The 144,179-nt window shown below is 44.6% G+C and overlaps 1 protein-coding gene across 5 annotated transcripts; it reads right to left on the bottom strand.

Moving 5' to 3' along the window:
* Positions 1 to 58,795: 58,795 nt before the first annotated feature.
* Positions 58,796 to 138,453, bottom strand: ACSL4 (acyl-CoA synthetase long chain family member 4). Of its 5 annotated transcripts, none has more exons than XM_069747134.1 (16): positions 138,284 to 138,453; positions 96,094 to 96,129; positions 92,981 to 93,512; positions 91,343 to 91,520; positions 87,268 to 87,377; positions 87,055 to 87,190; positions 86,111 to 86,261; positions 85,086 to 85,209; positions 82,295 to 82,366; positions 81,181 to 81,320; positions 80,205 to 80,377; positions 79,742 to 79,816; positions 68,402 to 68,593; positions 68,197 to 68,311; positions 66,363 to 66,520; positions 58,796 to 62,381 (listed from the first exon to the last, which is right to left on the bottom strand). In XM_069747134.1, the coding sequence occupies exons 3-16, from the start codon at positions 93,329 to 93,331 to the stop codon at positions 62,224 to 62,226; spliced, it is 2,133 nt and encodes a 710-aa protein (XP_069603235.1). In that variant the 5' UTR covers positions 93,332 to 93,512; positions 96,094 to 96,129; positions 138,284 to 138,453; the 3' UTR covers positions 58,796 to 62,223. The 5 variants fall into 5 exon arrangements, with proteins under 5 accessions (XP_069603235.1, XP_069603237.1, XP_069603240.1 ...); XM_069747136.1 differs by having other exon boundaries at positions 92,981 to 93,220; positions 138,284 to 138,410; XM_069747139.1 differs by having other exon boundaries at positions 92,981 to 93,217; positions 138,284 to 138,399.
* Between the last annotated feature and the right edge of the window lie 5,726 nt (positions 138,454 to 144,179).

The raw sequence follows: 144,179 nt of genomic DNA, 5'->3' as shown, positions 1-144,179 counted from the left end.
TCCTTAGGGGGTCTACTTTCCAAAATGGTGTCACTTGTGGGGGGTTTCTACTGTTTAGGTACATTAGGGGCTCTGCAAACGCAATGTGACGCCTGCAGACCATTCCATCTAAGTCTGCATTCCAAATGGCGCTCCTTCCCTTCCGAACCCTCCCATGCGCCCAAACGGTGGTTCCCCCCCACATATGGGGTATCAGCGTACTCAGGACAAATTGGACAACAACTTTTGGGGTCCAATTTCTCCTGTTACCCTAGGGAAAATACAAAACTGGGGGCTAAAAAATAATTTTTGTGGGAAAAAAATTTTGTTTTATTTTTATGGCTCTGCATTATAAACTTCTGTGAAGCCCTTGGTGGGTCAAAGTGCTCACCACACATCCAGATAAGTTCCTTAGGGGGTCTACTTTCCAAAATGGTGTCACTTGTGGGGGGTTTCAATGTTTAGGCACATCAGTGGCTCTCCAAACGCAACATGGCGTCCCATCTCAATTTCTGTCAATTTTGCATTGAAAAGTCAAACTGCGCTCCTTCCCTTCCGAGCTCTCCCATGCGCCCAAACAGTGGTTTACTGCCACATATGGGGTATCAGCGTACTCAGGACAAATTGGACAACAACTTTTGAGGTCCAATTTCTTCTCTTACCCTTGGAAAAATAAAAAATTGGGGGCAAAAATATAATTTTTGTGAAAAAATATGATTTTTTATTTTTACGGTTCTGCATTATAAACTTCTGTGAAGCACTTGGTGGGTCAAAGTGCTCACCACACATCCAGATAAGTTCCTTAGGGGGTCTACTTTCCAAAATGGTGTCACTTGTGGGGGGTTTCAATGTTTAGGCACATCAGTGGCTCTCCAAACGCAACATGGCGTCCCATCTCAATTTCTGTCAATTTTGCATTGAAAAGTCAAACTGCGCTCCTTCCCCTCCGAGCTCTCCCATGCGCCCAAACAGTGGTTTACTGCCACATATGGGGTATCAGCGTACTCAGGACAAATTGGACAACAACTTTTTGGGTCCAATTTCTCCTGTTACCCGTGGTAAAATAAAACAAATTGGAGCTGAAGTAAATTTTTTGTGTAAAAAAGTAAAATGTTCATTTTTATTTAAACATTCCAAAAATTCCTATTAAACACCTGAAGGGTTAATAAACTTCTTGAATGTGGTTTTGAGCACCTTGAGGGGTGCAGTTTTTAGAATGGTGTCACACTTGGGCATTTTCTATCATATAGACCCCTCAAAATGACTTCAAATGAGACGTGGTCCCTAAAAAAAAATGGTGTTGTAAAAATGAGAAATTGCTGGTCAACTTTTAACCCTTATAACTCCCTAACAAAAAAAAAAATTGGTTCCAAAATTATGCTGATGTAAAGGAGACATGTGGGAAATGTTACTTATTAAGTATTTTGTGTGACATATCTCTGTGATTTAATTGCATAAAAATTCAAAGTTTGAAAATTGCGAAATTTTCAAATTTTTCGCCAAATTTCCGTTTTTTTCACAAATAAACGCAGGTACTATCAAAGAAATTTTACCACTATCATGAAGTACAATATGTCACGAGAAAACAATGTCAGAATCACCAGGATCCGTTGAAGCGTTTCGGAGTTATAACCTCATAAAGGGACAGTGGTCAGAATTGTAAAAATTGGCCTGGTCATTAACGTGCAAACCACCCTTGGGGGTAAAGGGGTTAATGTGAGTGTTTTTTCGCGGTTTTAGGCCGGCTTCACACTCGGCGTATGAAATTACGGTCCGTATATTACGGCCGTAATACGCTGAAATGTCCCAAAAATAGTGGTCCGTAGCTCCTCCGTAGGCAGGGTGTGTCAGCGTTTTTTGCGCATGGCATCCTCCGTATGTAATCCGTATGGCATCCGTACTGCGTGGTTTTCTCGCAGGCTTGCAAAACCAACATACCGCTATAGAAATGATCCATGTGTCCCAAAAAGAAAAAAAAAAATAAATATATATATATATATATATATATACAGTGGGGCAAAAAAGTATTTAGTCAGTCAGCAATAGTGCAAGTTCCACCACTTAAAAAGATGAGAGGCGTCTGTAATTTACATCATAGGTAGACCTCAACTATGGGAGACAAACTGAGAAAAAAAAATCCAGAAAATCACATTGTCTGTTTTTTTATCATTTTTTTTGCATATTATGGTGGAAAATAAGTATTTGGTCAGAAACAAACAATCAAGATTTCTGGCTCTCACAGACCTGTAACTTCTTCTTTAAGAGTCTCCTCTTTCCTCCACTCATTACCTGTAGTAATGGCACCTGTTTAAACTTGTTATCAGTATAAAAAGAAACCTGTGCACACCCTCAAACAGTCTGACTCCAAACTCCACTATGGTGAAGACCAAAGAGCTGTCAAAGGACACCAGAAACAAAATTGTAGCCCAGCACCAGGCTGGGAAGACTGAATCTGCAATTGCCAACCAGCTTGGAGTGAAGAAATCAACAGTGAGAGCAATAATTAGAAAATGGAAGACATACAAGACCACTGATAATCTCCCTCGATCTGGGGCTCCACGCAAAATCCCACCCTGTGGGGTCAGAATGATCACAAGAACGGTGAGCAAAAATCCCAGAACCACGCGGGGGGACCTAGTGAATGAACTGCAGAGAGCTGGGACCAATGTAACAAGGCCTACCATAAGTAACACACTACGCCACCATGGACTTAGATCCTGCAGTGCCAGACGTGTCCCACTGCTTAAGCCAGTACATGTCCGGGCCCGTCTGAAGTTTGCTAGAGAGCATTTGGATGATCCAGAGGAGTTTTGAGAGAATGTCCTATGGTCTGATGAAACCAAACTGGAACTGTTTGGTAGAAACACAACTTGTCGTGTTTGGAGGAAAAAGAATACTGAGTTGCATCCATCAAACACCATACCTACTGTAAAGCATGGTGGTGGAAACATCATGCTTTGGGGCTGTTTCTCTGCAAAGGGGCCAGGACGACTGATCTGGGTACATGAAAGAATGAATGGGGCCATGTATCGTGAGATTTTGAGTGCAAACCTCCTTCCATCAGCAAGGGCATTGAAGATGAAACGTGGCTGGGTCTTTCAACATGACAATGATCCAAAGCACACCGCCAGGGCAACGAAGGAGTTGCTTCGTAAGAAGCATTTCAAGGTCCTGGAGTGGCCTAGCCAGTCTCCAGATCTCAACCCTATAGAAAACCTTTGGAGGGAGTTGAAAGTCCGTGTTGCCAAGCGAAAAGCCAAAAACATCACTGCTCTAGAGGAGATCTGCATGGAGGAATGGGCCAACATACCAACAACAGTGTGTGGCAACCTTATGAAGACTTACAGAAAACGTTTGACCTCTGTCATTGCCAACAAAGGATATATTACAAAGTATTGAGATGAAATTTTGTTTCTGACCAAATACTTATTTTCCACCATAATATGCAAATAAAATGTTAAAAAAACAGACAATGTGATTTTCTGGATTTTTTTTTCTCAGTTTGTCTCCCATAGTTGAGGTCTACCTATGATGTAAATTACAGACGCCTCTCATCTTTTTAAGTGGTGGAACTTGCACTATTGCTGACTGACTAAATACTTTTTTGCCCCACTGTATATATATATATGTCATTAGACACATATATGTATATATATTAATATTTTTTCCAGCGCTATACAGCTTGAAAGCCGGTAATTCAATTACCGGCTTTTTCTTTCTCCTTCCTAAAACCCGACATGATTTGAGACATGGTTTACATACAGTAAACCATGTCTTCTCTCCATTTTTTTTTGCAGATTCCACACTACTAATGTCAGTAGAGTGTATCTGCAAAATTTGGCCGTTCTAGCTCTTAAAATAAAGGGTTAAATGGCGGAAAAAATTGGCGTGGGCTCCCGCGCAATTTTCTCCGCCAGAGTAGTAAAGCCAGTGACTGAGGGCAGATATTAATAGCCTGGAGAGGGTCCATGGTTATTGGCCCCCCCCCTGGCTAAAAATATCTGCCCCCAGCCACCCCAGAAAAGGCACATCTGGAAGATGCGCCTATTCTGGCACTTGGCCACTCTCTTCCCATTCCCGTGTAGCGGTGGGATATGGGGTAATGAAGGGTTAATGCCACCTTGCTATTGTAAGGTGAAATTAAGCCTAATTAATAATGGAGAGGCGTCAATTATGACACCTATCCATTATTAATCCAATTGTAGTAAAGGGTTAAATAAAACACAAACACATTATTTAAAATTATTTTAATGAAATAAAAACAATGGTTGTTGGAGTATTTTATTCTACGCCCAATCCAGTCACTGAAGACCCTCGTTCTGTGAAAGAAAAAACATAATAAACCAACAATATACTTACCCTCCGCAGATCTGTAACGTCCAACGATGTAAATCCTTCTGAAGGGGTTAAAACCTTTTGCAGCAAGGAGCTTTGCTAATGCAATGCTACTCCTCGCTGCAAAACCCCGGGGAATGAGTCTAAATATAGATCAATGAGCTATATTTAGCTTCATTTGCGGTGAGGCGCCTCTGCTGGATGTTCATAGATCGTGGGAACTTACCGTATTTTTCGGACTAAAAGACGCACTTTTTCCCCCCAAAAAAAGGGGGGAAAATGGGGGGTGCGTCTAATAGTCGCAATGCAGGCTTACCTAGGTGGCAGAGGTGCGGTGGCAGAGGTCCGGTGGCAGAGGTGCGGTTGCGGGGGTGTGGCGGCAGAGGAGGCGCAGTAAGCGGGGTCCCTTTCCCCGGTATGGTGATGCAGCAGGCCCGGTATGCAGCAGAGCCGGGTGAATCCTCTTGTTATCGGTGGTGGCGGCCATTTTCCGGAGGCCGCGCGTGCGCAGATGGAGCGCTCTGCTTCCCGGGGCTTCAGGAAAATGGCCGCCGCGATCTCCATCTGCGCACGCGCGGCCTCCCGCGGCCATTTTCCTGAAGCCCCGGGAGCAGAGCGCTTCATCTGCACACGCGCGGCCTCAGGAAGATGGCCGCGCCCACCGATAACAAGAGGATTCACCCGGCTCTGCTGCATACCGGGCCTGCTGCATCACCATACCGGGGAAAGGGACCCCGCTTCCTGCGCCTCCTCTGCTGCCACACCCCCGCCACCGCACCTCTGCCACCGGACCTCTGCCACCTAGGTAAGCCTGCATGGTACGCCAGGGACCCCTCTCACGCCATACCTCTCACTGCACCTCCTGATCCCAGCACCTCCTGATCCCAGCACCTCCTGATCCCAGCACCTCCTGATCCCAGCACCTTCTTATCCCAGCACCTCCTGATCCCAGCACCTCCTGATCCCAGCACCTTCTCATCCCAGCACCTCCTGATCCCAGCACCTCCTGATCCCAGCACCTCCTGATCCCAGCACCTTCTCATCCCAGCACCTTCTCATCCCAGCACCTTCTAATCCCAGCACCTCCTCATCCCAGCATCACCCCACCTTGCCTCCTGTGACCCTGCTCTGCCACCGCCATAAGATACTGTAAATTCGGACAATAAGACGGACCCCCATGTTATAAAAAAATCTTTTTTTCTGCAATTTTCACCCCAAATTTGGGGTGCGTCTTATGGTCCGGTGCGTCTTATAGTCCGAAAAATACGGTACCTAGAAAGCCTGGGAGCTTTCTAGGAAAGTTCCCACGATCTATGAACAGCCAGCAGAGGGCGCCTCACCGCAAATGAAGCTAAATATAGCTCATTGATCTATATTTAGACTCATTCCCCGGGGTTTTGCAGCGAGGAGTAGCATTGCATTAGCAAAGCTCCTTGCTGCAAAAGGTTTTAACCCCTTCAGAAGGATTTACATCGTTGGACGTTACAGATCTGCGGAGGGTAAGTATATTGTTGGTTTATTATGTTTTTTCTTTCACAGAACGAGGGTCTTCAGTGACTGGATTGGGCGTAGAATAAAATACTCCAACAACCATTGTTTTTATTTCATTAAAATAATTTTAAATAATGTGTTTGTGTTTTATTTAACCCTTTACTACAATTGGATTAATAATGGATAGGTGTCATAATTGACGCCTCTCCATTATTAATTAGGCTTAATGTCACCTTACAATAGCAAGGTGGCATTAACCCTTCATTACCCCATATCCCACCGCTACACGGGAATGGGAAGAGAGTGGCCAAGTGCCAGAATAGGCGCATCTTCCAGATGTGCCTTTTCTGGGGTGGCTGGGGGCAGATATTTGTAGCCAGGGGGGGGGGGGGCAATAACCATGGACCCTCTCCAGGCTATTAATATCTGCCCTCAGTCACTGGCTTTACTACTCTGGCGGAGAAAATTGCGCGGGAGCCCACGCCAATTTTTTCCGCCATTTAACCCTTTATTTTAAGAGCTAGAACAGCCAAATTTTGCAGATACACACTACTGACATTAGTAGTGTGGAATCTGCAAAAAAAATGGAGAGAAGACATGGTTTACTGTATGTAAACCATGTCTCAAATCATGTCGGGTTTTAGGAAGGAGAAAGAAAAAGCCGGTAATTGAATTACCGGCTTTCAAGCTGTATAGCGCTGGAATAAATATTAATATATATACATATATGTGTCTCACTGACATTATATATATATATATATATATATATATATATATATACCTATTCTATGTGTACACATTTATTCTACCTATTCTACTGTAAGCTGTCAGTGTGATTTTACTGTACACCGCACTGAATTACCGGCTTTTCTCTCTAACAGCGCTGCGTATTCCTCGCAAGTCACACTGCTTGTCCGTGTGTAATCCGTATTTTTCACGCTTCCATAGACTTTCATTGGCGTATTTCTTGCGCAGTACGGTGACAAACGCAGCATGCTGCGATTTTGTACGGCTGTAGAAAGCCGTATAATACTGATCAGTAAAATACGGCAGATAGGAGCAGGGGCATAGAGAATAATTGTGCCGTATTTTTTGCGAGTTTTACGGACGTAGTTTCTGCGCTCTTACGTCCGTAAAACTCGCAAGTGTGAAGCCGGCCTTATAGCGTTTTTATAACGAAAAACCGCACAAAAAAAACGCAAAAAATCTGCTATGTGTGCACACAGCCTTAAAGAGATTTTTTTTCTCTCCCCTCAGCAGCATTCCACCCTGCTGTTCAACGCACTTCTAAAAAAGTATGAAAATCAAAAGAAGCACATAGATCCCTAAAATATAACTTTTAATATATAAAGTTAAAAAGTATTCCAAAATTGGAGACAAGTAGCAAAATTTAAATATATAGATACCATAGGGAATAATATAGATCTCAATAATGTGTCCTGTTGGGCCCTATAAATATACTAGAATGACCCCTGCCTAACAGTGGAGGTTGGCACACTAAGTTTCAGCGGAGGGCGCCCCCACTTCTGGGCTGCTCACCCTCCTGTCCCTATGAATCCCGATGGGTCTCAATGAGCAGATGTCCTTCACAAGCTTCATCTAGAGCCATTTAATGTCCTTAGAGGCAAGGTATCTTTGTTCCTTTTTTATGTTTTTGTTCATATATGTTTTGTTTTAGTGGCCCATTTAGGGCTGTATCTATTCACTCACCTTTATAAATAGGGCTGTATATGCCCAGATTATAAAATACCTTTTGGACACAATATCTGTGTACTAGCATCTCTGGTCACTGATGGTCGGTTTTGGTTATATATCACCGTATTTACGGTATCTGACTGATGTTGGAACACAGTAGCGGTCCACGCCCTTTATTTTTGTCACCTACAGCTCGTCCGTAGTTACTGCTGAATATCGTCATATTTACCTTAGGCGGTGAAGCGCTTTTGCGTTCCATGCCATGTCACTTCGGGCTGTGGGACGAGAGATTGTGCGCCGGCTGGTGAAACATACATGCGTTCCACACGATGTAGTTCCGGCTGCGGACGTGTTCTGCGCAGTTTCCGGTGTATAGTGAGCGCATACACCTTTTCACTTCCGGAATAGGATACCGAAAGGCACGACCTTTGACATCTATAGTAAGGTATATAAGGACGGGGTGAGTGGAGTGGAGTCCAGCCCTATTCTATCTTGATGGCCAGCATTCCCTGATGAACCCCCGCTATTCCCACGGGGGAAGAAACGCGTCGGATATTGTCTGGGATGTCGTTCGTAGGGTGGCTGATCGGTGACTCAGTGTGACAGCGACCCTTTACATCATAGCTCAGATGAGTATATGGCTATTGTGCATGATATGCGGCATAAGTTGATGAATACTACCAGCATCAACTGTGTACACTGTTACCATGTTTTAACCCTATTAAGGGGAGTATCGGACACATGAAGTGTCGATTGACGGTGGTCCCTGGTACTATTATGTTTGAGGGTGACCTTCTATTGATTGTACTTATGTGGAGTCTGACCGGTGGTCCAATGTGGATAGCAAACTTTGTTCTTTACCATCAATCTTGCCTTGCGCAGGTGTGTACTATGGAGGACAGAGAATGAACATCAATCCAATATTGCGGCCAGCATGCAGCCAGCGGGTAAGGAAAGGGTGAATCAAACACCCGAAAACTCCGCCTCCATGGCTGAAGATTGTTCCCTCCAAATTCAGGTGACAGTGTCCCTTTAATGGGATCACAGCGGATTCTTTTTGTGAGGTAAAACATTTCACTGCATGTTTTTAAAAAATGTTTTACTTCGAAGAAATAATCAGCTGTGATCCTCTGCTGTAAGTCTGCTGTATGTCTCTTTTGCGGTTTAAAAACATGAAGAGGTCTGTGGCGGACATCATATATAGTATGGTTACATACTTTGTTTTATATGATGTCCGCCACAGACCTCTATATGCAATATAATGTCTTCCATATAATATGATGCCCCCCACAGCCCCTCTTATAGTGTCGACAGTCAGCTGCTCTTGTAATGTCCACACAACCAGCTCCCACATATCGTCCCATCTAGCCCCCTCAATATCACACAGTCAGCCCCTCAATGTTTACACAGCCAGCTCCTTTGTTACAGCCCCCATTTATTGGCAGAAGTAAGATGAGAAAAGAAAAACGTTATAGTCAACTAATCCAGGCTTCCCATCCTCTTCCGAATCCTTTTTTCTGAAGTACCACAGTGAGTGCTGGACAACGAGATGACATTGCTGCATTGTGCTATCTGATGACCCCTGCATGCGTAGTCTCCCGCACGGCGCAGGCCAGAAGTGGCCAACGTTCTGATGGAGTTCCGGAGAAGCAGGGAGCTGGTTACAGCTCCTCTGCTCCTGTCCCAGGCGGCGCTGACATTAATTATATTTACGTATGACAAACGCAAAAACAATTGAGTGCAACAATTCAATGATGGCCTGAGCACAGACGAGAGAGGGGTGAGCAATGTCAGTTACTGATACTGCTTCCCGGCCGTCACTGTGCTGAATAACTGTGGCCGGAGGATGGGGCCAGGCAGCCGCAGGCATTCAGCAGTGTCATTTTTTTTCCCAAAGTGCACCCTCAACAGGGAGGCAAGGGGTAGCACTCTAGGCAGATGCCTATTCTGCCTAACCCTTATCGCGGTCTAGTAGGAATATCAATAGCCAAGGATGTACAAGATACAGTTATATGAAAAAGTTTGGGCACCCCTATTAATCTTAAGCTTAATGTTTTATAAAAATTGTTTGTTTGTTTTTTGCAACAGCTATTTCAGTTTCATATATCTAATAACTGTTGGACCCAGTAATGTTTCTGCCTTGAAATGAGGTTTATTGTAATTGTAAATATGTGCAATCTGCATTCAAACAAAATTTGACAGGTGCATAAGTATGGACACCCTTATCATTTTCTTGTTTTAAATACTCCTACCTACTTTTTACTGACTTACTAAAGCACTTTTTTGGTTTTCTAACCTCATTGAGCATTGAACTTCATAGCCAGGTGTATGCAATCATGAGAAAAGCTACTTAAAGTGGCCACTTGTAAGTTGTTCTCCTGTTTGAATCTCCTCTGAAAAGTGGCATCATGGGCTCCTCAAAACAACTGTCTAATGATCTGAAAACAAAGATTATTCAACATAGTTGTTCAGGGGAAGGATACAAAAAGCTGTCTCAGAGATTTAACCTGTCAATTTCCACTGTGAGGAACATAGTAAGGAAATGGAAGAACACAGGTACAGTTCTTGTTAAGGCCAGAAGTGGCAGGCCAAGAAATACATCAGACAGGCAAAGAAGAATGGTGAGATCAGCCAAGGACAATCCTCAGACCACCTCCAGAGAGCTGCAGCATCACCTTGCTGCAGATGGTGTCACTGTGCATCGGTCAACTATACAACGCACTTTGCACAAGGAGAAGCTGTATGGGAGGGTGATGAGATAGAAGCCGTTTCTGCAAGCACGCCACAAACAGAGTCGGCTGAGGTATGCAAAAGCACATTTGGAGAAGCCAGTTTCTTTTTGGAAGAAGGTCCTGTGGACTGATGAAACCAAGATTGGGTTGTTTGGTCATGCAAAAAGGCGTTATGCATGGCGGCCAAAAAACACAGCATTCCAAGAAAAACACTTGCTACCCACAGTAAAATTTGGTGGAGGTTCCATCATGCTTTGGGGGGGTGTGGCCAATGCTGGCACCGGGAATCTTGTTAAAGTTGAGGGACGCATGGATTCCTCTCAGTATCAGCAGATTCTTGTCAATAATGTTCATGAATCAGTGACAAAGTTGAAGTTACGCAGGGGATGGATCTTTCAGCAAGACAATGATCCAAAACACCGCTCAAATCTACTCAGGCATTCATGCAGAGGAACAATTACACTGTTCTGGGATGGCCATCCCAGTCCCCAGACCTGAATATCATTGAACATCTGTGGGATCATTTGAAGAGAGCTGTCCATGCTCGGCAACCATCAAACTTAACTGAACTGGAATTGTTTTGTAAAGAGGAATGGTCAAAATACCTTCATCCAGGAACTCATTAAAAGCTACAGGAAGCGACTAGAGGCTGTTATTTTTGCAAAAGGAGGATCTACTAAATATTAATGTCAATTTTCTGGTGGGGTGCCCATACTTATGCACCTGTCAAATTTTGTTTGAATGCAGATTGCACATTTTCTGTTAGTACAATAAACCTCATTTCAAGGCAGAAACATTACTGTGTCCAACAGTTATTAGATATATGAAACTGAAATAGCTGTTGCAAAAGCATTAAGCTACTTACTGGTAGCGGCATTTTTCGGAGGCCCATGACAGCACTACGAGAGAGAGGATCCGCCCTTCAGGAACAGGAAACCTACAGATACAAAAGGGCGGCACCTCTCCCCATGCATCAGTTGTATTTCAGAGCTTGAGAGGACTACCGCGGTTAGTGGTACACAAATATACATTATATACAGTTTATATACAAAACAATCCATTGTATCGAACTAGATACCACTCGTGAAATCTATCATTATATACACTATAGGAAGTGCTACCCCCACGTGAATAGGGAGGGAACTAAGGCTGGTGTCATGGGCCTCCGAAAAATGCCGCTACCAGTAAGTAGCTTAATGCTTTATTCGGACTCCCATGACAGCACTACGAGAGATTTACAGAGATGTAAGCTACCTTAGGGAGGGACTATAGTCTGTAGCACCCTTAACCCAAAGGATAGATCAGAGGAGGACCCCAAATCCAACCGATAGTGTTTAAAGAAAGTGGAAGGAGATGACCAAGTGGCCGCCTTACATATTTGCTCCACTGACACTCCAGATCTCTCTGCCCAGGATGACGCCATGGCCCGGGTGGAATGTGCCTTTAGATTCTGCGGAGCTGGCCCCCCACCTGCTGTATAAGCTAGAGAGATAGTTTCCCTAATCCCTAACTCCATATCAGCATGGGTTTATGAGAAATCGCTCCTGTCAAACCAATCTAATCAGTTTTTATGAAGAGGTAAGCTATAGACTGGACCACGGTGAGTCATTGGACGTGGTATATCTCGATTTTTCCAAAGCGTTTGATACCGTGCCGCACAAGAGGTTGGTACACAAAATGAGAATGCTTGGTCTGGGGGAAAATGTGTGTAAATGGGTTAGTAACTGGCTTAGTGATAGAAAGCAGAGGGTGGTTATAAATGGTATAGTCTCTAACTGGGTCGCTGTGACCAGTGGGGTACCGCAGGGGTCAGTATTGGGACCTGTTCTCTTCAACATATTCATTAATGATCTGGTAGAAGGTTTACACAGTAAAATATCGATATTTGCAGATGATACAAAACTATGTAAAGCAGTTAATACAAGAGAAGATAGCATTCTGCTACAGATGGATCTGGATAAGTTGGAAACTTGGGCTGAAAGGTGGCAGATGAGGTTTAACAATGATAAATGTAAGGTTATACACATGGGAAGAGGGAATCAATATCACCATTACACACTGAACGGGAAACCACTGGGTAAATCTGACAGGGAGAAGGACTTGGGGATCCTAGTTAATGATAAACTTACCTGGAGCAGCCAGTGCCAGGCAGCAGCTGCCAAGGCAAACAGGATCATGGGGTGCATTAAAAGAGGTCTGGATACACATGATGAGAGCATTATACTGCCTCTGTACAAATCCCTAGTTAGACCGCACATGGAGTACTGTGTCCAGTTTTGGGCACCGGTGCTCAGGAAGGATATAATGGAACTAGAGAGAGTACAAAGGAGGGCAACAAAATTAATAAAGGGGATGGGAGAACTACAATACCCAGATAGATTAGCGAAATTAGGATTATTTAGTCTAGAAAAAAGACGACTGAGGGGCGATCTAATAACCATGTATAAGTATATAAGGGGACAATACAAATATCTCGCTGAGGATCTGTTTATACCAAGGAAGGTGACGGGCACAAGGGGGCATTCTTTGCGTCTGGAGGAGAGAAGGTTTTTCCACCAACATAGAAGAGGATTCTTTACTGTTAGGGCAGTGAGAATCTGGAATTGCTTGCCTGAGGAGGTGGTGATGGCGAACTCAGTCGAGGGGTTCAAGAGAGGCCTGGATGTCTTCCTGGAGCAGAACAATATTGTATCATACAATTATTAGGTTCTGTAGAAGGACGTAGATCTGGGTATTTATTATGATGGAATATAGGCTGAACTGGATGGACAAATGTCTTTTTTCGGCCTTACTAACTATGTTACTATGTTACTATGTATTTGGCTAGTGAATATTTTGACACTCTAAATCCTTTCCTTGGACCTTGGAAGGAAAGAAACAGTGCTCCATCTTTCTTCCAATTATCAGTGGCTGAGATATACTGAAGGAGAGATCTAACGTCTAACGTATGAAGCTCCTGCTCTTTAGGATTAGAGGGATTAGGAATAAAGGATGGCAAAACTATCTCCTGTGATCTATGGAAACGTGTCGCTACCTTCGGCAGATATGCCGGGTCTGGTCTAAGGACTACTCTGTCTGATAAGATTTCTGTGTATGGAGGAGCTCTAGAAAGTGCCTGGATATCCCCTATCCTGCGAGCTGAGGTTATGGCAATCAGGAAGGCTGTCTTAAGCGTCAACATTTTGATCGAGGCCTCTTGCAGAGGTTCAAAGGGGGGTTTTGTTAGAGAGGACAGAACTAAATTTAAATCCCATGGAACTGTTCTATCCTTATATACCGGTCTAGATCTACTAACTGCCTTCATAAACCTCGCTATCCAATAATTGTTAGCTATATTGCATGAAAACAGGGCACCCAGAGCTGAGACCTGTATTCTAAGGGTACTAGTTGAGAGTTTTAACTCGAGACCCCTCTGTAGGAACTCTAAAATTTGTTGTATTGGTACCCCGTCTCGGATGTCAAATCTTGAACAAGACAAGAACTTCCTCCAAGTTCTAGAGTAGATTTTTGTAGTTATTTGCTTTCTACTCTTTAGGAGTGTCTCGACTAAATTTGGAGAGAAGCCTTTCCCCACTAATAGTGACCGTTCAAACTCCACGCCGTTAAATGGAGCGCTGCCACTTGTGGATGGGAGATCGGTCCCTGAGAAAGCAGGTTCGGGATCTCTGGTAGTACCCAGGGAACCGATACAGACATTGTCTTGAGCCAGGCAAACCAGGTTCTTCTGGGCCAAAAGGGGGCGATAAGGATGACTTTCGCTCGATCTTCCCTGATTTTCCTCACCACTAGAGGTATCAGGTTCAGTGGTGGGAAAGCATAGGCCAGTGGAAAATCCCATTTTATCAGAAACGCGTCCACCGCCAAGGGATTCTCCCTGGGATTTAGCGAGCAAAAAAGTTTTACTTTTCTGTTGTTTCTGGTGGCGAACAGGTCTACCACTGGTTGACCCCATCTGCAGACGATCAGATTGAAAATGTCTTTGTTGAGAGACCACTCTCCTTGTCTTAACACGTTTCGGCTGAGGAAATCTGCTGCCACATTTTCCTTTCCTTTGATGTGGAGAGCCGTCAAAGATAGAAAATTGTGCTCTGCCACCTGGAACAATCGATCCGTGATTTGCATCAATGTCTCGGAACGAGTTCCCCCTTGCCGGTTTATGTAAGCGACTGCAACTCTGTTGTCCGACAGAATTCTGACGTGCTGGCCCTGCAGATATATGAGGAATTTTTTAACAGCCAATTCAACCGCCAACAACTCCCTTTGGTTGGATGAGAATGTTGTGAAGGGTTCCCATTGTCCCTGGACCACCATGTCCCCCATGTAGGCTCCCCACCCTGAAGAGCTGGCATCTGTGGTTATCACCCGGGACACATTTACTATCCAGGGAACCCCCGCTGATAAATTCTTTTTATCTGACCACCACCTAAGGGAATCTAGCGTGGTTGGCCCTAACGTTATTTTCCCATTTAACGCGCCTCCCAAGGCTCTGTCATGGAACAAGACTTCTCTCTGTAGGGATCTGGTGTGGAACTGAGCCCACTTAACTGCTGGAATGCAAGATGTGAGTGACCCAAGTAGAGACATTGCTTGCCTAAGTGTCATGGAAGGTGTATTGATTGTTTTTAACGCACACATTTGAATTAGATCTATTTTTTCTATAGGGAGGAGACACTGTTGTGTCACTGAATCCAACATTAGACCCAGGAACTTTTGAATATTTAGGGGCTGTAACTTAGATTTTTCGAAGTTTATGATCCAACCCAGGTGTTCTAGCTTGGCTTTAGTAACCTCCCATTGTGACAGACAGTGATCTACTGAGTTCCCTACAATGAGGAAATCATCCAAGTAGGGAATTAGAAGGACATTTGATTCTCTTAAATGTGCCATGACTTCAGCGATTATTTTAGTGAACACTCTAGGAGCAGAAGTTATCCCGAAGGGAAGTGCCCTGAACTGAAAATGTTGAATCCTACCCCCCATTAGTACTGCTACCCTTAGGTATTGTTGGAAATCAGCGTGAATGGGTACATGATAGTAGGCATCTTTCAAATCCACTACTACCATAAAACAATTGTTGAAAAGCATTTTTATTGTCGAATTGATGGACTCCATTTTGAAGGTATGTTTTACCAAAAACTTATTGAGACCCTTAAGGTTTATAATGGTCCTATAAGACATATCCGGTTTTTGAATTAGGAAAAGGGGAGAGTAGAACCCCTTCCCTGCCTGAGAATACGGCACTTCAATCAAAACATTTTTGGAGCAAAGAGTCCTCACTTCCTCTTCTAAGGCAAATTGTTCAGTGGGAGATGAACGCCAGGGTGTTAACTGGAATTTGTCCCGTGGGGTATGGACAAACTCAAGTCTGAGACCATGGGAAACAGTGTCTTTTATCCAAACACTGTTTGTGATTTTTGACCACTCTGCCGAGAAATGCGACAGTCTCCCTCCCACCGGGATTGCCAGTCATTGGTCTTGTTTTTTGTTTTCCGTCGGGTTACGGCGAAACATGAGACCTGTGCCTCTTTTTCGCTTATCATCCCATCTGGAACGATCCCTACCCGGTGAGAAGGTGCGCCTTCCTCCCCGATTGAACCTTCTTTTGTTGAAGGGACGGCGATATGGAGTGAAAAGATTGGGAAACTTTTTCTTATCATCCCCTGCCTTCTCCAGGAGCTCATCCAGGGTAGGCCCAAATAGATACTCGCCTTTACAAGGGATAGCGCAGAGCTTTGCTTTCGCCTGCATATCCCCCGGCCAGCATTTCAGCCATAGGGCTCTCCTTGCAGCATTAGAAAGTCCTGCTGCTCTAGCTGCCAACTTTACGGAGTCAATTGAGGCGTCCGATAAAAAAGCCGCCCCCTCCTGGATTATTGGTAACGCTGAGAGTATGGAATCTCTAGAGGCCCCCTGTTTTAATTGGGTCTCCAACTGGTCCAGCCAGACCATTATTGACCTTGCCGTGCAGGTTGACGCCACCGCAGGTCTTAAGGAGCCGGCTGCCATTTCCCAGGTTCCCTTTAGGAAGGTATCCACTTTCCTATCCAGGGGGTCTTTAAGTGTCCCCATATCCTCAAACGGGAGAGAGGATCGCTTTGCTACCTTGGCAATTGCTGCATCCAGCTTTGGGGCCTTCTCCCAGCTACCCACTGCTGGGTCATCAAAAGGGTACCGACGTTTCTGCGCAGGTGGTAAGGAGCCTTTTCTCTCTGGTTTTCTCCACTCCCTGTTGATAAGTTCCTGTATTTTCTCATTTAAAGGAAAGACTCTGCGCTTTTTCTGTTCTAACCCGCTGAACATCATTTGTTCTTTAGATAGTTGAGGCTTGGGTTCTGTTATACCCATTGTGCCTCTGACCGCCTTTATCAATTTGTCTATCCTCTCTATGGGTAGGCAAAACCGAGCAGCGTCTTCTTCCGAAGAGGAGGATGAAGCTGCTGAATCGTCCGATTCCTCGCTCCTGTCCTTATCCACAGACGAATCAGATGCCCACTGAGTTTTTTGCTTAGAGCCTCCTGTCTGTGAAAGGTTCTTAATGGACTGCTTGACCTCCATTCTAACCATTTCCTTTAGACTGGCCGCAATAGAAGAGGACTCTTCTGCTACCTAAGGGGATAAGTAAGGTAGACTAGAATGTAAGATCTACATGCTATACCCCCTCCCCTCCTTCCAGGACCTCACCGTCTGCGGGATACAGGGGTCACATAGTTTTTTAGGGTGTGAGTCAGGCAAGGGGACCCCGCAGATGGCACACTCCCTATGCTTCGCCTTACTGACGCTTTTCTTTCCCTGCACAAAACATATGAGGGGACACTAGTCACTAAGTGAACTTTCTCGAAGGTCACTTACCAGTGGCTGCCCCACACCCAGAAGATACCGAAGTACGAGGGGGATCTTTTCTGGCTGACGCTCCAGACCCCTGTCTGGAGGAGCTTCTGCGGCCAGACCCATCGCTCTTTTTCTCACGATCCTTCTCCATGGATTTCTGAGGCACTTCATCCAGCAGCAGAGGCTGCTGATCCTGATCAGACTCCATCTTCAGTTTGGAGACCAGGAGCAAGGATCGCGCACCTGGAGCCGATATATAGCCCCTCCTTCGGCCAGCGTAATTATGCCGCGCTTGTAGCCACTTTCCACCCCCCCCCCCCCCGCAGCTGCAGGGGATCAGCCGACACCTGAGGGTGATCGGCGCACATTTACCGGTGGGCGCCGCCATCTTGGAGCTCCTGCGCATGCGCAGAAGCTCCGCGACCCGGAAGACACCGCCGGCTCCGCCCCCGACGTCACCCCTAGTCCACAGCGCTTCCTGTCAGCGCTGTGAACAGCGTGGGACGCCGAGACCATGCCGGGAGACTCCGAGGGCGCCCCCACAATGCCGCCGACCCCCCAGAGCCCCCCCCCCAGCGCCTCAAGGGAGGAGGACCTTTATACATACCACGCGCGGCTTCCGGAGACAGGACACCCCCTGGCGACCGCTCCACGCTGATCAGACACTGCCGTGCAGCCCTGCCAGAGCCACCGTGTCTGCTTCAGGTACCCCGCACCGGCCAAGGTAGGAGACCCCCTCGCTACCCGAATCGGTCCGGCCGGCCTGGAATCTGCTAGCAATCTTCTTGTAGGATCCAGTCCCTCCAGGAACAGGAAACCAACTTATGCATGGGGAGAGGTGCCGCCCTTTTGTATCTGTAGGTTTCCTGTTCCTGAAGGGCGGATCCTCTCTCTCGTAGTGCTGTCATGGGAGTCCGAATAAAAACACAATTTTTATAAAACATTAAGCTTAAGATTAATAGGGGTGCCCAAACTTTTTCATATAATTGTATGTCCTGGCTACTAATGACCTTATCTCAGGTTAGATCTAGGTTTTGCACTAAAGCGAGGAATCTCAGCCATCATCCAACCCGAGATACTGCAATTAAGAGCACAGTCAGACGGCCCATAAATCAGACTGAGATTGGACCCTAATGCTCGGACTGGCCGGCAACTCTCCTGACCCGAGCATGACCGCTGGATAAAAATACATGAAGCGGTCACAGTCTGGATAGCCACCAGCCAGTCTGAACTTTGTGGTCCAATTGATATGACAGTCTGACTGCACCCTTAGGGCTTGTTTTCACTTGCGAGGAACACGTCCGTGTCTCGCATGTCGAAACGAAGCTCTGGTGCCGGCACTGCAGAGCTGAGCATGCGGCCGCATAGGAACACATGGAGCCGCACGCTCCGCTCCGGAGTGCCGGCGCCAGAGCTTCGTTTCGACATGCGAGACACGGACGTGTTCCTCGCAAGTGAAAACAAGCCCTTATAGTGAGAGATCTTTAGGCAGAGGAAAGGTTCCTACTCTTAGCAATGTAGCTTGTGGCTCACTGCTAGTTTTTCTGCCTGCCATGCTAGAGGTCATGGGATGGGACAAACTTAACATAGAAAACAAATAAGCATATATAAATGCATCCACTGAGCACAGATAATAATAATCTTTATTTTCATATAGCGCTAACATATTCCGCAGCGCTTTATAGTGTGCACATATTATCATCACTGTCCCCAATGGGGCTCACAATGTAAATTCCCTATCAGTATATGTCTTTGTAATGTGGGAGGAAACCAGAGTACCCCGAGGAAACCCACACAAACATGGGGAGAACATACAAACTCCTTGCAGATGATGGGAGGCCCCCCAAATGTACTGAGTAAGAGGAGGTCTATACTTGGAGAAAAGGATGCCACCCTCCCCCATGAGCCTCTATGCAGTTGATCCCGCTGCACATGCGGTATCGCTGTCCCTGCTCTGTACATTGTGTACATGTGGCCACAATGGGAGCTGCAAACAACTACGGTAATCAGTGGGAGCACCAGCTGCCAGCAATGCACAAGTCCTTGACAATCTCTAAAGTTAAACAGTGTGTAATAATGCACCAGATTCACATCCTGCCTGAGCCGCTATGATACATTTGGTGAATTGGAGACTAACCATGAAATACCGCACATTTAGCAAATCTGCTCCTATGTGGCCAGTGTATTTTTTTCACCACTATTAGCCAAAGGATGTAAGTCGATTATAGTAATTGGCTTAGGAACATAAACATTGCCCTAGAGGATGTCCTCTCTAATGAGAAAACTAAAATATATAGGAATTAAAACTCTGTTGCAGAACTTGCAGTTTCCGAATATATTTATTATATTGTGCACTTTAATAAGGTGAGGAATCTAATATCAAGAGTAACCTTTATGTTTGCCAGTTACCCCATGAGTCTACAGGCACATGTGTAGTGAAGTGCGTGCCTCTCTACTGTATGTTATGAGAAACCACATCCGTGATGTGAGTAATAAACAATATAGTATATTCTTATCCATTCTTTATACTGCAGCTGAACAATGCTTGTAACAGAAGGAAGGACCCATCTCTGACTGTGCCATTTACTTGTAACCAAAATCTTACCGTGGTAGACTCCCTTAAATCTTCAGCCCTAGGCACCCAGTCTGCACTGGCCTTTATTTCGTGGTGGTTTTCTTGACTTCACAACCCACCAGGGTGTAAATGAGCTGTTACACCAGCTGCTGTCACCATCTCAACTGTCAGCACATGGCAGTTGTACCTGACACCAGGCAAGAAAAATACCTTTAAGGGTATGTGCACACGTTCAGTTTTTTTCGCGATAAAAACGCAATAGAAAACACCTACATATGCATCCTATCATTTAGAATGCATTCTGCAATTTTTGTGCACGATGCGTTTTTTTTTCCCGCAAAAAAAACGCATTGCGGTAAAAAAAAGCAGCATGTTCATTAAATTTGCGGATTTTCTGCGTTTTTCCCGCTATTCTATGCATTTGGAAAAAACGCAAGAAAAAACGCATCAAAACCGCAAAAAAAAAAAAACGCAAAAAAAAAACGCATGCGGATTTCTGGCAGAAATGTCAGGTTTTTGTCAGGAAAATTTCTGCCAGAAATCCTGACGTGTGCACATACCCTTAGGCTATATGCACACGTTCAGGATTTCTTGCAGAAAATTCCTGAGAAAAACCTGAAATTTTCTGCAAGAAATCTGCATGCGTTTTTTGCCGCGTTTTTGATGCGTTTTTTTCCGGACATTTCCCAATGCATTTATAGTGGGAAATCCGCAAAAAAAAAAGCAAAAATTAATTAACATGCTGCGTTTTTTACCGCGATGTGCACAAAACATGCAGAATTTTTTCTAAATGGTGGGATGCATATTATATGCTTTTTTTGCAGTTTTATAGCGTTTTTATCGAAAAAAAAAAAAACGCAAAAAAATCAGCAACGTGTGCACACAGCCTTACAGTATTTCAGTGTCAAACTCTGGGGTTGACATACCATTGATGCAACCTGTCCAACCACACAGGGGCCCAAGAGGTACAGGGGCCACTTTTACCTCCAGCGCAGGAGGAATTGTGCATTTTGATGAGCTATTGGAATGCAAAGGGCCCATATACTGTTCTTGCATAAGAGCCTCTTCTGTCTGTGTCCAAACCCAAAACTTTAACCCATTAGGGACCAATTTTGACTTTATTGACCAGGCCAAATTTTACAATTCTGACCAGTGTCCTTTTATGATGTAATAACTCTGGCACGCTTCAATGGATCCTGTTGTGAATTCTGTGGCTGAATTCACTCCTGTGGTCACAAGTGGTACTGCAGCTTCTGAGCTTCCTCCCTCAGGTGTTCTGGTGAGCTCGTTAACTGCTTCATTACTTAACTCCGCCTGATGCTGCTATCCTTGCTCCTTGTCAATGTTTCAGTGTTGGATCTGAGCTTCTCCTGATTGTTCCTGTGACCTGCTGCTCTGTATAGCTAAGTGCTTTTTGCTTTTTTGTTGCTTTTTTTCTGTCCAGCTTGTCTTTTGTTTTGCTGGAAGCTCTGAGACGCAAAGGGTGTACCGCCGTGCCGTTAGTTCGGCACGGTGGGTTTTTTTTTGCCCCCTTTGCGTGGTTTTGCTTTAGGGTTTTTTGTAGACTGCAAAGTTCGCTTTACTGTCCTCGCTCTGTCCTAGAATATCGGGCCCCACTTTGCTGAATCTATTTCATCCCTACGTTTTGTCTTTTCATCTTACTCACAGTCATTATATGTGGGGGGCTGCCTTTTCCTTTGGGGAATTTCTCTGGGGCAAGTCAGGCCTATTTTTCTATCTTCAGGCTAGCTAGTTTCTTAGGCTGTGCCGAGTTGCCTAGGTAGTTGTTAGGCGCAATCCACAGCCGCTTTTAGTTGTGTTTAGGATAGGATCAGGTGTGCAGTCTACAGAGTCTCCACGTCTCAGAGCTCGTTCTTGTATTTTTGGGTATTTGTCAGATCATTGTGTGCGCTCTGATCGCTAAGCACACTGTGTTTCTGGATTGCCTTCATAACACCTGTCATTAGCAAACATAACAGTACAAGGAGCCTAACTAATGATTCTCAATAGAGGGAAAGAAAAAGTTCTGACATTTTTTTTTTTTTTTCTGCTCTGTGTTCACTTTTTTTTTAGATGCTCATGAGGAGAACATAATTTTACCTCTATACAAGTCACTAGTTCGACCACACTTAGAATACTGTGCACAGTTCTGGTCTCCGGTGTTTAAGAAAGACATAGCTGAACTGGAGCGGGTGCAGAGAAGAGCGACCAAGGTTATTAGAGGACTGGGGGGTCTGCAATACCAAGATAGGTTATTACACTTGGGGCTATTTAGTTTGGAAAAACGAAGACTAAGGGGTGATCTTATTTTAATGTATAAATATATGAGGGGACAGTACAAAGACCTTTCTGATGATCTTTTTAATCATAGACCTGAAACAGGGACAAGGGGGCATCCTCTGCGGTTGGAGGAAAAAAGGTTTAAGCATAATAACAGACGCGGATTCTTTACTGTAAGAGCAGTGAGACTATGGAACTCTCTGCCGTATGATGTTGTAATGAGTGATTCATTACTTAAATTTAAGAGGGGACTGGATACCTTTCTGGAAAAGTATAATGTTACAGGGTATATACACTAGATTCCTTGATAGGGCGTTGATCCAGGGAACTAGTCTGATTGCCGTATGTGGAGTCGGGAAGGAATTTTTTTCCCCAATGTGGAGCTTACTCTTTGCACATGGGGTTTTTTTGCCTTCCTCTGGATCAACATGTTAGGTTAGGCTATGGGTTGAACTAGATGGACATATAGTCTTCCTTCAACCTTAATAACTATGTAACTATGTAACTATGTAACATTTGGGTGATTCTGGACACAGGTGTGGACATGGATATTCAGGGTCTGTGCTCTTCAATGGATAATCTCGTTATAAATGTACAAAAAATTCAAGATACTATTGATCAGAAATCTATGTTAGAACCAAGAATTCCTATTCCTGATTTGTTTTTTGGAGATAGAACTAAGTTTCAAAAATAATTGTAAGCTATTTCTGGCCTTGAAACCTCATTCTTCTGGTAATCCTATTCAACAGGTTTTGATTATTATTTCTTTTTTGCGCGGCGACCCTCAAGACTGGGCATTTTCTCTTGCGCCAGGAGACCCTGCATTGAGTAGTGTCGATGCGTTTTTCCTGGCGCTCGGATTGCTGTACGATGAGCCTAATTCAGTGGATCAGGCTGAATAAAATTTGCTGGCTTTGTGCCAGGGTCAGGATGATATAGAAGTATATTGTCAGAAATTTAGGAAATGGTCAGTACTCACTCAGTGGAATGAATCTGCGCTGGCAGCTTTGTTCAGAAAGGGTCTCTCTGAGGCTCTTAAGGATGTCATGGTGGGATTTCCTATGCCTGCTGGTTTGAATGAGTCTTTGTCTTTGGCCATTCAGATCGGTCGACGCTTGCGCGAGCGTAAATCTGTGCACCATTTGGCGGTACTGCCTGAGGTTAAACCTGAGCCTATGCAGTGCGATAGGACTATGACTAGAGTTGAACGGCAGGAATACAGACGTCTGAATGGTCTGTGTTTCTACTGTGGTGATTCCACTCATGCTATTTCTGATTGTCCTAAGCGCACTAAGCGGTCCGCTAGGTCTGCCGTCATTGGTACTGTACAGTCCAAATTCCTTCTGTCCATTACCTTGATATGCTCTTTGTCGTCGTTTTCTGTCATGGCGTTTGTGGATTCGGGCGCTGCCCTGAATCTGATGGATTTGGATTATGCTAAACGTTGTGGGTTTTTCTTGGAGCCTTTGCGGTGTCCTATTCCATTGAGAGGAATTGATGCTACACCTTTGGCCAAGAATAAACCTCAATACTGGGCCCAGCTGACCATGTGCATGGCTCCTGCACATCAGGAAGTTATTCGCTTTCTGGTGTTGCATAATCTGCATGATGTGGTCGTGTTGGGGTTGCCATGGCTACAAACCCATAATCCAGTATTGGATTGGAATTCCATGTCGGTATCCAGCTGGGGTTGTCAGGGGGTACATGGTGATGTTCCATTTTTGTCGATTTCGTCATCCACCCCTTCTGAGGTCCCAGAGTTCTTGTCTGATTATCAGGATGTATTTGAAGAGCCCAAGTCCGATGCTCTACCTCCGCATAGGGATTGTGATTGTGCTATCAATTTGATTCCTGGTAGTAAATTCCCTAAAGGTCGATTATTTAATTTATCCGTGCCCGAACACGCCGCTATGCGCAGTTATGTGAAGGAATCCCTGGAGAAGGGACATATTCGCCCATCGTCATCACCACTGGGAGCAGGGTTCTTCTTTGTAGCCAAGAAGGATGGTTCGCTGAGACCGTGTATTGATTACCGCCTTCTTAATAAGATCACTGTTAAATTTCAGTATCCCTTGCCATTGTTATCTGACTTGTTTGCTCGGATTAAGGGGGCTAGTTGGTTCACTAAGATAGATCTTCGTGGTGCGTATAATCTGGTGAGAATCAGGCAAGGAGATGAATGGAAAACTGCATTCAATACGCCCGAGGGTCATTTTGAGTATCTAGTGATGCCGTTCGGACTTGCCAATGCTCCATCTGTTTTTCAGTCTTTTATGCATGACATCTTCCGTGAGTATCTGGATAAATTCCTGATTGTTTACTTGGATGACATTTTGATCTTCTCAGATGATTGGGAGTCTCATGTGAAGCAGGTCAGAATTGTTTTTCAGGTCCTGCGTGCTAACTCTTTGTTTGTGAAGGGATCAAAGTGTTTCTTCGGTGTGCAGAAAGTTTCATTTTTGGGGTTCATCTTTACCCCTTCTACTATCGAGATGGATCCAGTTAAGGTCCAAGCCATCCAGGATTGGATTCAGCCGACATCTCTGAAAAGTCTGCAAAAGTTCCTGGGCTTTGCTAATTTTTATCGTCGCTTCATCTGTAATTTTTCTAGCATTGCCAAACCATTGACCGATTTGACCAAGAAGGGTGCTGATTTGGTTAATTGGTCTTCTGCTGCTGTGGAAGCTTTTCAGGAGTTGAAGCGTCGTTTTTGTTCTGCCCCTGTGTTGTGTCAGCCAGATGTTTCTCTTCCGTTCCAGGTCGAGGTTGATGCTTCTGAGATTGGAGCAGGGGCGGTTTTGTCACAGAGAGGTTCTGATTGCTCAGTGATGAAACCATGTGCTTTCTTTTCCAGGAAGTTTTCGCCCGCTGAGCGTAATTATGATGTGGGCAATCGAGAGTTGCTGGCCATGAAGTGGGCATTCGAGGAGTGGCGTCATTGGCTTGAAGGAGCTAAGCATCGCGTGGTGGTATTGACTGATCATAAGAACTTGACTTATCTCGAGTCTGCCAAGCGCTTGAATCCTAGACAGGCCCGTTGGTCGTTATTTTTTGCCCGCTTCGACTTTGTGATTTCGTACCTTCCGGGCTCTAAAAATGTGAAGGCGGATGCTCTGTCTAGGAGTTTTGTGCCCGACTCTCCGGGTTTATCTGAGCCAGCGGGTATCCTCAAGGAAGGAGTCATTGTGTCTGCCATCTCCCCTGATTTGCGGCGGGTGCTGCAAAAATTTCAGGCGAATAAACCTGATCGTTGTCCAGCAGAGAAACTGTTCGTCCCTGATAGGTGGACTAATAAACTTATCTCTGAACTTCATTGTTCGGTGTTGGCTGGTCATCCTGGAATCTTTGGTACCAGAGAGTTAGTGGCTAGATCCTTCTGGTGGCCATCTCTGTCACGGGATGTACGTACTTTTGTGCAGTCCTGTGGGATTTGTGCTAGGGCTAAGCCCTGCTGTTCTCGTGCCAGTGGGTTGCTTTTGCCCTTGCCGGTCCCAAAGAGGCCTTGGACACATATTTAGATGGATTTCATTTCTGACCTTCCCGTTTCTCAAAAGATGTCAGTCATTTGGGTGGTCTGTGATCGCTTTTCTAAAATGGTCCATCTGGTGCCCTTGGCTAAATTGCCTTCTTCCTCTGATTTGGTACCTTTGTTCTTTCAGCATGTGGTTCGGTTGCATGGCATTCCTGAGAATATTGTTTCTGACAGAGGTTCCCAGTTTGTTTCAAGGTTTTGGCGAGCCTTTTGTGGTAGGATGGGCATTGACCTATCCTTTTCCTCGGCTTTCCATCCTCAGACTAATGGCCAGACCGAACGAACCAATCAGACCTTGGAAACATATCTGAGATGTTTTGTTTCTGCAGACCAGGATGATTGGGTGTCCTTTTTGCCGTTGGCTGAGTTCGCCCTTAATAATCGGGCCAGCTCGGCTACCTTGGTTTCTCCATTTTTTTGCAATTCTGGGTTCCATCCTCGTTTCTCTTCAGGACAGGTTGAGTCTTCGGACTGTCCTGGTGTGGATTCTGTGGTGGATAGGTTGCAGCAGATCTGGACTCAGGTAGTGGACAATTTGATCTTGTCCCAGGAGAAAGCTCAACTTTTCGCTAATCGCAGACGCCGTGTGGGTCCCTGACTTCGTGTTGGGGATCTGGTTTGGTTATCTTCTCGTCATATTCCTATGAAGGTTTCCTCTCCTAAATTTAAACCTCGTTTTATTGGTCCGTATAGGATTTCTGAGGTTCTCAATCCTGTGTCTTTTCGTTTGACCCTCCCAGACTCCTTTTCCATACATAATGTATTCCATAGGTCGTTGTTGCGGAGATACGTGGCACCTATGGTTCCATCTGTTGAGCCTCCTGCCCCGGTTTTGGTGGAGGGGGAATTGGAGTATATTGTGGAGAAGATTTTGGATTCTCGTGTTTCTAGACGGAAACTCCAGTATCTGGTTAAATGGAAGGGTTATGCTCAGGAAGATAATTCCTGGGTTTTTGCCTCTGATGTTCATGCTTCCGATCTTGTTCGTGCCTTTCATGCGGCTCATCCTGGTCGGCCTGGGGGCTCTGGTGAGGGTTCGGTGACCCCTCCTCAAGGGGGGGGTACTGTTGTGAATTCTGTGGCTGAATTCACTCCTGTGGTCACAAGTGGTACTGCAGCTTCTGAGCTTCCTCCCTCAGGTGTTCTGGTGAGCTCGTTAACTGCTTCATTACTTAACTCCGCCTGATGCTGCTATCCTTGCTCCTTGTCAATGTTTCAGTGTTGGATCTGAGCTTCTCCTGATTGTTCCTGTGACCTGCTGCTCTGTATAGCTAAGTGCTTTTTGCTTTTTTGTTGCTTTTTTTCTGTCCAGCTTGTCTTTTGTTTTGCTGGAAGCTCTGAGACGCAAAGGGTGTACCGCCGTGCCGTTAGTTCGGCACGGTGGGTTTTTTTTTGCCCCCTTTGCGTGGTTTTGCTTTAGGGTTTTTTGTAGACTGCAAAGTTCGCTTTACTGTCCTCGCTCTGTCCTAGAATATCGGGCCCCACTTTGCTGAATCTATTTCATCCCTACGTTTTGTCTTTTCATCTTACTCACAGTCATTATATGTGGGGGGCTGCCTTTTCCTTTGGGGAATTTCTCTGGGGCAAGTCAGGCCTATTTTTCTATCTTCAGGCTAGCTAGTTTCTTAGGCTGTGCCGAGTTGCCTAGGTAGTTGTTAGGCGCAATCCACAGCCGCTTTTAGTTGTGTTTAGGATAGGATCAGGTGTGCAGTCTACAGAGTCTCCACGTCTCAGAGCTCGTTCTTGTATTTTTGGGTATTTGTCAGATCATTGTGTGCGCTCTGATCGCTAAGCACACTGTGTTTCTGGATTGCCTTCATAACACCTGTCATTAGCAAACATAACAGGATCCCACTGATTCTGAGATTGTCTTTTTTGTGTAATATTGTACTTCATGTTAGTGGTAAATTTTCTTCAATATGACTTGCGTTTTTGAAAAAAAAAAATTGAATTTTGGCAAACATTTAGAAAATTATGAAGTTTTCAAATGTAAATTTTTGTGCCCTTAAATCAGAGAATCATGTCACACAAAATAGTTAATAAATAACATTTTCCACATAACTTTACATCAGCACAATTTTGGAATTTTTTTTGTTAGGAAGCTATAAGGGTTAAAAGTAGATCAGCAATTTCTAATTTTCCCAACAAAATTCACAAAACTATTTTTTTTTTTTTTTTTTAGGGACCACGTCACATTTGAAGTGACTTAGTGACAGAAAATACTCAAGTGTGACACCATTCTAAGGCCGGTTTCACACGTCAGTGTCTCCGGTACGTGAGGTGACAGTTTCCTCACGTACCGGAGACACTGACACACGTAGACACATAAAAATCACTGCATCTGTTCAGATGTCAGTGATTTTTTGCGGACCGTGTCTCCGTGTGCCAAACACGGAGACATGTCAGTGTTCGTGGGAGTGCACGGATTACACGGACCCATTAAAGTCAATGGGTCCGTGTAAAACACGTACCGCACACGGACATTGTCCGTGTGCAGTCCGTGTGCCGTGCAGGGGACATCGCTACATTAAACGCTGTCCCCCCCCACTGGTGCTAAATCCGCGATTCATATCTTCCTTGCAGCAGCGTTTGCTGCAGAGAAAATATGAATAATAGTGTTTAAAATAAAGATCTATGTGTCCCTTGCCCTCCCACCCCCGCTGTTCTGAAAATACTCACCCAGCTCCCTCGTTGGCTATCGGTGCTTCCTGGTCTGGCTGCATCTTCTCCTGTATGCGGTTACGTGGGGCCACTCATTTACAGTAATGAATATGCGGCTCCACCTCCCACCTCACGGGCACGGTCCTCCTTATGTACCTGTGTGCCTTGTTTTTTGCTCATATTTAATGTATTTGTCTACATCACTCCGTATTCACATGTATAGTGCCATGGAATAAATGGTGCTAAAAAAATGTATAATAATAATAATAATAATAAATAATAATAATAATAATAATAATAATAATAATAATAATAACACTAGTAATCATTTTTTTTAACCTTATGAAAAAAACTCAATTCTAACTCCAGCCTTTACCTTCATCTTAACCCTAACCACAACCTTAACTGCAGAGAATGGGAAAAAAAATTAAAATTTTGTTTTATAATTTTTATCTAACTAAGGCGGTGACAAAGGGGGATTTGATTTACTATGTTTTTATATAATTGTGATAGATCCTATCAGAGTGATCAAAAGTAACCAATAAGTAAAATTTCTTATTGTTGCCGGGTATCGGCCAGCAGATCTCAGTGGCGGCACTGCGCCCCCCATTTTGTTCCAGGAAGATGAAGCGGAGGGCCGGGGATGGAGTCGGAGGATGATGGACAGTGGCGTATCCAGGGGGGTCAGCCGGGGCATGTGCCCCGGGCGCAGCCGACAGGGGGGCGCCAGCGGGCCGCCTGATGATGTGGCGGTCCAAGGAGGCTCCCCGTCGGCAGCATTCTGCTGCCCCCACAGTCTGAGATAATCCCGTTCTCTGAGCCGGCTGTCAAATTGACAGCTGGCTCAGAGAAAGTGCTGGGCGCCGTAGTCAAATCCCAAGGTGTACAGCGACGCCGCGGCTGTGCCGCTGCTGTCGCTAGTACGGTACCCTTGGCTTGCCTGGCTGTTGTGAATGTGTGATCCCTTCTGACGACCGCTGAGGTGCCGCTGACCGCTGCTGGCACTTCCGCATCAGTGAAGCGCCAGCAGCGGTGACGTCACTCTCTCTTCACACACACACACACACGGCAGGGCAGGTGAAGCACAGGCTGCTGCGTTGCGGTGTTGTTGGTTGGACGGTGGTAAGTGTGCTCCAGCTCCAGACCGCGGGGACCGACTGGGTAATGGAGCTGAAGACACCTACCAAACTTAGATTAGAATCTGATAACGTTTGATATTTAAGGGGGCTGGTTGGGTTGGGGGGTTGGTCGGATATATATATATATATATATATATATATATATATATATATATATATATATATATATATAGTGCTGTGTGTGTATATAAGTGAGAGGTGCTGTGTGTGTTGTGCGTGTGTGTATATAAGTGAGAGGTGCTGTGTGTGTTGTGCGTGTGTTACTATAAGTGAGAGGTGCTGTGTGTGTTGTGCGTGTGTCACTATAAGTGAGAGGTGCTGTGTGTGTGTTGTGCGTGTGTGTATAAAAGTGAGAGGTGCTGTGTGTGTTGTGCGTGTGTGTATATAAGTGAGAGGTGCTGTGTGTGTTGTGCGTGTGTATATAAGTGAGAGGTGCTGTGTGTGTTGTGCGTGTGTGTATAAAAGTGAGAGGTGCTGTGTGTGTGTTGTGCGTGTGTGTATAAAAGTGAGAGGTGCTGTGTGTGTGTTGTGCGTGTGTGTATAAAAGTGAGAGGTGCTGTGTGTGTGTGTTGTGCGTGTGTGTATAAAAGTGAGAGGTGCTGTGTGTGTTGTGCGTGTGTGTATATAGGTGAGAGGTGCTGTGTGTGTGTTTTGTGTGTGCGTGCATGCGTAGCGCTGCGGGTGAATATGCAGAGATGTAAATAGTTTTGTGTGTGCGTACGGGGAGGAGAGGTGAGAGCAATGATGGGGAGAGGGCAATAATTGGGATGGAGGGGGGAGGAGGAGATGATGGATGTAGTGGAATGGGCAATTATGGAGGTGGCAATGATGGAGGTGGAATGGGCAATGATGGGGTTAGGGGGAGGAAATGATGGAGGTGGTGGAATGGGCAATGATGGGGAGAGGCAATGATGGAGGGGGAAATTGGAATGGGCAAAGATGGTGGTGGGGGAGGAGGAAATCATGGAGGTGGTGGAAAGGGCAATAATGAGGGGGGGAAGAAATGATGGAGGTGGTAGAATGGACCAGGATGGTGGTGGTGGAGAGCACACTGATGATATTGGAGGGGGAGAAAATGATGGAGGAGGTCGAATGGGCAAGTATGGTGATGTGTTTATGGCGGCGGAAAGGACAATGATGATGGTGCTGGAAAGGGCCAAGATGGGGATGGTGGGGGGAAGAGAAAATGATGGGTATGGTGGAAAAGGCAAAGGAGGAAATTATGGAGGTGGTGGAATGGGCAATGATGGGAGTGCTGGGGAAGGAGGAAATGATGGAGGTTGTGGAATGGGAGGGGAAGGAATGGGAGGTTGTGGAATGAGAAGGGAGGGGAATAGTGTGATGAGACAGTATAAGGGGAGAAAAATGAGTGGGCACAGAATAGAAACTGAGCAGTGGGGGCGTAGCATGGGGGGACAGTGTAAGGGCACAGCCAGGAGCGGACAGTATACCAAGGAGGGGGAGTTTGATGAGAGAGTACAGTATAAATACTGGGCCCTATGGGGGGACACAGTATGAGGACAGTGTGAAGAGGGGGCCGGTATGGGAAGGAGAGGTCAGTGTGAAGAGCGTGTACCATAAGCGGGACAGTGTGGGGGTCATATTTTGTGCAGACAATATAGTGAGGGGCAATGTTTTATACAGGAGCATTATAATGACACTTGTATCTTTAAGGGCATCATGTGGAGATTTTCTGCAAAAGAGCGGAGAAGATGGAGGTCTGCAGAGACGGCTGTGGATGAGAAAACTCATCATGGGGTCTGGACAAGATGAAGAAAGGAAGGAGAATGACTCCAGAGACGACGTCATCTATAAGGTACTTGGATGTAAATGTTATTTGTAATACTAACTAACTCATGTTTTTATTTATGTTAGGAGCATTAAAGGGGTTGTCCAATTTTGTGATGAGTCTGCAGTCATTCTTTGTGACTACAGACTTCTAAGTTCTCGCAGTGCGCACTACACGCTGTCAGGATTCTCTCGTGCTGGTGATTTACATACATGCGGTCACGTGCTGACTAGACATGTGTGGCTTCACTCAATGAAAATGAACTGAGTGAGGCCGGGCACGTCTAGTCAGAATGTGGTCAGAAGTATGCAAATCACATGCTTGTGCTGACATGACTGTCCACCGGCAAGGGAGAATCCTAAAAGTGTGCAGTGCATGCATTGTGAGAATTCAGAAGCTGCGATGTCAGGATTCAGCTCTGCAGGTTCCAGTAGTCGTCACATGGACACTTCACTCATATGTGACTTTCACACTTATGGTCTGGTGACAACGAGCTTCTCTTCTGCTTCTCTGTTTTTCACTGAACATTGAGAGCATTAGGAGAGAGGCTCGTCGGTACATGACTAAGTGTGAAAATCGCATATGCCCTGGGGGGGGGGCGCCAAAATGAATTCTTGCCCCGGATGCCAGAAACCCTAGATACGCCTCTGATGATGGAGGTAGCAGGGGGGGCTCAGGGAACCACCATTTCTCTCTTCTCTGATCTGTTAGATCATATAAGAGGAGAGAGAATGGATTTTAAATCTGACTTTTTTGTGATTGCTGTTATTTGGTAAATAACGGCGATCACGTGACAGGACTGTAAAAACCGACCCTGATCATGTTTTCCAGGGTCTCAGCTACCTCTGGTAGCCAAGATCCTGGAGATTTTCAAATACTGGGAGACGCTGTAACCTTATTTCTCAGCACTGTTAAAAAAAAAAGTGGCGCTGAGTAATAAGTAATGACCACTGATATGCCTTTTAACTGCGGCAGTTAAGGGGTTAAATCAACCAGTACCTTCAATCATTTTTTTCTTTTGGGGACTATATAAACATGTTAAAATATCCATCTTCAGATACGAAGAGAACTGCCAGATATTGATCTCTTGGAAAAGGACCTTTTAAACTGGGTGATTATGTTGAAAAGAGACAATACATGAATCAAAAATTCACAATCATAAAACTGGAGGCACATAGGAGAAGGCAGCATTGACCTACAGCATGCTAGGGAGCCTGGATTATTGATCCATACAGTACACATTCATTACATAATTGTGTTTCTGAGCCTTATGATAAAAGTAAAGACTGTCACCATTTCTATAACTGCAACATGAATAAGTCGTTCTGCACACAGCAGATTACTTAATGTGAATTGATGCTCCAGTCTATAAAACAGGGATTTTTGTGTTACTCACCGAAAAATCCTTTTCTCCGAGTCGTTCATTGGGGGACACAGGACTGTGGGTGTATGCTACTGCCGCCAGGAGGCTGACACTAAGTAGGTATAAAACAAAAAAAAGTTAGCTCCTCCTCCATAGTATACACCTTGCCACTGGCCCTGACAGCTCCAGTTTGGTGCACAAGCAGTAGGAGATAGAGAAAACAAAACAGCATTAGAGCAAAGACAACATGTCTAGAATAATACTATAGTCTGAACCACTCCATAGACAAATAAAATGAATAGGGAGGGAGCTGTGTCCCCCAATGAACGACTCGGAGAAAAGGATTTTACGGTGAGTAACACAAAAATCCCTGTTTCTCAATCGTCTCATTGGGGGACACAGGACTGTGGGATGTCCCAAAGCAGTCCCAGGGTGGGAAGAAGACTCACTGGAAGAAAACCCCTAGGCACTTACCGCCTATAGGTGTGATACCGCAGCCTGAAGAATTTTCCTTCCCAAACTTGCATCAGCAGAGGCCTGAGTGTGGATATTATAATGTTTAGAGAAAGTGTACAGGCTGGACCAAGTGGCCGCTTTGCAAACCTGCTCTGCTGAAGCTTGGTGCCGAAGCGCCCAGGAAGCCCCTACCGCCCGAGTAGAGTGTGCCCTGATCCCAGCCGGGATGGCTGCACCCTTGATACGGTAGGCCTCCTGAATAGTGGTTCTTATCCATCTGGCTAAGGTCGATCTAGAGGCTGCGAGTCCCTTTTTATGACCCGCAGGAAGAACGAACAGAACATCCGTCTTTCGAAAAGAAGCGGTCCGAGAAACGTATCTTCTCAGAGCTCTCACCAAATCTAGAGTATGGAGAGCTTTTTCCACCCGGTGTGTAGGCGCAGGACAAAAAGAAGGCAAGAAAATGTCCTCATTAATGTGGAATGAGGAGACTACTTTTGGCAAAAAGGAAGGTGCTGGTCTCAGCACCACCTTATCCTGATGAAATTGTAGAAACGGCGCCTGACAGGACAAGGCCGCTAACTCCGATACCCGCCTAATGGATGTTATAGCTACCAGAAACAAAACCTTCCAAGAAAGGTACCTTAAAGGAATATCTTGGAGGGGCTCAAATGGAGGTTCCTGAAGAACACTCAAGACCAAATTAAGGTCCCAAGCTTCTATCGGAGCTTTGTAAGGAGGGACTATATGAGAGACTCCCTGCAAAAAAGTTTTTACTTGCAGATTGGTAGCGATCCTGCGCTGGAAAAGAACCGATAAGGCGGATATTTGCCTCCTAAGGGTACTTGGAGCGAGACCTGAGTCTAGACCAGATTGGAGAAAAGCTAGGACATTAGGAATGGAAAACCGAAGAGGAGGAAGACCCTTCTTCCTGCACCATGAGAGAAAGACTTTCCAGGTGTGGTGGTAAATGCGTGCTGAAGCTGTCTTTCGAGCATTAACCATAGTTGAGGCTACTTTCTGAGAAAAACCGGCCTGGGTCAGAATCCAAGATTCAACGGCCAAGCCGTCAAACGCAGGGCCTCTAAGTTCTTGGTGGAATATCGGCCCCTGCGACAGAAGATCTCGCTGCATTGGTAGCTGCCAAGGAACCCCGACGATCAGCTGAACTAGGTCTGCGTACCATGACCTCGGAGGCCAATCTGGGGCGACTAGAATTGTCGGAACTCCCTCTAACTTGATCTTCCTGACGACCTTTGGAAGCAGCGCCGGGGGGGAAACAGATATGGAAGACGAAATTGGTTCCAAGATAGGACTAGTGCGTCTACGGCAATTGCTCCTGGATCTCGAAACCGAGCAACGAACCTGGGTACTTTGGTATTCGACCTGGTGGCCATTAGATCCACGTCCGGGATTCCCCAGCGTAGACATATCTGCTGAAAAACATCGGGGTGAAGAGACCATTCCCCGGGCGCAAGCCCCTGTCGGCTCAGAAAGTCCGCTGCCCAGTTCTCCTTGCCCGGGATGTAAACTGCCGAGATCACAGAGTGATTGTTCTCGGCCCAGCGGAGGACTTGTCCTACCTCGCGCATGGCTGATCTGCTGCGAGTGCCCCCCTGATGATTTACGTAGGCCACGGCCGTGGCATTGTCCGATTGGATCCGCACCGGGCGACCCGCCAGAAGATGGTGTAAGTGCTGCAAAGCCAGCCAAATTGCCCTTATTTCCAACAGATTGATTGGAAGGGTTGATTCCCTTGGGGACCAACGACCCTGAGCCGTGTGCTGGAGAAACACTGCTCGCCAACCGAGAAGGCTGGCGTCTGTAGTGACTACCAGCCAATGAACTGGAGGAAAGGCTTTCCCCTGAAGTAGGGAGGAACTCCTCATCCACCATATCAGGGATTGCCTGACCCCAGGAGCCAGACGACACCTGAGGTTGAGAGACAAAGGGCTCCTGTCCCAGGCTGACAGAAGTGCCTGTTGGAGTGGACGAAGATGGAATTGGGCGAATGGAACCGCTTCTATAGCTGCTACCATCCTGCCCAAGACCTTCATGCAGAACCGGATTGAATGGAAACTTGGCTGCCGAAGAATTTTTACCTCCTGCCGGAGACAAAGCACCTTGTCCTGGGGTAAAATAGTTAGCCCCCGAGAGGTGTCGAAGATCATCCCTAAAAAAAGAGATCTTCCGAGATGGTACTAGAGATGACTTCTTTAAATTGACCAGCCACCCTAGACGAGCTAGGGTGTCCAAAGAGATGTTGACGTTGTCCCTGCATGCCTGCAAAGTTGGTCCTTTGACTAAGAGATCGTCTAAGTAAGGCAGAATGACTATGCCTCGAGACTGCAGGATTGACACCACTGTTGCCATCACCTTCGTGAACACCCTGGGAGCAGTGGCGAGCCCGAAAGGTAATGCAGTGAATTGGAAGTGTCGCTCGCCTATGGAAAACCGTAGAAATTTTTGATGAGGAGGAAATATAGGAACGTGCAGATAGGCGTCTTGAATATCTATGGAAGCCAGGAATTCTCCCCTTTCCATAGCCGCAATGACCGAGCGGAGAGATTCCATACGGAAGCGACGAGTGCTGATGAATTTGTTTAGACACTTTAGGTCCAGAATGGGTCTCACGGTCCCATTCTTTTTGGGAACCGTAAACAGATTTGAATAAAACCCCTTGAACCTTTCTTCCTTTGGAACAGGGACAATGACCCCGTTGGACTGAAGAGACTCGACTGCTCTGAATAAAGCTCTTAGACGGGTTTTTGAACTGGGAAGACTGGACGGAAAAAAACGGCCTGGAGGGAGACAGGAAAACTCTATTTTGTACCTTGAAACCACCAGGTCTCTTACCCATCTGTCGTGAACAACTGACAGCCAGGACTGATGGAACAGTAGTAGGCGACCGCCTACTCTGTTGGAAGCGACGAGAGGCTGCCTCCAGTCATTTAGCCGAAGATCGAGGATATCTAGATCCCCTAGATCTTGACGGTTGATACCGCATTCTTGCCAATGGATTGGCCCTATAGGAGACCTGGTGCTCCCGGTCTTGGACAGGCCGACTTGGGGGACCTGCGCTTGGTGCCGCAGACCACCGGGAGTTACGAAAGGATTTAAATCTTGCTTGAAATTGGCGACGAAAAGGTTGCTTAACCTTTTGTTGAGGAAGGAAATTACTTTTACCTCCCGTGGTATCAGATATAAGCTGATCCAATTTTTCGCCAAAAAGACGGACACCTTGATAAGGAAGGGATGTAAGGGACTTCTTTGAAGTAGAGTCCGCCCGCCAATTTCTTAGCCATAGGGCCCTTCTGATAGCAATAGCATTTGCCGCAGCCAATGCTGAACAATTTGCCGCATCCAAGGATGCATTAATCAGATAATTTCCTGCTAAAGATATCTGATTTGACATCTCTATCACCTCTACAGGAAACCCCTTATCCTGAAGAGCCTTAGTTACAGACTCTGACCAAGCTATCATAGCTTTGGCAACCCATGTGGCCGCAAAAGACGGTGCGAGGGCTGACCCTGAAGCCTCAAACAGAGACCGAGCTAGACTCTCTAGGAGCCGATCAGTCGGATCCTTAATAGACGACCCATTAGGAAGAGACAGCAACGTACTAGAGGCCAAACGGGATACGGGAGGATCCACTGAAGGGGATTCTGCCCACTTTTTACAAAGCTCTGGAGCGAACGGATACCTTGCACCTAGGGCCTTCTGGCCTAAGAAACGTTTATCCGGTCGCTCCATGTGACGTTGGACAAAATCCTCAAACTCAGGATGAGTAGAAAACACCTTATGAGGTTGCTTGAATTTCTTAAAGGACACCTTATGACCAGAAGGTAAGGTGGCCACATCCTCTACTCCCAAGGTCTGGTTAACGGCCTCAATGAGACTATCAACAGATTCCTGATAACCAGGAGCTTCTAAATCAAAAGACCCCGCTGAGTCATAGTCCGAACTGTGCTCACTCAATTCCGCAGGAGAGGGAGATCGAGAGACGGGATTCAAAGATGCTGATGCACCTGACGGACCGGGAGACGCTGTGTGGGATCGTTTCCCCTGTGTCTGCCTAGAGGGAGTACGGCCCCTGCAGGCCGGAGGATCCTGAAAATCGGAGGATCTTTCCAAAACAGGCGGATGAATGTCCCTGACAGGGGCTTGAAGGGACTCAAACCGCCTTTGTTAGAGACGCCATAGACTGCGTTAATGATATGACCCACTCAGGGGGAGACACTGCCGACCCAGGTACAGGCACACCCGGCAGGATAGCCGGCGGGGAAACAGACAGGGTAGCAGACGGGGGCTCCTGCACGCGCTCGGAATCACAAGCCTCACAGAAATGGTTACTTTGCGCATGCGGAAAAGTAGACTGACAGGTAATGCATGAGGTATACAGAACTGAGTGAGTCTTAGTCTTTCTAGACATGACTCTATTGCTGCTGCTGCTGCTGCTGCTGCTATGCTCCGTATCTCCTTATGAGCTACTAGGTCTAGAACAAATACTGTTGTCAGGCTGAGGGAAGTAGCACTTACCCCAGTCCTGTGTCCCCATATGCTCTCAAACACTGAACCATGTCTCCTGTGCAAACCACACATATAAACTAATTCACAGGGCGGATGCCTGAAAAAAGTGGGAGGAATTACCGCACATGGTCCCGGTTTAGGCCGAAGCAGGGATCTAGATTTTACTCTTTCCCCTGCTCTCCCGGGAAAGCCGGACACCTTGATAAGGAAGGGATGTAAGGGACTTCTTTGAAGTAGAGTCCGCCCGCCAATTTCTTAGCCATAGGGCCCTTCTGATAGCAATAGCATTTGCCGCAGCCAATGCTGAACAATTTGCCGCATCCAAGGATGCATTAATCAGATAATTTCCTGCTAAAGATATCTGATTTGACATCTCTATCACCTCTACAGGAAACCCCTTATCCTGAAGAGCCTTAGTTACAGACTTTGACCAAGCTATCATAGCTTTGGCAACCCATGTGGCCGCAAAAGACGGTGCGAGGGCTGACCCTGAAGCCTCAAACAGAGACCGAGCTAGACTCTCTAGGAGCCGATCAGTTGGATCCTTAATAGACGACCCATTAGGAAGAGACAGCAACGTACTAGAGGCCAAACGGGATACGGGAGGATCCACTGAAGGGGATTCTGCCCACTTTTTAATGCAGCAGCAATAGAGTCATGTCTAGAAAGACTAAGACTCACTCAGTTCTGTATACCTCATGCATTTCCTGTCAGTCTACTTTTCCGCATGCGCAAAGTAACCATTTCTGTGAGGCTTGTGATTCCGAGCGCGTGTAGGAGCCCCCGTCTGCTACCCTGTCTGTTTCCCCGCCGGCTATCCTGCCGGGTGTGCCTGTACCTGGGTCGGCAGTGTCTCCCCCTGAGTGGGTCATATCATTAACGCAGTCTATGGCGTCTCTAACAAAGGCGGTTTGAGTCCCTTCAAGCCCCTGTCAGGGACATTCATCCGCCTGTTTTGGAAAGATCCTCCGATTTTCAGGATCCTCCGGCCTGCAGGGGCCGTACTCCCTCTAGGCAGACACAGGGGAAACGATCCCACACAGCGTCTCCCGGTCCGTCAGGTGCATCAGCATCTTTGAATCCCGTCTCTCGATTTCCCTCTCCTGCGGAATTGAGTGAGCACAGTTCGGACTATGACTCAGCGGGGTCTTTTGATTTAGAAGCTCCTGGTTATCAGGAATCTGTTGACAGGCTCAGTACAGGAAGAAGCTGCCGGCGCCAGGGAACAGACTTGCAGGGACCGCACCAGGAGCAGGTGAGTATAACGGGGAGGGGAGCGCTGTGTGATATTCACCTGTTCCTCCTTCTGGCACCGCTCCGTCTTCAGCTGTGATGCTCAGGTCAGAGGGCGCGGTGACGTGGTTAGTGCAAGCCCTCTGCCTGAACGTCAGTGCAGGAGACGCTGAAGATGGAGCGGCGCCGGAACGAGGAGCAGGTGAATATTGAAAGTGCCGGGGGCCTGAGCGACGGAGAGGTATGTGATTTTTTTTATTTTTTTATCGCAACAGCAAATGGGGCAAGTGTCTGTATGGAGCATCTATGGGGCCATAACGTTTGTGCAGCACTATATGGGGCCATAATATTTGTGCAGCACTATATGGGGCCATAACGTTTGTGCAGCACTATATGGGGCCATAACATTTGTGCAGCACTATATGGGGCCATAACGTTTGTGCAGCACTATATGGGGCCATAACGTTTGTGCAGCACTATATGGGGCCATAACGTTTGTGCAGCACTGTATGGGGCCATAACGTTTGTGCAGCACTATATGGGGCCATAACGTTTGTGCAGCACTTTATGGGGCCATAACGTTTGTGCAGCACTGTATAGGGCCATAACGTTTGTGCAGCACTATATGGGGCCATAACGTTTGTGCAGCACTATATGGGGCCATAACGTTTGTGCAGCACTATATGGGGCCATAACGTTTGTGCAGCACTATATGGGGCAAATATCTTTATGGAGCATCTTATGGGGCCCATTATTAACCTTTATGCAGGATTATATGGGGCATATTTTAATATGGAGCATCTTATGGGCCCATCATAAACTTTATGGAGCATTATATGGGGCTCCTGATTCAATATGGATATTCAAAAACACTTAACCTACTGATGTCTCAATTAATTTTACTTTTATTGGTATCTATTTTTACTTTTGACATTTACTGGTAGCTGCTGCATTTCCCACCCTAGGCTTATACTCGAGTCATTACGTTTTCCCAGTTTTTTGTGGCAAAATTGAGGGGGGTCGGCTTATATTCAAGTATATACGGTAATCTTCTCTGATGAGTCTAATTTTCAGCTTTGCCCAACAACTAGTCATCTAATGATTAGACAGCCCTGGAGAGGCGTACAAGCCACAGTGTCTTGCACCCACTGTGAAATTTGGTGGGGGATCGGTGATAATCTGGGGATGCTTCAGCAAGGCTGGAATTGGGCAGGTTGTTCTTTGCGAAGGACGTATGAATCAAGCTGCAGACAAGGTTATCCTGGAAAAACTTTTGACTCCTTCTGCTTAAGCAAATGTTCCCCAACTCTGAGGATTGTTTTTTCCACAGTACAATGCACCATGCCACGCAGCTAGGTCAACCAAGGTGTGGATGAAGGACAACCACATCAAATCCCTGTCATGGCCAGCCCAATCTCCACACCTGAACCCCACTGAAAACCTATGGAATGTAATCAAGAGGAAGATGGATAGTCACAAGCCAAATAAAGAAGTGCTTAAATTTTTGTACCAGTAGTGGCATAAGGCCACCCAAAAGCAGCGTGAAAGACTGGTGGAAAGCATGCCAAGATGCATGAAAGCTGTGATTAAAAATCATGGTTAGTCCACAAAATATTGATTTCTGAATGCATCCAGAGTTAAAACATTAGTATTGTTGTTTCTAAATGATTATGAACTTGTTTTCCTAGCATTATTTGAGGTCTGCAAGTGATGCATTTTTTTGTTATTTTGACCATTTCTCATTTTCAGAAAATAAACACAAAATGTATTGCTTGGAACTTCGAAGACATGTTGTCAGTAGTTTATAGAATAATAGAACAATTTACATTTTACTCAAAAATATACCTATAAAGAGAAAAATCAGCCAAACTGAAAATTTTGCAGTGGTCTCTTAATTTTTGCCAGAGCTGTATAGGTCTATGCTCCGTATACATGAATGAGCGAGTGAGAGCATGCATTTACATAAGTGTGTAACATGCCGTGGTTGTAGCATCCATTTATAAATCCCGTCTGCACAGACTAAACAGGTCAGCAATACCCAAGAAATGAGGAAAATGCTAATTTATCATGTGAATGGACAGTTTATGGCGGAACAAAAATCATTGTACTCAGCAACATCGCCCGGTGTAAATGGCAGATGAGCTGCTGAAAATATGATACTGTATGGTGACAAGATTAATCTACTAATGATCGTTCTATGCCTGTCATTCTTCATCAACCTGTGTAAACAAGCGCCATACAATATCAATATTATTGCACACACTCATTTAAAGGGGTTGTTCACTACTAGGACAACACCCCTTTTCTAGATCTCAATACCTATACTCACCTCCTGTGCCGTCGCCATTCCAGGGGTGGCGTCACTCGCGTCACCAGTGCTCTTGCGCGGTTGTCATCACCAGGGCTGTGAAGTCAAAGTCTGTATAAAATGGACTGACTCAGACTCCAAAAATATATAATACATTGGGTACAGTAGTATAATGCAGGATGTGCAGTAAAGGTTTTCAGCACCGATTGAGCCGGGGGTGATGAGTGATGTAGTGAAAAGTGTAGTTACTCACCGATAACGGTGTTTCTCAGAGCCCATGACAGCACTACCAGAGAGAGGGGGTCCGCCCTTCAGGGACAGGAAACCTACAGAATAAAAGGGCGGTACCTCTCCCCTGCATCAGTTTTGTTTACAGAGCATCGGAGGTCCTCCAGGTTAGTCACAACATAAAAAATATGCAATTTAATCATAATGCTTAAAGGGAACCTGTCACCTGAATTTGGCGGGACTGGTTTTGGGTCATATGGGCGGAGTTTTTGGATGTTTGATTCACCCTTTCCTTACCCGCTGGCTGCATGCTGGCCGCAATATTAGAGTGAAGTTCATTCTCTGTCTTCCGTAGTACACACCTGCGCAAGGCAATCTTGCCTTGCACAGGCATGTACTACGGAGGACAGAGAATTAATTTCAATCCAATATTGCGGCCAGCATGCAGCCAGCGGGTAAGGAAAGGGTGAATCAAACACCCAAAAACTCCACCCAAATGACCCAAAACCAGTCCCGCCAAATTCAGGTGACAGGTTCCCTTTAACAAGTGAACACCGTGTCTATATGGAAAATCACTTCACACAAATAATGTGCTCACCGCACACGTGATGAGGGGGGGAATAAGCAGGTGCTGTCATGGGCTCTGAGAAACACCGTTATCGGTGAGTAACTACACTTTTCTCAGTCGCCTATGACAGCACTACCAGAGAGAATTACAGAGATCATTGCTTAGGGAGGGACCACAGCCTGCAGAACCCTTCTCCCGAAGGTTAGGTCAGACGAAGAGGCTAGGTCTAAGCGGTAGTGTCTGAAGAAGGTTGAAGGTGATGACCAGGTGGCCGCCTTACAAATCTGATCTAATGGTACCTCTGACCTTTCGGCCCAGGAGGTCTCCATAGCCCTTGTAGAATGTGCCTTCAGTCCTTGCGGAACGGCGTTCCCGGAGGATGAGTACGCCAAGGCTATTGCGTCTGTGACCCATCGAGCTATAGTGCCCTTAGAAGCTTGAAGTCCTTTTCTGGGCCCCTGGAAGCAGATAAAAAGAGACCCTTCCTTCCTATACTGCTGGGTGATTTTAATGTATTGGACCAGGCACCTTTTAACGTCTAGTGTATGGAATCTCTCTTCCTTCTTATTTTTAGGGTTTTGACAGAAGGAAGGATTATTTCCTGAGATCTCTGGAATGTTGACGCAACTTTTGGTAGATAGGCAGGGTCTGTTTTTAGTATAACCTTATCATCCAGAATTTGTGTAAATGGAGGGTTTGCAGACAGGGCTTGGAGGTCACTTATCCTACGGGCTGAAGTCAGGGCTATTAGGAGGGCCGTTTTAAGAGAAAGAATCCTAAGGGGTACCGATTCTATAGGCTCAAACGGGGATTCTGTTAGGGCTGACAAGACTAAGTTCAGATCCCAGGTTGGTAATCTACTTATAGTTACAGGTTTAGACCTTGCGGCTGCTCTGATAAACCGTATAACCCAAGGATTGGCCGCTATGTTTTCACAGTATAACGCTCCTAGAGCTGCTATCTGTACCTTTAAGGTACTTACTGAAAGGCCTAAATCTAAGCCCTTTTGTAGAAATTCTAGTATTTCAGACACTGGAACACCATCTTGCAACCTTACCCCGGAGGAGGACAAATTTTTTTTCCATGTTTTGCCGTATATTTTTGTGGTCACAGGTTTTCTACTTTTCATTAGTGTGGACACTAGTTTGTCAGAAAACCCTCTTTCCCTCAATAGTGACCTCTCAAATGCCACGCTGTCAGATGGAGATTCTCTGACTGAGGGTGGAACACCGGTCCCTGAGACAGGAGGTCCGGAAGATCCGGAAGCACCCAGGGATCGGTGATCGATAGCATCCTCAGCCATGAGAACCAAGCTCTCTTGGGCCAGAAGGGGGCTATTAAGATGAGTCTGGATTTGTCCTGCCTGATCTTTCTCAAACTGCTGGAATGAGAATAGTAGGGGGAAATGCATACGCCAGGGTCTGTGTCCAGGGTATTGTGAATGCATCCACAGCCTGAGGGTTCCCCCTGGGATCTAGGGAACAGAAAGTTTCTACTTTCTTGTTGTGCATATTGGCAAAGAGGTCTATTACAGGGATTCCCCATAGATCTGTAATTTTGTTGAATATGCCCTGATTTAGAGACCACTCCCCCTGCTTTAGTTGGGTACGACTCAGGAAGTCCGCTTTCTGGTTTTCTACCCCTTTTATATGTAGGGCTGATAGGGACAGGAAGTTGTTTTGTACCAGGCAGAAAATTTTGGAAGTGGTTTCCATTAATGATTGAGACCTGGTTCCCCCCTGGTGGTTTAAGTAAGCTACTACTACTTTGTTGTCCGAGAATACTCGGACATGATGGCCTTGTAGTTGGTCTAGGAAATACAGTAGTGCATGATTTACGGCCCTCAGCTCTTTTTGATTTGAGGAAGATCTGAGCTCCTGATTTGTCCATATCCCTTGAGCGACTGTCGTCCAGGTGAGCCCCCCACCCTGTGGGACTTGCATCTGTGGTGACTATCTGAGACGCCTCTATCACCCAGGGAATCCCTTTTGATAAGTTGCTGGGATTTAACCACCAGACTAGGGAATGAATAGTGGGTAAACTTAGAGTCATTCGACTTTCTAACCGCCCTCCTAGTATTTTTTGGTTCCTTAATATATCCCACTGGAGTGTCCTTGTGTGGAGCTGTGCCCACTGAACCGCTGGGAGACAGGCAGAGAGGGACCCCAGTAATGACATTGCCTTCCTTAGAGTCATGGTAGGGTTTGCACGTGCTTCTGACACTAGGTGGATTATGTTTTGTTTTTTCTTGTCTGGTAGGTAACACACCTGAGAACTTGAGTCCAGGGTGAGACCCAAGAATTCTTGAACCCTGGTTGGTTCCAGTCTTGATTTTTGGAGGTTCACCAGCCAGCCCAAATTTCTTAAGGTGTCTATCACTCTGTCGCATTGGTGATGGCAGAGTTCGGCCGAGTTGCTTACTATCAGAAAGTCGTCTAGATATGGAATAATCAAGACGTCTTCCTCTCTCAGATGTGCCATCATCTCCGCTATCAACTTCGTGAAGATGCGGGGAGCAATTGATATGCCAAAGAGAAGAGCCCTGTATTGGTATTCCCTGGTCTGTCCTTTTATGACTACTGCCAGTCTGAGGAATTTCTGAGAGGTCTTGTGGATGGGGACGTGATAATACGCGTCGCTGAGATCTAGAACTATCATAAAACAGTTGGGAAACAGATTTTTTACCGTTGACTTTATTGACTCCATTTTGAATCTGTGGTTTTTTACATAAGTATTCAACTTCCGTAGGTTTATTATAGTCCGGAAGGTTCCGTCCGGTTTGGGAACCAGGAACAATGGAGAGTAGAAACCCTTCCCTCTCTCCAGAGGGGGGACTTCTTGGATGACAGCCTTGTTTACTAGTTTTACGATTTCTAGTTCTAGAGCTTCTTGTTGTTGAGGAGATGATCTCAGCGGTGTTACCACGTAATTCCGTGGGGGTAGGGATAAAAATTCTATGCGAAGCCCTTCTCCTATTAATTTCAATATCCAAGGGCTGGTCGAAATTTTCTCCCAGGCCGGGAGGAATTGAGACAATCTCCCTACCACCCTGGGGAAGATGTCACTTGGGGGGGGGGGGGGGGGGGGTTTCTATCCCTAGGGGAGTTACCAAAAAGGAAACCTCTGGTCTTTCCTTCTCCCAACATCCCATCGGTTTTGCTCCCTCGGTGGTCTCCTAAAAAATTTTCTGTTCCGAAAGGGCCGTTTGTTATATGTTGGGGCCAGGATGGGAAAACCTTTCTTTTTAATCACCTGCTTTTTGCAGGATATCGTCCAAAGTCTCTCCAAAGAGAAATTTACCTTCACAGGGGATTGAACACAGTTTTTGTTTAGTTTGTAAGTCCCCCGGACAGCTTTTTAACCATAAGGTTCTACGTGCCGCATTTGATAGAGCTGCAGATTTAAATGTTAATTTAATGGAGTCGGCTGAGGAGTCTGCCAAGAATGCCGCAGCTCCTCTAATCATAGGGATGGATTCTAAAATTTTATTTCTGGGGACCCCATCTCTAAGCTGTTTCTCTAGGTTGTCAACCCAAATCATTAAAGAACGTGACGTACAGGCCGCCGCTATAGTTGGCCTTAAGCATCCTCCTGCTGACTCCCAGGCCCCTTTAAGAAAAGTATCTGCTCTTTTATCAAGAGGATCTTTCAAGGTTCCCATGTCCTCGAATGGCAATGCGAACTTTTTCGAGGCCTTAGCTACTGCAACGTCTAGTTTGGGGGCTTTATCCCACGAGACCGAAGCCTCTTCTTCAAAGGGGTATTTCCTTTTAATAGAGGGAACCGATGCTTTTTTCCTCTCAGGTTTCTCCCACTCCTTTTTTATTAATGTTTGAATGTTTTCGTTAAGGGGAAACACCTTACGCTTTTTTTGGGATAGCCCTCCAAACATAATGTCCTGCACGGTTTTATCAGGACGAGGATCCAACACCCCCATCGTTGATCTCACAGCCTTTACGAGGCCGTCAACCTCATCTAGGGGGAAGCAATGACGACCCCCACTTTCACTATCTGAAGAGGAGAAGGATGAATCCTGCGTATCCGAGTCTTTACTCTCGAAGCTGGAAGAGTCGGAAATTCCTATCAGGAACTGATTGTTTCTTAGTAGATCTCTTTTCGCTTTTAAGGGAGTTAAACACCGTCTCAACTTCCGCTTTAATTACAGAACGTAACTCAGAGGCGAAGTTTGGAGTCTCCTCACAGAGGACTCGCTCAATACAGTAGTCGCATAATTTCTTCTCCCAGGACTGTGGTAATGCTTTCTCGCATAAGGGGCAGGTTCTATTTTTCATCTTCCCAGTTCTCTTCCTTGCCTAAGATAAGGGAGAAGGAGAACCCCAATTACAAAAAAATGAGCTTTCACGAAGATCACTCACCAATCTGACGCAGCCACAGGTACCGGTTGTGGAGGAGGGGTAGAATCCTGAAGAGTATGATCCATGGCCGGCCGCAGGTTTACCACACTGGAACTACGTTGTGTGGAATTGGCTACTGGATCGAGAACTCCGGTTGCCTGCAGAAGTTCTCTTCCCCTGGCCATCTGGCGCTGACGATGGCGCTGCTGCTGCGGTGGCGACGGCGGTGGTGGCTGGAGCTGCTGATCGCTGTCCTCCATGTCTCTTGGAACAGCATGCAGCAAGGGTATTGCTAAGCGCACCTTCTTTTAAAGAATGGCGCTTATCCCCTCCCCCCGTGGCTGCGTTGTTTAGAGGAAGCGTTTTTTTTTTTTTCTTCTTCCCCAGCCACTGCGCATGCGCACGCAGCCAGTGACCCGGAAATGAAGGATTCCGGTTCCGGGGCAGCGCCATCTTTGTGTAGTCATTCACCTCACTGCCCCCGAACCGGAAGTTCCTCCACTACTTCCGGTGCGGCGCCATCTTGGAATCCTGGCATCCTGCGGCAGTGTGCTGGAGCGCTCCAACTTCTATCCGGAGTGGCGGTGGCGCTTCCCCCCGCTCACGCTTCCAGACCCCTCGGTCGAAGCCGTGGCGGCTTCGGATACCGGACCAGCTGTGGCAGGGGCCTCCCCGCTGTCAGAACCCGGACTGGCCGGCTCCGGATCTTCGCCAGGTTAGACACTGTATATTTACACCAAGAAATATTACACAAAGTGTTCAAAAGGAAATAATGTATTCATTGGTAAATAGCCATGATCCAGTCACAAACCAAACATTGGAATATTAACCTGAGAGGCTGGTCTAGAAACCTGACCTCCAAGCTAACTATAAATTAGGCCTACACACAAAGAAAGATGTTCACATGTGGGGGCAGCCTGAAAAGCTGACGTGAGCCATTCCATATTTCTCCCTCCCTCAGGGACAGAGTACCAGGCTGCAAAGTTAGATATTTCTGTAAGTTTTCTCCCTTTATTTTATCACCGTTTCTGCATATTTGTATGTCACTTTATTTCCATTTTAATATCCTTTATATTGTAAGCACTGTACCTTTTATATTAAAGCTTAAAACTTTAATAAGTCTGAACCTTGTATGCTCTAAAGAATCCATAGCCTTAGAGTGTGTGCTCCTGGTGATTGGCACATAGTAGTAGTAATATTTCAGGGACTCATCGCCTGTGTGTTCGGTGAGTGGCAGCAGCGTGTATGAACGGGGTGTGTGGACTGTGTCGGGGTGTGAATTATGTTCCCATTGCAGCATAGGGCTGGACTAAGAAAGGAGATAGATGAACCCTTGCAGGTACAACCCCAAGTCACATGCTGAGAAGCGGGTATGTGACATGTGTTAACCGCACAAGAACCCCAGGGACGAGAGTGCCGACACCGCTGGTATGACGCCAGCATGGGAGTTAAATGTAAGTTTTCTTATTTTAATCAGGACCAAGCATGGGGTATGAGAAGGGGTTGTTTGACAACCCCTTTAACTGTCTGAACTCAGCACATGTAACTGCATCCTAAATGTTTGAGTGTGGTGCAATAGGGTAGCATTTATGGACCACTGTCTAAAACCGGCTCTGCCTTAATAAGTGGGCACTTAAGAATTTGCATCCACTAACAGTGTGCCTGACATCAGATGTGAAATATAAAGCCGTAAATAAAAATTTGTCTTATACACATTTTAAAGAATCATACACAGATGTAAGTGTAACCAATGTGGAGACCAGACTGAACCAAAGAATCCATCTTGTCTTCCTCCTGAGAAATCTGCTTCTAAACAGCAAACTTGACATTTCCTTTTATGGAAGTAATCACGCGCGCATTCCTTCTTGTTATCATAGTCCTTCACCCACATACCAGATATTGTAACATTTCACTAGTATAGACTTGTTTTGTAAGAGATTGTGAAATATGTGCGCATGTCTGTAAATGCCTAACTTTTTACTATATAAAGAAGGGACAGCACCCAGTGAGGCAGGCGTGCTCCGGGGCTACCCCTGTTTATGACCACACAACCTTTGTGCTGCGTGTCATTTACTTGGATCCCTACATCCAGGAAGCCAGGGACGGAAAAGGACTCAACATTTCTTGGCGCCCGAAACAGGGACCCGAGGCGAGAGTATCTGCTCGAGATTCACCTGCGGATACGGACAACGGAGATCTGGGATAATGGACGGCAAATGAACTGAAAAACCTGGCCAGGTAAGAGACATTATTAGTTCTCTTTTATCTGCCCTGTATTATCCGAAAGATCTCTACGAGCCGTGTCACGCTGGGTTAGTCTAGTAGTGAGTAGATACCTATAAAACTCGGGTTACCATATTGTATAGATTTATGAGTCCTGTCCCTGGCAGTGTGTGAACAGTGTGAAGGTTGTGGCATGTTATGAAAGAAGGATAAAAGTACGTAAAACAATAAGCCGAAATTGTTAGGACAAGTCTTATTAGTGAAGTCAGCCTAACTGGGTCATGTGGTTGCGTCCTTTCGGGGAGACCTCCGCCCACGCTTGACTCTCTTTAAGAACTTGTTTCTTCATTTCTGGATAAGAGTTTGATAGAATGAGCCCAGGACACGGGTCCATGAGCCTGGGACAAGTATGATAACAGAGACGGAAAGTTTGGTGATCTGTTTGGTGTTGCTGATCCTGTTTGCGTGCATTGTAGGAATCAAGTTTATTCTGCACATTAGAAAGAACGGAGCAGATCAGCCCTTCAATATTTTAGCTCCCTAGGAAGAAGGTAACGAGACATCACTCCAGAGAGGTGGTTGTCCAAACGTCACCTAGGATAAGTGTAGCTATTATTGAAAAGAAAAATGGGAAATAAACAGACAAAAACCGTCTTAGGACAAGTAGAAGCAAAAGATATCATACAGGAAAGATGTGGAAGGACAGTCAGAAGGCAGATCAGAAGGGTAAGAAAAAAATTGGGAATTTCAGAAGCACTTATGTTTAGCACTGAATGGGAAAGATTGAGTAAAGAACGAGGTGGAATTATCAGGGATAATGGGTGGGAAGAAATCATACACTGTATGATAAAGGTCTCAAAAACAGCTAAAGAGGAGAATTGGAAGTATGATCCAGACACTTCCAAATGGAGTATGGGTACGAGAAAATGTTGTGCTACGACTCATTCAGTTCCTCCTCCTTATCTAGATCCGAATGTTCAACCATTTGTACCTTCAGGAGGTACAGAGGAAGGGAAACCCATACCAAATTTATATCCTGGGTTAAGCGGGGTGGAAGGATGGGTATGCCAAAATTGTGGCCAGCAGAATCCGGATTGGAGAACTGAGTGTTCCGCCTGTGGGGCCCCTAAAGGCCATCAGTTATTAGCACCTGTTAGGATAATAACAAAGGGAGTGAGAGAAGCTGATCCCGAGAATCCTAATCAAAGAATTACTAGGCAAATTGAAACACAGCAGTATTTTCCATGGACACCAGCTGAGGGTATGTCTCTTCTTATGAATGCACCAGATCCAACTCGATACCCAAATAGATTTGCTAGTTATATAGAGCAAATAATTCGCACACATAATGGTTCATGGATGGATGGAATGGAATTATGTAGGCTAAAAATGCCATCGGGAATGTTTCAGGAGCTGATTGTAGCAACACAGGCTCAAAGACCAGCAGGAGAAAATGTAAGAGCACCTTTTGTGATAGAGTCAGGAAACCAGTTTGTAGAGGCTCTAAATCAGTTCATGCAAGGAAAACAGAGGGAGAGAGGATCCACAGGCATAGTTATGCAGAAAGCAGGTCAATCCATAGATGAGTATTCCCGGGAGCTGGAAGATAGCTTTAGGGATGAGGGATTAAATATTGCTGATCCAGGAGTCCTCCGGCTCTATACTAAACAATTGATTGAGGGACTTGAACCAGGCATTAAGGAAAGATTCAAGTCAGCTACGCCAGATTGGAGAACTCTAGAACAACCACAGATAGTGAAACAAAGATGTATGGGCATTGCTATGGATTTAAGAGAAAAGAAAAAACCTGTCAGAATAGCGCAAGCAAACACAACAGGTGGAAGGGCAAGACATAATTTTCCCTGTCATTACTGCAAGAAACCAGGACATTTCCAGAGAGAATGTAGAAAGAAGCAGGCAGACATAAAATCAGGAAAATTTGTACCAAAGAATAAGCCCTCAGACACCCAACAGACATCCATAGTGGATGGTCCCATACCAGACTCAGATTGACTCAATGTGTTACAAACTTCCCTACCAGCTAGAAGACCTATAATACAGGTGAATGTGGGGGGGAAGAGAGATTCCATTTTTGATAGATACAGGTGCAACTTCCTCAATTTTGAATCAAGATTTTCTTCCGAACCCAGAAGATGTTTCACAGCAAACAACTTTGGCTGAGGGTTATGATGGGGTAATTCAAACACTACCATACACTGTGCCCCTAGAGGTCTCATTAGGACCTAAATGTTTTGCATCCAGATTTTTGTATGCCAGAGGTGCCCCAACATGTTTGTTGGGAACTGATGTCGTAAAGAAATTAGAAGCTAACATCAATTTTAGGGAAGATGGCAGTTATGCTGACTATCCCTGATGATGCAGAAATATTAGAACAATATGTCAGAATTCAGGCTTTTGAGGATTATACTGAAGAAAAAGAGTACACCACAGATCTAGACCTCTCAACGGTCCCAGAAACACTGTGGGCACAGGGTGACACTGATGTGGGATTATTGCATATCTCTCCTGTAAAACTTTCTTCCACAGCTCAGACAATACCCTGTGAGTGCCCAGCAGGAACTAGCGATTACAAAACAGATAGAGGGATATAGAGAGAAAGGAGTTTTGGTAGAGATACAATCACCTGCTAACACTCCTCTGTATCCAGTCAAGAAGAGAACTCTTGATAAGGGTTCTATGCCCAAATATCGTATGGTACATGATCTAAGAGAAATAAACAAAGTTCTAGATCCAATCACCCCAGTTGTACCCAATCCTCATACGTTACTATCACAGATACCAGCCAGTTCTCAAGTATTTACTGTAATAGATCTTTCAAATGCATTTTTCTCGGTTCCTTTACACCAAGACAGTTGGCATTTGTTTGCATTTACATTTAAGGGCAAACAGTTGGCGTGGACACGCCTTCCACAGGGAATGATACACTCCCCTACTCTTTATTCAAATGCCCTACAAACAGTCCTTCAGAGGTTTGAACCCGAACCACAGGTAGTAATTTTGCAGTATGTGGATGACCTACTACTTTGCTGCCCAGATCTAGAAACTGCAGAAAGGTCCACTGTGAGTTTACTATGTTTTCTAGAAAAAGAAGGGTGTAAAGTGAATAGACAAAAGCTACAAGTTTGTCAGACCAAAGTGGTCTTTCTAGGTCATTGCATTTCTCAAGGTAAAAAGCATCTTACACCTCAAAGAACTGAAGCAATAAGACAGATGAATGAGCCTAGAAATCATAAACAGCTACGAGCATTTTTAGGAATAGTGTCTCATTGTAGACAATGGATTATACATGCCAGTCAACTAATGCAACCACTGTATGACTGTGTAAAAAGTGAACCTTACATGTTGACAAAAGAAGGTCAGATTTCGTTCCAACAATTAAAAGATGCCCTTGTTTCAGCTCCAGCGTTAGGGCTACCAGACTACACCAAACCATTTCAGCTTATGGCTGCAGAAGTTGATTCCCATGCTACAGGAGTTCTTACCCAGAAGCATGCAGGGAAACAAAGACCAATAGCATATCTTTCAGCAAGGTTAGATCCCGTAGCTAGAGCAGCACCAACCTGTGTACGTGTAGTTGTTGCTGTCTCACTATTGTTGGACAAAGCATCAGAAATTGTTCTAGAGCATCCACTCACAGTTCAAACTACACATGATGTTTATGGGATATTAAACCAGGTTCAACCAAAACACATTTCCATGGCCAGACATTTGCGGCTGCAGTGTTCTTTGCTGCTCCCCTCTACTATCACATTTGCAAGGCTTCAGACTCTCAATTTAGCTACACTGCTACCTCTCAAGTCTGAAGGGGGGGAATAAGGACACTGATCCATACGCACATTTTTTCCCTACAGACACACATGATTGTACAGAGCTCATTTTACAAGAAACGGTAGGCTTACCCAATGTATCCGAAACACCACTTCAAAATCCAGATTTAGAGCTGTTTATAGATGGTAGTAGGTTTGCAGATGACACAGGTAACTTCCATACAGGGTATGCAGTTGTGTCAGAATCTGAAACTCTCAAAGCAGAACCGCTTCCACCGAAACAATCTGCACAAGAAGCAGAACTAACAGCATTGATTGAAGCTCTAAAAATAGCTGAGAATCAGACAGCTAATATATACACTGATTCTAGGTATGCACATGGTATTGTGTTTGATTTTGGAGTAATCTGGAGAGCTAGAGGTTACATGACAGCGTCAGGACAACCTGTAAAACATGCTTCTCTGATCAAACAGATCTTAGAGGCTGCACAAGAAACAAAAGAAGTAGCAGTAATCAAGGTAGCTGCACATGTGAGACTCGACACTAGGGAATCTAGGGGAAATGATAGGGCTGATAAAGCAGCCAAAGCAGCAGCAGTCAAACCCTTACAACAGGTCCATACTGTAAATCCCACGGAAAATACTGAAGATAGACTGAGACAAGCACAGGAAGATGCAGGAGAAGAGGAGAGGGACAGGTGGAAAAAGGAAGGGGCAGAAGAACAAGCAGGAATTTGGAAGAAAGATGGACTAATATGTCTACCTAGAGCCTGGTACCCGATTGTAGTTGGTGGATTGCACCACCCTACGCATGTGTCTGCAAATGCACTACTGGCAAAGCAAGTCTGGTTGGCTCCAGGTTTTGGCAACTACGCAAGAGACTATTGTGCTGCATGCGCTATATGCCTGACACATAATCCCGGACAGACAGCAAAGACCCCTATGAAGCACCATGTCCGACCTCTCTACCCGTTTCAACGGTTGCAGATAGACTTTATCCAGCTGCCAAAGAGTAATGGGTATGAGTATGTGTTGGTGTGTGTGGACATGTTCTCGGGGTGGCCAGAGGCCTATCCAGTTCGGAAGGCTTCAGCTAAAAACACTGCTGTAAAGCTAGTTGCCGAACTGGTGCCCCGTTATGGTCTCCCTGAAGTGATCGAGTCAGATAGGGGTACTCATTTCACTGGAGAAATATTTCAAAATGTACTGAAAATGTTGGGTGTTGAAAGTCAGTTACACACTCCGTATCATCCTCAAAGTTCTGGTAAGGTGGAACGCATGAATGGAACTTTAAAATTAAAAATACAGAAAGCCATGGCTGAAACAGGAAAGCCTTGGACAGAATGCCTTCCACTGGCCCTTTACTCAATACGCAATACCCCAAGGGGTAAGACTAAACTGTCTCCATATGAAATTTTGTTTGGCAGGACTGCCAATTTAGGATGTTATTTTCCACAGCAACTTGTGTTAAATATTGAGTCATTGACTTCTTATGTGCAAAATCTTCAGAAACAATTAACTAAGGTGCATGCATAAGTTTTTGCTTCCCTTCCAGATCCTGACAACACTGAAGGAAGTCACAAGTTGGAACCAGGTGATCAAGTCTATGTAAAAAGACACACCAGAAAGGCTCTTGAACCAAGATTTGACGGACCCTTCCAAGTCCTATTGACAACACCTACATCAGTCAAGCTTGAAGGAAAGGCATCATGGATACACGCAAGTCATTGCAAAAAAGCAGTATAAGACTCATGATATTGATGTTAATAATGTTAACCTCAACGGAGGCATGGGAAAGACTGAATTCTCTAGCCCCTTTTAACAATAGATTCGTGCAACATCATAGAAAATTAGTGCATGACTTGTTAAATAATACGCAACCCCTGACAGATTGTTGGATCTGTACCCATTCACCAGTATCAGCCACAAGTATACCTTTTCTAGCAGTTCCCGTATTAGCTGAAGAGATATTCGCTTGGCCTAATTGTTCAGACAACCTGGCCAACAACCAATCTGGCAACACTAGACTATGGAATACTACAATCACTATACCAATTGTGGGATGGGTAGAATTTCCTTGGTGGCAAGGTAATCTCTCAGGAAGTAGTACACATCTACAATATTTGGCCTATAAGGGTGGGGCCTGGGTACCTAGGAATAAGACTGGATTAACTGAGTTAGGACAGGTCCCCACTGAAAATCTACAGCTCAGTTTCAGTACAACCACCCCTTCCTCTGATGCTTTCAAACCTACAGTATTGGAAAGATGCATACATAATAGAAAATGGGAACATTCTGAGTTGTTCCCCCAAGGTGATGCAGACAGTTGTACAAGCAAGCCAGGGAACCTGGTTTGTAATGAATCCAATGAGTATGTCAACGGAATGCATGTATGTGGGAATCCCGCAGCCGGGTACTGTAGCCCCTTGGGACAAAAACCCTCTTGGTGTATGCTTCAGAATGTATCTAGTTTTGTGGATTTGGCTCACAGATTGGTATTGCAGCACTCAGCTTTGTGGGATCTGCCTGAGGGTACATTTTGGATATGCGGAGAAGGAGCATATAAATGGCTTCCCGTAGGTATAAAGGGTACTTGTACATTAGGACGCCTAACCCCGGCTACTTTCATAATTTCAAATAAACAAGTGAATATGCAAGCCGTGCCCAAGCACACACTGTATAAAAGAGCTGCAGATAACTCACCACGTCCCTCGGGGAGGCCGCATATAGTACAAATGGGAATTCCCAACAAAATTGCTAGTACCATTTTTATTTATCCTATGTTAACACAGATGTGGGATAAATTAGTTAGAGCCACGGATTATCTAGATGATCAGATTTGGGACATATTGGACATATTAAATACCACTATAGCTGTACAGAATCAGCTTATAATAGTCACTAACCAACATACCCTGGTATTGGATTACCTAACTGCCTCACAAGGGGGTATGTGTCAAATCATCGGACCCACCTGCTGTCATTATATAGACCCTAATAGTACTATGAGTATGATATTTAAATTAAAAGACGTACAACGACTCAGGGATCAGTATGACAAAGACAATGACCAAAATAAGGATAGCTGGTGGTCAGATACCTTTTTTTTTCTTAACCCGGCCAATTGGTTCAGAGGGATCGAAGAGTGGGTTACCGGAATTATGCAAAGCCTAATACATATAGTTATTGTTATTGTAATTATATATGTATTGTTCAAGGTTGTACTCAAGGGTATCTCGGTATGCACAAATAAATTTTGTGTAATTGATACGAGAATATAAAGTTTTTTATATGTTATCCGATCGTCATATTAATCCTTGTCATTTTTTTTTTTTATGCTTGAATTTGTAATGTTTTAGTATACTGCCGTATAAAGAAGAGAATGCACAGACTTCATGCAAGAATTTATGATAGATTATAAAAGAATATGTCAAAGGGGGGAATTGTGGAGACCAGACTGAACCAAAGAATCCATCTTGTCTTCCTCCTGAGAAATCTGCTTCTAAACAGCAAACTTGACATTTCCTTTTATGGAAGTAATCACGCGCGCATTCCTTCTTGTTATCATAGTCCTTCACCCACATACCAGATATTGTAACATTTCACTAGTATAGACTTGTTTTGTAAGAGATTGTGAAATATGTGCGCATGTCTGTAAATGCCTAACTTTTTACTATATAAAGAAGGGACAGCACCCAGTGAGGCAGGCGTGCTCCGGGGCTACCCCTGTTTATGACCACACAACCTTTGTGCTGCGTGTCATTTACTTGGATCCCTACATCCAGGAACGGAAAAGGACTCAACACCAAACACCATTATATAGCTGTTCCTTTTTATAATAGTTAGAGCAATGTCTGCAGCACAATGAGGACGTTATCATTGTATGCCATGCTATAGATACATTGGATCCCAAGATGTCACTTGTAGTCCCTGTGCTCCAGTGCTAAGTCTGTAACACATGGGGGCTCAGCTTTCTGTGGGGGGAGAATATTAAAAATCGAGAGTGTTCAATGGTTGATTCTATTTTTTCGCTTGCCCAATTAAAGAGATCGTAACAAGAAGAAAGCTTTTGAGACTACTTGGGTTAAAGGCTTTCCAAATACCTCTTTACTGAATCACAAGTCACACTTACCGCCGTTCACACTTACGCCAAGCTCACACTCGCTATGCTGAAGCTTTATAGATTTTTTTTTCTCTAGTTCCCTTAACAGCAATCCACCTTGCTGTTCAAATGCACTTCCAAAAAGGACAACTATGAGAGACAATTACCTTTCACAACTGGTTCAGGCCCCTACAAGAAGGGGGGCACTGCTAGACCTAATACTAACCAACAGGCCAGACCGCATAGCAAATGTAAGGGTTGGGGGTCACTTGGGAAATAGCAATCACAAAATAATAAGTTTTCATGTATCCTTTAAAAAGATATGTAATAGAGGGGTTACAAGGACACTAAACTTCAGGAGGGCAAATTTCCAACGGATGAGAGGGGATCTTGGTGCAATTAACTGGGACGATATCCTGACACACAAAAATACACAAAGAAAATGGGAAACATTTATTAGTATCCTGGATAGGACCTGTGCACAGTATATACCGTATGGGAATAAACATACTAGAAATTGGAGGAAACCAATATGGCTAAATAGAGCTGTAAGGGGCGCAATAATGACAAAAAGAAAGCATTTAGAGAATTAAAGGAAGTAGGTTGTGAGGAGGCATTAAATAAATACGAAAAAAATTAAATAAATTCTGTAAAAAGCAAATCAAGGCAGCAAAGATTGAGACAGAGAGACTCATTGCCAGAGAGTAAAAATAATCCCAAAATATTCTTTAACTACATAAATAGTAAGAAACTAAAAAACGATAGTGTTGGCCCCCTTAAAAATAGTCTGGGTGAAATGGTGGATGAGGAAAAAACGCCAATAAGCTAAATGACTTTTTTTCATCAGTATTTACACAAGAAAATCCCATGGCAGACAAAATGACTAGTGATAAAAATTCCCAATTAAATGTCACCTGCTTAACCCAGCAGAAAGTACGGCGGCATCTAAAAATCACTAAAATTGACAAATCTCCGGGCCCGGATGGGATACACCCTCGAGTACTGCAGGAATTAAGTACAGTCATTGATAGACCATTATTTTTAATCTTTAAAGACTCCATAATAACAGGGTCTGCATCACAGGACTGGCGTATAGCAAATGTGGTGCCAATATTCAAAAAGGGGACAAAAACTGAACTCGAAAATTATAGGCCAGTAACCTCTACTGTGGGTAAAATCCTGGAGGGCATTCTAAGGGATGCTATACTGGAGTATCTGAAGAGGAATAACCTCATGACCCTGTATCAGCACGGGTTTACTAGGGACCGTTCCTGTCAGACTAATTTGATCAGTTTCTATAAAGAGGCAAGTTCCGGATTGGACCAAGGGAATCCAGTGGATGTAGTGTATGTGGACTTTTCAAAAGCTTTTGATATGGTGCCACACAAAAGGTTGATACATAAAATGAGAATAATGGGGATAGGGGAAAATATGTGCAAGTGGGTTGAGAGCTGGCTCAGGGATAGGAAACAAAGGGTGGTTATTAATGGAGCACACTCAGACTGGGTAGCGGTTAGCAGTGGGGTACCACAGGGGTCAGTATTGGGCCCTCTTTTTAACATATTTATTAATGACCTTGTAGGGGGCATTCAGAGTAGAATTTCAATATTTGCAGATGACAACTCTGCGGGGTAATCAATACAGAGGAGGACAATTTTATATTACAGGATGATTTATGTAAACTAGAAGCTTGGGCTGATAAATGGCAAATGAGCTTTAATGGGGATAAATGTAAGGTCATGCACTTGGGTAGAAGTAATAAGATGTATAACTATGCGCTTAATTCTAAAACTCTGGGCAAAACCGTCGATGAAAAAGACCTGGGTGTATGGGTGGATGACAAACTCCTATTCAGTGGCCAGTGTCAGGCAGCTGCTACAAAAGGCAAATAAAATAATGGGATGCATTAAAAGAGGCATAGATGCTCACTAGTTCGACCACACTTAGAATACTGTGCACAGTTCTGGTCTCCGGTGTATAAGAAAGACATAGCTGAACTAGAGCGGGTGCAGAGATGAGCGACCAAGGTTATTAGAGGACTGAGGGGTCTGCAATACCAAGATAGGTTATTACACTTGGGGCTATATAATTTGGAAAAACGAAGGCTAAGGGGTGATCTTATTTTAATGTATAAATATATGAGGGGACAGTACAAAGACCTTTCTGATGATCTTTTTAATCATAGACCTGAAACAGGGACAAGGGGGCATCCTCTGCGTTTGGAGGAAAAAAGGTTTAAGCATAATAACAGACGCGGGTTCTTTACTGTAAGAGCAGTGAGACTATGGAACTCTCTGCCGTATGACAGAATGCTGTAAAAAAATGATTAAGAAGTAACCGGTGTGCGCGTCCAGCTGCTTTCTAGTGGGGGAGGGGGTTCCTGAAGTTTTGAAAATTGCCTTTTAGGAAAAGAAAAAAGTGCCCCTCTGACAGATACTGATTTAATTGCTAATCCTTTGAAAACACATGAATGTTCATATAAGCCGAGAACTCACATGTATGGGCGACTCAGGAGAGATCGCTGTAGATCTGCTCAGAGCTGTTGAAAGCTTATGGGCATCTTCACAGTAACAATCAGCACAAGATAATTCAAAGACAACACACATTTACACTTTGTAACCAAAAGGTAACACTTTATTCATCTTTGCTTTAAAACCTTATGATCTTGCCTGTCCTCAATGGAGGTAATAATCCTGAGACAGAATAGAATACAGGCTATACAATGAAGACACACAAAGGCATTTCTCTTATAAATTAGTTCATACAAAAACAAAAAAAAGTACATATATATAGATCTGTCAAAAAAGAACACGCAACCAACAAATATATCCAAACCTTCTATATATGCATTAATGACTGGCTCACTGCTGTTCTACAAAAAACATCTGAAGCTGGAAAGTGACAGCAATAAATTAACACATAGTAAAAGACTTAACTATATTGATATGTTCAAAAAAAGTACACAACCATACAAGCCTACAGATTAAAGTGGTCCCTTTTGTGGCAGTGATCAAATACAGTTCCCTCATCATCAGAATATTGTATGGCTGTTTTTCAGGCAAAGCGCAAGTTCCTTACGTCCCATGGAAGTGGTCATTTTCTCCACGTGCCGCCAGTCCTACATGCCACGTCACTGTCTTCTCATGTTGATTCAGCTAAAACCATGAGAAATCTGAGGGACCGATTACTTTGGATCCCAGTGACCAGTCCATCATCCGTGACCACAGAATGGAAAAGGCAGCTTGGTGGTCAATTTTAGTGGCAGGGCTAAATATTCGCTAGGAAAGAAAAAGGTATGTCTGTAGATTTCTTACACTTTATAACAGACTGATTTTGTTCAAAATCCCTGTATAAATGGTCACCAGACTTCATAGTATCTACTGTAGGACCGCTGGTAGATTTCATAACAAGATCAACCACTTCCAAGGCTATGCATCTGTGAATCGGGTTCTGGGATTTTACAAATACGTCTTAAACACCCCAAAAATTGTCACAAACTTGCCCATGGCTTTAAAATGAAATCCAGCCAAAAATATTCCAGCTAAGATGCTGGCTATAGAAGACAGCAAACATATGCAAATTTCCCAAAAATTAATGTATACAAAAAAAAAGTTTTACAACCCCATATTTTCATACAGTGACAATACAAGACTAACTTGTGGTCGTCATATACACAGCAGATTAAATAAGCTTTAAAATAGACTTCCTAATAAATAGTTTAAGATCTTAAAAAAAAGGTCCATGTTCTGCGGCTAGCTGACAACTGTACAAAGCAATTCACTACCACTGACAATTCATTGTAAGAAAAAGTGCAAGGTACATTGAATCAAGAGTTGTCACTTTGTTTTTTTTTGCAGAACAAGTCTAGCTGTGACCTTCCCAGTCACTGACAAGACTATGCTGGGGATCTCAGCTAGCCCAGCCCTGCTTACAATATATATTTTGTATGTAAACCACAAAATACAGATGGTAACCAAAGTTGTACATAGGAAACAGTGTAAAAATAAAATCCAGAGAGTAATCCTAGGGGGAATTGTTGGCCTACAGCCAGCAGTGCAGCAGCCCCTAATAACCGTGGATTATCTCTATGCACAATACACGTCGCGTTTCCAGTCTATATACAGAAAAGAAAAGCAACATTCTAGTGATTCAAATTTTATTTTTTTTGCGCAACACCCGTAAGCAGTCAGTCACTTTACACTCCTATCTCTGGGATATTTTGGTTTTAATCTAGTAATCTTCCCAGGTCAGATGGATTGAAGTACATGATATAAAGTAACAGGACAGAAACAAGGGCAGCCCTGATATGTAGAGGTCTACAATAAACCGCACATGGAAGTGTGTGTATATTATATACATATCCTACAAATTCGTTAAAGATGTGTCTATTTCAGTGCTTTGGGTCTAACAATCAACTGGTTATTTGCTCATTAAAGATTGCAGCGTGTGTCTTTAGGAGAGCGCTATAAAAAAAAACATGCTTTTTCTTTTCAATTGTACACTAAATTGCAATTTTATATTTGTTTTTGATTGCAACTATGCCAAAATGTTAAGAGATTAAAGGTACCTGGAATCTCCGATACAAAAACACCTTTGGACGAGAAGTTTATAACAAGCTGTTTGTATAACAGACGGACTTGTATTGTGCAAAAAAACAAAACACAAGACTATACAAGTTACAGCCAAATTATATATGCTCAGACTGATTAATTGCTGGTTTTGCACATTTGGGACTGAATCAAAAAAGTCCACAGACTGGTGCCATTACTCACTGCAACTTTAAGGCATACACATACACACGCTCAGTATTTGGTCAGTATTTTACATCAGTATTTGCAAGCCAAAATCAGAGGAAAAGTATAATAGAAACATGTCACCACTTCTGTATCACCCACTCCTGGTTTTGGCTTACAAATACTGATATAAAATACTGAACATGTGAACATGGTGTAATACATAGTCGTCTGCAGTAAGGTAGAAGCGGAGTGCTAAATGGTAACTATGGGAAATTTTTCTGGCAAATCGTTTAGACAAACAACCTAGATTACAACATCTTTGTCAGTCTTGTTTCCGACCCGTTCTCCGAATACAGCTGAAGGGGCAACTACTATTTTAATGGTCTGGATTACAGTGAATAAAGGATTTTTCCTCCCTCCATTGAGGCTATGTCCACACGTTCAGGAAAGTTTGCAGAATTTTTCCTGAGCAAATCCGGACTACTTTTGCAGGACATTCGCTGGCATTTTTTGCTCGTTTTTTTGTGTATTTTTCCGGAGGTTCCCAATGCAATAATATAGCTGCAAATCAGCGAAAAATTTGCAAAATTAATGAACATGCTGTGTTTATTTTCCCACGATGCGTTTTTTTTAGCGGGAAAAAAAGCAACATGGGCACAAAAATTGCGGAATGCATTAAAATTGATGGGATGCTTAATGTAAGCGTTTTCGAAGTGTTTTTGAAGCGGAAAACCGCCAAAAAAAAAAACGCAAAAAATCCGGGAACGTGTGCACATAGCCTAAAGGAGTCTTGCTAAAACGAGATATCATGTGGTGTGTTTGGAGCAGTGAGTCTATTTTGTCATCACTTATGTATTATACCTTATTTTCAGGGTTTCCACTTAATGTCTAAACAGAAGAGGAACATATATTAAAGACTACACTAACTACCTACACTAGATACCGCAATTCTTTCTAGAAATACAAAAAGGAGGATGCCTTGTATATAAGTTATGAACTCAATGTGAAGGTGGTGCTGTATATGCATGTACACTTTGTTCTAATAAATATCCTTTCTGGATTCATGTGAGTCAGTGTTTTTTTTTTTTTTTTTATATTTGTGTTCAACTAAAGAAAAAAAAAAAATATATATAAATGACATGTTTCTTCAATTGTAACTGCACAAACATGCATAGTCATAATATATTCCAAAGATACAACCATTGTCCAGTCTGTAGAAAGGCGTCTTTAGTTGGTCAAGGACAAAGAAAAAAAAAAAAAAAATACAGCAATCCAGAGTCCAAATGTAACTATGGTCCTACTTCCCTCCGTACATGCGCTCAATGTCGTTTAAATAGTGGTTCTTTAGTTCTTTTCTTTTCAGCTTGAAGGCATCTGTAACGAGACCCGTTTCCGGAGTCCAGGGGTCCGGGCTGAGCCGTACTTTAATGGGAATTTCAAATCGTTCCAATTTCACTGCGCAAACAAGACAAAAAGAACAGGACTGATATGAGACACTAATATGCTTCAGCTTAAAAGGCAATAAACTTTATAATGGAAGACGTCATGTCAAGAGGAATAAGGCTGACCGTTCAAAGGAAGCTTTTCAAGTTCTAATGATAGGAAGGGGTCTCATTAAAGGGTTATTCCCACCTAACGGATGATAGTCAGCGTAAAAACAAGCCATTTTGCAGTTTACTTGTTGCTTGTGTCATCTTGCGTTTATCTGTATTTTGCATGTGGGTGGTTGGCTCCTAATCCAGGCCACCTCCCCAGCTGTATTCCACTTCCAATGCGGCAGAAAGTGGGAAAATCACATCATATAGCAACAGGAGGGCGCACTGTTCAGACCAGCAGTGCTGTCACTTATGTAGGAGTGCCCACCAAACAGGAATTCAGGAGGCTGAGGGGCAGAATCTCCAAATGTCTAGAAATTACTGAACCGTCGCAGCTACAGCCACAAAATTTTGCACAGTCACACGTCTGGACCCCGAAAGCGTCATAGGCTATGTTGTGAGGTGAAATTTTAACCCCGCGCTTTCCAATTCACCAAACAATTTTGCCCCTATCTACATAATGGGGAAAAAGTGAAAGGAAAAGTGTTGGAGGCAAATTGACAGCTGCCAGATGTGAACAAGGGGGACTTAAAGAGTGAGAGCGATGGCGCCAAAGAGTATATACCGTACAGTTGCTAAGGTGGGGCCCAGACATGGGATACTCACCACACACGGGGATATGAACACACACACAAAATGCGCCACACACTACCACGTGCTTGAACACATATACCACCCTCAGCACACATTTCACCACACATACACCAACCTCGCCACATAAAAGTCAAAACACAAAAGTCGCCGCTCAAAACTCACCACGCGCAAAACTCGCCACATGCAAGACTAGGCTCACGCAAAACTTGCACCCGCGGAAAAATTGCCACATGCACAAAAGTTGCAACACATGCAAAACTTGCACATACTCAAAAAGGCACCACACATAAAACTCGCCACGCGCAAAACTTGCTGCACACAACTTGCTATACTAACCTGTCACATGCAACTCGACACACAAAAAGTTGCTACACGCATGTCGCCACACAAAACTCAACACACACAACTTGACAAACGAAACTCGCCCTAATACACACACAAGTCTGGTATTATCCTTCAAAAATAAAAATCTGATTAATAAGCAGACAAACTACAAGAGCAACAAATGTACCATATAGGAAATACGGCAGCTGTCAGTCACATGACCTGTTTATTATGTGTATGTGTGAGCTAATATATACTGCCAGGGGGGAGGGCTTCCTGTTGGTTGGGGATTTATCAGGCTGCCAATTTAGCTTACAAATACTGAGGTTTAAATACTGACCAAATAACGTGTGAACGAGGTCTAATACAGGAGGAGATGACATACAGATATATACTATGTACAGGGGAGATAACACAGGTATATACTATATACAGGAGAGATGACACAGGTATATACTATATAGGGGAGGAGATGACATACAGGTACATACTATATACAGGAGGAGATGACATACAGGTATGTACTATATACAGGAGGAGATGACATATATACTATATACAGGGGAGATGACAGGTATATACTATATACAGGGGAGATGACAGCAGGTATATACTATATACAGGGGAGACGACAGCAGGTATATACTATATACAGGGGAGACAACACACAGCAGGTATATACTATATACAGGGGAGATGACATACAGGTATATAATATATACAGAAGATGATATACAGGTGTATAGTATATATAAGGGAGATGACAAACATGTATATACTGAGGTGAAAATGAGAGGTGTGAGGTGAAAATGAAAAGGTGTGAGTGCAAAATGAGAGGACTGAGGGAAAATAGTGGAGTGATCGGAAAATGACAGATGTGAGGTCGAAATGACAAATGTTAGGGGGGAATGAGAGGAGTGAGGGGGAAAATGAGAGGCGTGATGGGAAAATAAGAGAAGTGAGGTGCTATAACTAAACACAGACATTTACTATGCCCAGTATTATATATATACACACACACACACACACACACACAGACTAAACGGATGTAACAGACAGAATCTTACACATTCCACTTGAAAATAACTTTAAACGACTACTTGAAGCTTTACCACTAGATGGCAGCAGAGCCTACATGGTGTTAATGCGATTAAGGCTGTGTTCACATCTCATTATTTGACTACTTCTGAGGAATACACCTTGTAGATTGTGAGCCTTCGCGGGCAAGGTCCTCTCTCCTCCTGTACCAGTTGTGACTTGTATTGTTCAAGATTGTACCTGTTTCTATTATGTGCACCCCTCCTCACATGTAAAGCGCCATGGAATAAATGGCGCTATAATAAATAATAATAATAATAATAATAATACTACTACATCAGGGATATTTTCAGTTTTTGTTCCCTTATTCCCAGAGGCATAATATATTTTTTTAATCATTCACTTAATGCCAAAACTGAATTGACCTGCCATTATGGTTTTCTAGGTCATTACGAGTTTGTAGATACAAAACATGTGAGAGGTTCTTTAAGTGGTGAAAAAAAAATCTTATAGATACAATTTTGTCATAGATACGATTTGATTGACTTATTACAATTATGATGCCCCAGGGTCCTGGTTGTCACAGTGGCATTGCTTTCCTCATAGGGAGAGTGATGTCATGCTTTTCACAGGTAATTAGCACATACAACACCATTCTGACTTTAGGCCAGAAGGGAGAGCTCTACACCCAAAATCAGGGGAGCTGCTCTCTCTTTGGTCGGGAGGAGTTAATTGCTAGGCAGTTGGGAAGATGTAGACAGTTGGTGCCAGACAGCCTTGCAGCGCTGGAGTCATGGGTTCTAATCCCACCCAGGACAACATCTGCAAAGAGTTTGTATGTTCTCTCCGTGTTTGCGTGGGTTTCCTCCGGGTACTCTGGTTTCCTCCCACATTCCAAAGACATACTGATAGGGAATTTAGATTGTGAGCCCCATTGGGGACAGCGATGATAATGTGTTCAAACTGTAAAGCGCTGCGGAATATGTTAGCGCTATATAAAAATAAAGATTTATTTATTTATTTATATGCCCTGTAAAACGGGGTCCGGACAAATGGCCTCACGGCATTTCTGTCATGGTGACAGAAGAGAGAACGTGCACTTTTTTTGGGAGTGTACACCTCCAGAAGGCAGACATTCAGATGAAGTCCCCTACGTCTAGGGGTCTGCCTCCTGTAGGTGTACACTCCCCAAAAAAGTGCATGCAGAGGGCACGTTCATTCTACAGTCACTATCACAGCCTATGGCTCCGTCAGCACGTGTCCGGACCCCGTTTTGCAGAGCATTTTGGACGTCTGCCCCGATGAGGGGACACAATGCAATGTGAAGGCACTCTTAATCAATGCGCTGCATCTTTCAGCAGATGTGCACAACAGGAGAACATCTGACGTATTATACTCTACTTTGTGGTGTAAATTCTGATCAATTGTTTGATGAATTATTTGAGTTAATGTGTACAGCACTTTTCTGGGGCATGCCTTGACAGGAAGGTGGTATGAAGGGGGAAGGGGGATTGGAAACAAAAGAAAAAAATTAATTGAGCCAGACTACTTGGCAAATTGTACAAATTTAGAGCCTTTCAAAATATTTTATTCTCAACCAAGCCATCCCAACGCCCCAAGCTCACCATATAGACAGAGCAAATGGATGTGAAATGAATGGCTCTATTATATGCAGCACTTTAGGTAGGCTCCGATTGTAATCCTACTGGTAACCATCTCTGGTTGCAGCTGTTAGTAAGGGGCTTATTACAGCGATCGGTACAGTAGTGGGGGCCAAATAGGTCTTCATGGCTGTGAAATGATAGTTATAGAATGGTGCAATGCCTAGGGCAGAACACAACCAGCTAAAGATATTACAAGACAGAAAAAACGAGATATCACTTACTTGAGGACGCTACCTCCTTAATCTCCTTTAATACCTCTGCCTCCATTGTGGGATTGTTACAGATTTCCTCCCATGCTCCTTCGATCCCATGCTGTAGTGCTAAACTGGTCAGCTTCTTCTGATTAGGAACGACAAAGCTGATCACGTAAGACTGGAGACTGAAAAAAGAAGGAAGATTAGAGACCGTCTCCAAGGGCACAGATGAACCATGAGAACACGGAGGATTTGATGGGAGAAAAACCCAAAACCATGAATGTACCGTACTTCATAAAGCTGGATTGTTAAATCTGCTACCTAATGGGATATACACAAATGATCATTAATATTCACTGCAATTGGCCATAGTTAAGAAATTATTGAATTTAATTTGAGATGCTGTTATCACCTTCCTTTTAAGTAAACAAAAAAAAAAAAAAATGAAAAAAAAGTGTGGCACAAAAATATGTGGTGGAAAAGGAAGATGGATTTTGACAATCATATAATTGAAGCCAGGATTACATGCTAACAGCAGACCATGTGGAAAAGGAAAACTGCAGGGAACCACAGAGGGTCAGTATTGGGCCCTCTTAATATTTATTAACGCTCTTAGCAGAGGGTATGCAGAGTATTCTTCCAATATTTGCAAAGGATACTAAACTCTGCAAAGTAATGCACACAGGGGAAGGTAATTTAGTATTACGAAGGGATTGAAGGAAGCTGGAGGCTTGGGCAGAGAAATGGAAACTAAAGTATAACAAATTTAAGGTCATGCACATGCAAAGAAAATAAAATACACTTGTGTACTAAAAACTCACTGAAAAGACTTGGGCTTATTTGTGAACAAAAAAAAAAAAAAAATCTACAACGATTAGTGTACAAATCTATGAATGGAAGAATGTCTTCCTGAAAATATTTCTGGTTATAAAATACAAGACTCCTCAAACAGACGTTGATCCAGGGAGTTTTTAGAATGTTTTCCCCCTTCAATATGGGGCAATTAGCATTAGCCTCATGGGATTTTTGTCTTCCTCTGTATGCAAGGTATGGGTTGAACTAGATGGACTTTTGTCTTTTTTCAACCTCTACTATAAAAACACCGCGATGCTGAAGAGGTTGCAATGTGACATGTTGGAACCTTCTTTATAAACACTAGCACTGTGCAAGCAATCGGCTCCATAAAGTGTGGAGTTTAATGAATTGTCTGAAATTTCTAAGTTCCTTAACTACAGAAAATACAAAAAAATAAGCTTAAAAAAAAAAAAAAGGTCAAATCTCTATTCTGATGTCCGTTCATTGTCACAGCCAGAGCGATGCAAGAATTTAAAATGTGATTTAAAGATTTTTCTTCATTACATTTTCTGCTGTTTGAGAACTTTGTAAACATCTTTGATGACCCTCTAAACTAATGGTTTGGATTTGCAAAAGTGATGAGCGAACATGCGAGACCTTCAGTTGCAGGGACTCAAACTTATGTGCTTCCCAAGTAACTTCGGAGTGCTCGAATAATGAGCATGCTCAGATAACACTTTATTTAAGCACGTTCCCATCACTAGTTTGCAGTAACCCGGCATAAAACAATGTGGCCCACAATGCAGACAGCTTTGCATTAAACCATAAAGGTGCAGTCACAATACCTGTGATGGGCTGTAATGGTTTGACACTTGCACTGTGGCAAAATCTCATGCTGTAAAGCGCAGTTTTTGCTGCAGTTTTATCATGATTGCAATAACTGGTCATAAAACAAATTTCTGCAAAACTATACTTCGATTTATCGTTCTTTCATTACCCTGCATGATCATAAATACAGCAATCATTTTGCAACTGCTAAGCTCGGGACGGCTTGTGTGACCAGTACCTGTTGGCATAGGCACAGATGTTGTCAATGAGAGGACAGTTTTTTAAAGCAGCTTCCACTTTTCCCAATGACACATACTCTCCGGCCTGCAACTTTACCAAATCCTTCTTCCTATCTGTAAAAGAGAAAACACAAGGATGGCTTTAGTTTTGGACAATGAATAAATCTGCCCCAGGTTTTTAATGGCGCTAGAAGCCTGACTTACCAATTATTTGCAAGCATCCGTCGGGGTGGAACTCCCCAATGTCCCCAGTGCAGAACCACCTCTGCCCATTGTCGTCTACATAGAAATCCTCTAAACTTTTTTCATCATTTTTGAAGTAACCCATTGAAACGTTTTGTCCTCCGATGACAATCTCTCCCCTCGGGTGAGGCTGGTCCTCATTTGTATAGCCTCCTGAAAAAAAAAAAATCAAGACTATTGTTAACCTTAAAGACTTTTAAATCTTTTATAAAATGGCTAAAGGCTAAACTAAAAAGGGAACCCATCATGCACATCAATTCCATTTACCTGCATATATAGGTTAGTCTGCAGGTGAATAGCACTACTATGCTGCTAGGCTGCCCTACTAGAAGAGCAGCTGCAGGGAGAAAATGAACTTCTAGTCTCCCAGTAGCTGCTTGCTTCCAGTTATTGCACAGTGCAGGAAACGGTTACAGTCACCACTCAATACACTGGGAGCATTGCTGTAATTACTCCCCAAAAGATCGATTGACAGCCAGCAATACAACAAGTGCGCTCAGTGCTGGTCGCATAGGTTGTCAAAGTGCAGGGAAATTAATACTGCTGCACTCACTGTGTAAGGCTACGTTCAGATTTGCGTTGCGTCGGGCGCAGGTTCGGCGACGCATGCGTCATGCGCTCCTATATTTAACATGGGGGTGCATGGACATGCGTTGTCTTGCGTTTTGTGACGCATGCGTCATTTTTTGGCGCAAGCGTCAGGGCGCAAAGGACGCAGCAAGTTGCATTTTTTTTGCGTCCAAAATCATGCCAAAAAAGGACGCATGCGTCACAAAACAATGCGTTTTGCTTGCGTTTTTGTTTGCGTTGCCGACGCAGCACCGCACAACGCAAATGTGAACGTAGCCTTACTTGCAATGATTTGAAGAGATCAGCTGCAGGGAGAATATAACATTCATTTTCTCCCAGTAGACGCAGTTCCAGTAAAGGAGGCAGACCATTAACCCTATATCTGCAGTTAAATTTTCATGACTAAAAAAAAAAGCTCAATTGAAGATATCAAAACTCAATGTCTGGTATAGATCTAACATTTATATTATCTTCCACATATATTGCATTATTGCCAAAAATGTGAATACATTCAAGAAGTGTAAAAAGAATAGGATTTCATTCTTTTAGGATATAGACATGAAGAATCTAACATGGAGCTAAAACATGATTATGTGAACCAGTCATAAGCCAAAAGTAGGTTTCATCTCATAACTAAAATGATATATTCTATTAAGACATCTTTGGCGACCAGGACGACCATGTATCACTGCCAAACTAACATGAAGCACGGACGGTAGATATGATCAGGTGTTTGTAGAACAGTGCCGATCCTTTGCAGCAGTATGATCAGCAGTGTCTCACTTGTAGTATTAAGACATGGTGCTTGGGGCCCTGAAATCTTTGCTCCCAAAGACACTTGTCAGAATTTACTTAGAGGTCTGATTTCCATGCAGTCATACCACTCCTACAGACAAAAGAGGAAATGCTAAAATACTTCCTCCTGATTTCATCATGTTATTAGTGTGTGTCTCCAGTTATACAAACATTTACAGTCTCCTGATAATGATTATATCCAAATCATACACACAAAGGTCATTATATGGTCATTGCTTCCCCAAATGCTGAATAAAGGAAAGAGTACAGGCGAATATTAGAAGCGTTTTATACATATCAAGGAAATCTGCTTTTTTTTTCCCCCTCTATTAGCCACTTTTTTGCCTCCTTTCTGCCTCCTGAATTCACCACTATGAAAAACAGATAGAATCTGTCTTGTTGAAAGCATTAAAGACTGGCCAGCGTTCTGATGAGGACTATGCCATCTATTGAAGTCTATGGATGGGGAGAAGGAGAGTGAAAGAAAAAAAAAAAAAAAAAAGGCGCAAGCTTTGCAGGTGCTTTCTAGTAAGTGTTGGATTCACAGCTACCATGCTTAGTACTTACTGTGGTATAATGCCCTCCGTGCTGCTGCTTATAAACACATGCAGCATAGACACAGGAGAGCAGTGATTGCTCATGTCTGTATGTGCTACATATAGTAAATATAGTGTGTGAAAGCTATCTGCTAACTCAAACAGAAAATGAAAAATTGAGTCTGCAGATGGAAAAAAAAACGGTGAAAAAAAAAAAGCAGAACAAGTCATAAAATAAGTGAAATAGTATAACTCCTTATCTACATACAAGACTGCTTATTCTGGAAAATTACAAGTACACTTTAATCACACATAAGCGGATGTAAGAACTGCAGAGACTGCAAAAGGCTGTCACATCGGAGAAATACCGGTCTGTCTACTCTCCTGGGAGCTTCTAATAAACTTTCACATCGGAGGTAAACCAGGGAGTGAGCAGGGGCATTTCCTTATTAGCATTGTATATGGAAGAACACCAAAATGCAGATGTATTCCTCCACTCCTGTCATTTCAGAAACATGAAGGGTTAAAGCAAGCCTGGAATCAGGTCGTCATACAAAACCTCCACTATGAGTATGGCTCTAAACACTTCCACTGTGTGAGCTGAATGAAGCCATTAAATCCACCTTGCCCAGGGACCAGTATCAGTAATCTGATGGAGAAAGAATAGAGCTTGCACACAATGGATGTATTTTGTACACATTACCTTGCATGAGCGGAGCATTACCCAATGCTGGAACCAGTGTGAGCTGCATTACCCAGCACGGCACAGGCAAGAACCTGACTTGACCTACACCCACACAGCCAGCCCCATGCCAGAAATGCACTTGGGTAAAACAGATGTGAGACACCTAATCCTGCCATTCACCTAGTTTACATACACAAGTGTCCTAATCCCTACAAGCCGCATTGTCCCTTAAAACCGGCTCAGCAACTGCTCACTGCTACAAAGGATCACGGGAGGCGTAGTTTAGATTCAGAAATGTGTTAAGCTGCTATCAGACATCAGCGTCAAGTCTCCGATAACCAAGCACATATGGGGTGAGATGATGCGTTACATATCTGGGGTACAGATAGCATCAGACCGGTGAAAACCCATATTGTTTAATAAGCTTTCCTTTAATGGTGGATACCAGAAAGATTACTTCCCGGTAATTGGATCTTCCCGAACCATGACAGCACCATATGAGAGAGACTATCTGCCCCCCAGGAACAGGAAACCTACAGAATAAAAAAGGAGGAACTTCTCCATATGCCTCAACGTGTTTACAGATCGTAAGAGGCAGTTGGGGACACCGAAAAAAAAAGAAAAAAATACTTGGAATGAAGACATCAACAGAAAAAATAAGGGCATAAGCAAGGTGCTGTCATGGCACTGGAAATTTCAACTTCCGGTAATTATTTTCCTACACCCTGGCAACACTGTATGGAGAGACTAATATAGAAGAAATCCTTAGGGGGAGACCGCCAAAGAAAGCACCTTTCTTCCAAAAAAAGGACTTCCCTCAGGGGCTCATGGTCTCAAGGTATTTAAGCAGACACCTCTTGACCTCCAAAGAAAAAAAACCTAACTTGCCCTGAAATGTAGTATTCTCACAGAAGGACGGTAGAACCATTTCCTGGGATCTATGAAGACAGGACACTACTTTCGGGAGAAAAGCTGGATCATGTTTTTTGATCTCCCTGTATTCCAGGAAAGTTGTGAAGGATGGATTAACTGAAATGGCCTGTAACTCACCCACCTGCATAACTGAGGTTAGGGCCACCAAAAAGACTGTTTTCAGGACGAGTACTCGAATAGCGACAGATGAAATGGTCTAAAAGGGCTCCTGCATAAGGGCATTAAAAACTAGATTTAAGTCTCAGGGAGCTACTCCAGGGGTCCTCACTGGTCTGGACGCAGAGGAAGCTTTAATAAATCTACGTACCTATGGGTGGTCAGCGATTCTTTGATCAAACAGAGCTCCTAAAGCAGCAAACTGAATCTTCAATGTACTTGTAGACAGGCCACTCTAAACCATTTTGAAGACACCAATACCTCTGTAAGGGAAACCTGCTGTTGCATTGCTAGACTCTGGCCAGAAAATTCTAAGAATTTATCCCATAATTTGGCATATTTTAAGGATGGAACTTTTTTCTTTACTTAAAAAGTAGAGGGAAACTGACTACCATGAGAACCCCCTGGCTGATAATCTCCTCTCAAGTTCCAAGTCATGAGATGTAAATTGGGGGTAGAGTACTGGCCCTTGAGGGCAAAGACTGGGTCTGTTGAGCAATATCCAGGGGTCTGAGGCAGACAAAAGCCTCTGCCCGCTTCTGGCCCAGAAGGGCTTGAGTCACGTGGCTATCAGTATGATCCTCGGTCCCTCTTCCTGTATCTTTTTCCACACCATCAGAATTAGAGTAAAGTGTGGAAACGTGTAGGCCAGATGAAAATCCCACTTCTGTAGAAGAGCATCCACCCTATTTGGGGATTCCCTTGGATTCTGGTGGGGATGGGGGGTAAAAAAAAGAAGAAAAAAAAAAATCAATCCACTTGTCAATTCTCCCATGTAGTGAATAAGTATTTCTGGGAGCCCCCACAAAACCACAGATCAAGATAAGTAGCTTCCAATTCAAAGACCGTTCCCCCTGGCCCAGTACATGACGGATTAGTCTGCTATGAAATTTTCTCCCTTTTAGGTACCAAGTAAAACCTGAGGAAAAAAATCTGTTCTGCTAACTTTAAGGTCTTCATCATTTTGCCCATAAGTGGACCTGATATGGTGATCATGCTCCTCACCCTCCCCCCCACGACTACTTATGTAGGCCACCATTGTCCTGTTGGACATGACCACCACATTTCTCCCCGAAATCCACTTTGCTGAAACTTGTAACGCTTTTTTTGCTACTGTTAATTCCTTTAGATGTGATGAATTTTCTTGTATTGTGATGGCCAATAGACCCTGAAAAAAAAGTGTGACAGTCTAAGTGGGCTCCCCACCATTCTCAACTTGCGTCATCAGTGGTAATTACCACTCGTTCCCGATGTACACAGAACTCCTCTGGATAATTTTCTGTTCAACCACCACATCAGGGAGTCTCGAAATTCCACAGATAAGTAGATTTTCTGGTCTAGATCCATCATCTCTGCCTGTATTACCAGTATCTTCCATTGAAGGTGTCTTGCATGAATTTGGGCCCACTGTACTGCTGGAATTGAGGCTGTTAATGAGCCTAAGGGCTCACTCCCCCACTTGTGATTAAATCAGATTAAAAATCCAATTGTATTCATACCAATTTAATCCTATGCTTTGTTCTCCATGGCGTTTTTTTACCTGCTCAGATCAGATAGTGATTGGACAGGAAAAAAACGCAGCATACTGCGATTGCATGCCAAATTTGGATTGCACGCACCCATATAAGTCTAACATCGCGCTGCACTTGGATATCACCCTAGTGCAGTGCAATACCCACGGACGCCGGCAATGGAGAAATTAATTTCTCAGTCTCCTGTGCTGCGAGAGGATCGGAGCAAAGATCACTGACACTCGCAGTAGCGCAGGTCATTAAAGCATCGGATGTGATACACTAATGTGACTCCGGTCTAATAGGGATATTGCTGCCTTATTGAAATCTCTCGATTCACTTTCAGGATTTTGTGTCTGATCTTTAAGATCTGTTCCTGCAGTAGAAAACACTGCCGACTGGTTGAATCCAGACAGATCCCTAGAATAAAGTCTCAACCTGTAGAGATCTCAACTTTGACTTGTTTTTGTTCACTATTTAACCCAGCTCTGACAAGATAGAAAGGACATGGTTGACTGCCTTCATACAGTTTTTCTTTGAATCTCCACTGGTATTGTAGATGAAGTATATAGTCTCCGACCTTCACGGCTACTTTGAGGAATTTTTGATGGTCTGGATGTGTTGGGACGTGACAATACGAGTCCTTCAGGTCTATCACTGCCAAAAAACACAACAGGTATCATAGCCTTATATTGGATTTCAGGGTTTCCATTTTGAATTTTGTAGTTTTTTCTAAATGGGAATTTAACACCTTCACAATTTTGGGATTTTCAGTTTTTGTTCCCTTATTCCCAGAGGCATAATATATTTTTTTTAATCATTCACTTAATGCCAAAACTGAATTGACCTGCCATTATGGTTTTCTAGGTCATTACGAGTTTGTAGATACAAAACATGTGAGAGGTTCTTTAAGTGGTGAAAAAAAAATCTTATAGATACAATTTTGTCGTAGATACGATTTGATTGACTTATTACAATTATGATGCCCCAGGGTCCTGGTTGTCACAGTGGCATTGCTTTCCTCATGGGGAGAGTGATGTCATGCTTTTCACAGGTAATTAGCACATACAACACCATTCTGACTTTAGGCCAGAAGGGAGAGCTCTACACCCAAAATCAGGGGAGCTGCTCTCTCTTTGGTCGGGAGGAGTTAATTGCTAGGCAGTTGGGAAGATTTAGACAGTTGGTGCCAGACAGCAGACTGGAGCAGTCTGAGGCAGAAAGACGGGTGAGGGGCCGTATAGCCTGAGGTGCTGTAGCTCCTAGATAGCGAGATACAGAAGGAAGAGCAGCCTTTTGCTAACGTGCCGGAGAGCAAAGCACAGGAGTGTGACAACAGGGGAGAATAGCTGGGATTGGGCTACATCCCTGATTGACCGCAGACACCGGTAGCCGGAAGACCGAGGCTTTTGTGGTACTCTAAGACACATAGCAGAAACCGGCAGCACAGCTGGATTATATATCACCTGTTCGCCCTAACACCCAGGAGACAGTGACACAGAGCCGGGTCATGATAGGGACCCTGTGAAAAGGCTCGAATCACCTGTCATACGGGTTTGTGTCCCAGTTCAACAAAGGACAGAGATAACAGAGGACCTTGCTACAAAGCCATAGGCAGTAAGGGACTATAACACAGCGCTAGAAGGAAGGCTTTTAACTCCACCTGATAAAGCTGAACTCTAAACTCGCTTCCAAGCCGGCGGACCCTGCCTGTACCTGTGATCTGGTGCCCTGGACTGGGGCTACCTGCTACCATCAGTAAACCAGGTAAAGAGACTGCACAACTGCGTCCTTCGTTCTTCACTGCACCACTCACCATCTAACATCACCCCAGAGGACTCCTTTAAGCAGCGTTGGTCACCTCTGACCAAATACCACAGGTGGCGTCACAAACTTTTTTTTTTTTTTTCTTTCAAAAACCCCTTTAAAGACCTTCCCTTTGACATGGGCGCCCAGGGCCATGGACCAGGTTGCTGCCGTGACACGTCCCTTTAAGTACCGAGCACCCCACGGCCCGGGCGGGTGACTCAATGTTGCGGTGGCCAAAAAAAAAAAAAAATGATGATTCTGGAGTTTTGATTTTTTTCTCTCATTATGCTGTTAACTGATCAGATTAATTATTTTAATAGATCAGACATTTCTGAACGCAGCAATACCAAATGTTTATTTTGTATTTTTATTGTTTTATTTTGAGTGGGGACTTACATTTTTCAGTTTAATATATTTGGAAGAATTTTTTCTTTACTTGCTTCAATAGTCTCCATAGTAGACTAGAAGCTGTGATCTTATGATCACTTGCGCTACACATAGCAGAAGCATCAGCCATGTTCATAGCAGATGAGCAATGACAAGAACAGGGGTGTTCTGCAGACCTCTGATTGGTATGCAAATTTATCGGCGTCCCGCAATCGTGTGACAAGGGCACCGATGGGCGGAATTTGTGACGCATTTCCTGCACGATCATGTTGCCGCCATCGCGATTCCACTCTCGGCTGTTAGGTGATTTGATCAGCTGTCACGTGCCCCAATCATATGCCGTAAAAGATGCAGGCTCAGGGCAGGAGCCTACATGAAAGGGGGATACACGACATATGACATACCTTTACGTCATAGGTAGTAAAGGGGTTAAAGTTCTTAGATTGATGATTGTTCCTGGTAATCATACCAGATGGTTCCCTACAGAACTGATTGATTTAAAATCCGGTTCTGATTTGATTCTGGTACTTGGCTTTAGCCTTCCTCCCACCCAAACCCTGGTGTCAGTTTCATAGGTCATCCTTTATTCTAGTTAGGTTTAATGAACAAGAACCCTCTCCCGCTCTTAATTCTCTGGTCTCCCCTATAGCCCCGAAAGGATTTTTTTGATCTTGGAAAGAAGAAGTAGGGAAATTCTTTTTCCCATCTGCCGCTTTCTCAAAAATGTCATCTAGGGCAGAGCTGAAGAGATAAGAGATATACCCTTGAATGGGTATAGTACGAAGTTTCATCTTAGACTGAAAATCCGTTGACCAGTTTTTAAGCCAAAGAGCTTTATGGGCAGAGTTAGAAAGGGCAGAGGAGCAGGCAGCCAACTTAATACCATCTGCAGATGCGTCTGTTAAGAAATCTGTAGCCTTCTGAAATCGTAGATAGGGCTTCCAAAAGTTGATCTCTTGAAAATCTATTTCTTATCTTGGAATCTAATGCCTGCAACTACTTAATCAGGGATTTACCTGTATAAGTAGCTGAAACACTGGGCTTAAAATAACCAGTTGATGCTTCCCATGCTCCCTAAGAAAAGGCTCAGAATTTTTATCTAAAAAAGTGCTTCAAAAAAGGAACCTGGGTCATCAAAAGGGAGTGCCACGTTTGAGATCTTAGCTACCATCGCATATTTGCAGAGATTTCTCCCAAATCTTCCTCATATGCGCACTTCCTCTTAAGTATGCTCGACAGACTTTGTAAACCGTTTTTTCCCACTCTTTTCTAATGAGGGCAAGTAACTTCTTTTGTACCGGGAATACCAGATGTCAATCCAAAACTCAATATTAAGTGCGTTAAAGAAGCAAAGACAAGGGTTCTTTAGGAAATTCTACTCCAATGGTAGGTCTGATGACTTTAAGCAATTTTCCTGTATCTTCATTCTTCCCGGTTGGATGCCCATATTCAGAGGACGACTGAATAATAATCAGCAGTTAATTCACTGGAATCTTCTAATTCTTCCTCAGAACTTGTTTCAACAGGGATGGGGTGTTTACTTGAAGAGGGAGGGTTAATCTGACGCATCCATTTAATAATGGTATTTTCAACTTCTCCCTTGATCAATGATTTAATGTCCTGGAACAAGGATGGAGACTCTTTGGCTACGGTTTTCTTAATGCACAAGCGACAGAGCCTCTTCGTATAGTTGGACAGCCTTTCTTCACATAAGGCACATTCCCTGTTTTTACTCTTGTAAATATTCTAGGGTATTTAATAATCCGTATATATAATACAATATTAGTTATGACCCCATCCTATGCCTTGCCAAGAAACATGCAAAGATGTTTTGGATAGTTTACAGCATCACTGTGGGGCATTCCTGGACCGTCAATACTGCCACTTCAGTGGTTATGAATCCACTACCCACCGGAAGGAGTCACTGCATCCCTTTTATATCCGAGGGTACAAAAGGGGAAAAGGCAGGTGTTTCAGCGCTATTCCACTTGGAGATCGGATCATCCCTCAAAGTCCAAGCAGCTATATGCTGGTCTCGCTTTTCCGAACTCAGAAGCGGCCGGTATCTGCAGAGCACACAGTCCTCGGCATGTCAAGTCACATCCAGTCATTCCCGGGAAGTCCTCAGTGTGCATATGCCCCCAGTGAACTCCTCTGGAAGCACCATTCTCCCTTGACCACACATGCACCAGTGTGCTACATCACTTCCAAACGCAGAAGCGTCTCGCCAGGAGCAGAGTTACATCCCCTCCCCATTCCTGCAAATATAAGTGAGGACAGCAAATGCCAAATGGACAAGGGGACCATCGCTGCATATCCTGGGATGCCTCCTGCAACTCCAGAAAAAATGTCTCCAGGTATCTTCCAACTTCATCCCACATGGCTGTAGGTCTCCTCCCACAGGAGCAGGAAACCACACTGAGGCATGGAGAGGTTCCGCCTTTTTAATCTGTAGAATTCCCGTTCCTGGGGGCGGATACTCTGTACGGTGCGGTCAAGAGTGTAGGGGAAAATCCACAGTCCATATGTACACCATATATTTCTTTGTTTTCTGGATTAATTCACTCCAAAAGTAGCATTGTAAAAAAACATTAAAAAAGTATGAGCCCATTGCTAGGATATTGATGGCCTCTCTAGGATATGTCAGCACTATCAGACCGGTATGTGATACTTGTCACCCCCACCAACCTCTAAGCAGTGTGACAGTAGATTTTCTGTGTCGTACGTCCAGCTGCTCTCAGAGCAGATGACAGCTGAATAGTGGGGTGCCTGGTGTCGAAGGTCCTCCGATGAGATATTGATCACCTTTTCCTATTGTTCTATGTGGGCCTAATGCTTTAGAGGACACCACTGATTTTCTTTGATTTCTGATATGTGCATCCAACTAAAGAATGTTTTCTGCAATTATATACCATAAAGACAATGATACAAATAGTAGTACTGCAAGGTCAGACTTAAGAGAGCACAAAGTCTCATCCTTCATCAGACACATCTTAAGGTGCCTATACACAGACTATCAATTGCTGAACCTGGCAATATCAACATGGTTAGCCGACAGTCCATTACATCCAGGGGACATTGAAAGAATTGTCGAGTTAAGGATTCAGCATGTCAGATTTCGGTTTCCCAATCTTTTTTGTTTAACCCAAGTTAAGCCTTCGCCAGAGACTTCTAGAGGCGACAGTCTTAGGCTAGGTTCACTTGCGTTAACAGCAGCCCGTTCAACACATGCGTTATCGGGCTGCTGTTAACGCAAGTGCCGACATTCCATCGCGCTAGCACAGATTGAGCTAGCAGATGCTGTATCTGCGCTAGCAGTGACGGACCCGGAAACGCTGGAGCCCGCGTCCCAGGGTCCGTCACATCGTTATGGGCGTGCACTAGCGATGCGTCCGACATTGGGCATTATGGCGGCGTTATGCCGCGGTGTAACGTAGTCCGTCTAACAGACGCCACAGACGCAGTGTGAACAGACCCTTAGGCTATGTTCACATGTCCGGGAGTGATCACTTGGAACGGATCTAGCAGCAATCGGTTGAAAAGTTGTCTGAACAACTTTTTTGCCAGTCGGTTTTTAAGTAATAAAAAAAAAATGGAACCAGTAGTTGTTTTTTTGTGACATTGAAGTCTATAAAAAACAGATCTGCTGATTAGCCATGCGGTTTTCTTTCATTTGTAATGGATCCGTGTTTTGCCTACTGTAAGGAATTTATACGGTGAAGCTCTGACAATACAGAGCGCCAAATTCCCTAAATGGACAGCGGTAAAGGAGGACATGCCATGGGAGGGCGCTCACAGCAGACTGTTCAATGTATGAGCAGTATTAAAGCCGTAACGCACCTTACGGTTCCATCAATAACAAGTGCTCTCTATATCTCACCCGCTTGTGGCGGACATGTTTACAGACTTATTTACTTACCTTCCAACCAGTCACGGAGTTTAATTTCGCAGCACGTAAGAGGAGCGCCCACTCTACCGGTGCTGTAGTCTGACACTAAGAAAAAACGAAAACACTGTAAGGTGTATTACCGGCTCAGACAAGCAAGCAACATCATATGCACCAAATACATGCAACAGAGCAGAATACGGCTCAAAACCAGCAATGCATTCATCTATTAATCAGACATGCAAGATATCTACTAAGTGATGAGATTACAGCTCCATAAGTTAATCAGGGAATATGACCAATTAGTGTAAAAACATACACCCTAAACCAATCCACCCATGACGTGGCAAAATCACGCACACTTTATATTCTTCACCGCTGGCAATTGCATTTTTTAACCACAGGAAGTGACACACTAGGGTGTTATATTTTTACATCTAGGAAGTGGTTACTCCTCACACCAGTCATTTACTGTAAGCCCAGTACAAATGCCTACCTTCAGTAATGGTACCAGCCCCACAAGTCTCTGTTAGGCCATAACCTTGGCCAACTGGACAGCAAAAACAAATATTCATAAACCTCTGGGTCTGTGGAGATAGGGGCGCCCCGCCGCACAGCATCATACGGACGTTGCCTCCTAATAAAGCCTTCACTTTTTTGAAGAGCACTCTGTAAGGGAGAAAAGAACAGGCAATGAATGGGGACGTACAAGACAGTGCGCAAATCTCCAGGCACATGCAGTATTACAGTACAATTAGACTACGACTAAGAGCCACAATAGGAAACATCTAAAATTAATGGCTGGAGAAAACGCTTGTGCAAAGGAGTACTGAGAAACAGAAATAGCAGTGATGAGTGAACGTGCTGGGATAAGGTGTTATCTGAGCATGCTCGGCTGCTAACTGTCTGCGGCGTGCTCGAAAAACGTTTGAGTTCCCGCAGCTATTTGACAGCCGCAACACATGCAGGGATTGTCTCTTTGGTAATCCTTACATATTGCGGCTGAGCATGCTCCGATAACACCTTATCCCAGCACATTCGCTAATAATCAATAGCTCCTATCGGGGTAAATCCGGTCTGCAGATGGTACTCCGCCACATGGTATGTAGCCATAAGAGAGCTGACAATATTGTTACAATGTAGCCCTTACTTCTGTACCATTTCCATCACAAGTTCAGCAACAGCATTAGACTATGTTCACATGCAGCGCTTTTTTGCTGCATGTTATTCTGCAGCCAAAACCTCCTCTTGGCAATAAAAGCGCAGCATTTTTCATGACTTTTTTCTATTTTTTTTTTTTTTAGGTGTGGATTACATGTGTGATTAGTCTACAGTACAAGAGTAATAGTTAGCTGTATTATCAAAAATGCTGCAAAAAAAGTGTTTAAGAGGTTTTTTTTCACTCATGTATAAAAAATGCTGCATGTGAACATAGACTTATTACTGCATCCTTCGCCTCTGGCATTACTTACACATTACATAAGGGAGCATCGTATCCCTTCTTTATTTGCTCCAGCTTGTAGTCATAGCCCAGCTTGAACAGGGTTCTCTGGAAAACATTCATTTCTTGCACTTTGCTCATGACATTTTTGTAGATGCGATCCATGATTTCCTGTAAGAAAGATTAGACTAGTTCGTATTCCTAGAGGAAGGCATTGCTGCGGGATTCTAGTGTGAAATCAGGATCTAGAAGACAGATTCACACTTGAATGGTTGCCTGTGTAAGAAATATTTAACAATGTGTTTTCCAAACTGGCAGAAAAATGCAAAAAAAAAAAAAAAAAAAAAAAGCTGGTCATTCCAAAAATACCAAGTTTTTCCCTATCAAAAGTGGTCAACTTGCTGATCTATGGGGATAAAGCCGAGTGATCCTGAGAACAGAGCTCTGATCAGTGGTGATTAAGCTGGAGGTACATGATTGACAGCTGCTCCATACACAGTCTACGGGACTGCTGAAAATAGTCCCATAGAAAATGAATGGAGCATGCGCACCTCCAACTAATTCTAAGACTGGGCAGAGCGATTAAGTTAGGATCACTGGGGTCCCATTGATTGGACACAGTGCTTATGCTTTATTCTTGGATAGGGGATAACCATTTAAAATGGGTATAATAGTAATAGTGTTTTAACAAGAAGCAACTCTCCAATTTTGTTAAAATGTCTCAAACGTCTCTTGAAAATTACTTTTTTTTTCTTCTTCTTCTTTTGCAACTGATTGCCTAGGTTACTGACCACTGCTGCAGCCAGGTGTAGAGGTCGAACAAGTGTAGTGCATACAAACTCTTATTGAGCTTGTAAGCAATGCTCTGAAGCTGGCGGAGACCGCTGGTGTGCACTATCCGTTCCATATTCCAGCAAGTCTCAGAGCCACTGCGCTTCCGATGCTGCAGAGGTAGACATCTTCTTCTATAGCGGCATAAGGAACGCACAGTGCAGGACTTCAGAGCTTCATGCATTTCTTAAACTTAAATGACAACTGGCAGAATTGTGAAAGCAGCTCAGGACGTGAACACAGAATTCGGATCTGTACAGAATTCAGCTTTGTACGCCAGACTCTACAACTTGCACATACAAAGCAATACTTACAGGCACAGCCGCCATCAGCGTGGGCCTCAGTACACTACAGTCACCTTTACTTCCCTTCTTAATTTTGCTGGACTGTAAAGACAAAAAACAAGAGATGAGCAGTAGTTTAAAAAACTATTTACACGGTGTAAAGCCATTCACATGATTTGTGATCCACACCAGGGTATTTCGGGAGCTCCCCAACACACTCCTGACTTTTAAAGATACACCAGCATACAAATGGCAGAGAGCAGATCCCTAACCTCATCTGCATTGGCCAAATGGGACGGCTTTGACGTTAGAGCCAGACAATCGCCATCATTTTCAGCAAACAAGATTCCACTGTATAGATGAGATTAAGCCGCACAGCTCCTGCAGCATGGCGTTTACATATCATATTAACATCTCATTTCGCGGTCATCTGTAGACGTAGGATGAGTTATTGGTCAGCTATTCGCAGTAATAACATTTCTGGAATTTTGATTGTGTAAGAATTCCTGAACAAGTGAACAAGTCTGAGCCAATTCAGGGGGAATAAGGAGGATGTGGCCGGCTCCGTCACCAGTGCAATTCAGCACGGGATTCACCCTATTACACAGCCGCTGACATTTTCTAGTGGTCCATTGCCAAGTGCTAATGTACAGCTGTACGATTAGAGGACATTTCTCGTGTGCGGACGCCAGTTGGATCCCTTGTTGCTGCCATAGACTTTTTATAGCCTGAGACATGAGGCTTAAACACTTTGGTGGCAGAGGTGAGCGGACACATTGCGGGCCATCAGACCAGCTCCTCCTCCCACTACAAGGCACATTTGTCTCGGTCTGGGATGCCCATACAGGTGCTGGTTTTGGATTTATATTTATTAATGTAGAATTTTGTCTTCCCCCACTTTCTCTTTTTGTATAATACATAACTAATTTTTGTTCCAAAAACAACCACATTGCTCTGGTTATAGGCTTCCAGCTATGGTCCACAGCCGGCATTTCCCAGCACTGCTTTGACAGCGGTGTTGGGAGGAGCCGGTCAGGGGCCATTTTAAAGTATATATTTTCCCTGAAAAGTGGAGCAAAATATATAATTGGGTGAATTCATGTAGTCAGGATCAGACTCCTGCTGCCCGTTGTTTGCGCAGCATGAATCAAATGACCAGTTCCCTTTAAGTGTGTAATGCCTCACTACCCCTGTACTGGTGGGTTAGGAAGGTTGATCACACTAATGCATTACCCTGCAGATTACAGCAGCTTCCAAAAGCCGACTACTTGGTGATCAGCTCATTATTGGAGAATCTTCTGGAAAAAACACATTGTCCAAAATGGACAAACTTTTTAATCCAATGCTATTAACTGCTTAGTTAGATGGTCCCTGTCACCATAAGTGCGGTAAGTGATTGGCTTCGTAAGTCAAGTGTCAGTATGACAGTAGGACAATTGTAGCCAAGTTATTACTGAGGATATAAAGGGTGAATATAGGTTTCTTATTTTATCACATAAGATCACTTTTTTTTTAGGCTCAGAAATCTGACTTAATGAAAGCATACACTATACAAGCAGCTCGCCCACATTTTACAGTAGTATCGCGAGCCCCTCGGGAATCTCCGGCCATGTTCTGCATGCCACTCGGATAAGCACCCTGGAGCAAGATTATCGTTTTCAATTATTTACGTCCTCCTCGGCTGGCAAAGCCGGTCGTATTCTTCATGCTTAACTCTCACAGCTAGTTGTAGTGTAGCCGCATTACGCGCAAGACACAAAGCCTTTTATTCAACATGCTAGTCAATGAGTAAAGGTTTTACGCTGGGTAAATCTGGCATTGTGCCTCGAAGCGGGGACGGATGGCCAACTCTAGGTCAATGTATGAGAACAATAATCCGCTTCACTACAGGCAGGACATTAAGTGTTTAGTTCAGGAAACTTGTCAAAGTTATCCTACGCAACACACTAAAGCAAGCGTAAAAGGATACTGGGATCACGAGAAACAAAAACTACTGATGGCATAAAAAGAAAAGGAAAAAAAAAAGGAAAACCAATAAATTCATGTAACTGCCATCCTGTCCAAGGGCAAGAGAAGAATCGCAGTGATACATTGGGTTCCTATTAACCCTTTAATGGTGAGAGACTCTTCAGGCTCCTCACATTATAGGGGCTATTCCTATAACATATACTGACATTCTGCATTAATATACAACAGTCAACATGAGCAGGCAGATTCCTCTGACCACCTCAAACCCCCTGCAGACACCCAGCCAGGTGTCACCACTAGGTACGGACCTCCAGATAACACCGAGGTCCGGAGCAAAGTCTGTAGAGTCTCTCATTCAAGAGAATCAGTGTTTGATCAGAGTGTGCTCAGATTCTCAGGTGAAGAGAAGATGGAGGGAAAAAAAAAGTCTCCATCTTCTCCATCGTGGTGGTGTGACTGATGGGAAAAACAAGAAAAACCATAAATCCGGCATGTGCACAGCCCCATAGAGTAACAAAGGTTTAAGTGTGATCCGATGTTATGTCAGGTCACACAAACTAAAAATAGGCTCATCTGCATGAGCCCTAAGGTGTTTTTTTTGTTTGTTTGTTTTTTTTAAACTATGTACACTTTCAGGGGCTTATTTTTTTTCCTGCATAATAAAATTTTAAACCACTTGATCAAACCAAGCATGTGAGGATTCTTACAGCCAAGAAAGTCTGTGCACTTAATACTAGGCCATCCCTACGATAACATATAGACTCATTATGAAATGCAGCACTAAGAAGGCAAGAATCCATCTGAACGTACAGATATAAAAAGTGGCTGCGTTTCTCTATCTATATACCCTTACCTGGTCAGATAGTGTTAATGGAGAGGAGTAACCTATTCTACATCCATAGGTAACGCACGATATCTCCGCCGTCATCTCTAGCACATGTGCTAATGGCAAGTAACCTATATAGGTATCCTTGGGTCTGCAAAACATAAAATACTACATGTCTCTGGAATATTAAAAGCACACTAACAAAAAAACAGCATTGTGCTAACTTTTTAATGTCTACCAGGAATGTATACGTAGACAGCTGGGTGTCACCATATGCCCCATCAAAGGGCAGCATCGCTACACACTCTGTCAGGCTCTGGAGATGTACAAGCATTTGGCAACACTCTGACTCCAATATATTCATACCAGGAGGAACGGCACTGGCCCTTTTGTATTAAAGGTTTTTTTTATCGTTTAGTATAGGTAGGTTTATTGTATGCACGCCATATTAAATACAGCAAGACATCCTGAACCGAATTAGATGCCAAGAAAACAAACAAAAGCACCAAAACTTGGTGCATCATATTACACCCCCTGTGGAATGCGACCCAGATAGTCAATTATGTATCAGGCCACTACATAACAGTACTTTTTCTGAATATTCAACCTAGAATACCCATTAAAATTATCAGACCCTCAATGGGACAGACTAAGGCCGGGTTCACATTGCGTTAACAGCAGCCCTTTCAATACATACGGTAATGGGCTGCTGTTAACGCAAGTGCCGATGTGTCATCACGCTAGCACAGATAGAGCTAGCAGATGCTGTATCTGCGCTAGCGGTGACGGACCCGGAAACGCTGCAGCCCGCGTCCCAGGGTCCGTCACTCAATGACGGCACATCGCTAGCACACGCCCATTGTGGGCGTGCGCTAGCGATGCATCCGACATAGGACATAATGGCGGCGTTAACGGACTGCCTTACACCGCATTATGCCGCGGTGTTACGTAGTCCGTCTAACGGACGCCACAGACGCAGTGTGAACCCAGCCTTAAATAACTTCTAATGAAATATTTAACCACATATTACGCATCAAAGTATGAAAACGTACCCAAGTCCTGGTATCCGTTCACACTGTCCAGACATGCCAGCTATTAAGTTGCTGTGTACCATCATCACACCTTTTGGTCTGCCAGTTGAACCGCTGGTATACATCACCACTGCCAGGTCTGTGGGTAACGGTCGGCTGCATGGGTTGCTCACTAGAAAGTAAAAGGGACACAGACACTGTTCAGACATATAGAACTTACCAGCTGCTGTATCAGACATGCACAACTCTATAATGGACGCCGTGATTTGTTTTCCCCATCACTTCTAGGAACAGTATGGAGACAGGAGTGGAAAGTAACATGCCGGATTACCAGTGTGTCCCAGCACACTCCTGCTTACACCAACAAATCTCCTGCACCCAGGTTACACTTCAGGTACACATGCCAGGCCCTAATTGCAGCAGCTACCTTACTGCTGAACACCAAGGAGGTGTGAGGTTACCCAATCCCACCACACCCAATATTAAAGGGAATGATTGGGTTGGGAAAGAATGGCATCCTGCACAAGGGCTGAAAACTCTTGTGTTATTACACAATGCGGTAATAAAATCTCTTAATTGGGGGTCTCCGGTTATCTGTATATGTAAATTAAAAAAAAAAAGTACTGATGCAAGCACAGTAGGTGCTCTCAGTAAGTAATACAAAAAGTGTACTCTTGATTCCTGAGTAAAGTCTTTCACTCAATCCACATCGGATTGAGTCTGGCATCGGCCCCGAGCGCCTGCAATGTTGATGGCTTTGTGATTGCAGCTTGATGGATGCGGTATTCCGGCTCTCCTCAGTAGGTCCAAACTGATCGTCCATCGTTTACAATAAGCAGGAGAGTAGTGATCTGCAGAAAGCCACTACATAGGCCGGACGATCAATTCTGTACCCGCGTACAAGCCACTACTAAGGATCAAAAGGTTGGGAGTTTCTCAATAGCCGGCAATGTAGCCACACTTACAGTTCTCCTGCTTGGCTCCCAGCTCCTCCACCTCTTCTATGTTATGTATGTCTATATTTGTGGGATATTCAGACTTGTTGATGCTCTTCCCAACATAGATAATGTGCTTGATGTTGCTGACTTGTGACAACACACACTGAATGCAAAGAAATACAATATAAATACCAGTTTAGGACTTGTTAATACCAGACACTTAGTGGATCAGTAACAAACCTTCAGCTTGGTTTCTAGGAGCTCAGAGCTGGTGATGAGGTGAGTAGCTCCAGACTCGTTCAGCCCAAAGGCAACCGCGTCTTCTCCAAGTGTAGCGTACAAAGTGACCACTGCACAAAGAGCGAGAAATTAACACCTTATTCTACATCATTCTGCAACGCCACTACACACTGTGGAGCAAAGCATACACAGGTTACAGGGGTGTCTCCGACAATTTCTGGAAATATTTCCCATTAGGACATGGACATTAACACAGGAAGGTCCCCTACTTAGCACTCCTCCATGAATGAGTGTTTCCTGTCCACCGGCATGAGGGGCTTATCTACAGCATTCTGGAATGCTGCAGATAAGCCCCCGATGTATCCTAAAAGATGAGAAAAAGATGGTAGATTATACTCACCCAGGCGCGTTCCCGCTGTTGGTCTGGGTCTGGCGCCTCCCATCTTCATCCGATGACGTTGAGGGCACAGTAAAGTACTGCAGTGCGCAGGCGCCGGGAAAGGTCAGAGAGTCCCGGCGCCTGCGCCCTGCAGTACTTTGCTCTGCCCTCAACAGGGCAGACAAAGTACGCCTGCACCGGAGCCGTGGCAGGAAGACAAGAAGAGGACGTCATCTGATGAAGATGGGAGGCACCGGACCAACAGCGGGAACGCCCCTGGGTGAGTATAATCATCTTTTAGGATACATCGGGGGCTTACCTCACCCGCGATTTTGGGGGTGACAGGTTCCCTTTAAAAATACTTCATTATACTACAGACGCCGCTGCAGGAGAAGTGACAGTAACCACAACTTCCCCTGACAGTCAGCTGTTCTCTTCAGGTGTCAGGAGCGGGTCTTACAATGGAGGCATCTAGGTTTTCTCCAGAGAGCCCCTATAGGGCCATATGCACATTGGCTTTGGAGACTGACACATTGTCAAGTTTAATGGGAAGAAGAGCTCTGCATGGTGCACACTTTTGTTTCTGCACTCCCCTAGCCAAGAGATGAGGATTCTCTACAGGACACCCCAGCAGAGCATATGAAAGTAGGTTTTATAAACTAAATAACTATGAATTTTCTGCATTACCTTTAAATTTTCTCCCTTTTAGGGAAAAACACTGAGGTAGTTTACAAAAATCTTGGTAATACCGACAGCTTTACATCCCCGTAGAGTCTACCTTACTAGGGGTCAGTAAAAAGTCATAGGTCACAAAGCACTTGATGACTTCTGTACGCAGTCATGTATCGAGGCTGTATGAATTTTTTGGCAAAATTACTAAGACTAGCCTAGTATGCCCATGTACGCCATATGAGAAGTAGAGTAAGCCACTGCTATACACCTCCGGCTAATCTTCTAGAGATCAAAAGGATCAGACAGTTTAAACCAACATGTCTGGTCACCATTCCCCCTTGGTTTTCTGCAGTTGAGAGAGACCCCCAATAAATGGTCGACCAGCCCTGACAAAATTGCTGGGTTCAACCAATGTACATATCACTGGATATGGGTACAGCTTGAATGCCATTATTTCTACATCTACGGGGGCTTATCATGCAATATGCTGCTCGCAGTCACCCACTGTGTGGAGCGCTAGTCACCAGTGCCAAGGGTTGATATTACCGCTATTGGGCACTTAAATGGACCTTGGCCTCATTCCTAGGATTAGCAGGGATCCCAGATGTCACATCATACCAATCAGATTGCATTTTAGCAAGATGCTAGGTTTTAGGCTATGTGCACACGTTCAGGATTTCTCGCAGAAAATTCCTGAGAAAAAAAACGGACATTTTCTGCAAAAAATCCACATGCGTTTTTTGCCGCGTTTTTTTCCGGACACTTCCCAATGCATTTTGTAGTGGGAAATCCGCAAAAAAAAAAATGCAAAATTAATGAACATGCTGTGGTTTTTACCACAATGCGTTGTTTTCGCGGAAAAAAACGCATCATGTGCACAAAACATGCGGAATTCATTCTAAATGATGGGATGCTTATTGTATGAGGGTTTTTTTTTGCGGTTTTAGAGCATTATCGGGAAAAACCGCAACGTGTGCACACAGCCTTAAGCAGAGGGACACCCCTTGAAGAGCATATCAGATCAAAATGTTGTAGTAGAACACACCAAAACAGGAATTGAAAATGGACAGTGTCACCTACATTGCAGAATCATGAGGAACATGCAAAGAATATATGGATTTTGCAGGAGAAAACTGAGAAGTTATGTCAGCCACAGGCGACAAAGCCCCAAAGTTTAACATGTTATCTCACAAAGCAGCTTTACCAAGTAATGTAACCTCGTTGTGAGCACGTGGGGCCGCGTATCAGACCTGTAGTCACACGGCAGTATGGTGATGTTAGGATCTGGATCGCGGGGATTACATGACCTTTCATTGCTGTATTTTTAGACTCCTCTCTAAGCTTTACCGAGCTGCGGTTCTAGAAGATCTGTCACCGCTCCAGACACATCCGTTTTAGCAAATTCTTCATTCACCATAATATAACAATTGGAACATTTTTTCCTAAGATCTCCTGGGAATGTATTATTAAGCCCACACTTGGTAACACGGACCAGGACATACAATGTTAAATGCATCAATTCTCAGTTTCCAGGAAAATAAGAGAAACACCAAATGTCAGGCTGAAAAATAACATGTTTCACTTGAAAGAAGGGAGGACGCTGCTGCCCCATAGTGATGCCTTCAATCCCAGGAGAACTCTGTCCAGCGATATGGGGGGGATGGTTGGGAGGCCCCCATACACAGCAGATGTTCAGAGCTCACCTACAACAACAGGTTTTGCTGACGGAACTAATGTGATTGCAAGCCTGAAAAAGGGAACCTGTCATGTGAAAAACGTCCCCTGGACTGGGCAGGATGTTATAGAGCAGGAGGAGCTGAGCAGATTGATTCGTATTCTGTGGGAAAAGTTTCAGTATATCTTGCATTTTATTCACCGAAATCCTAGGGGTTTCTATGCATAAGAGTCCGGTGGGCGGTCCTACTAGTGACTGACAGTCCTCCCTCTATGAGGGCCTGCAGATACCTGTCAGTCACTAGTAGGACCGCCCACTGGACTCATGTATGCACAGCAGGGATTTTGATGAATCAAATACAATTTTATTGTATTCTCAGAATCCTATACATCATTGTGCTCAGCTTCCTCTCTACATTGTGCACAGATCAGACTGCATGTGTAAAGTGACAAGTTCCCTTTAAATCAGACATGTCTGAAGTAACAGGGCTGACCATCCACGTTACAGCAGGTGATCTAATGTCATCTAAATCTGCTGACAACACGGCGAGTAAGGGACTGCCAGACCCTCTCGGATATAGGAGACAAGCAGAACTCCGTTTTGCACCACACAAGCCATACTGGATCAGGTTACTCTGTGGACTTGTACCAGAAATCCTGAAGGACATAACCTAGTGAATGGGTGAGGAGGGGACACCATAGACTTAAATGGAAAATACATATATAAAACAAAAAACTGCATACGTATTTTTAACTAGTGGATCTTATGAACTCCTAACAGGACTATCAGCGTATCAAAGCTCAGAGAACAGGAAGTTTCCAAAACAAAGATTTAAAACAAAAAAAAAAAAAAAAAAGCAATAAAAACGCATGTTTGTTTTTTTTCTAAAACAAAACTAAAAACGTAATGAAAAAAAATGCAAGTAAACCAAATTGCTCACTATTACTTTATTACTAATCATTCTTGGCAGCGCTGATCCTATGTAAACAGGACAATGTATCGCTGCGAAGAATGGCGATTTCTTCAAGCAAATTTAAACTCAATTCACCCGATGAACAAGCATTTTTGTGCATCCAGCACGTGATCGACAACCTGTTTTCCCGGCCCGATATACAAGAAACGAGTGCTCCTATAAAGCAGACAATGTAAATGCGCCCTATATCATCCACAGCCACTAACTATCCATTGACTTTCCGCTGTGTACAGAATAGGCTGTGGGCACTTGGCCGGACTATTACTAAACCAGGTGCGATAAAATAGCTGCTATAAAAGTGAAGGGCTCAGAATCAGTTCCAGCCATCACTAATGTGATAGCTTATCTGTAGACTTAATTAGTGCTGATTACTTACAAGGAAAGTTGTACTTGAAGCATGCTTGTGCGGTGATCATCCACTCCGCCCTGGTCTCGCAGAAAATGGCAACCGTGCTCCTCGGTTTCAGGTCCAGCGCAGCCAGACCACTTCCAAGATGGTTCACTCTGGTGTTAACTTCTTCATAATTTAACCACTTGTATTCCCCTAAGATTAACTGATAGAACATAAGGAAATTACAAGATCTGAATCACAGGAGATATATAAAAGCAGTGTGGTTCTCTAACAAAACATGTAGAGTTTTGGTGCTCCATCTACTGCCTAGGCTCTCTTCACATTCGGGATGCCATGACCACTGGGATTCCAGTTAACAGAATGGAATTTGAGGTTCCCTGCACCATTTTCACCTTTTTTTGCTATTAAAATTACCAAAACCCCTGCAAAAACTTTACAACACAAGTGTGAGTGGAGCAGAAGAGGTTACAAAAAAAAATTACAAAATCTGCAGGACTGTAAAAACACGAATGCTGCACGCTTGTCCTCAGATATAGCCCGTATCTATTTTCATAAATCACATCTTACAGATATATAAATGTCCCAAACCATTCTGAATTGCACCCTTAAATGTACTGAAAAACATGACTTTTTAAAAAAAAAAATAATGTTGAATAAAAATGCAACCATGACTTTTTTTTATTTTGTTTTGACGGCATTCAATGTAAAAGTGACCTGGCGAAACGATTCTTCAGGTCAGTATGATTAGAGTAACATTAAAATTATACATATATTTTAAATTTAGTTGTGAAAAAAGAAATAAAAATCTGATGTTTGAAAATAAATATTTGGCGGGTGCCAGTCTCAGAGTTCCATAACTTTACTTTATTGATGGAGATGTGCAACGGCTTGTTTCCTATGTGCCGATATGATGTTTTTTAATGGGGTACATATGGCATGTTGAACACCTGTGGCTCACTTAATGTTTCTGCCTGTAAAAGGGAAATTGTCACTAGGATCACCCCTACTAAGTAATCTATATTGACTTGTAGGGCATAGGAAGCTGAATAAAGTGATACCTTAATATTTGTAATCTGATTTATTATTCCAGAGAAATCCACGTTTTTCTTATTATGTAAATAAGCTGTTAAGATCTCTGGGCCGGACATAGATCTCCCGGAGAACCTAACTCCAGAGATTATTTAAAACGAAAGGGGGCGTCCAACGTGGTCAGATAAATTTAGATGGGGCGGTCTATACAAAATGATTATTAACACAGTAGTGTCCTTACGCAGGATGCGGACTGCGATTGATGTGAGACAAATACTCAGACTTCAGACTCGTGCTCTCCTCATCCAAGGGCCTCTATGTAGCTGAACTGGATGCTCATGCAGTACGTTCACCCATGAATAAATATGGGATAAGAATCCGCATTTACATACCTTGTGCAGATTTTTCATGACAAGTCCGCACTGAAAATCTGCTGCAACTCATGTATCATGTGGAGTCTAGTAATGACTAGAGTTTAGAGATTACTAGTGAACCGATTAGCTAATTAGTCTAAAGTGAGCCAACGTTTAATCCCAAAATCTGCTGGTTTATCATGAATTGGACCCATCTTTATTCGCTGCAGCCAGGAACGGCACTAAACCCATTAAAGGCAGACGCATTAGGAACTCTTACCTTCTTAAAAACTTTGCCATTTGGTTGCTTCTCATTTTCCTCGCTCAGGATCTCCCTTGTACCGAGACAATCTTTCTTGGCAAATTTTGCCACTGCGTGTTGAAACAGTTTGTCCAAAGTGTCAGCTCCTGGAATGTCTATGGTGGCCAGGGAATCAAAGTGGGTAAGGGCCCGGTAGGGGCTTCCGATTTTCTCCGACACAGGCTTTGCTTTTATCCTTTTAGCCATAGCTTTTCTCTTCTTAGCATTGGTGAGAAAATACCACGGTAAAAACGTAAGAGTGCTGTACACAAACATTAAAAGGTAGACAGGCAGCAATACAAGAGTGCACACTTCTGCTTTAAGCTTCATGATGTCGATATTAATATGTCAGCTCGCCTCCAATCAATATTCTTTGGGTTCTTAAGGCAAATTTATAAAGCAGCGGCGGTGATTGTTTACCCAAGGAGGCAGCGCCAGATCACAAGCATTACTTATCGCTCTGCAGCAATACTACTGTTTGTTAGTCTTTGGAAGCCAAGACTTGTGAGATCTGTGCAGCCAGCCAGAAAGCAGAAAAGAAGAGAGAGAGAGGATACGTTAGTCACACTGTAAGTGAAACCTCTCTGCCCATTAAACATTAAAGACAACGTGAAGGATGCCAACATAACCAGGCTGTCAGTCAGGGAGAGGGCATGGTCTGGTCTAAAGCCTCCAACATGTTGCTCAGTCTCATGTGGAGAGGGCAAAAAGGACGCAAGCAGAATGTACCATGAGATACATCTGAGCGAAAAAGGTTAGTATTCAGGAAGCTAAATATTTAGTCTTTTTGCAAAACATGTGTCGAAATAGGGAAAAAGTGCTTAACCCCTCTGGTGCTATGACTGTGCGCACAGGAATGTAGTCGTCCCGTGTTAAATTCAACAGCTTTTTGACATCTCGAAGCTTTCAGAACTTTATTCTCGAGCGTCTTCTGCTTTTTCTCCTTTAAGATTCTAAGGATTTTATCGATATCCAGCCGCTTTTATGCACAGCGTACGAGCGACACGATTACCGAGCCGTGTGTGTTCTCCCACCAGGGAAAGAAGGAGTTAATGGGTGTTCTGGCATGTGCGCTAATCCTGAACAGGACGGCAGATGTATTTCCACACCACGTCATATACACAAGTTCTGCCTCTTTCGATAGATGTGCACGTGAATAGCGTGGCACGAAGTATCACAGCAAAGCAAAACAAAGAATCTAGGAACCAGTTGTCAGACCCAGTATTACTTTATAAGGGGGACCAAACACTAAAAGCCATGTCTAGAGCTTCTAAAATGGTTTAAATATCTTCACATCTTGTTCTAAAAAAAATAAAATAAAAATTACTTAAAGGGGATGTCCAGGACTACATTATTGACAACATTTCCTTAGAATAGATAATCGATATCAGCTTGATACCTGTGGGCACCCAAAGAAGCCGTTGTTTCCAGCTCCTGCAGCCTCAAAAAGTACATTTTACAGAGCTCCGGCACGGCACAGAGCCCCGGCGCGGCACAGAGCCCCGGCGCACGGTGTAGTGACTGCTCTTAGGCACTGCAGCTCAGCTCTAAAAGAAATACTTGGTATAAAGTGATACCAAGTATTTCTACTGGCTGCTGTTCATCATATCCCTGGACTAGAGCACATTTCTGACTTTTTTCCAGAAATTATGTTGAATGTATTGGGTTTCTCCAGGTCTTCTATCTTTTTAAACTGGTGTAAGAATGCTGACATTTTTTATACCTGATTTAAGACTGAGCATTTAGTAAATGAGGCAGAGAACACAGTCCTGGTTATGTTTGTTATCCAGTACAGAAATAGATAAGACATTACTACCCACACTGAAAATGAACAAAACACAATGTTTTCCAGCACAAAAGGTGTGAAGTGTACTGTGCGCACAAGAAAGAACAAACCCCCCCAGTGTGAGAGGAGCCCCATGGACAGACAGTGGATTAGTAGAAGCTTTATGCCACAGACACAGTGGGGCAATACCCAGCCTCTTTATGTGCCAACACGGAGATCACACCAGATAGAGGACAGAGGTATATAGGAAAGTGGTTCCAATTTAACCAGATTTTAGAACACAAAAATTAAGTTAAAAACACACAAGGACACAGCACCAATGTGCAACAAAGCTGTAGCACATGTCATCTAACAAGGCTAAAAGCAGGTCACTATCAGAGTAGGTGGCAGATCACAATATGATCTATTAGGCACAGTCAGAATCAATGCATTGTAAACATTATATTATTGTGAGGCATACTTATGTGTTCACCGATCAAGCGATAATATTGTGAGCTGTGTTTGGGCACAGAATATCCTGGATTGTGTTCTTTATCTCCAGTTATGGTTCCTTTATACAAACCCCCTTATAAATAAGCCAATTGTCTATAGTGATCACATTTTGCCATTAGGCTTTAATTCTACATGTAGTGCCCAAATAATACAGAAACCCCCAAGTTCTTCCCCACAAGTAATTGCCTTCTAAACCAGGTTTATTGGATTCACCATCTATACACAAATACAAAGTGCTACAAAGTGGGACAAGTAATAAATGGTAACCTGCCTTACTATACTAGTAATGATATGGCAAGTGCGGAGCTGTACTTCTACTCTTATATTGAAGAGCTGGAAGTAGACTTTACTAACCACTGCTTTCACCCAGAGGAAAGCATAAAAGTCCAGACACTTTCTATTTAGCCTCCAAAATAGATTTTATAGCGTTCGCTTTTAAGGAGAGGAGCGAGCAGGTGCCTGGCAGGGAACGGATCCTACTCCACCGGCAATGCCCGGCACATGCATCTATCTGGACAGCAGCTGCCACTGTGAACAGTTTACCCAGTAGGCGTGTTTTATGGATACATGAAAGGAGCACAAATACACGCTCCCATGTTATGGGAACCCTTAATGGCAAAAACAGGAAAATCCTGCTGCGTCACTCAGAACTACAAAGCATGGATTTCACTTGACATTTTAAAGGGATTTACTCAAGAAAGGAACCATCCCCATAACGACATGATTATACCGCAGCTAAGTAACCTGGCGTCTTCTATAATAACATACAACAATGGCCAAAACATGCAAACAAAAAGGAGCGTGGCGTACTTACAGAGGGGTCTGATCTGGATAGGTACTTTTCTGCAATCTACAAGAAGAAAGAAAAAAAAAAAAAAATCAAGTTTCAGACATTTATAGACACATTGCAAATATTTGGTTCAATATTAACTGGGAGGCATATAAAATGGTTGACATAGTAATATTTACACTGCCAGGTCAAACAGTCCTGACAAAGCTCTACAAACACCGCATATCGAAAGGTGAACTACTATCAGTTGACAGTAACCCCTCGCTATGGGGCACGGACAGGTCAGTAGCATCTCACATAATGTGCAATCTCCGCTTACTGCCCTAATAACCGGAGAGGCGATACAACCACAGGGAAATAGTGCGGGTGCTCAAGATGTGAGGGTGAAGCCACACATTAAGCGCAGTATTACCACATAGGAATGGTTTACACAGGTACCAGCGCACACATATAGAGTGCTAAACCTGCTGTACGAGCTGCCACCGGTAATCAGGTGACAGATGCCACATCATAAAAACAAACCTGCATTAGACAACACTTTATACTTGAACCCTAAAATGTTTGTTCAGAGGACGACTATAGCAGAAAATGTGCTACAACACAATATAGTATCTTACGTTACAAAGATGATGGTAACAAAAAATAATAAATAAATATCACTGAAAAGTAGGCAGAGATGCTTACCTGCCCAGGACTCAAAACAAATGCACTATCCAGGTGCAGCGGACCCAACTAATTAAGGCAGAAACACAGGTGCAAAACCAGTGCACAAAAAATGCCAATCTGCATATATCATTATTCACACACAAATGATGCAGAGCAACTGGCTTAAGGTACCGTCACACTGAACGATATCGCTAGCGATCCGTGACGTTGCAGCATCCTGGATAGCGATATCGTTCAGTTTGACACACAGCAGCGATCAGAATCCTGCTGTGACATCGTTGGACGGAGCAGAAAGTCCAGAACTTTATTTCGTCGCTGGATCTCCCGCAGACATCACTGAATCGGCGTGTGTGACGCCAATTCAGCGATGTCTTCACTGGTAACCAGGGTAAACATCGGGTTACTAAGCGCAGGGCCGCGCTTAGTAACCTGATGGTTACCAGCGTAAACGTAAAAAAACAAAAAAAAAAAAAAAAACCACTACATACTTACCTTCCGCTGTCTGTCCCCCGGCGCTGTGCTTCTCTGCACTGTGAGCGCCGGCCAGCTGGAAAGCAGAGCACAGCGGTGACGTCACCGCTCTGCTTTCCGGCTGGCGCTCACAGTCAGTGCAGAGAAGCACAGCGCCGGGGGACAGACACCGGAATGTAAGTATGTAGTGTTTTTTTTTTTTACGTTTACGCTGGTAACCAGGGTAAAAATCGGGTTACTAAGCGTGGCCCTGCGCTTAGTAACCCGATGTTTACCCTGGTTACCAGGGGACCGGCATCGTTGGTCGCTGGAGAGCTGTCTGTGTGACAGCTCTCCAGCGACCACACAGTGACGCTGCAGCGATCGGGATCGTTGTCTGGATCGCTGCAGCGTCGCTTAATGTGACGGTACCTTTATTGTTGATGGTAACTTACCTTACAATAAGTTTAATCCAATGGATGGTCACATATTGTAACGCAAGTTACCATCAGCTTAGTAACAAAACTTACTATACTGTGCGGTAACATAAGTTATCTATATTTCTTGTAATAAAAAAAAACTGTTGCTTTTAACTTGAGAGGTTAAAATACATTTTTTAAAGTTTGAGACTATGGTGTTTAAATACAATAAAAATAGTGCTTCTCCCGTTTACCAGAACAGAAATTTTGGCAGACTCATGAAGGACAATTGCCTTTCCCTTTTTTGTAACGCAAATTACCAAGTAATAACACTATTTTGTATTTAATTTTTATTGTTGAAAAATCAAACTGTTGAAATCTATTGAGAATAGTTTAGGCAATGTGCACACGTTGCGGATTAGGCTTAGGAATTTCTGGTGCGGATTCTGCCTTTCTTGGCAGAAAAAGCACCTGCGGATTAGTTGCGTTTTTTGTGCATTTCCGCTGCGGCTTTCTTGCGTTTTTTACCCCTGTGGTTTCTATAATGGAATGGGCACAAAAACGCTGCAGATTCACAAAAAAAGAAGTGACATGCTACTTTTAAACCGCAGGGTTTCCGCAGCGGATTTTCCGCAAAGTGTGCACAGCATTTTTTTTCTTATTGTACTGTACGTTGTACTGTAAATCACTTGCAGATCTGCAGCGTTTCTGCACCGCAAAAAAACGCTGCGGATCCGCAGAGAATCCGCAACGTGTGCACATACCCTAAATGTACAATATACATTCACTCCTTTTTGCACCTGCCTTCAAAGAACAGTCTGTAGCCAGTTTTTGGCTTGTGAATGTAACGCAAGTTACCCGGGAATGACCCTAGAGACCATAGATCATCTTCCATCAGATAAGACAACAGACATTTCCCAGAGAGGAAACAGTAGAAGGCTTTGTACTCCTCTACTCAACCTGAATGACACTATTCCTACACACTGGTGGCCACAGACAGAAGAGGCCCAATAGGTCATCGTAATGCATCAGGCCACCTGTTCTGGAGGTGAAAATGGGTCCCTTACATTTCAGAGCCCCTGTGTGGCAATGGTACATGTCCCCCCCTGCTCCTACACAATTAGGTCATCATATATACAGACTACTCTGAAGATATGGTACTTAAGCACCGCTCCAGCAAATTATTATTATTTTTTTTTTTTAAGAATTTCAGTGCTGGAGGGACACAAGCTCCTTGCACCTAATATTATACTCCCCACCCGCAGGCTTCTACTATCCCCAGTGCAGCTCCAACCCAGAGGTGCCATTGTGTGACCGCAGCTCCTGACTGTCCGGCAGTCAGACGTAAGCGTCACAAGCTCTCAGTGTAAGTCTATGAGGGCCTCGTTCCGCTCTCAGACTTGCACAGAGATTTAACTTCTGGATCATTTAGCTAACACTGGAGCGATCCAGCAGGTCACAATCTACTGGAGATCGACCGATGCAGTGCCAAGAACAGGTTAAGATGGCAGCTGGTGAGTAGAATACTAAGGGCAGGGAAGTTACTTTAGTGGTGCCACTCCAGCACTGCTATAAAATAATAAAACGCTGGAGTGGTGCTTTAAAGTACCAAAATAAATCTATCCACACAATCACACAATGGGGACAGGGACATTTGGTGAGCACAAGATGAAGGACAAGCAGAGACAGATCAATGGCATCTGATAAGAATCAAGGCTGGGTTCAATTTGAGGCAAACAGCGGCCATGAAAACTGAGGCAAGAGGTCAAGTATCTCCTGAGCGCAGACATTCGGAACACGACTGAGTAGACAATTTTTAAACAATTAATCTTGGACATATGGACCAAAGCCAAATCAGCCAGACCAAACTGTTTAGAGAAATTTCCTTCTTACAAAAGGATGGAGCTGAGAATGTGGAGTTTAAGGAACACTTGGAATAAAAGACGCTGTGTGCAGGTCTGGGGGATGTACCTTTAGAAGCACCAAAGACCGTAGCATTCCTGTGCCACGTACCACCTCAAAGTCAGTCAGTATTTTTGTAGAATGAATAACCTGGCACATTTATCTGCCGTAAAAATGAGTGTTTGCTGCCATCACCAAGCTCAGCGGCTCGTACAGTTTAGGTTCTCTCGGCGTTTGGGGTCCACTTTTCTGAAAGTGAAAACCCCGTTAGGGTTTTCTCTGAGTGAAACCGCAAAGAGTTTATAAAACAAGCAACTTTGCAATTTACTACTCAAAAATCCTCTCCATTCTGATTTTCATAGGGATTTAAAGTGTACTGTGTACCACCTACTACCTGGGTTATTGGCCATCCTGCAGTCTATCAGGGGGCTAGTCTCCTGGGAGCGTGCGGTTGCAAGTTATTTGCTATAGAGCTAGCAACAAGGGAATGCACATTTAGGGTCAGCAGTATGACAATGCCGCCGGTCCAAACTGACATTCATCCCCAGGCAGAAAGTTGTTAGGTAGAGGAACAGTGCGCTCCTCAAGATCAATTGTGAGGACTCTTTAGAATCCATGGATATATTTGACATGGAAAAAAAAATTATTATATTTATATAGGTTACGTTTAGCTGATAAATTTGCTTTACGTTTCAGCAAGCACACTTCATCCCTTCATTTTTAGGCCCCTTGATATGAAATTTGCAACTAGATCCAAGTTTTGGGTTCGTTAGCTTATACATCAGCACAGCTTCTATCCTGCACACAATTCCTTTACCTACAGCCAGTTTTCTCGGTCCTTCCCAAGACTGTAGTTGGCTCTCTGTGCTGCAGATCTGTATAAAACACCTCCTCCTTCCTCCTGCTATCTCTAATACAGAGGAGAGGTGGAGACACGAGCGCACTGTCAGGTGTTCTCAAAGATTTTTTTTTTCTTCCAGTGCACTGAGCTGTACAAATGACACTACCAGCAAGTACCCAACAAATGATCAAAACACTCGATCAGGTGAGAGTCAAGACAATATTTAGGAAAGTTTAAAAATCATAGTTATCAGCAGCACATCGTCCTATGTAAATAGGATACTGGCCGTCCGTGATCCTCCACTCCCATCATTGCAGGAAGTCCATGGGTTTCAGTGGCAGCTAAGGGCAATCTAAAAGCCCCCCATGCCTGTTACGTTAAGCATCTCAGTGACTGTAAAACTCCTAAGAAAGTATAGAAACATTTACGTTCACATGGTAAAGGTCGCAAATTACAAAAATATAATAATTCTTGTGCTGAGAATCTAATGTGCCCCTGACTGTGTAATGGCTGTGTCTGACCGTGCTGGAACATGGTCTGATCATACCACAGCTCCTGGCCAGGGGACGATGCTAAAGATTATTCAGACAGGACAGCAGGGGATCACAGCTGATTCTGTGAGACAAAATATTGCTTAAAAACAGGCAGGGAAAAGCTTTGCCCCACAAAGAATCGTCTGTGATCCCCTGCTGTCCTGTCTGTATACTCTTTGGCTCCCTCCTCTGTCCAAGAGCTGTGTTATGATCAGACCATGTCCCTGTACGGTCAGACACAGCCATTACACAGCACAAAACAGGGGCACATTTATAAGATTATCTCAGCACAGGATCATTATTTAAAATAAATAAATAAATAAATAAACAAACATCCAATTGTGGAAATTATTATTCAAAGATCTATTGATTAAAAGGTTGATTAAAATTAAGTTAGTTTGTGGGAAAACCCCTTTAAAAAGGAGGTTAAATGACTCAAGTTTGTCGTCTAAAGGTACAGTCACACATAACGATATCGTTAACAATATCGTTGTTTTTTGTGACGTAGCAACGATATCGTTAAGGAAATCGTTATGTGTGACAGCGACCAACGATCAGGCCCCTGCTGGGAGATCGTTGGTCGCTGAGGAAAGTCCAGCACTTTATTTCGTCGCTGGATCGGCGTGTGTGACGCCGACCCAGCGATGTCTTCACTGGTAACCAGGGTAAACATCGGGTTACTAAGCGCGGCCCTGCGATGTTTACCCTGGTTACCAGCGTAAATGTAAAAAAAAAACAAACACTACATACTTACCTTCAGCTGTCTGTCCCCGGCGCTCTGCTTCTCTGCACTCCTCCTGCATCCTGTGTCAGCGCCGGCCAGCCGGAAAGCACAGCGGTGACGTCACCGCTCTGCTTTCCGGCTGACCGGCGCTGACAGTGCAGAGGAAAGCAGAGCGCCGGAGGACAGACAGCTGAAGGTAAGTATGTAGTGTTTGTTTTTTTAACGTTTACACTGGTAACCATGGTAAACATCGGGTTACTAAGCGCGGCCCTGCGGGGACCTCGGGATCGTTGGTCGCTGGAGAGCTGTCTGTATGACAGCTCTACAGCGACCAAACAGCGACCGACATCGTTGTCGGTATCGCTGCAGCGTCGCTTAGTGTGACGGTACCCTAAGGCTTCTTTCACACTTCAGTTGTTTGGCGTCAGTCTGCTCCGACATTGTGACGGTTCCGTCACAATTGTTGAGAAAACGGTTCTAATGGATCCGTTTTTTTGACACATCCGTGTATCTGGGAAAAGTATCTACTTTTTGGAGCATGCTCAATTGAAAAAGCGGATTGGGGTGACGGATCCGCCAAGTGACGGTCGCGACGGATCCGTCGCCCATAGGCGGCCATTTTAGGAAATGGCGGACGCAACGGATCCGTCATGAACCGCCATTTCGGCGCAGACAAAAAACGTTGCAATGTCCGTCAATGTCTAGATGACGTCCGCCAAATTTCAACGGATCAGTCACATGGTGGATGCAACGGACGACCATCGCTAATGCAAGTCTATGGGAAAATAGCGGATCCGCCAAAAAAAAGTGGCGGATCCGCTATTTGATGAAAACGGCAGATTCAAACTGATGCCAAAAGACTGAAGTGTGAAAGAAGCCTAAGAGCTCATTCACACACTAGTATGATCAGTTTTTTCACAGATCGCACTCATATCTATGACGGTCTATGGGGTTGCTCATAAATCAGATTTTTCACGGCGTAGTCCACTCAAAATTGCGGAGACATGTTTGATCTTGCTTGGATCAAGATCAGCAATGTAAGTCTATGTCTATAGGTCAGTGGAGAAAAAAAAAAAAAAAATAAGTTGTGGGAATTGCTTCCTGTACTAACACAATCATTCACGCCATGATGCATGAGTGGAGCTGTAACAACAATGCTGGCCCTTACAGTCAGCATCATACATTTACAAAAGGTATTTTTAGCACACAATGAACATTTGATCTGATCTCTATTCAAAGGGTAAGGCTACGATATGTACTAATAAAGTAATCATGCCACCGTGACCTAGCACACATGGCAGGAGACGAGCAGTCTGTCCTCGCTTTACAGCAGTGCTGGAAATACGGTACATACTGTGATTGCCAGCAGGCACATGCCCAATGTCTCCAGCTCTCAGAACAGATACTGGATGCAGAAAATGCCATTCTGTCCCTTACCCAAGGCGTCTCTGGCCGACTAGTGGGATAACATTGCACATTATGTTTGTGCTTTTATGGAAGTAAAACTTGTTCACACCTGCACTTATTAAGCCTATTGTTCTGGTCTGCTGGCTATAACATTATGGCCTGACCAGCACTCCCCCGGAAGAAGGCGGACGCAGCCGAAACGCGCGTAGGGGACGTGGCACCATTAGACCTGAGGTAAGATAGCTACAACTTTGTGGGATGTATATTTCGCCACTTTGGGGTACATGATTGCCGGTCATTATCAGTGTATGCCTGTGGGCACAGTTGACTATGATATGATTGATGTATATACTTTATTTGTGGCGGAAGATTTATATATTTTACATATACCTCAGGTCTGTGGTGTCTTTCATCACTGGTGTATATCACCATCAATGGTGGTCTCTTTTAAATTGTATGTCTAATAACATTTTGATATTGGTTTATATTTTGAGGTCTGTCTGGTACTTTATTTTGTAGGTGTATATTCTATATGTACGGGACCGTTATGGTTGTAATATTCCCTAACGGACACAGGGGTTAATTTTATGACTACCTGTGTTGGCTGTTTGCCTGTTTTTGGTAAACAGTTATTGTCAGTGTACAGCATTTTACCAGAAAAAAAAAAAAAAAAAAAATATCCGCGCTGGACAATTTATGATGGCGCAATGCAGAACAGAAGCAAACAGAGCCTAAATGCAATGGGGTTGATCTGCATTCAGAAAAAATGTATACGGTATATGTTTTTAATTCATGCGTATGCAAGATTGTTAGGGTACCGTCACACAGTGGCACTTTGGTCGCTAGGACGGCACGATCCGTGACGTTCCAGTGATATCCTTACGATCTCGCTGTGTCTGACACGCTACTGCGATCAGGGACCCCGCTGAGAATCGTACGCCATAGCAGATCGTTTGAAACTTTATTTCATCGCTGGATCTCCCGCTGACATGTGTGCGACGCCGATTCAGTGATGTCTTCACTGGTAACCAGGGTAAATATCGGGTTACTAAGCGCAGGGCCCCGCCTAGTAACCCGATATTTACCCTGGTTACCAGTGTAAATGTAAAAAAAAGAAGAAAAAAAACAAACACTACATACTTACATTCCCGGTGTCTGGTCATGTCCCTCGCCTTCAGCTTCCCGCACTGACTGGTGAGCGCCGGCCAGCCGTAAAATACAGCGGTGACGTCACCGCCGAGGGACGCGACAGGAATGTAAGTATGTAGTGTTTTTTTTTTTTTACGTTTACGCTGGTAACCAGGGTAAATATCGGGTTACTAAGTGCGGCCCTGTGCTTAGTAACCCGATGTTTACCCTGGTTACCGGGGACTTCGGGATCGTTGGTCGCTGGAGAGCTGTCTGTGTGACAGCTCTCCAGCGACGCTGCAGCAATCGACATCGTTGTCGTATCGCTGCAGCGTCGTTTTAGTGTGACGGTACCCTTACACCCTAAACAGACTATTGTGTATCACATTGATCACACTCTAAGGTTACGTGCACACGTTGTGGATTCTCTGCGGATCCGCAGCGTTTTTTGCAGTGCAGAAATGCTGCAGATCCGCAATTGAGTTACAGTATAATGTAAATCAATGAGAAAAAAAAAATTATGTGCACACTTTGCGGAAATTCCGCTGCGGTTTAAAAGAAGTAGCATGTCACTTTTTTGTGAATCTGCAGCGTTTTTGTACCCATTCCATTATAGAAAACCGCAGGGGTAAAAAACGCAGCAAATCCGCAAAAAAAACGGTGCGGAACCACACAAAAAATGCGACAGATCCGCAGGTGCGTTTTCTGCCAGGAGAGCCACAATCCGCACCAGAAATTCCTAAGGCTAATCCGCAACGTGTGCACATAGCCTTAAAGATGACCGGTCACCAAGTCAAAAGTGGGCAGTTGTGGTGATTTTATTCCCATTGCTCTCTCGCTCCCTCATTAGTATTCAGGGTGTGTGCTTTTTTTGTATATATTTATTATACAGGTTCCAGAGATCATACCAATTAAAAAAAAAAGTCCCTAATTTTTATGGACGGGGCGATGCTCCTAGGGTAATAATGCAAAGCAGTCTAAAGCCTTGCCCTCTTGAACAAGCCATGGCTAATTATATCACTTAATAAAAAGGTCCTCATCTCCGGAACCATATGGTAGGTTTGGAGGATAAAAAATAAAAAAAAAAAACCCTCAGGGGAGCAGTAGGAATGCAAAGAATGGCAAAACCTGCACACTAAATTGGTGACAGGTTGTTTTACTACTTTACAAATAATTAGGGATGTTCAGTCATCTCATCACCAAAATTACACTAAGACAGACCGGTTCTAAAAATGACTTTACTATGTTCAAACCGGATTCTTATAACAACCTGTATGTTGTAATCTGTTGTACTACAACCACCAGCAAGCCCAAGCAGGCATGGAGCTTGTGGATTATTAGACAGGAAAGCAATATGCCACCTCTTACTATAGCAATTACAGTAGATGTTCCCCCTCCTACTTCTATGAGGAGACGAGCAGGACAGAAGCTGAAGAGACGTGGGCCGCCGCAGAGATCCGGGCTGCCGGTGAGGGCCGCCGCAGAGATCCGGGCTGCCGGTGAGGGCCGCCGCAGAGATCCGGGCTGCCGGTGATCGCCAGATGTGTGCGCTGAGGTCCCCACTGACCAGCTCACAAGGGAGACAATATGGTCCACTGGTGACCACTTACAGATATATAGGGCTCAATCTCAAGATGATCCATCACAGACAAAACTTTGTAGCCAAACTAAAAAGTTACAAAACAAGGTTACACAGTAAAGTCTCATTGTATCCCTGAACATCCAGAACACATCCCCCCTCTGCTCCATGGAGAAGTAATGCGACAACCAAAGAAGGAAACATGAATCCCAAAGAGCTATACACAAGGACTGTACAGAAGGTCTACTTACACTGCCTGGGATGGGATGTCTGAGCCCGAAAGTGAGCAGACTCTGCAATGAAGACACTTATAAGGAATGGAGGGCCGCCCACAAGTGAATGACTTCAGGGAAAATCTTTAAAGAAACACGACCCCAACTAAGTGAAAGGCCAATAACGGGAAAGAAGTGACGGAAGTGACTCACTGATAAGCAGAGCTTTACTCCATCACAGTGACGTCAGCGGCAGAAGAGAATGACCGGTTACAAAATATGTACGAGCGTTCCGAGCAGCTCCGGCCATTCTCCCAATAGAGCACCATCACCTCTCCACAAGACAAGATGGCCAGCACCGCTTCACGTCAGAATAGAATAACCAAAAGAGAATGACGCTACAGCTGAATTTAAAAAAAAAAAAAAAAAAATTACAATCTTTATTCCGAACAGGTAATTTCCGTTAAAAAAAAAAAACAACAAAATCATATAGATAAATATAATGAAAACAATTAATATGGAGGACAACACACATGTACCACATACGTACATGCCAAGGAAGGACTGCATAAGATTGATACACAAAATAGCCAGTACTAATTATAATATACATGTGTAATAATATACACAGCTGTGTGCAATGAGAGCACATCAAAAATACCATAGTCGGAGGGATTACTGCATGCATATATCCACCACTGTAATAAGTGGGACACATATGTGAGTAAGAATGGCTGAAACGCCACAGGGAAATCAAATCATATCAGAGTGTACAGCCAAAGATAAATATAATAAAGTGCAGAGTGCAGTTTATAACTTAATGTCAATATACATACAAGTACCATTGGCAAGTGCCATAAGGAGTTCCATTATTGGAATAACATTTAGAATGCACCAGCCAAACAGTCTATCCCCTCAATGACACCTATGATTAGGGGTGAGTAAGTCCCATGCTGGATGACAAAGTGTACACCACTTATAGGGAGTAACCAGTAATAGGAGAATAAGGCTACTTTCACACTAGCGTCGTTTTCAATACGTCGCAATGCGTCGTTTAGGAGAAAAAAAAACGCATCCTGCAAAGTTGTTTGCAGGATGCGTTTTTGCCCCATAGAGTAACATTACCGACGTATTGACACGTCGCAACCGTCGTGCGACGGTTGCGCCGTGTTGTGGCGGACCGCCGGGAGCAAAAAACGTTAAATGTAACTGCCAACAGACCGCTTTTTCCGACCGCGCATGCGCGGCCGGAACTCCGCCCCCAGTTCCCCACACCTCACAATGGGGCAGCGGATGCGCCGGAGAAATGCATCCGCTGCACCAGTTGTGCGGCGCAACAAATGCTAGCATCGGAATCTCGGCCCGACGCAATGCGACGGGCCGAATCCGACGCTAGTGTGAAAGTAGCCTAAGAGAAACAACCTGAAGGCATATGTGGGCAGGGAAGACCCCAACGCGCGTTTCGCTCTACGCTTCTTCGGGGGGCGTGTTGTCAGGGGCCAATACGCAGGTTTTTATATCTAGTGCTGAATATGAGGAACTAACAGAGGAGAGGCAAAATCATGGGCTGTAACCCCACAGTGGGTCCCAATCTTTCTTACCCTAAGAACAAATTGCAGTTCAGAGATCATACATACACACACACACAATTCCAAGGGTTCCCAACTCACCCAGCTCCATGCACCCCGCTTACTGGCATTATCATCCTACCATTACCCTCCCCAACTGAATGGCTACTCCAAAAAGTCACCACCTGGAGACCACCACCTGCTAGACCTGATGCTGAAACACAAAGCAGGCAGTCAGCTATGAGCCACAGGTTGGGGACTCCAGGTCTAGGGTCTTGAGAAACTGTAGGCCCCTTCACATTAAGCGACGCTGCAGCGATACCGACAACGATCCGGATCGCTGCAGCGTCGCTGTTTGGTCGCTGGAGAGCTGTCACACAGACAGCTCTCCAGCGACCAACGATGCCAGTAACCAGGGTAAACATCGGGTTACTAAGCGCAGGGCCGCGCTTAGTAACCCGATGTTTACCCTGGTTACCATCCTAAAAGTAAAAAAAAAAACAAACACTACATACTTACCTACCGCTGTCTGTCCCCGGCGCTGTGCTTCTCTGCACTCCTGCACTGGCTGTGAGCGTCGGTCAGCCGGAAAACAGAGCGGTGACGTCACCGCTGTGCTTTCCGGCCGCTGTGCTCACAGCCAGTGCAGGAGGAGTGCAGAGAAGCACAGCGCCGGGGACAGACAGCGGTAGGCAAGTATGTAGTGTTTGTTTTTTTTTACTTTTACGCTGGTAAACAGGGTAAACATCGGGTTACTAAGCGCGGCCCTGCGCTTAGTAACCCGATGTTTACCAGTGAAGACATCGCTGAATCGGCGTCACACACCCCGATCCAGCGATGTCTGCAGGGAGTCCAGCGACGAAATAAAGTTCTGGACTTTCTTCAGCGACCAACGATCTCCCAGCAGGGGCCTGATCGTTGGTCGCTGTCACACAACGATTTCCTTAACGATATCGTTGCTACGTCACAAAAAGCAACGATATTGTTAACGATATCGTTATGTGTGAAGGTACCTTTAGTCACACAGCCTACAGTACTGTGAACCCCTCTACAGTCGGGTGTGCATGTAAGCCGCTTCACAGCAGGGAGAGAGGGAGATTCCAGAATGGAAAATGCAATGATTTCTGTTAAAAACTGAATCCAGTCGCCAGATTCGGCCATTTATACCTGCGTTTCGTACGTTTTTGGCTAGATCAGTCGTTGTGTGGCTTTCCACCGGACAGAAGAAAAAAAAAAAAAAAAAAGTTGCTCTGGACGTTTTCTCCGTCATCCGGAAAACTAATTTTTTACGGATCCGGCAAAAAAAGGATGAAACATTGGGAAATCAGTTATGAAAAGTGGACACTCAGGCTAACACATTTAAACTAAAATGTAAAAGGAAAAGCAAATCTCACATGAAAGGCTTGGCTACAGGAATTTGCAAAGTACATTCGCCATAATAGTGAAAAGAAAACAAAGATCCTCAAAATTACAGGAAATATTCAGCTATGTACAAGAAAAAGAAAACAAAAATGTACAGCAATGGTGATCAGAAGGTAGGGGTAGGCATTCATACATAATCCCACCCAGGACAACATCTGCAAAGAGTTTGTATGTTCTCTCCGTGTTTGCGTGGGTTTCCTCCGGGTACTCTGGTTTCCTCCCACATTCCAAAGACATACTGATAGGGATTCTAGATTGTGAGCCCCAATGGGGACAGTGATGATAATGTGTGCAAAACTGTAAAGCGCTGCAGAATATGTTAACGCTATATAACAATAAAGATGATTATTATTATTATTATTATTATTATTATTCATGCACAGCTATAAATGGCCACAATTATGGTCTGTGATATTCCTTTGGAAAAAGGAAGGTTTTGAAACACTGTTGTACATCTAGTCATAGAATAACATTGGTCCGAGTACAATACGATTTTTTTTTTGTATTGCACTCGCCCTATTTATATGCAAAAGGTGAGCAAACTAAGTATGTGCACACGATCAGGAACTGCTGCGGATATTATGCAGCGTCCAGCTGTGACAGTAGTGGAAGGGATTTCTAGAACTCTCTTGTCCAGTAAAGGCCCCTTCACATTTAGCGACGCTGCAGCGATACCGACAACGATCCGAATCGCTGCAGCGTCGCTGTTTGGTCGCTGGAGAGCTGTCACACAGACCGCTCTCCAGCGACCAACGATGCCGGTAACCAGGGTAAACATCGGGTAACTAAGCGCAGGGCCACGCTTAGTAACCCGATGTTTACCCTGGTTACCATGCTAAAAGTAAAAAAAAACAAACACTAGATACTTACCTACAGCCGTCTGTCCTCCAGCGCTGCGCTCTGCTTCTCTGCTCTCCTCCTGTACTGTCTGGGAGCCGGAAAGCAGAGCGGTGACGTCACCGCTCTGCTTTCCGGCTCACAGCCAGTACAGGAGGAGTGCAGAGCGCAGCGCTGGAGGACAGACAGCGGTAGGCAAGTATCTAGTGTTTTTTTTTTTTTACTTTTAGCATGGTAACCAGTGTAAACATCGGGTTACTAAGCGCGGCCCTGCGCTTAGTTACCCGATGTTTACCCTGGTTACCAGTGAAGACATCGCTGGATCGGTGTCACACACGCCGATCCAGCGATGTCTCCAGGGAGTCCAGCGACGAAATAAAGTTCTGGACTTTAAGGTACCTTCACACATAACGATATTGTTAACGATATCGTTGCTATTTGTGACGTAGCAACGATATCGTTAATGAAATCGTTATGTGTGACAGCGACCAACGATCAGGCCCCTGCTGGGAGATCGTTGGTCGCTGAACAAAGTCCAGAACTTTATTTCGTCGCTGGACTCCCTGGAGACATCGCTGGATCGGCGTGTGTGACACCGATCCAGCGATGTCTTCACTGGTAACCATGGTAAACATCGGGTAACTAAGCGCAGGGCCGCGCTTAGTAACCCGATGTTTACCCTGGTTACCATGCTAAAAGTAAAAAAAAAAACAAACACTAGATACTTACCTACAGCCGTCTGTCCTCCAGCGCTGTGCTCTGCTCTCCTCCTGCACTGGCTGTGAGCCGGAAAGCAGAGCGGTGACATCACCGCTCTGCTTTCCGGCTCACAGACAGTACAGGAGGAGAGCAGAGAAGCAGAGTGCAGCGCTGGAGGACAGACAGTGGTAGGTAAGTATCTAGTGTTTGTTTTTTTTTACTTTTAGCATGGTATCCAGGGTAAACATCGGGTTACTAAGCGCGGCCCTGCGCTTAGTTACCCGATGTTTACCCTGGTTACCGGCATCGTTGGTCGCTGGAGAGCGGTCTGTGTGACAGCTTTCCAGCGACCAAACAGCGACGCTGCAGCGATCCGGATCGTTGTTGGTATCGCTGCAGCGTCGCTTAAGGTGCCGTCACACTGAGCGACGCTGCAGCGATACCGACAACGATCCGGATCGCTGCAGCGTCGCTGTTTGGTCGCTGGAGAGCTGTCACACAGACAGCTCTCCAGCGACCAACGATCCCGAGGTCCCCGGTAACCAGGGTAAACATCGGGTTACTAAGCGCAGGGCCGCGCTTAGTAACCCGATGTTTACCCTGGTTACCATCCTAAAAGTAAAAAAAACAAACAGAACATACTTACCTACAGCCGTCTGTCCTCCAGCGCTGTGCTCTGCTCTCCTCCTGCACTGGCTGTGAGCACAGCGGCCGGAAAGCAGAGCGGTGACGTCACCGCTCTGCTTTCCGGCTGACCGACGCTCACAGCCAGTACAGGAGGAGAGCAGAGCACAGCGCTGGAGGACAGACAGCTGTAGGTAAGTATGTAGTGTTTGTTTTTTTTACTTTTAGGATGGTAACCAGGGTAAACATCCGGTTACTAAGCGCGGCCCTGCGCTTAGTTACCCGATGTTTACCCTGGTTACCAGTGAAGACATTGCTGGATCGGTGTCACACACGCCGATTCAGCGATGTCTGCGGGGAGTCCAGCGACAAAATAAAGTTCTGGACTTTCTTCCCCGACCAGCGACAGCACAGCAGGGGCCTGATCGTTGCTGCCTGTCACACTGGACGATATCGCTAGCCAGGACGCTGCAACGTCACGGATCGCTAGCGATATCGTCTAGTGTGACGGTACCTTTAATGTGAAGGGGCCTTTATTCAGCGACCAACGATCTCCCAGCAGGGGCCTGATCGTTGGTCGCTGTCACACAACGATTTCATTAACGATATCGTTGCTACGTCACAAATAGCAACGATATCGTTAACAATATCGTTATGTGTGAAGGTACCTTAAGCATCCACAGTCGCCTGCAGATCACCCGCAGACACCGACATGCGGCGTGTCTATCATGACCGCAGCTTGTCTCTTGTGGAGACATTAGTCACCTGAAGAAGTATGGCGATGCAGAAGAAAGATTGGAGAGAGGAGGGACACAGTGCAGGGAACAAGACAGGAGATGAACTTGTGAGACAAGTAACAGCAAGCAGCTGATCAGGAGTGAGCAGCACAGGGGAAACACTGACATTCAGCAGCATCCATTCACCTGCACCCTTTCCCAGCCATCCCTCGCAGCTCTATTAGCAACACATCCAATATAGCTATACCCATGTTTTACCACTAAAAGCATCCATAATGCTGTGTTCACCCAGGAGAAGCCTAAAGAGCATCCTTTTGGCCATGTGTCAGCATAACAAATATCTGTGCCAAGGCATGCCCCCCCCAAAAAAAAAAAAAAAAAAAAACCCTCACGATGCCAACTAGAATCCAAACATTACAACTTGTTCTGTACAGTTTAATCACAGACTGTACGCTGGAATGGACAAGATGTCCTAAAGGTAATCAACCATTTACTGAATCATGGCAGTATGATGCCTGTGTATGCTGGCAATACTCTTGGGTGGTCTTTACATGCATAGCTGGTAGAGGGGTCTGTCAGCAACCAACTCAAGAAAGTTTTTCATAACCACAGATAAATCTACTACCTTAACCTGCGTGGTGTTTATAATAGCTTTTGCCACAATGATCCCAAAATTACATTGGAGATTAATTATGGAGGGCATGAATGGCTTTTTTTTTTTTATTTATTTTTTTATAGAGGCAACAATTTGTTGTTGTGTTAAAGGAATAGCCCAGGAAAAAATGCCTGCTTAGGGTGGCATATGCCTCCAATTCTGAAAGTAAACCAAAAGTAATTCATTTTTCCATAAACAACTATCCATAAGCTGAGGCACGGCAAAATGAGGCATGACTATATCCAGTGGCTTCAATGTGACTGACAGAATGCTTAAATAAATACTATATCCTGAGCCACAAACCGTGACAGTTCAGATGATAAATGCCCCTTTGATTTTATATACAGTGATACTTGAAAGTTGATGAACACGTCAAAACTTTCCATATTTCAATGTAAATATGACCAAAAGTAGAATCAGAATTTTACAAGACTTAAATACAAATAAAGAAAATCAAAGCAAACCAATAAGTCAAAAATATTAGATTTTTTTCTTTAGTGAGGAACATGTTCATATCACAAGTCTGGGTGATAATCTTAAAAGGATCACGTAATTTGAATAGAAAATTTGAAGGCAAAATTAGAGTAAATGGGATGACAATCAAGTGAGCAGGCAACTTGTTATATTTAAAGAACAAGGAGCAATCAAAATCTGATCTTCACCACACATCTGTGGAAGTATATCATGACATGAACAAAAGGAGATTTTGGAAAACCTTATAAAAAAAAAAAAAAAAAAGTGAGATTGTGTATGGGTGATCGTCCAATAAAGATAACTCCAAGAGCAAGGCATAGAATAGTCCACAAAGGAACCCATGGTAACCTCTTAGCAATTAAAGGTCTGTCACCTAAAGGGATATTGACTATTACTTAAGGTACCTTCACACATAACGATATTGTTAACGATATCGTTGCTATTTGTGACGTAGCAACGATATCGTTAATTAAATCGTTCTGTGTGACAGCGACCAACGATCAGGCCCCTGCTGGGAGATCGTTGGTCGCTGAACAAAGTCCAGAACTTTATTTCGTCGCTGGACTCCCCGTAGACATCGCTGAATCGGCGTGTGTGACACCGATCCAGCGATGTCTTCACTGGTAACCAGGGTAAACATCGGGTAACTAAGCGCAGGGCCGCGCTTAGTAACCCGATGTTTACCCTGGTTACCATGCTAAAAGTAAAAAAAAACAAACACTAGATACTTACCTACCGCTGTCTGTCCTCCGGCGCTGTGCTCTGCACTCCTCCTGTACTGTCTGTGAGCCGGAAAGCAGAGCGGTGACGTCACCGCTCTGCTTTCCGGCTCACAGCCAGTACAGGAGGAGAGCAGAGAAGCAGAGCGCAGCGCTGGAGGACAGACAGCGTTAGGTAAGTATCTAGTGTTTGTTTTTTTTTACTTTTAGGATGGTAACCAGGGTAAACATCGGGTTACTAAGCGTGGCCCTGCGCTTAGTTACCCGATGTTTACCCTGGTTACCGGCATCGTTGGTCGCTGGAGAGCGGTCTGTGTGACAGCTCTCCAGCGACCAAACAGCGACGCTGCAGCGATCCGGATCGTTGTCGGTATCGCTGCAGCGTCGCTTAATGTGAAGGGGCCTTTAGAGAAGAATGTGGCTCAAAGTCCACAATGTTTGGGAACTGGAGTGTCACCAATCTCATTAGAAGTTTAAACGTACCGTCACACTAAGCGACGCTGCAGCGTCGCTGTTTGGTCGCTGGAGAGCTGTCACACAGAACGCTCTCCAGCGACCAACGATGCCGATAACCAGGGTAAACATCAGGTAACTAAGCGCAGGGCCGCGCTTAGTAACCCGATGTTTACCCTGGTTACCATCCTAAAAGTAAAAAAAACAAACAGTACATACTTACCTACAGCCGTCTGTCCTCCAGCGCTGTGCTCTGCACTCCTCCTGTACTGTCTGTGTGAGCACAGCGGCCGGAAAGCAGAGCGGTGACGTCACCGCTCTGCTTTCCGGCTGACCGACGCTCACAGTCAGTACAGGAGGAGTGCAGAAAACAGCGCTGGAGGACAGACGGCTGTAGGCAAGTAGGTACTGTTTGTTTTTTTTACTTTTAGGATGGTAACCAGGGTAAACATCGGGTTACTAAGCGCGGCCCTGCGCTTAGTTACCCGATGTTTACCCTGGTTACCAGTGAAGACATCGCTGAATCGGTGTCACACACGCCGATTCAGCGATGTCTACGGGGAGTCCAGCGACCAAATAAAGTTCTGGACTTTCTTCCCCGACCAGCGACAGCACAGCAGGGGCCTGATCGCTGCTGCCTGTCACACTGGACGATATCGCTAGCGAGGACGCTGCAACGTCACGGATCGCTAGCGATATCGTCTAGTGTGACGGTACCTTAAGGCTATGTGCACACGCTGCGGATTTTGCTGCAGATTCACAGCAGTTTTCCCTGAGTTTACAGTACCACGTAAATCTATGGAAAACAAAATCCGCAGTGCACATGCTGCAGAAAAAACTGCGCAGAAACGTAGCGTTGTTTATTCCGCAGCATGTCAATTCTTTGTGCGGATTCCGCAGCGGTTTACACCTGCTCCATAATAGGAATCTGCAGGTGTAAAACCACAGATGGAATCCACATAAAAACTTGTGTAAATCCGCGGTAATTCAGCAGTGCGGATTAACCAAAATCAGTGCGGAAAAATCCGCACACCATTCCGCAACGTGTGCACATACCCTAAGTCAGGTTTTGGTTTCTTATCCTTTGCCTTATTCTTCTGTTTAACTTAGTTACGCACTCTGATTGCCTTGTGCAGGCATGTACTACGGAGGACAGAGAATGAACTTCAATCCAATATTGCAGCCAGCAGGTAAGGAAAGGGTGGATGAAACACCCGAAAACCCCGCCTCCATGGCTGAAGATTGTTCCCTCCAAATTCAGGTGACAGGGTCCCTTTAAGGAATGGAAAAATAGAAACTCAAGCCTGCTACATTCTTGAAAGGTGAATACTTTTTCAAACTCTGTTATTTCATAACTTAGCATGTGCCGTTGGCAAAGCTCTGACCTACAGCATAAATGCCTTGACCGGGGTTTTTAGACAGAAAGAATGTCTTTTTGGCCTTCAAGATTTACAGTAACCAAAAAAGTAACATTTGTTAAATGGATCTCATCACTGTATGGCATCCCAGCCTCTGATCAAAATATACAATGGGAACTTCACTGATCTATAACTCTGTGCAATGTGAATATCTGAGCTCACAGGCTTTAATATTTTATATTTCTAAATAAAACTTGAGACCATTTCTTCAGAGTAGAAAACACTTGAATGCACTCCTTTATAACTATCAATACAGTCATCTACATATTTGCATTAGAAGTAGCTGCAGCACTACATCCATGCTCATTCAAAGCCAAGGAGATTAGGATGGAGTCAGTCACTTTAGAGCTAGAAAGTCTTGAGAAAAAAAAAAAAATACCCACAACATTATCTGATGAGAATTTCCTCTAGCCACTTTCATTGAGCCATCGGCATTTGCCAAGTTAAGCAATAACGTTTGGCTAATTGTCTCAACCCTCAAACCATCTCTTAGGCCTGTCCCAAACGTCCAGATAATTCCGGTACCGGAAGAAAAAAAAATAAAATAAAAAAAAAATTGGTACCGGAATTATCCGTGTGCCGCCCGAGGACCACACGGACAGTGCAGGAGAGTCAGCGCTACACTAAGCGCTGTCCCCCCTGCGTGGTGCTGAAGCCGGCATTCATCTCTTCTCCCCCGCAGGAGAGAAGAGAAGAGATGAAAGATCAAGTTTTTGTTATTTTTTGTTAAAAATAAGTTTGCTGGTGAGCTCCCGCCTCCCATCCCCTTGCATAGAAATACTCACCTAGCTCCCGCGATGCCTCCTCTCTCCTCTCAGCGCTGGCAGTTTCTCCTGTATGAGCGGTCACGTGGTGCCGCTTATTACAGTGATGAATATGCGGCTCCACCCCTATGGGAGGTGGAGCCGCATATTCATCACTAATGTGTGGCACCACGTGACCGCTCATACAGGAAGAGCTGCGACGCTGAGAGGATGGAAGCGCCGAGGGAGCTGGGTAAGTATTTTAATGCCAGCGGGCGGGCGCACAGGGGGTGGGAGGGGGGAGATTACTGGGAACTTTATTTAAAAAAAAAAAAAAAAAAAAAAAATTGAAAAAAAATGATTTTTCATTCCTTCTCTCCAGCGAACGCTGCTGGAGAGAAGAAATGAATGAGGCTTCAGCATAAGCTGGGGGGACAGCGCTTACAGTAGCGCTGTCTCCTGTACAGCACACGGACAGCATCCGTGTGCGGTACGGGTTTTACACGGACCCATTAACTTTAATGGGTCCGTGTGATCCGTGCGCTCCCACAAACAAGGACATGTCTCCGTGTTTTTCAAACGGACACACGGTCCGTGAAAACACGCTGACATGTGCAGAGACACATTGATTTTAATGTGTCTACGTGAGTCAGTGTCTCCGCTGTTGTGAATTCTGTGGTCAAGCTCCCTCCTGTGGTCATGAGTGGTACTTCGGCTGGTTCTGTCTATGAGCTTCCTCTGGTGGATGTGAGTGGGGCTGCGGCTTCTGAGTTTCCTTCCTCAGGTGTCGAGGTTAAGTCGTTAGGTGCTGCTCTATTTAACTCCACCTAGTTCTTTGTTCCTGGCCTCCAGTCAATGTTCCAGTATTGGTCTGGCTCTCTCCTGGATCGTTCTTGTGGCCTGTCTGCCCTGCATAAGCTAAGTTCTGCTTGTGTTACTTTTGTTTGCTATATTTTCTGTCCAGCTTGCTATATTGGTTTTTCTTGCTTGCTGGAAGCTCTGAGACGCAGAGGGAGCACCTCCGTACTGTTAGTCGGTGCGGAGGGTCTTTTTGCCCCCTCTGCGTGGTTGTTAGTAGGTTTTTGTGCTGACCGCAAAGCTATCTTTCCTATCCTCGGTCTATTCAGTAAGTCGGGCCTCACTTTGCTAAAATCTATTTCATCTCTGTGTTTGTATTTCATCTTTACTCACAGTCATTATATGTGGGGGGCTGCCTTTTCCTTTGGGGAATTTCTCTGAGGCAAGGTAGGCTTATTTTTCTATCTTCAGGGCTAGCTAGTTTCTCAGGCTGTGCCGAGTTGCATAGGGAGCGTTAGGCGCAATCCACGGCTACCTCTAGTGTGGTATGATAGGATTAGGGATTGCGGTCAGCAGAGTTCCCATGTCTCAGAGCTAGTCCTATGTTAGTAACTATCAGGTCACTTTGTGTGCTCTTAACCACTAGGTCCATTGTGGTTCTGAATCACCTGTTCATAACACTCCGGTACGTGAGGAAACTGTCACCTCACGTACCGAAGCCACTGACGTGTGAAACCGGCCTTAAGGAGTCAGGCCAATGTGGTTGCAATTATTTAGTGCTCATAGCTTGTAGTAAATGCTCTTTGGCACTTTTTTGGTGCAGTATTGCAGTTTTGCTCAAGAAACCCTTTTCATAGACCACCTATTCCTAACGAGTGCCAACTATCCTTTGGTGATCACGGTTATTACTTTAAGTCAACAGAGCCAAGTAATATAATTAGAGAAGTCCTTGATTATGAAAAGTTTTTGCTTCAATATGAACAGGAAGTGTGAAAGCACAAAACCACTGGAAAGTAAAAGAACGGATATGATTTTGTCCACGATCTGTGAAATACCTGCATCACTTACCATTATAAAAGCACGTTGAGAACATTTGTGGGCTGCACTGTGATCCAATAGATGCAGTAACTGCCACACTCCGATGTGTAATGCCCAATCACTTTATGCCACTTACCCCTACAAAGTCATACTGTGCCCCTCGCCAATGAAACCGAAGGATAGTAGCCCAACTAAGTTACGTTTTACAAAAATAGGTAAAGCTAAGACTGAGCACTGGACCCCACTACTTCAACCCAACGATCGCCAGACTCTTGAGGCAGCATTTTCTTTGCTGTGGAGGAGAGCACCGTGTATTTGTCATAGCTGGTCGTTTCACAATCAGCTTACTAGTCAAAGGGCAGTGGGATAAAAAGGAGGTAATGGGTCATAGCTCACCGGATCAACACACCACAAACTCAAGTAACCTTTCAGATTGGCCATAATTGACATGCAGTCAATAGCATTAATATGCTAACTGCTATGAAATTTGTAAAACTAATAGACAAATTGATACCAAAAAAAAAAAAAAAAAACACACCGTCTGCCTGATATCCTAGAGGCAAGGCTGGCATTACGGCTCTGCGAAGATAGTTATTGCAATATCAATACTACAGTGCATTACAGGGTGATTACAGAGTTTCATCCGATTAATAACAGCTACTTCGCAGAATTGATCCAAGTCAGACAATGGCAGGACAGTCACTTATGCCGCCGGCCTGAGCTACAGCTGCCGAGTGCACCCCTCACAAAGCTGCATTTGTCAGCAGCAATACGCATGTGAAATGCAACCTGCAGGACCCAGGTATTGTTTGCAGCTCTTGCTTTTTGGGCTTTATTTTGGTCTTCCACACTAATTATACAATTAATTTTACTTTCCATAATGCACTTTATATAGGCTTGGTATATTGTATTGTTTGGGATGGGGGGGGCACACTTGTACCATTTAAAATCATAGTGCCTATGAAGTATAGGTGGCATGAGGGGCACTCAATTTGTACATCTGTTGCCACCTTTGCCTTTTTTTTGTTAAACATTATAAGTGTGTAGACTCACTGTCCCCTTCATCATATGGCACCTCCCTGTACCTGCCATCTCCCTCTCAAAGTTCTGGTACAGTGTGTCGGTATTGGGTTTGGCATTTGGTTCTGATACCAGTTTTATGTGCCAAGTTTTATTCTGGCCAGGTATCTACACTAATGAGCAGCAGCCATGTTGATATTTCGTGGCCACAAGAACAGAGCACTGCAGACTGCTCACCTGGCATCCCCGGCCCTTCTGATTAGTAGGCCTTTCACGTCATGTTGCACCACAATGACGATGTGGGACCCTACTAATAGAAAGCAGTGCGGGGAGGTGGATGTTTGAGGGCGCTGATCCAGCACTCACAAAGTACCGATGTGGCTGCTGTATCAGGGTCCTTTTTGCTCAACTCTATTCTGTATGAGTATTATATGTTTCTTTCTGGGTTAGGCCTCCGGACAGATGTTGCTGGCGTGGGTGGCAGAACAGTTGCTCGAGGCAGTCAGGGTGGAGATGGCTGTCAGCGTCTGCTGAGGGGAGGACTTGGGTGACGACCGGTTGAGCCGCTTTTCTTGTGCCAATTGAGGAAACAGGTTCTGCAAGTTTCCAGCTAGAAGGAGTTTGAGCACAGTGTAGCACCAGTCTATGAAAACCTATATAGGGGCACAGGGCACCTTGTCTGGAGTCTGAATAGACTGGTGTTGCTATATACAGCCTGAAGATTGCATTATTACTACTATCTACTGTTGGGAAAACATAGTGTGTGATAATCCCTTTAAGTGCACAGATTCAGAAAGCAAGCCTATTTCTAATAGGAGCACAGGGCACACAGACATTAGTTGTGATGGCGGTGACACTGGCTGTAGAGCAGTGTTCAGATGTTTTACAAAAATCTTGGACTTTTTCTCTTTTATACAAGTGAGATCTCTCGGGCATAATCAGTCATCCGCTTCCATGCTCAATGACCTGCAGTAACCTTTGTGGAGCTGGCAGACAGGATGCATGTGATCCTCCCCGCAGCACTAGCATACATACTATGTCAGCACAGCACAGTGCCAGGGAGTCTCCCATCATCCAGCAGGAGGCGCCAGATATCCCATGGGGAAAGGAAACTCCTAAAAGGAGGAGGAAGAACAAAGAGGGAAGCCATGTGTGCCCCTTGTCTAAATGTATACTTTATATCACAATCTAAATAAAGGTTATGGCAGATTATAAAAGGTACATTGATATAAGACCAATAGAACATACAAACTATTACCGTACATTAATAGTGGTGGCTTATTTTTTTTACTCTGCACAGGCCATCACATTTTCTTTTTAATCACATAGAAAATCACAAGGCAAAAAAAAAAAAATAAGTGATCAATAGGCGTCCACTAATCTTACTGTGTAATGCCAGAACCATTTTTTTTTCTTTTCTTTTTTATAGTGCACATGTTGTAGAGTAGTTTTTTAATGGTCACGAGAAGCAGTAACTCAGGATAGCTGCAGAAATATCCAAATAGGGAGGAAAAAAATATGGAAAAAAAACCCACACAGCAAAAGAGGTATTTATTTTTTAAAAAAATCTGGTCCTTAAAGGGATTGTCTGACTTTCATATTAATGACCCATCCAAAAGGACAGTTTATCAATGCGATAAATTCTACACTTAGATTAGCTCAATTATATGGCAAATATCTGTGGTGGATGCAGCCAAGATAAAAGGCCCCTTCACATTAAGCGACGCTGCAGCGATACCGACAACGATCCGGATCGCTGCAGCGTCGCTGTTTGGTCGCTGGAGAGCTGTCACACAGAACGCTCTCCAGCGACCAATGATCCCGAGGTCCCCGGGTAACCAGGGTAAACATCGGGTTACTAAGCGCAGGGCCGAGTTTAGTAACCCGATGTTTACCCTGGTTACCAGCGTAAAAGTAAAAAAAAACAGTACATACTTACCTAACGCTGTCTGTCCCCGGCGCTCTGCTTCTCTGCACTCCTCCTGTACTGGCTGTGAGCACAGCAGCCGGAAAGCAGAGCGGTGACGTCACCGCTCTGCTTTCCGGCTGACCGACGCTCACAGTCAGTGCAGGAGGAGTGCAGAGCGCAGAGGACAGACAGCCGTAGGTAAGTATGTAGTGTTTTTTTTTTACTTTTACGCTGGTAACCAGGGTAAACATCGGGTTACTAAGCGCGGCCCTGCGCTTAGTTACCCGATGTTTACCCTGGTTACCAGTGAAGACATCGCTGGATCGGTGTCACACACGCCGATCCAGCGACGAAATAAAGTTCTGGACTTTGTTCAGCGACCAACGATCTCCCAGCAGGGGCCTGATCGTTGGTCGCTGTCACACAACGATTTCCTTAACGATATCGTTGCTACGTCACAAAAAGCAACGATATCGTTAACGATATCGTTATGTGTGAAGATACCTTAACTCAGAGGTGGGCATGCTCACTACACAGGCGCCAGAGGGAGAGGTCTGCATGGGAAGCAGGGTGCTGCTGGGAAATGGAGGAGTTTTAGCTTTGTAGGAATCGGACTCCTCATTCAGCCATGTGAAGCTGGATGTACAGAGGGACAGAAAAGATGAAAGATTGCAAAAAAAGGTACAAAAGTAACGTTAAGCCGGGCTTGGTCTGCATATTAATAAGTATGCATTTAGTGCACCTAACGAAAAATAATGCAATTGTTTGAAAAACTTTACGGACTGTCAATGTAAAGTAACACTCAGGGTCCTTATGTAATTTGACAGCCCTAGGGACGCTGGCGGCCCCTCCACCTCCTGATGCATTGTTTGCTGGGTATCTATTTTAGTGTCCAGTTTTGGGCACCGGTGCTCAGGAAGGATATAATGGAACTAGAGAGAGTACAAAGGAGGGCAACAAAATTAATAAAGGGGATGGGAGAACTACAATACCCAGATAGATTAGCGAAATTAGGATTATTTAGTCTAGAAAAAAAAGACGACTGAGGGGCGATCTAATAACCATGTATAAGTATATAAGGGGACAATACAAATATCTCGCTGAGGATCTGTTTATACCAAGCAAGGTGACGGGCACAAGGGGGCATTCTTTGCGTCTGGAGGAGAGAAGGTTTTTCCACCAACATAGAAGAGGATTCTTTACTGTTAGGGCAGTGAGAATCTGGAATTGCTTGCCTGAGGAGGTGGTGATGGCGAACTCAGTTGAGGGGTTCAAGAGAGGCCTGGATGTCTTCCTGGAGCAGAACAATATTGTATCATACAATTATTAGGTTCTGTAGAAGGACGTAGATCTGGGGATTTATTATGATGGAATATAGGCTGAACTGGATGGACAAATGTCTTTTTTCGGCCTTACTAACTATGTTACTATGTTACATGGGCTGCACATTAAGAGAGAATTCCAATGACAGCTGCTTCTTCTCTGGGAAGATGGCCAGAGCTCACACCACGCTCACTATCTGTAATAGGAATGCTTATCAACTGATCAGATGAGAATATATTGCTGCCCTCCTGAATTCACTTCATTACACTTGTTATATTAAGCATCCATCTTTTTATGCTTTATTATATAAAAAGTTCCTTGGTGTGTGGAAAAAAAAAAAAAAAAATCACAAGGAATGTGTAGTACGCCAGCTGCTCTTACCAAACGCTTCTTTGAAATGCAGGAATTATATGCATGTGCACACGTAGAACGGTCCACTGCGGATTTTTCCACAGCGGATTTGCTAAATCTGCAGGGCAAAAACACTGCGTTTTTCCTGCGGATTTACCGCGGGTTTTTGTGCAGATTCCACTGCGGTTTTACACCTGCGGGAAGTATCTTCCCCTGATGAAAACGCTTTGATAGAGTCAATACACATGGGATCTTTGTTTCTTTCTCCCCCCCATGGTCGGCACTTATCGGTCGCTGTATCGCCATCTGACCGCCTAGGTTTATTAGGTGTCCGGACGATTAGTGTTGACAAGTCACTTGTGGCTTCTTTGGGCTGTGTCTCTCTAATATTTTCTTGGACCCAATATCCTGCGCAGCATGTCTGGTAAATATGCATATTCTATTGTCCCTATATTTAGGACATGAGCATTGTATTGGAGGGAACTCTCCAATAACGCTGTATAAATGCTGTATAACTGGCAGCAGACAGGCAGGGGGTTTCAGCGTCCCACTCTATATATTTTTTGTACGGACCAACTAGCTATTACAAAGTGCTATGTACTTCTTTATTTACCTGGGGGGGAAAATGTCTGGCCTATCAGCCATTTTTTCTGGTTTTAAATGTTTTTAACATATGTCCAGCCTTGTTGTGTTTTTGTATTGAAAATAAATAGTGTATTTTTCAAGGTTGATCCCAGTTGCGTGCATATCTTTTCTTGGTTATATAAAATATATATATTTTCATCCAGAAAAAGGTGTTTTTTTCTCACTTTAATACGGCTGAGAAAATATACGCAGATCTGTACTGCCTCATTGGATAACATTGGTCTGAGTACAATACCTTTTCTTATCAGGATGCACTCGTCCCAGTAATATGCTGGTGTGAGCGAGCCCAGAGATGTTCACTACTTGCTAAAGGGAATTTGTCAGTAGGATCAAGCCTCATAAGCCGTCTATATGGGCATGTAGGACATAGTTAGATTAATAAAGTGATACCTTGATATCTACCAGCTGTCTTAAGAAAAATGTCGATTTTTTTTTTCTCAGGAATATGTAAATGAGCAGTTAAGATCTATGGGCCGGAAAGAGATTTCCCCAAGAATCTGCCTCCAGAGATTATTGTAAGTGATAGGGGACGTTACCAGTGTGAGACATGTAATGACTGAGTCTGCTCTCCTGACCTACATGTCTCAGTGGTAACGCCCCTTTGACACACGCGTCTCCTGGCAGAGAACTGTGCAGCCAATCTGCAGCATCGACTGCAGCTTTTTGGTAATCCATCAGATAGCATCCCAGGAAGAAGAGTATAGGTTTGTTTTTGGAAGAGGGTGGGTGATTATTTAAGTTTTACATGAAAACCTCTAGTTCTTAAGAGGAGGTAGGTCAATTCACCTTGGCATCTTTCCATTGCCTTCTGCCAGTGAGGCCAGCACAGTCTGCAGCGCTATACTTGTAATGACAGCACTGGGGAAAAAAGCTGACCATTTTCATTACAACTTAGTCATTTTCAGATTCTAACCGTCATAAGTGATGGCTTTTAAAGGAGCAGAAAAGGCAAAAACCCAAACATCAGATGAAATCCAGCCATCAATCTTTCATTCCCACCACAGGAGATACGCCACCACTAAAAGGCGTCTGTCTGCAGCCTACTGACAGCTGCCTAAAGTATATCAGATGTTTACAAAGCAAATCATGTTCTCAGTGGATTGCGCTTATCAACTGCAAATACTGATGCAATTTGGCAAATATCATCTGTTCAGGAATGTGGACCCAAAGCACTAGACAGACATCAGATTTACATGGCTACTAAGCTAGCCCCTTTCCTATCTTACCAATCTGTCTGGCAAGAGTGCACTATGCTGGGGTCAGTGTGACAAAAAGAAGAAGTAGAGCAAACATTTGTCTGCCCTGAAATGTCCGGTAGTAACCCATGGCGTGATGCCTCAGGACACAGAGTCAACCACTGGAGCAGCTGCACCTGGCAAATACCCTTATAGCAACTCACAGAATGGCCAGATAGAACTGATAGAAGTTTAGGAAACGGTGGTGTGCAGCTGACAAGTGAATACTACAGGGAAGGGGAAAGATCAGAGTAGATCGGTCTACTCTGGAGCATAGAGGTTCCCCAATTAGGACACTGCTGGCAGAACGCTAGGATGTGCTAGTAGACTGACACGATGCAGCTGCTGAGTTTACCCAGGTGAAGCCACTTCTGGAAAACTGCTTGCGACTTTCTGAAGCGGCTTCGGTGGTCGTTTAGTCATAGTTTCTGCAGCGGCTCTGCCGCCACCGGCATTTTTTTTACCTCCATACTTTTAAAGTTTTCAATCCCTGAAGTGGTTATCAGACATGACAAGACATCACGAGCACAGCAGCATCTTTTTGACATTACTGTGCATTATGTTCATGTTATTGGTAGCTTTTTTCAGGTGGATTACAGGTGGAATCCACTAGAATATGACATGTGCATACACTAAATCTGTCAGACAAACATGCCTGCAATGCCTATAAAAAGTCTATGGAGAGAGAAGGGGGAGAAGCTCGATTGAAGAAAAAAAAAAAAAGGCAGCACAAAAACAAACAGTGAGGCTTTTAATGCAAAAAAAGGGGGAACTGAAGAATACAAGTCAAGTAACAGAAATAGTAATTCTCATTTACACCCACAAAGATTATTCTGGAAACTCACATAAAATGACAGTTACACTTTACATCGAAGATGCCAAATTTTGCAATTGTACAACTCCAAGGGCGGAGCACAGTTTAAAAGCATATACTGATCCATTGTATTAATCTACAGCTCCATTTCTGGAGCTGCCACTCTTGTAGACAAAGAGGGTCCTCTTATTTAGCACACCGGTAATCAAGAGTCCAGAGGAGCGCAGGTATTCCCACAGTTTGAGATTTACAAAGGAGTCAGATTGCTAGGGGCCAAGCAGAATGGCATGGCTGGCCTCCCGTTCCCCCCCCCCCCCCATATCCCCCCACCATCTGAGAACCAGATCGTGGACCCGAGTTGGGGTGTAGAAGGGGGCATTTTTGGCTAAAAATCATTTTGGCAATAGGTAAAATTGGTCAGCAAGTTCGTACTGATTGTGGTGTGTGTAACCCCCATGTCTCCTATACTGAACAATATTTTAGGCTAATTTATGACCAAATAAAAGCAGATGTTCGATAGGGCTGTATCAGCTTAGAACATCGGTCAGGAGAAAATCAGTATGTGTTACAATCCCTGCCATCACAATGCGCTCACTCACATTCTGCCTTCTATGGGTTATCCACTACTCTGACGATGCCGAATCACTATATTCCACCATGTACAATACAGCCGTACTTGGCGCCAGGGGTCCCGTGACTTTGCCATGTCACATGGCCCACCTCACACTTCCTTCAGACAAAACAGACACCGGGAAGAAGTGAACTGCTGCCGTGCTCGGACGAGAAGCTGACTGGCTGCAGCGCTCATGTCACCACATCACAGGAGGCCTGGCATTGATGGAGCACAGGCTGCTACTGCAGAATATAGTGATTGAGAAGGCGGCTATCTGAGTACTGGACAACCCCTTTGTCCAGCCTGCTTTGTACAAGAAAGCAGGGTTTCTTTTTTTATCAAAAAATAAATGCATTTAAGAAAAAAAAAAAAAAAGAGAAACAACTCCTCCAAAGAACGTACTGATATCTTTTAAAGCTTTTTTGTAATCAGAAAATACTGCCCTACTTGAAAAGTCAGGATATTGTTTTAACAATCCATTGTGACTATTGACCAAACAGCATAAAACGCATTGTGCTTCTTACACAGACATCACTAACAAAGAATTCTCATATTGGAGGGAAATTATTGGGTTTTAGGTGTTGAAAATGTTCGATGTTAAAAGCAGACACTGATCAAATAGTAGCAAAATGAGTGAGAGTAAAGATCTTCATGCTATGGGCACTTTGCATCCTTCATTCCACCCAAAATCCATAGCAAACGTTTCCCATAAAATGATGAGAATGCACAGCACTTAACACAACATTGTGCACCAGTTCTGTCACTTATTAACCACTTCAGGATTCAGAAACCATGAAGCGATTAAAACATTCATTCTTCAGGCGGATTCCCGAAGCGCCTGCTCTCTGTACTTCACAGCAAAAACGACGGTGGAGACCCTTCGGGAAAAAGGCTGCCGATGATTTCCAGATTTGGTTTCGCCTAAAAAAAATAAATCAGGTTTTGGATGCAGAAAAAAAAAAAAAAAAAAAAAAAACACACCGCAACATGTGAACATGGCATAAATCAATAGTACAAGGTAAGGCCAAGTTTGGCATTATGCAAACTTGTAGTTAATACGCCCGCTTTCCTTTTTGAATGTAACAAGTAACAGATGTGTTTTATGATGTCTTCGTGTCACAGTGGTTATACAATCCTAAGCATGGCGAGCTGGAAAAGCTTCAGAGTGTTGTACACCACAGGCACACGAGCACCAGGAGGCGTTCCTCCACAGACAACCACCACTACTAACCACTTACCATACCTCCTGGCTGTATAAAGTAGGGATGAATTACCGGTACATTAATGTGTATTGCTCAATTTTATAAGCCATTTCATTGTGCCAACCACTAGGAGGAAGGCTCCTTTGTACAAAACACGCAGTTACAGGAAGTATTCGCAAGGGTCTAATGGAAAAGTAGAATGAAAAATAAGTTTTAATGGAAAATTACGCAATTGCAAGATCTGATTAGCATTCCCAGGAACGGCGACGGCCGGGAGTCAAAATACTGTAAAGGTTATGAATGTCCAGCTGGAAATATATTCTGCAAACATTCTCCGGGTGCTAAAGGGAAACCGGAATAAAAAATTATCCATTATAGAGCCTTCTAGGAGGAGTAACCGTATAGCCTCATGGGTTATGCGGGGATTTTTTAAGGCTATGTGCACACGTTACGGATTAGCCTTTGGAATTTTGTGTGCGGATTCTACATCTCTTTGCAGAAAACGCAGGTGTGGATTGATGCTTTTATGCGGATTTACTGCGGATTTCATGCGTTTTTACCCCTGCGGATTTCTATAATGGAATGGGTACAAAAACGCTGCAGATCCGCACAAATAAATGACATGCTCCTTCTTTGATCCGCACTGTTTTCCGTGCAGAATTTTCCGCACCATCAGCACAGCATTTTTTTTTTTCCCATTGATTTACATTGTACTGTAAATAACTTGTGGATCTGCAGCATTTCTGAGCTGGAAAAAAACACTGCAGATCCGTAGTAAATCCGCAACATGTACACATAGCCTAAAGGTAACTTCACATTGAGCAACTTTAGAACGATAACGATAGCGATCCGTGACGTTGCAGCGTCCTGGATAGCGATATCGTTGTGTTTGACACACAGCAGCGATCAGGATCTTGCTGTGACATCGCTGGTCGGAGCTAGAAGGCCAGAACTTTATTTCGTTGCTGGATCTCCCGCAGACATCGCTGAATCGGCGTGTGTGACGCCGATCCAGCGATGTGTTCACTGGTAACCAAAGTAAACATCGGGTTACTAAGCGCAGGGCCGCGCTTAGTAACCCGATGTTTACCCTAGTTACCATTGTAAATGTTAAAAAAAAAAAAAAAAAAAAAAAAACACTACATACTTACATTCCGGTGTCTGTCGTGTCCCCCGGCGTCAGCTTCCCTGCACTGTGTCAGCGCCGTCCGTAAAGCAGATTACAGCAGTGACGTCACTCTAACGTTTATAGCTGATTGCCAAGATTACCAGCCATTTCAGACGTAGCCAGTTGCCTAGATAAAGAGCGAGCTTGTTAGCGCTGCTCTGAAGCTGGCTGGATTTTCACATATCTAACGTGGTCCTTTCTCTAGAAGTAATAAACTACTTACGCCACACACTCAACTGTTTCCATTAGTCCCATAGAAGTGACATAAGCAGCCACGTCTCCATTCATCTTCAGCCTGGTGGGTTGGGGAACGCTCATACTCCACAGAGGTGGGACTCCTATCTGGCAGACAGACCTTTATGGCATATGCTGTGGCTATATACCTGCACTTACAGGTTTCATTAACATGACCATCTACCATCACTGGAGAAAAAGAAAAACTCATTGGGACTGCATAGCCCCATTATACATGGTTGTCAAAGGGAAATCATTTCCTTGAGCTGCTTGATCAAATATCCTAGTTGATAAATGTTTGCTAGGAAACAGCTATAAAGTCAATTTCTCCATATGTATTGAAGGTGGACAAACCATATACTTTTATAGCAAGCATACAGGACTGGGGTCATGAATAACATGATTTCAGGTTGTATGTAGATAGCAGATTTGCAATACGTGACATATGGCCAAAAAAATAAATCAATTTGTAAAGTGAAGTATTCCTGCACCCTACAGGCCAAAGACAAAATTTCTTGCACCACTTTATGCACAAAGCCATGTAAAAATGGGATTTGTGGAATGCTTTAAATGGCAATAGCAGCATATATTAATATTGTAAACACTTTATTGTGCGCTTGCCTGGAGATAAATGCCTGAATGTATAGAAATAGTAAGAGCTGAAGACACTCAGCCCAGCCGGTCTTGCAGGGGCCACGGGCCAGCCCACCACACATGCTAACATCATATGTGATCTGCATCCGTCACATCCTTCTGCTGCAGGACTGGACCGTGCTGGGAGGACGGACGGACATGCAGAATAGTGCAGCCCCCCACAGCAGCTGAAATGTGACTTCCAGGCATGTCATGTGACACATTCAGGATTTACTATACCCACCAGTTGCCCTCTACCAACTGTGCAAAATCCTTGTTACCCAGTATAACCAAAGTTTATATTGTAAATGCCAAGCTGTGACTTTACATCACTGTGTAATAGACACGAGGACACATACATAGGAATGTCACTTTATTGCAGTTTTAGGCAACACTCACTGATCAGCACACAGGTTAGGCGACATTGGTTTAGAAGAAATCGTGGTTACACTCATACAAGCCATTTGCTACAGTTTTCCACTTTCCCGTTTAAAAAAAAAAGGAAGAGCCAGCGAGCAACGGCAGCCTATTCTTTAGTAGGCATGCACCATGCTAGGAAACATGGCGTCCCCCACAAAAATTACACATTTGGCAGGCAAAAAAAGGTTTCCTCAGCACCATTTACTAAAGTCGTAAAATATGAAGAACACACCAATGCTATAGGGACAGGACTGCAGTGACACTTAGGGCCCAACATAACATTGCTCAAGTCTAATGGGGGTAAGTGCATTAATTGCCAAAAAAAAAAAAAAAAAAACACTTTTCCCTTTAAGATATGCTACAAGATAATAATAATTTTTATTTATATAGCGCCAACATATTCCGCAGCGCTTTACAAATTATAGAGGGGACTTGTACAGACAATAGACATTACAGCATAACGGAAATACAGTTCAAAACAGATACCAGGAGGAATGAGGGCCCTGCTCGCAAGCTTACAAACTATGGGGAAAAGGGGAGACACGAGAGGTGGATGGTAACAATTGCTTCAGTTAGTCGGACCGGCCATAGTGTAAGGCTCGGGTGTTCATGTAAAGCTGCATGAACCAGTTAACTGCCTAAGTATGTAGCGGTATAGATACAGAGGGCTATTAACTGCATAAAGTGTATGAGAACATAATGCGAGGAACCTGTTTTTTTTTTTGTTTTTTTTTTATATAAATAGGCCACACAAGGATCGTTAGGTTAATGCATTGAGGCGGTAGGCAAGTCTGAACAAGTGAGTTTTTAGGGTACGCTTAAAACAAGAGACTGGATCTGCACATCTTTCATGCTTGTAAAGTGCTAACCCCTTTAATGACCGAGGGAGTCATCTCACATCAGGATTCCAAGATGGATGCAAGCATGGTCACCTTTCCACTGAAACCACAACGGTCTAGACGAAGGGAAAATGTAAAATGTAGACTACACAATAGCCAATTCATCAGCCATGACCAGTGATGTTGCGTATTCACATAAGCACAGCCTGCAAAGCTCACATCCTGCCCGGGGTTAAGGTACCGTCACATTAAGCGACGCTGCAGCGATCTAGACAACGATCCCGATCGCTGCAGCGTCGCTGTGTGGTCGCTGGAGAGTTGTCACACAGACAGCTCTCCAGCGACCAACTATGCGAAGTCCCCTGGTAACCAGGGTCAACATCGGGTTACTAAGCGCAGGCCCGCACTTAGTAACCCGATATTTACCCTGGTTACCAGCGTAAATGTAAAAAAAAAAAAAAAAAAACACTACATACTTACATTCCGGTGTCTGTCCTCTCCAGCGCTCTGCTTCTCTGCACTAAGCGCCGGCCGGAAAGCACAGCGGTGACGTCACCGCTGTGCTTTCCGGCCGGCGCTTACACAGTGCAGAGAAGCAGAGCGCTGGAGAGGACAGACACCGGAATGTAAGAATGTAGTGTTTTTTTTTTTTTTTTACATTTACGCTGGTAACCAGGGTAAATATCGGGTTACTAAGTGCGGCCCTGCGCTTAGTAACCCGATGTTTACCCTGGTTACCAGTGAAGACATCGCTGAATCGGCGTCACACACCGATTCAGTGATGTCTGCAGGGAGTCCAGCGATGAAATAAAGTTCTGGACTTTCTGCGCCGACCAACGATGGCACAGCAGGATCCAGATCGCTGCTGCGTGTCACACTGAACGATATCGCTAGCGATATCGTTTAGTGTGAAGGTACCTTGAGAGATCCTCCATGTCAGACCACAAATTCATGAGATCAGATCAGTAACGGAAGATTCCAGATAATACACATTTCAGCCGCACCAGTAAGACCTTCCAGGAAAACCATTGCCAGAACGATGATCAGTTCTCACTGCTCTTGCATATCAGAATCTCATCATTAGCTCCTTCCAGAGGATGTATCCTACAGGCACCCATCCGGGAGTAAGGTACCTGATAAAAGCGCCATCTGGGATATCAATGGCAACCTGCACTGCATGAAATAGTGATGATGGTGTAGGGGCTCCTCTTACAGCTCATTCAGAATGAGCCACTTGCCTTCCGACTGTCCCACTGCTGCTACGTGCGGCATACTGGTCATCATTTGGCACCATCGCACATTCAGAATAGAAGCATCTGTACTTACTATATCATGATATTTAATAGTTGTATCAAATGTAGTTCTTTACAGTCCTCACCACCCGTGTGTAGGCGTATAATCCTCCACTGAAGAGTTCTTTGTGTCTCTGATATATTTCCCCCATGTCTGCTCTCTTAGCATCAACCAATCACAGCACAGCTTTCACTTCACCGGTGTGATGTATAACATGAAATCTAAACTATGATTGGTTGCTGCGGGCAAGAAAGACTAATCTGGAAACGCTGAGCAAAATGATGGTGCTGTATATATGCAAAAATGAATAAATAAAGAAAAAAAAAAAATAGTTCTTACCGATAACGGTATTTCTCTGAGCCCATGACGGCACCACGGAGAGAGGGGATCCGCCCACCAAGGACAGGAAACCTACGGATAAAAAGGCGGTACCACTCTCCTGCATCAGTTTTACATAGAGAACGATGGGAGACTACTAAACATTTGTTAAATTTTAACTGTTTATCATAACTAGATACCGCGTGACTATTAACACTATGAGTAGACTATGGCACTATTTTGATGTGCGCACCCACAAGTGAAGGGAGGGAATGTACGGGTGCCATCATGGGCTCAGAGAAATACCGTTATCGGTAAGAACTATATTTTTCTCTGATCGCCCATGACGGCACCACGGAGAGAATTGCATAGATAGTACATTCAGGGGGGACCACCGCCTCCAGAACCCTTTTACCAAAAGTAAGGTCTGAAGAGGAGATTAGGTCCAATCTATAGTGCCTATAGAATGTGGATGGTGAGGACCAGGTAGCAGCTCTACATATCTGGTCTATGGAAGCTCCGGCCTTCTCCGCCCAGGAAGTCGCTACTGCTCTTGTTGAGTGAGCCTTAACCTCCCCGGGAACGGACATCCCACTTGCTGAGTATGAGAGACTGATGGCGTCTGTGATCCATCTTGCTATGGTGGCTTTAGATGCTTTTTTCCCCTTCCGGGGACCCTGGAAACACACAAACAGAGAGGAATCCTCCCTACTCTCTCTAGTGACTTCTAGGTAATGTAAGAGACATCTTCTTACATCTAGTGTATGTAATGTTTGTTCCTCCTTATTTTTAGGATTGGGACAGAAGGAGGGGAGAGATATCTCTTGAGACCTGTGAAATTTTGAAGCCACTTTCGGGAGATATGCTGGGTCTGTTTTTAAAATGACCCTATCCTCTAGGAATTGTGTGTAAGGAGGGTTAGCTGAGAGAGCCTGTAAATCGCTAACCCTGCGGGCCGAAGTGAGGGCGACTAATAGAGCTGTTTTGAGGGATAGATTTTTTATTGTAGATTCGTGTAATGGCTCAAATGGAGAATTAGTCAGGGCTTTAAGGACCAAGTTTAAGTCCCATTGAGGAACAACTTTTACTGGAAGAGGCCTTGATCTTCCTGCCGCCCTGATGAATCTAGCGACCCACCTATTTGAGGCTAAATCAAAATTGAATAGGGCTCCCAAAGCTGCCACGTGAACTTTTAGGGTGTTAGTGGCTAAACCCATCTCCAACCCGTTTTGTAGGAACTCTAATATGGAATTAAGGGGAATTTCTTTCCCTATTTTTGCACCTGATGATGACAGAAACTTTTTCCATATCTTGCCATACTGTCTTGTTGTAACAGGCTTCCTACTTTGTAACAGAGTTGAGATCAAGCCCGGAGAGAACCCCCTGCTTTCTAGTAATTTCCTTTCAAGAGCCAAGCTGTCAAGTGCAAGTTCTTGACCTGCGGATGACAGACTGGGCCCTGTGACAACAGATCTTGGAGGTCTGGTAATGCCCAAGGGTCGGATATTGATAACTTCCTCATCCATGAGAACCAAGGCCTCTTCGGCCAGAACGGGGCAATTAAGATGACCAGCGCCCCGTCCTCCCGAATCTTCCTCAGCACTGCTGGAATCAGAATAAGAGGAGGAAAGGCATAGACCAGATGGTGACCCCAAGATATCAGGAAGGCGTCCACAGCTACTGGGTTCCCCAGGGGAGATAGGGAGCAAAAGGAGGTTACTTTTTTGTTTAGATGACTCGCAAAGAGATCTATTTTGGGAACGCCCCATCTTTCTGTGATCTGGGTGAATATCGCCTGATTTAGTTCCCATTCCCTCTGTTTTAGACTGGACCGGCTGAGGAAGTCTGCTTTGTAGTTGTCCACTCCCCTTATGTGTAAGCTTGTTAGGGATAAGAGGTTGCTCTCGGCTATTTGCAGGATTGAATTGGTCACCTCCATTAGATTTTTGGAACGGGTGCCCCCCTGGTGATTTAGGTAAGATACTACCACCCGATTGTCCGACATTACTCTTACATGGTGAGAGTGAAGGACCCCCAAGAATTCCTGAAGGGCAAATTTTACTGCAAGGAGCTCCTTCATGTTGGAGGATTTGTTGACTGTGGATGGAGACCAAGTGCCCTGGGTTACTAGGTCGCCCAGATGAGCCCCCCCACCCTGAAGGGCTTGCATCCGTAGTCAGGACTTTCGAGATCTGAATTACCCACGGGACTCCCTGGGAAAGATTTTTCTGCGATCTCCACCATGTCAGAGAGTGATTTGTGCGAGGAGATAGAGATAACTGCCCTCCTAAATTCTCTCCTAGATGGATTTGCTCCGACAATATCTGCCATTGAAGATCTCTTGAATGTAATTGGGCCCACTGGACTGCAGGGATGCAAGAGGTCATAGAGCCTAAGAGGGACATGGCCTGACGGAGTGTTATGGAGGGGAGAGATTGGGTTCTCGATACTAAACTTTTTAGTTTTTGTATCTTGTACTCCGGGAGACGACATTCCATCTTTTTGGAGTCTAGAGTGAGACCCAGGTACTCCTGGACCTGAGAAGGTATTAGTCTGGACTTTCCCATGTTTATTAGCCAGCCCAATTCCTTCAGAGAATGCATCACTATTGCCAGTTGATCCTCGCAATGTTGCGGGGAGGAGCCCATCACCAAGAAATCGTCCAGATATGGAACGATTAGGGTATTTTCTTCTCTGAGGTGAGCCATTACCTCCGCTATCAGCTTTGTGAAAACTCTCGGAGCTATGGCAAGACCAAATGGTAGAGCTGAAAACTGGAAGTGTTTTAGGACTCCCCTGATGTGAACTGCCATCCTGAGGAATCTCTGGTGATCCTTGTGTATTGGGACGTGATAATATGCGTCCTTTAAGTCCAGGACCACCATGAAGCATTGGGGAAACAACATCTTGATAGATGACTTTATCGTTTCCATCTTGAATGCTTGAACCTCCAGGAAATCGTTTAATTTCTTTCCGAAGATCTTATGGATGTCATCATAAAAGAGGGACGGGGGCATCTTTTGAATGTCAGCCTCAGGCCTGATTCTATAATGTTCAGAATCCATTGACTGGAGGTAATCTTTTTCCAGGCTGGAAGAAAGAGAGATAATCTCCCTCCCACCTGGGGCGAACCTTCATTGAGAAGGTTTCTTGTTATCGCTGGGGTTTTTGTTAAAGATGAACCCCTTGTTTTTGTTCCTCTTATCCTCCCACTTTCCCTGGCCTCTCCCAGGGTTCTTGCGGAAAAACCTCTTGTTCCGAAAGGGCTTCCGGTAAGAGGGGAGACCAAGGGAGGGAAAGGCCAAGTGACCTATCGGCGACGCCTGCGCAGTAGCGCTCAGCCGACGGCGAGGAGCGCCGAACGCCGACGCCTGCGCAGATCCAAGCCCAGCGTCTCGCGAGACCAGCGCAACTCCGGGCATGCGCCCTACTCACAAGATGGCCGCCCGGAGTGCAGATATGGCGCTGCTGACCGGAACCCCCGGTCCTATGCAGACCCTACTGCGTGGCTCTGCATACCCGATGGCGTGCAGTGTGCAGGCTGACGCGTGCTAGGGGAGGGCCACGCCGCACCTCCCGCAACCACAGAGGGACCCCCCTGGATGTTGCCGCTTCTGCATCTTACCTGGGGAGGTGACCGCGAACTCCTTGTCACCTCCCCCGCACACCCTGTCGGCCCACTGGCTCCCAGCGGTGGCGCTTCGGGTCACCACCCTAGCCGAGGCAGAGGGACCCCAGCTGCCTGAATCGGACTGGTTGGCCCCGGAATTCCAACGATGACTGGTAAGTCCGTAGGTCTCCCATCAAGGACAGGAAACCAACTGATGCAGGAGAGTGGTACCGCCTTTTTATCCGTAGGTTTCCTGTCCTTGGTGGGCGGATCCCCTCTCTCCGTGGTGCCGTCATGGGCGATCAGAGAAAAATTATATATATATATATATATATATATAAATGCCTGGTTGTATTTATATTGCTTTTATGGGTAGTATTTGTCAAGATAAATATGGACAAAAAAATTCACAATTTTAAAGGTAATCTGTCAGTAGGTTTTTGCTATGTAAATCTGATTAAAGCATGATGTAGGGGCAGAGTCCCCAATTCCAGTGATGTGTCACTTACTGCACTGTGCCATTTTTATAGAATCGTCGATTTCCCTGCTGTAGATGTAGCAGTACTCAGAATGCGGAGCTATGTATAACTCCACCCACAACACCGATTGAAAGCTTCCCATGTACACTGTTTTTAGTATTCTATGCCAGTAAGCGATAATTAATATTGTGCTAATAAACGATTAAGCTACTGCTGGCTATGTGCACGGCGACTTTCCTTCCTTGTCCATGGGAATGCACCAACAAGACTCGGTCAGGAGTTAGGGAACGTCGGACAGTATTCCTATTGTTGCCCTATTGATCTGCTGTTCACAGACGCTTGTAGTCTACAAGGACTACAGTCCGCCATTAGACAGAAGCCTGATGACTCCGGAATAAACCAACCAGCTCTGTGCTTCAGTATGAGAACTCACGGCTGAATACACAGACACCATTACCTAAAATTAAGGCGATTGTTTTTGTTAGTTAAAAGCATTTTCCTAATTAAAACATTGAATTGTGAGTCATAAAATTATGTAGAAGCCCAACTGTTCATTACAGGGGAAAGTTCTGTGTGGAAATACACAGCACAAAGAGGCCCCTTACATAGCTCGTTGATTACATGGTCACAAGTAATTCAGAACAGCCTCATAAGGGGGGGGGGAGGAGAGGGACAGCCTCAGAGGGATAAGCGGGGGGGGGGGGGGGAGGAGAGGGACAGCCTCATAAAGGAGGGGGGAAGGAGAGGGACAGCCTCATAAAGGAGGGGGGGATGGAGGGGGACAGCCTCATAAAGGAGGGGGGGATGGAGGGGGACAGCCTCATAAAGGGGGGGGGGAGGAGAGGGACAGCCTCAAAGGGGGGGGGGGGGGGAAGGAGGGAGAGGGACAGCCTCATAGGGGGGGGGGGGAAGGAGAGGGACAGCCTCATAAAGGAGGGGGGGAATGAGAGGGACAGCCTCATAAAGGGGGGGAAGGAGAGGGACAGCCTCATAAAGGGGGGGGAAGGAGAGGGACAGCCTCATAAAGGGGGGGGAAGGAGAGGGACAGCCTCATAAAGGGGGGGGAAGGAGAGGGACAGCCTCAAAGGGGGGGGAGGAGAGGGACAGCCTCATAAAGGGGGGGGGAAGGAGAGGGACAGCCTCATAAAGGGGGGGGAAGGAGGGAAAGGGACAGCCTCATGAAGGGGGGGGAAGGAGGGAAAGGGACAGCCTCATAAAGGGGGGGGGAGGAGAGGGACAGCCTCATAGAGGGGGGGGGGGAGAAGGAGAGGGACAGCCTCATAGGGGGGGGGGGAAGGAGAGGGACAGCCTCATAGGGGGGGGGGGGAGGAGATGGACAGCCTCAGAGGGGGGGGGGGAGAGGGACAGCCTCATAGGGGGGGGGAGGAGATGGACAGCCTCAGAGGGGGGGGGGGAGAGGGACAGCCTCATAGAGTGGGGGGGGAGGAGAGGGACAGCCTCATAGAGGGGGGGGGGGGAGGAGAGGGACAGCCTCATAGAGGGGAGGGGGGAAGGAGATGGACAGCCTCAGAGGGGGGGGGGGAGGAGAGGGACAGCCTCAGAGTGGGGGGAAGGAGAGGGACAGCCTCATAGAGGGGGGGAAGGAGGAGAGGGACAGCCTCAGAGGGGGGGAGGAGGAGAGGGACAGCCTCATAGAGGGGGGGAGGAGGAGAGGGACAGCCTCATAGAGGGGGGAAGGAGGAGAAAGACAGCCTCATAGAGGGGGGGGGGGAGGAGAGGGACAGCCTCATGGGGGGGGGGAGGAGAGGGACAGCCTCATAAAGGGGGAGGACAGGAAGAGGGACACAGTCTCGTGCATGGGGGAGGTAGGGACAGCCCCATGTGGAGTCTGCATGGTTCCATCACTGTCACACTGCCTCTGACCATAACTGCCCACCTGCACTTTCCTGTTAGTGAGCCCGCAGCCCACCCCCTCCATTACCCCGCCTGGTTCCTGACACCATGCAGCGCTATGTATCAGTGTGGAGCCCGCAGGATCCTGGCGGCAGCCCGGAGAGCCCACATGCCGGGTACGTCTGGATGGAGCAGGCACATCACTCACCGTTGCAGAGCTGCCGGTGATGGAGCGGATAACGGCCCTGGGAGCAGCACACACTTGTTCTTCCAGGCGGCCACTCAGTATCCCTCCAGCCTCAGTATCTCTGCAGCCGCCGCCTCCTCAGGTAAATGACCGACAATAACCTCACTCTCCGGAAACCCGCCGGTCACGTCATCTGATTCGATAGGGGGCAGCCAATCAGCGCCTCCCACCGATCACCCGCCCTTTTCCTTTTCCATCTTTCATCAGCTGAGGGGGAACCCGGTCGGCGCAGTCGCAGTGTCACCTGACGTGTTGCGCACACAGTGAGGGGGTATGAGGGGCTGGGCACGTGTGTACAGCTCCATCACTCCCTAAAATAAAAGCCATTTCCTGTTCTGGTTAATTATTCTGAATATAGAACGGCTGCATCATAATAAAACCAACTGGTCACACTGCTGGTAATGGGATGGAAAATGAATGAGTCCTGAGGCTGTGGATGATTCACACAACTCAGTGAGAGGGAAAGAGAATGGTACCACATGGAAACAGGCTGCCCCCACTGAGCTGTAACAGCAGCACATAGATGTGACTGGGTCTGGTCACCCAGTGTGTGGTTGAATTCCATGTAATAAGGTCCCTATGTATCCGGGATATGGATGGCACAGAGGCAGCCGCCCTACAGTCTAGGGCAGATACATTCTACAATCTAGAGCAGAGCCCCCAACAAACTGGAGCTGAGACCCCCCCAACTCAGCCCCCTTTATAAAATATAGCACAGAGCCCCATCTATTAGCTAGACAAGACATCCTCCTGCCCATCCCCCTTTATAAGCAGAGTAAACAGTCCCCACCTCAGCCACCTTTTTAAGCTGTGTCAGAGGTCCCTCTCCCCACTCAGTCCCCTTTATAAAATGTAGTAGAAAGCCCCATGATCACCCCCTCTATAAGCTACAACAGAGAGTCCCCCACTCAGCTCCCTCTATAAACTACAGCAGAGAGCCCACCACTCTGTTCCCTCTATAAGCTACAGCAGATAGCCCCCCCGCTCAGCTCCGTCTATAAGCTACAGCAGAGAGCCCCCATTCAGCTCCCTCTATAAAATATAGTAGAAAGCACCATGATCACCCCCTCTATAAGCTACAGCAGAGAGTCCAGCACTCAGCTCCCTCTATAAGCTACAGCAGAGAGCACACCACTATGCTCCCTCTATAAGCAACAGTAGAGAGCCCCCCTGCTCAGCTCCCTCTATAATCTACAGCAGAGAGCCCTTCTGCTCAGTCCCCTCTATAAGCTACCCCAGGGAGCACCCCACTCAGCTCTCTTGATAAGCTACAGCATAGAGACCCCCACTCAGCCCCCTCTATAACCTACAGCATAGAGCCCCCACTCAGCCCCCTCTATAAGCAACAGCAGAGGGCCACCACTCAGCTCCCTCTATAAAATATAGTAGAAAGCCCCATGATGACCCCCTCTATAAGCTACAGCAAAGAGCACCCACACAGCTCCCGCTATAAAATATAGTAGAAAGCCCCATGATCATCTCCTCTATAAGCTACAGCAGAGAGTCCCCCACTCAGCTCCCTCTATAAGCTACAGCAGAGAGTCCACCACTCTGCTTCCTCTATAAACTACAGCAGATAGCCCCCCCACTCAGCTCGTCTATAAGCTACAGCAGAGAGCTCCCATTCAGCTCCCGCTATAAAATATAGTAGAAAGCCCCATGATCACCCTTCTATAAGCTACAGCAGAGAGACCCCCACTCCACTCCCTCTATAGGCTACAGCAGAGAGCCCACCACTCTGCTCCCTCTAAGTTACAGCAGATACCCCCCCCCCGCTCTGCTCCCTCTCTAAGCTACAGTAGAGAGCCCCCCACTCAGCTCCCTCTATAAGCAACAGCAGAGAGCCCCTCTGCTCAGCCACCTCTATAAGCTACCTCAGGGAGCCCTCCACTCATCGCCCTCGATAAGCTACAGCATAGAGACTCCCACTCAGCCCCCTCTATAACCTACAGCATAGAGCCACCACTCAGCCCCCTCTATAAGCTACAGCATGGAGCCCCCCACTCAGCTCCTTTGATAAGCTACAACATAGGGACCCCAACTCAACCCCCTCTGTACACTCCCTGACAGAAGTTATGTCGCTTATCCATGTTATGTAAATAAAAGCTTATAACCTGACGTTAAATTCATCCATTGGTTGTATAAATTATTCTTTTGAAAGCTGAAACCCTCCGAAATGTGGTTTAGGTTAAGAAAATACATTTTCATCAATGCAGAAATATTGATCAGTTAATGGACACAGAATGGTCAGATTTTGGCAAGACAAAAGTTTCGTCGCCCACAGAAAGTAATGTGAAATTCAAACAAATAATTAACTTAAAATACAAATACAGTTAGGGCCAGAAATATTTGGACAGTGACACAAGTTTTGTTATTTTAGCTGTTTACAAAAACATGTTCAGAAATAAAATTATATATGTAATATGGGCTGAAAGTGCACACTCCCAGCTGCAATATGATAGTTTCCACATCCAAATCGGAGAAAGGGTTTAGGAATCATAGCTCTGTAATGCATAGCGTCCTCTTTTTCAAGGGACCAAAAGTAATTGGACAATGGACTCTAAGGGCTGCAATTAACTCTGAAGGCGTCTCCCTCGTTAACCTGTAATCAATGAAGTAGTTAAAAGGTCAGGGGTGGATTCCAGGTGTGTGGTTTTGCATTTGGAAGCTGTTGCTGTGAGCAGACAACATGCGGTCAAAGGAACTCTCAATTGAGGTGAAGCAGAACATCCTGAGGCTGAAAAAAAAGAAAAAATCCATCAGAGAGATAGCAGACATGCTTGGAGTAGCAAAATCAACAGTTGGGTACATTCTGAGAAAAAAGGAATTGACTGGTGAGCTTGGGAACTCAAAAAGGCCTGGGCGTCCACGGATGACAACAGTGGTGGATGATCGCCGCATACTTAATTTGGTGAAGAAGAACCCGTTCACAACATCAACTGAAGTCCAGAACACTCTCAGTGAAGTAGGTGTATCTGTCTCTAAGTCAACAGTAAAGAGAAAACTCCATGACAGTAAATACAAAGGGTTCACAGCTAGATGCAAACCATTCATCAATACCAAAAATAGACAGGCCAGAGTTAAATTTGCAGAAAAACACCTCAAGAAGCCAGCTCAGTTCTGGAAAAGTATTCTATGGACAGATGAGACAAAGATCAACCTGTACCAGAATGATGGGAAGAAAAAAGTTTGGAGAAGAAAGGTAACGGCACATGATCCAAGGCACACCACATCCTCTGTAAAACATGGTGGAGGCAACGTGATGGCATGGGCATGCATGGCTTTCAATGGCACTGGGTCACTTGTGTTTATTGATGACATAAGAGCAGACAAGAGTAGCCGGATGAATTCTGAAGTGTACCGGGATATACTTTCAGCCCAGATTCAGCCAAATGCTGCAAAGTTGATTGGACGGCGCTTCATAGTACAGATGGACAATGACCCCAAGCATACAGCCAAAGCTACCCAGGACTCTGGGTTCAGCACCTGTTCACACTCAGTCTATGTTTGGATGTGCAGGTCAGGTTTTTGAAATGTATTCTTTAGCCTTCTGATCGTGCACTCCCCGCCTCCTAGCCACAGGTGTTTTAATTATAGTAGGTCCAATACCCCTCCACAGAAAGAGAGAATTTGAGTCCAAGAAGAGGTTTCACATGTACCCATTCAGATGGAGACGTTTATTCTCGGTGAGGTAGGTCAAGCGTAGGACCTCGTATAAGAGAGATGCCGTAAAGTGGCTACGAGGTACACATAAATATGGCCATTTTTATGCGCTAAAAGCTCTCATTTTTCATATTTCTAGTGCAGTAATGCAGTTCAAATTTCGTATTTTCAAGTTTGCATGTTTTGGCGCCGCAGTGTGCTGCCCTTTTTACTTAACTATATACGAGTTGGCGACTCTGGGTTCAGCACCTGTTCACACTCAGTCTATGTTTGGATGTGCAGGTCAGGTTTTTGAAATGTATTCTTTAGCCTTCTGATCGTGCACTCCCCGCCTCCTAGCCACAGGTGTTTTAATTATAGTAGGTCCAATACCCCTCCACAGAAAGAGAGAATTTGAGTCCAAGAAGAGGTTTCACATGTACCCATTCAGATGGAGACGTTTATTCTCGGTGAGGTAGGTCAAGCGTAGGACCTCGTATAAGAGAGATGCCGTAAAGTGGCTACGAGGTACACATAAATATGGCCATTTTTATGCGCTAAAAGCTCTAATTTTTCATATTTCTAGTGCAGTAATGCAGTTCAAATTTCGTGTTTTCAAGTTTGCATGTTTTGGCGCCGCAGTGTGCTGCCCTTTTTACTTAACTATATACGAGTTGGCGACTCTGGGTTCAGCACCTGTTCACACTCAGTCTATGTTTGGATGTGCAGGTCAGGTTTTTGAAATCTCCAGATCTAAACCCAATTGAGCATGCATTTCACTTGCTCAAAGCCAGACTTAAGACGGAAAGACCCACAAACAAGCAAGACCTGAAGGCTGCGGCTGTAAAGGCCTGGCAAAGCATTAAGAAGGAGGAAACCCAGCGTTTGGTGATGTCCATGGGTTCCAGACTTAAGGCAGTGATTGCCTCCAAAGGATTTGCAACAAAATATTGAAAATAAAAATATTTTGTTTGGGTTATGTTTATTTGTCCAATTACTTTTGACCTCCTAAAATGTGGAGTGTTTGTAAAGAAATGTGTACAATTCCTACATTTTCTATCAGATATTTTTGTTCAACCCTTCAAATTAAAAGTTACAATCTGCACTTGAATTCTGTTGTAGAGGTTTCATTTCAAATCCAATGTGGTGGCATGCAGAGCCCAACTCGCGAAAATTGTGTCACTGTCCAAATATTTCTGGCCCTAACTGTATATGTTGCATAAAATTGGTGAATGAAGTTGTGGTGTTACTAGAGTCATATTTAACCAATGGATGAATTTAACGTCAGGTTATAAGCTTTTATTTACATAACATGGATAAGCGACATAACTTCTGTAAGGGAGTGTAAGCTACAGCATAGAGCCCCCACTCAGCCCCTATTTATAAACTACAGCAGAGAGCCCCATGTATAAGCTACAGCAGAGAGCACTCTGCACAGTTTTCTCTAAGCTACATCAGAGAGCCCCCCCACTCAGCCCCCTCTATAAGCTACAGCAGAGAGCCCCCCTCTCAGCCCTCTTTGTAAACTACAGCAGATAGACCAATGTATAAGCTACAGCAGAGAGCACCCTGCTCATCTTCCTCTAAGCTACAGCAGAGAGCCCCCAGTCAGCCCCCTCTACAAGCTACCTCAGAGAGCTCCCCTCTGAGCTCCCTCCATAAGCTACAGCAGAGAGCCCCATCTATAAGCTACAGCAGAGAACCCTCCGCCCAGCCCCCACTATAAACTACAGCAGAGAGCCCCCTGCTCAGCTCTTTCTATAAGCTACAGCTGAGAGCCCCCTCGCTCAGTCCCCTCCATATGCTACAGCAGAGAGCCCCTTGTTCAGCCTCCTCTATAAGCTACAGCAGAGAACCCCTCGCTCAGTCCCCTCTATAAGCTACAGCAGAGAGCACAACCCACTCAGCCCCCTCTAACCCTCTATAAGCTACAGCAGAGAGCCTCCCATTCAGCCCCCTCTATAAATTAGAGCAGAGAAATTGCAGCTAAGCCCCCTATGTAAACTAAAGCAGACAGCCCCCTCTGTAAACGAGAGCATATAACCCCCTCTATAATCTAGAGCAGAGAGCCCGACTTTCTGCACTCCCACAAACTAGAACAGAAAACCTCACACTCAGCCCCCTCTATAAACTAGAGAAGGCAGCCTCCTCAACTCAGCCTTCTCTTTAAGCTAGAGCAGACTGCCCCTTCTATAATCTAGACAGCCCCTCTATA

This window comes from Ranitomeya imitator, chromosome 2 (assembly GCF_032444005.1).
Source record: "Ranitomeya imitator isolate aRanImi1 chromosome 2, aRanImi1.pri, whole genome shotgun sequence".
In the NCBI taxonomy this organism is placed as follows: Eukaryota; Metazoa; Chordata; class Amphibia; order Anura; family Dendrobatidae; genus Ranitomeya; species Ranitomeya imitator.
The sequence above is the reverse complement of the archived record's forward strand: the minus strand, read 5'-3'. Positions and strand labels throughout refer to the sequence as shown.

Bases quoted from the DNA above. Each gene is read 5' to 3' on its own strand.
- ACSL4 (XM_069747134.1), bottom strand. From the start codon at position 93,331: ATGAAGCTTAAAGCAGAAGTGTGCACTCTTGTATTGCTGCCTGTCTAC. The intron at 87,191-87,267 runs GTTTGTTACTGA...CTTTGCATTCAG, and splicing joins TCCTAGAAACCAAGCTGAAG to TGTGTGTTGTCACAAGTCAG. The intron at 86,262-87,054 runs GTAAGTGTGGCT...TTTACTTTCTAG, and splicing joins GGGAGCCAAGCAGGAGAACT to TGAGCAACCCATGCAGCCGA.